The sequence below is a fragment of the Euleptes europaea genome, chromosome 13 (assembly GCF_029931775.1).
Source record: "Euleptes europaea isolate rEulEur1 chromosome 13, rEulEur1.hap1, whole genome shotgun sequence".
Lineage (NCBI taxonomy): Eukaryota > Metazoa > Chordata > Lepidosauria > Squamata > Sphaerodactylidae > Euleptes > Euleptes europaea.
In genome coordinates this window covers 44,764,569-44,907,408 of record NC_079324.1, presented here as the reverse complement: position 1 = coordinate 44,907,408, position 142,840 = coordinate 44,764,569, and the positions used below count along the sequence as shown (strand labels likewise).

General features: G+C 47.1%; 3 protein-coding genes and 1 non-coding gene across 4 annotated transcripts; 3 read left to right on the top strand and 1 right to left on the bottom strand.

Annotated features, from left to right (window-relative positions):
• The first annotated feature begins 22,448 nt into the window (after nt 1–22,448).
• On the top strand, nt 22,449–61,149 carry AP1B1 (adaptor related protein complex 1 subunit beta 1). Its single transcript, XM_056859863.1, has 20 exons — nt 22,449–22,509; nt 24,813–24,918; nt 27,231–27,366; nt 28,745–28,990; nt 32,517–32,707; nt 34,386–34,607; nt 36,054–36,174; nt 36,357–36,452; nt 38,029–38,144; nt 39,468–39,633; nt 40,444–40,542; nt 42,132–42,391; nt 44,018–44,219; nt 46,634–46,774; nt 47,340–47,485; nt 48,731–48,860; nt 50,051–50,135; nt 52,218–52,304; nt 56,689–56,843; nt 61,051–61,149. The coding sequence occupies exons 1-20, from the start codon at nt 22,473–22,475 to the stop codon at nt 61,123–61,125; spliced, it is 2,817 nt and encodes a 938-aa protein (XP_056715841.1). The 5' UTR covers nt 22,449–22,472; the 3' UTR covers nt 61,126–61,149.
• On the top strand, nt 47,565–47,664 carry LOC130486646 (small nucleolar RNA SNORD125). The gene has a single exon (XR_008933765.1). It is a non-coding gene; the product is annotated as a small nucleolar RNA SNORD125 (small nucleolar RNA).
• Nucleotides 61,150–76,768: 15,619 nt separating the features above from the next.
• RASL10A (RAS like family 10 member A) lies at nt 76,769–90,621 on the top strand. The gene is made up of 3 exons (XM_056859868.1): nt 76,769–77,014; nt 88,685–88,809; nt 90,351–90,621. Exons 1-3 carry the CDS (start codon nt 76,799–76,801, stop codon nt 90,619–90,621), a joined length of 612 nt encoding a protein of 203 aa, XP_056715846.1. The 5' UTR covers nt 76,769–76,798.
• A 4,453-nt stretch (nt 90,622–95,074) lies between these two features.
• On the bottom strand, nt 95,075–142,460 carry GAS2L1 (growth arrest specific 2 like 1). Its single transcript, XM_056859862.1, has 5 exons — nt 141,799–142,460; nt 108,463–108,570; nt 104,743–104,839; nt 102,364–102,748; nt 95,075–96,746 (listed from the first exon to the last, which is right to left on the bottom strand). The coding sequence occupies exons 1-5, from the start codon at nt 142,447–142,449 to the stop codon at nt 95,075–95,077; spliced, it is 2,913 nt and encodes a 970-aa protein (XP_056715840.1). The 5' UTR covers nt 142,450–142,460.
• Between the last annotated feature and the right edge of the window lie 380 nt (nt 142,461–142,840).

Below are 142,840 nucleotides of genomic sequence, written 5' to 3'. Positions count from 1 at the left end.
TCGGCGATGGGGGAAATGGGATCCCCCCTGTGAGTCTCACAGGCTCCCCACTTGATTTTATTGTTTGCTTTTATCATCATGGATTGTAAGCTTGATGAGTTTTTTATAGATACCTTCCCCCCCATTGTTTTATTATTCTAGCATACCGCTTTATGAACGAAAATCAATATACAGAAGTTGTAAATAAATACCCCACAACAGAATCAGGAAAGAACAAAAGGGATGTGGAGAAAGTGAGAAGGAGTGGATTTGGGAGCGTGAAAGGCGTGGGAACACATGGAGTTGAATGGCCTTGTAGTGCTGTGCAGGGGCTGCTCAACTCAGTCTCTGCCAGCGGTGCCAGTGATGATGATGAAGAAGAGTTGGTTTTTATATGCCGACTTTCTCTACCACTTAAGGCAGAATCAAACCAGCTTACAATCACCTTCCCCTCTCCACAACAGACACCCTGTGAGGTAGGTGGGGCTGAGAGAGTGTGACTAGCCCAAGGCCACCCAGCTGGCTTCATGTGGAAGAGTGGGGAAACCAACCCGGTTCACCAGATTAGCATCCACAGCTCATGTGGAGGAGTGGGGAATCAAACCCTGTTCTCCAGATTAGGGTCTGCCGCTCTTAACCACTACGCCACGCTGGCTCTCAGTGAAGAAGCAGATGATACGGTCAGGGACTGGGGAATAAGGTTGCCAGCAGACCTAGAGAACAAAATCCTGTTCCTTTAATAGAGACTTTACCTGTGGAATTGACCAGCTGAAGCTTTACATGGTATGGAGGTCAATAACATCCCATTAAGCCTCTACTAAAGGGACAGGGCAATTTTCTAACAGTTACAGCCCATTCCTGAGCTGGCAGCGTACGGGGATGGTGGGAAAGAGGCGCAGTGGTGCCTCTTCCTAAGCAGATTCCCATACGCCATTAAACAAATAAACAAACAAACAAAAAAGCCGTTTCACGGCTTGAAACAGAATGGCTGTTTCCTCTTTGTAAAACAGGCATTGCTTTTTGTACCTGATATCCCTTGGTGCAGCTGATGATCTTTTCCATGAGGAATGACCTAAGATTGCAAACATCCCCATAGTTGCCCTGGTAATATCCATTTGGTCTGCAGCAATTAGCAGGCAGTCATGTTTAGCTCCTGGCCATGAAAAGATTCACCTGCTGATTTCTGCATCTCAGACCTTAATTAAAGGCTCAGAAATTATTATGCTACTTGTTTGCTGGCCAGGCAATAACCATAGTGAACTCTAAAGCGTTTTGTGAATCTGCTATCTTCAGATGACAGACAAGATTTCCACCAGCAACATTTTGTCTCTTTCCTTCCTTTTTTCCTTTTAGTTAACAGTCTGCTTGAAACAGAGACCTGTGAGACTCAAAAGATGGCTCACTGCACTGTGATTTCTTGTTGGTCCTAATAAAGTTTATCTATTTATCTATTTGTTTACTTAATTACAAGACTTTTACCCTGACTTTCTGCCCCCGTAAGGCCACCAAGGCAGCTAATAAATTAAAACATACAAATTAAAATCTCATTTTAAAAGCCGTTAAAATCAACACACAAGTAAATCATTAAAACAAGTTAAAACCAGAGCTTAAAATAGGTACAAATGATAAAACAATAGTTGAAATGTTGGGGTGGAAGGAGGGATTGCTGAGGGAATGCCAAGAAAAAAAGAGAGAGAGCCAGTTGTGGTATAGTGGTTAGAGTGATGGACTAGGATCTAGGAGAACCAAGTTCAAATCCCTGCTCTGCCGTGGAAGCTTGCTGGGTGACCTTGGGCCAGTCACAAACTCTCAGTCTAACCTACCTCACAGGGTTGTTGTGAGGATAATATGGAGGGAAATTATGTAAGCCACCTTGGGTCCCCTTTGGGGAGAAAGGTGGGGTATAAATGAAGTAAATAAATAAATAAAGTCTTCACCTGCTGGTGAAAGACAGCAACAGAAGAGAATAGTTGAATATCCCTAGGGAAAGAGTCTTGGTGCCACTACTGAAAAGGCCCTCCCCAGACTGCTGCCTACCTAACCTCAGAAGTAGGGATGCCAGGTCCCCCTTCGCTATCGGCAGGTTTTCAGGGTGGAGCCTGAGGAGGGCGGAGTTTGGGGAGGGACTTCAATGCCATAGAGTCCAATTGCCAAAGCAGCCATTTTCTCCAGGTGAACTGATCTCTATTGGCTGGAGTCAGTTGGAATAGCAGGAGATCTTCTGCTATTACCTGGAGGTTGGCAACCCTACTCAGAAGGGCGGGTCACCCAAAGCAGGCCCTCCGCAGTGGTCGGGTAGATTCATAAGGTATTAATATCTCAGTCTGGATTCTCTTATCCTGAAGAGCCTGCATTTCCCCCCTACTTCTGGGAACCTTAGGACTGATAAACACTTATACTCACTGGTGTGAACTAACACCCCTCTTCTGCTACACAGTGAGTGCACTTCAGATTTGACCTTTTTCCAAATTATTCTGAGTGGTTTACAAAATACAGAAGCAACTGCAAAAAGGCAGAGTCTAGCCACCAGAGGGAGATCAAGGCACACCAGGCCAAAGGTTGCTCTTGCTGCATCATTTCTCTTGGTCTTTATTTGCTGGTGTTCACTACTTGGATCACGTTAGAGCCATAAGGAGGGTATTAGTGTTTTTTGCAAGGGTCCCAGAAAATGAAACATGGCACACAGGCCTCCAATGGTGTTGTACAATCAGTCCTTTCTCTTGTTTGGCAGGGGGAAATTGGTTCACAGAGTTTAAGTGAAAACAGGTGAGGGGTCTGGAGACCAAGTCCTGTGAGGAAAGGTCAAAGAAGCTGGGTATGTTTAGCCTGAAGAGGAGAAGACTGAGAGGGGATATGATAACCATCTTCAAGTACTTGAAGGACTGTCATATAGAGGAGGGTGCCAAGTTGTTTTCTGTTGCCCCAGAAGGTCAGACCAGAAGAAACGGGTTGAAATTAAATCAAAAGAGTTTCCGTCTAGACATTAGGAAGAATTTTCTAACAGTTAGAGCGGTTCCTCGGTGGAACAGGCTTCCTCAGGAGATGGTAAGTTCTCCTTCCCTGGAGGTTTTAAAGAAGAGGCTAGATGGCCATCTGTCAGCAGTGCTGTTTCTATGACCTTAGGCAGATGATGAGAGGGAGGGCACCTTGGCCATCTTCTGGGCATGGAATAGGGGTCACTGGGGGTGTGGGGGGGAGGTAGCTTGGAATTTCCTGCATTGTGCAGGGGGTTGGACTAGATGACCCTGGTGGTCCCTTCCGACTCTATGATTCTGTTATTCTAGGGGGTCCATAGTACGGCAGTGAACCCACACAATGAGCAACTCTGTTTCTAGGTTTCCTGATAACATGGCCTTTCTGAAAAGTTGCTATACATTCCTGTGTAGATGAAAAGCTCTTTTTGTTCATGTTTAGGAATCACACTTGCAACCACCTTACTTTCCAAAACACATACATCTTTAAAATCCCATGCATTCTAGCCAGCTTCAATTCACTACTGAAACAAAATTATGTTACTCATTAGTAATATGTCACCCCAAGATGTTTTCACACCAAGGCAAACATCCAAATGTTTTTTTCTTCCTCCCCCCCATTCAGTGGTTCATGCCTGACCTCCAAAATTGGTACTGTATAGCACTCCAGCTGTTGCACAAGTGGAGTTGCCAACTCCAAGCTGGGAAATTCCTAGAGATCGGGGGAGGGCATGCCTCGGAAGAGCAAGTTTGGGGAGGGGAGGGACCTCAGTGGGGTATAATGCCATGAAGTCCACCCTCCAAAGCAGCCGTTTTCTCCAGAGGAACTGATCTCTGTAGCCTGAAGGGCTGAATTCCAGGCAACAGTTTCACTGTGAATCTATTGAATGTATCAGCCTGGTGGCACCAAGAGTACTGAGCAAAACCTGGTCATTTGGAGATGGCTGCGAGCTCATCAATTGGCAACACTGTCCCAGCCCCTCCTGCGTAGCCAAGGCCCTTTAGTTACTTTCGAAGGTGCTCTGGGATGCCCGGCAGAACAACACAGAACAAACAGGCATCTGTTTCTCATTCTCTCCCCCTCCCCGCCCAGACCTTGGCAGCCTTCCTGGAGCAAAGGAGGTCAACAATACACGCAGAAGGGGACGGTGGTGGACACTTTACTGGAAACAGAAGTGCTGAAGCTGTGTCAGCAACCTTGGGCTCATACACCACAGCATCACATTTGCCCAAACAGGAAACAGCTGCACAAACGGGACAGTTCCCCTCCTCTTGAAGATCCACGCAACCGTTCAGCTCAGTTTGATCACAAACAAGAAGCAGCCACTGCGAATAAAACTCTGTTAGAGTAGTCTTCACCAAATACCTGAATCACACCGCTCTCCAACTTAAAAGAGTTTTCTTAACAAGTGAAAAAGTAAAACTGAAATATTTTTGTTGAGGTTTGCTGTGTTTTTGTTCTTCTCTTCATTATCTTCTGTTTTATTGTGTTGTGGTATATGATGCATGATGTACATTTAATAGGGTTGCCAACCTCCAGGTACTAGCTGGAGATCTCCTGGGATTGCAGCTGATCTCCAGCTGATAGAGATCAGTTCACCTGGAGAAAATGGCTGCTTTGGCAATTGAACTCTATGGCATTGAAGTCTCTCCCTTCCCCAAACCCCACCCTCCTCAGGCAACTCTAACATTTAAACTCAAATACAAATTATTCCAGCTTTGAATGTTCTTAATATCAAAATACCTTGCAGCAGAAAACTAGCACAGCAGGAAGAAAAGTTCTACCCCGTCTCTTTGCTTACTATCATGGTATGCTATCTGCAGGGATTTATCAACATAGGGAAGCATCCTAAAATGAGATTCTTCACGGGTACAGTACATTCTATCACCTCAGCGCTCTGCCACTTCACTCTCCCACACTTATGAACCATATCTGTTAAGGGCCATAAATTATCTCCCCAGTTCGCCAGTCTAAACAGCAATTTCAAAGCAAGTCTTTAATGTAATATGTAGGGATTGAGGGAACTACATGGGAGTTTCAACTTAGCTTAAATTGGTTTGCTTTTCCCTATGTGGGGTTACACATGCCTTCTCCCTTGTGGCCCCCACCTTGTGGAATGCCCTGCCTGAGGAGGTTAGGAAGGCTCCTAATCTCCTACCCTCCACAAACTATGTAAGACTGAATTATTCAAGACGGCTTTTCTATTCAGGCAATGGGGTAGACCTGTACAAAAGGTGTCACAAAGTTACTTGGATAAATTATTGGGGACTGGGGTCTGTACTACTGTGTATAGTTTGCTGGGGGTTGGATCTTGTTGTGCAATTTTGCGTCATTTAATGGGTCATGTTAACCCCTATGCTTTGTTTCAGTTCTGTTTTTAGACTTCTGGTTTGTTTTACAACCCCGACCCTATTCCATTGTTTATTGAATGTCCCAACTTGTTGATTGTATTGACTCACTCTGTGTAATCCACCTTGAGTTCGAGTAAGAAAGGTGGACTATAAATAATATAAATCAATAAATAAGAAATTATCATAATGGGATGTGCCCATGCTAATACATCCTCAGACTTTTGGGGAGAAAGTTTCAGGGATGAGCCTTTGCTGTGTTCTGCAGCTCTCTCTGGGGTCTCCAGCCTTCTTTCAAGCCACCTTTAGAAGAGAAAGGCAGCCCCAACATGTTTACAAAAAATAATTAATCTTTCTCTTTGCACCTATTTTGGGATGCCATACTTTTTCATGTACTCTCTCACAAATGATTTTTGGGGGCATTTTGAAAGGTAATATCACATGTGCTTTGTGGCTGTTGGGGTTTTTTTTTTGTATGATTTGTAATGTGAGCATTAAACCCACATGGACCAGAGTGCAGACTCCATTTTTAAAATGTCTCTTGTTTTCTATTATCTGCTTATGACATTCCCAAGTGACCATGAACCGCAGCTGGAAAGGATACTTCAAGGGTCATGTGTGAGAACAGCCATACTCCCCCCCCCCCAACAAGGGCCTTTAACAACATTAGAGAACAGTGTTGCTGGATGAGATCTGAAGATGATCTCATATTGTACTGTCTCCAAAAAATGCTGCCTTAATACACCTGCACAAGCTGGGCCAGGTGAGCAGATATCTAATAGATGTAGTCATCTTCCTAAGGAAAAAAGGTAATGGGAAAAGCTCACCCCTTGGATTTCTGCAGCTATGCAGATAATAAACACAACAGCCTCGCTATAATCTTTGTTTTCCAGCTGTCACTATACCCCCTACCCATTATCTTCGATTCTCCACCTATTATTTTCTTTCAGCCCAGTCTAGTTCATGTTTACTTAAAAGTAACTCCCACTGAGTTCAGTGAGACCTACACCTGTGATTAAAATCCTTCTCTCCCCCCACTGTAATCTTTTGCACTTTTGTAATAATTGAAAATATGAAAGCACTTTGAATGTTTTAAGGTGCTAAATAAATATTATATTAATATTTCAAAGACCTGTAGCCCAAAACTGTACCTATTTATTCAGAAGTTTCATTGAGTTCAATGGGTCTTATTCACATTCACATATATGATTGGAGCCTTAAAGTAAAAACATTCCTAAAGCCAAATAGATTTATAGCATAACCCTGTGTATGTCTACTCAGAAGGAAGTTTGTACCCTAGTAAATACGTTTGGTTCTAACCTGGATGGCCCAGGCTAGCTTGACCTTCTCAGATCTCAGAAGCTAAGTAGGATTGACCTTGGTTAGTACTTGGATGGAAGACCACCCAGGAACACCTGGGTTGCTATGAAGAAGAAGGCAATGGCAAACCATCTCCGTTAGTCTCTTGCCTTGAAAACCCTACCGGGTTGCCATAAATCGACTATGACTTGACGGCACTTCACACACACACAATTACATTTGGGATTGCAAGCTCATTCTGACAGAAGCTTTCATAGACAATACCTGATTGGCAGATGTCTTAGTGCTGCGATATAGCAAAAAAGCAACCCTATGCGTGTTTTCCTCCCTCGAAAGCAAGTCCCACTATGCTCGAGGCAGTTTACTTCCACATAAATCTGACATTACTTCCAGATAAATTCCATCTAGACATTAGGAAGAATTTTCTAACAGCTAGAGCGGTTCCTCAGTGGAACAGGCTTCCTCGGGAGGTGGTGAGCTCTCCTTCCCTGGAGGTTTTTAAGCAGAGGCTAGATGGCCATGGGTCAGCAATGCTGGTTTTATCACCTTAAGCAGATGAGAGGTGTAATGCCCAGATATAAAGGCTGGTTTAGAACACTATGTATTCATATGCACACACATGGAAGCTTTGGGAAGTTGGCATCCGGGAGCCATGAACCAACAAATCAAGCTCTCTGTGCTTGGTACGGCCTTTTACCAGTAGAGAGCTCAGAATTACCTTCATCCTTAGTAATGTGTTTTCTAGTTACTAAGATCACGAGACCTAGAACTTGCTTAGAGACAGCCTTCGCCCGATATCTATGGCCATGCTAATTAGAGTGAAGTAGACACTTAATGTGCATTGGTGCTTTTGTCTATCAATCTGCTTGTCAGCAGCCATGGGCCTGCCCCATGCGAATGCATAAATGATACTGACTTTCCTTTGTTTCTCGGGTGAGTAACTCTGCATATCTTAAAGAGTTTCTCTTGGAAAGAGAAACTGCTGAATTACAGTTGATATTCAAACTAAAGTCAATGCATTTACCTGGGCTGAATAAAGACCTTGCATTCATGGCCCATTACCAATGCTGATTTCTCCACACCCATCTCTCCCCTGGACATCACAGACTCTTCTGCATATCACACCTAATCCCATCAAGCCTGCTATTCACATTTACATACTGTTCCTCTACTTAAAGACCGATGGATTCACATTCTAGCTGTATCTGAAGAAGTGAGCTGTGGCTCACGAAAGCTCATACCCTACCAGAAAATATTTTTGTTAGTTGGGTCTTGTAGGTTATCCGGGCTGTGTAACCGTGGTCTTGGAATTTTCTTTCCTGACGTTTCGCCAGCAACTGTGGCAGGCATCTTCAGAGTAGTAACACTGTGTTACTACTCTGTGTTACTACTCTGAAGATGCCTGCCACAGTTGCTGGCGAAACGTCAGGAAAGAAAATTCCAAGACCACGGTTACACAGCCCGGATAACCTACAAGAACCAATGAACTCTGACCGTGAAAGCCTTCGACAATATTTTTGTTAGTCTTTAAGGTGCTACTTGACTCTTGCCCTTTTTGACTACTGCAGACAGACTAACACGGCTACCCACTGTGAATTATCTGCATATCTTATTTGTGGGTTATTTCACCCCCAGGTCTGTGTTTAGCTAAATAAAGAACTGTTGCTCTTTTCAACCTCCTCCTAGTTGTCTTCATTGGACTCTATAAGACAACCAGGGCACTTCAGAGGGAGGGCATCTTGGCCCTCTTCTGGGCATGGAGTGGGGGTCACTGGGTGTGTGTGTGGGGGGGAGGTCGTTGTGAATTGCCTGCATTGTGCAAGGGGTTGGGCTAGATGACCCTGGTGGCCCCTTCCAACTCTATGTGCAGGGGGTTGGGCTAGATGACCCTGGTGGCCCCTTCCAACTCTATGTGCAGGGGGTTGGGCTAGATGACCCTGGTGGCCCCTTCCAACTCTATGTGCAGGGGGTTGGGCTAGATGACCCTGGTGGCCCCTTCCAACTCTATGTGCAGGGGGTTGGGCTAGATGACCCTGGTGGCCCCTTCCAACTCTATGATTCTATAGGGGTCCAGCCTAATCGGCAAGTCTTTACAGAGTCACAGGACTCTCCTGCTATCACTGCAGCAGCAAGCCGCCTCCCAAACGGCATTTCCCGCTTGCGCGCTCCCCAGGGCAGGGAACGTATCGCGATCGCCGCTCTGTAAAGCGCCACGCACACAGCAGCCAGCGCTGCACCAGAGCGGCCACGGCCGCGCGGTCATTTCCCAGCGCTACCGCCCCTCACGCCCCTCCTTCCGGTTCCCGCCCGCCGCCCCGGAAGTGCTTCTCCGTGTCCTTTTTCTCCGCTCCACTTCCGCTGGGGCTGAAAGCCCGAGAAAGGGGAGCGGAGCGGCTGCAGCCGGAGAGGAGGAGAGCCGTGCCCCGCGGCAGCTGCAGCGCCAGGTAGGGAGCTCCGGCCGAGGCCGCCCTGCAGACTCTCCGCGCGGGCCCGGAGCCGAAGCAGGGAGGCGGCGCTGGCTCGGTGCGCCCGTCCCAACCGCCCGGGCGGGGGGCCTTAGGGAAAAGGCTCCTTTTTCTAACCCAGTGGTTCCCAAAGCGGGCGGTCCCACCCCTTGGGGGGGGGCGGGATGACCTAGGGCGGGAGTGGGGAACCTTTTTTCCGCCTAGGGCCATTTGGGTATTTATAACATCATTTGCGGGCCATACAAAAGGATCCACTTAAATACTAGCCGACCAATACGTTTCTCCAAGGCCCAGGTGGGAAAGGGTTAACACAGTTTCTTGGGCGGTCCTAGCAGCTCCACAGCTAACGACTCTTCTGCAAGGGGAAAGAAGGTTCCTTTTCTCGGTAAAGCAAACTCACATCCGCCTTGAATCGAGGCTATTCCTGTCCACGGGAGGGGGCAGATCGCCAGTCTTAGATCCTTCTGAGCTAGAGATCTGATCTGCCAGGACCCACGAAGGGCCAGACCAAATGATTTCGCGGGCCTTGAACGGCCCCCGTATTAAACGGCCATCGTATTCCCTATTACTATGTATGGGTGTGAAAGCTGGACAGTGAAGAAAGCTGGACAGTGAAGAAAGCTGATAGGAAGAAAATAGATTCCTTTGAAATGTGTTGGAGGAGAGTGTTACGGATTCCGTGGACTGCCAAAAAAAACAAATCAGTGGGTTATAGATCAAATCAAGCCTGAACTGACCCTAGAAGCTAAAATGACTACACTGAGGCTATCGTATTTTGGTCACGTCATGAGACGACAAGAGTCACTGGAAAAGACAGTCATGCTAGGAAAAGTTGAGGGCAGCAGGAAAAGAGGAAGACCCAACAAGAGATGGATGGACTCAATAAAGGAAGCCACAGCCTTCAATTTGCAGGATCTGAGCAGGGCTGTCAAAGATAGGACATTTTGGAGGACTTTTATTCATAGGGTCGCCATGAGTCGGAAGCGACTTGACGGCACTTAACACACACACACAAACGGCCCCCGGGCCTGACGTTCCCCACCCCTGACCTAGGGGGTCACTAAGGGGCAAGGGGGCAGCAGGGGGTATGCTAGGGTGGGGACCCTTCCACTGAGTTGTTCACTGGTTTTGCAATAGATCAAGCGATGGCACCCAGCTGGCAAATTTTGGTGGAAACGGTCAGGATTTTGTTTCCCGAATCTGAAGAGCTGGTTGGTACAGCTTGGAGCAAGTTCATCAGTTTTGTGGAAGAAATATCAACTTAGGCGTTTTTAATTTGATTTTGGATAGATGTGCAGTTTGTTGTTACTGTTTTGAAATTGTGTTGTTGTTATCTTCTTGATAATTGCATTCATGGCTCATTACTGATGTGGTAAGCAGGGGTTCGGGGGGGAGAGAAACCCAAATCGTTATTTCAAGAAAACAGTTTATTTGCAGCTGCTGACTCAGAGGCCCTAATGGGCAGAAATCTCTGAGTCCCGATTGTACTGAGGCAGAGACATTTATCCAAATTCAAGTTATGATGGGAAATCAACATTCTGTACATATCTGATTGTATTACAGACAAAGAGGCGGCGCAGTACAGTTCAGTTCTATCCAGTTTCTCCTATCATTGTTTATAGTTCACTCTGACACTCCATGACTCTTAACCCACTTACTTACAGGCTTGCTCTCTGTGTGCTTTATCTAGGTAGACATTCCTTCCCCCAGCTTCCCTAGCAGTATGAATGCCAATTATTACCGGGAGATCTTTTGGCCCACTGTTACATTACCAATGCTGATTTCTCCACACCCATCTCTTCCCTGGACATCACAGACTCTTCTGCATACCACACCTAATCCCATAATGCCTGCTATTCACATTTACATGCTGTTAACATTTACATACTAATGCTTGTCTGAATTCACTCTCCTCTACTTAAAGACAGATGGATTCACATTCTAGCTGTATCTGAAGAAGTGAGCTGTGGCTCACGAAAGCTCATACCCTGCCAGAAAATATTTTTGTTAGTCTTTAAGGTGCTACTGGACTCTTGCCCTTTTCTACTACTGCAGACAGACTAACACGGCTACCCACTGTGAATTATCTTCTTGAGTGAGTCATGCAAACCCCTATTTTGAATAATGCTTTTTATCGGATAGGGTAAGGGGCGCTGAGGTTGAGTTTGTGGAACCAAAGGGGCGGTGGCCTGAAAAGTTTAGGAGCCACTGTTCTAAACTATTCCTCTTAAACTGGTTCCCTATCTATCTAATCCCCTTTCCCCTTTTAAATAATCCGGGGTGCATTACCCCGGGTTTGTGTGTAGGTGGTGCTGCATGGTAGCAAATGGAGGTTAGATTTTTGAGCTTCAGAGGTAAGATTGAAAGTGGCTCCCTAAGCACGTTCAGAGTGTCTTTTCGATTCTTTTGACAAAGCAGTTTCCAGGGGTCAGGGTAGGGCTTCTAGAAGGTAGGTCACCACACCTAAAAAAGGAAATTACAGAGCTTGAGAAGGTGCAGAAAAGAGCAACCAAAATGATTAGGAGACTAGAGCAACTGCCCTATGAGGAGCGGTTAAAACACTTAGGGCTGTTTAGCTTAGAAAGAAGGCGGCTGAGGGGAGACATGATAGAGGTGTATAAAATTATGCATGGTTTAGAGAGAGTGCACAGGGAGAAGCTTTTCTCCCTCATGATACTAGAACACGGGGTCATTTGAAGCTGGATGGTGAGAGATTAAAAACTGATAAAAGGAAGTATTTCTTCACGCAATGCATAGTTAAATTGTGGAACTCCCTGCCCCAGCATGTGGTGATGGCTGCCAACTTGGAAGGCTTTAAGAGGGGAGTGGACATATTCATGGAGGAGAGGAGTATTCATGGCTACTAGTAAAAATGGATGCTAGTCATGATGCATGCCTATTCTCTCCAGGATCAGAGGAGCATGCCGATTAAATTAAGTGCTGTAAAGGAACACAGGCAGGATGGTGCTGCTGCAGTCGTCTTGTTTGTGGGCTTCCTAGAGGCACCTGGTTGGCCACTGTGTGAATAGATTGCTGGACTGGATGGACCTTGGTCTGATCCAGCATGGCTTTTATGTTCTTAGATCTTGGAGACTGTGGTTTGTTTCCAGTTGGGCTAGTTTCCTAGAAACTGAGCCCTGGTGTGGATTGGCTTGATAAGCAGGAAGGTGAGATTTTCTTGAGTGACTGGTGAGACGATAATGCCTGTTTTTCTTGGCCCCAGGGTATGTCACTGGTAAGGACACATGTGTGTCTTTTGGGGTATGCCGCCAAGGTTTTTACATTTTCATTTATTGACGTGATATTCATGCTACTTCTCAACAAGCATTCTAGAGGCAGTGAGTATGGATAATGTGAGCTGGAAATGCAAAGGGTCACATTGCCTGTCGTGTTTGCTTTAGAAAAACAGCTAGGAAAGTGCATCCCTAAAATATTCATGAGCTGGTAGTGGAAGCATGTTCCTCAGAGAGCCAGGATTGGCTGTAGCCCTCTGCTGAGTACTCAGTTAGCAAGCTCTGGTTTACTATTCTGTAATGTGTGGAATGCCCTAAAGTTGGGAAGACCTCTGCTTTAAATATTGCTTGTGCTGCAAACCGATTAGGTGGGCTTACAGAATGTGCTTTTACCCAGTCTCTTCTCTGCCTGCCTCCTTATCTGTAAGGTGGACGTGATGCTTCTTCGCTCTACAAAATTGTTAGACTGAGCAAGTATGAAGTGGTTAGCTCTTAACAGTCTCTTCTGTTTTGTTTGCCAGTATGTTTATTTAGGAGTAAGTTCAATAGGCTTACTACCCAATTAAGTGTGCAAAAAGTTGCAGCTTTAAATTACCAAACGATGTTTGCGTTTGTGTTAGTTAAAAAGGCAGTGCTTGCAAACTGATAGAAAGGAAGTCTGCTGTGTGAAACTGACAGAATAACAGTGCAGTACATGGTTACTCTATACTGTGTGTGATTTTGCCGTCAAGTCACAGCTGACTTATGGTGACCCCGTAGGGTTTTCAAGGCAAGAGACGTTCAGAGTGGTTTGCCATTGCCTGCCTCTGCGTGGGCTGAGAGAGTTTTGCAAGAACTGTGACTGGCCCAAGGTCACTCAGCAGGCTTCATGTGGAGAAGTGGGGAATCACACATAACAATAATAAGTAAATTTTATTTGTGGCTACTGTGCCAGGTAAAACAGAAACTGACCATACAGAGTAGATGTTTACAACCAAGGCCAACAAAATTAGGAATCTCCCAATTTTACATTTCCACAGATTAAGGAAGTACATTAAGGAGACGTCATTTCATTGTTACTGCACAGTATTTTGCGGCCTGAGTGGTGATTGGTGAGGAGTGGGGAATCGAACACAGTACTCCAGATTAGAGTTCACTGCTCTTAACCACTACACCATTGATTTCAATGACTGTAACTCTGCTTAGGATTTCACTGATATACTTCGTTGTCCTTTTCCCCCCACAAGGAGCTCAAAGCAATGTGTTTATTGTTCCCTTATTGGTGTTATAGTCAGGCACCTTCTAGGGATAGACATTTCTTATTTTCATAAGAACTGTGTCTCTGTTTCTTTCAAAGGATTCACTCTTTATACTTCCTCCTTCCACACAGCCCTATTAACAGCGGCTCTCTTGGTCACTTGTGGTATGGAGAGCTTGCCTGTATGTGACTTCATTCTTGAACTTTTATGGTTTGAAAGGTAGAACAATAACAAGGGTATGTGTGACCAGACAGTCAAATGAATGCTTGTGGACTAGTAATTTTTGCAGACTTTGACTGGAATAGCGAGTTCATTTCAGGTGTAAGGGTATCTTAATGGTAAATATAAAGATCCTCACCATGGAAAATTTTCCACTTCACATATGTAATTGTAGTATCTATTCATTTATAGTTTTCAGGTCTGTTGTGCTACAAATCATTCATGATAGAGGGGCTTAAAAGGTAAGATTGGAAGCACAGACAAAGCCCATTGCTTCTACGTGGTATGTTTGCCTTCTTTTGCTAATACTATTTAAATACCCTGTTTATTTAAATTTGAAGTGGAAAAAATTTCCTAGAAAACCCACATCACACTGTCCACATACCATATACTTCTAAAGATTTTAGCATGCTCCTAAGTTCACAAAAAAGTGACCCATTAAGAGATCTCTGTATGTACCTTGCATCTGCTCTGTTAACTCAAACAGCAGCGTCCTGCCGGTTTGGGTGTCACTGGCCTGTAAGGCAGTGGACTTTCATCCCTCTGACATGGGTTTCTTGCCTTCTATTTTATGCTCCTTCAGAGCATATGGTAAATTCTTTGGGTCAGCAGGACACACACAAAACTACAATGCAAACTGTGCTTATTGGTGTGTTAAATGCATTTAAAGATTATGAGCTTCTTTGCACTCATTCATCTGCACAGCAACCATGTAATGTCTGTTATAAAGACATTTGGTTAACTTTTAAAATTGAGCTTGGATGCATTTGTCAGGTGGCATGGTCTCTTTCCTCCCTCTGTTCTTTTTTTTTCTTAAAGCCTTGACAATAAATACACAAGAGTCATTGACCTCAATGCTTATTAGTTAGCCAAGCATTCAAGATAAGGGCAACGTATTTCTCATTCCGTTTACAGTTACTTCCCTGCCTGGTCAGCTGGAATTGACTATTAATTGCCACAAGCAAATGGTTAATTAAACAGCCATATTGTATCTCTAGTGCGTTTCCATCTTAAATTTTTTTTAAAAAAAAGAAGAAGAATGCTTCAGTATCCTTTTGAAATTTCCAATACTAGGGTTTAATCTTTATGCTGAGTATGGTGTAATAAAGCATCTTGATGAGAACATTTATCTTCAAGAATTGAGCTACTAGCTTGACTTAATGAGTGGAGGCTGGAATCTGACCCACAAAACGTGTGAACCCATAGTCCTTGCAGCTCACTTTCCCCAGCAATTTCTGGCTTTTCAGAGGTCCAGTTCAATTCTTCATATGTTAGAAGTTCTGCAACTGAGATCTACCGGTGTGTCTATAAATGACTTCTGTGTATTGTCACTTCAAATAACATCTGAACAGACCTTGGGGATCCTCTTGGAGCAGGGAGTCAGTATGAATGGGCCTTGTTCTGATTTGGTGAGGGGTGTTTTAGATGAGAGTAGCGCAATGATGCAGCTTCACATTAGACAAGTTGGAAGCAGATTTGGTGGCTTCTCCCCAGGTGAAGTATCTGAGGCCTGACCTATACATAAAATAGAATAGAAGAGATGGTATAGTGGGACTGCACCACTTCAGTCTGAAGGTGGGGGGTGCTATTTTGGATCCCGCCCCCTCTTTTTTTTAAAAAGAAAACTGTTAGTACAAAACCTTGCATTCTAGGGAATTGGTGGGGTAGGATGAGGTGTGCGTATAAAGTGCCATCAATGCACAGCTGATTTATGGCAATCCCAGCAAGGGGCTTTCAAGGCTTGTGAAAAGCAGAGGTGGTTTGCCATTGCCTTCCTTTGCAGTCTTCCTTGGTGGTCTCCCTTCCAAGTACTGACCTTGCTTGGCTTCTGAGAGCTGATGAGATTGGGCTATTCTATGCCGCCTTCCCTCCCAGCATGTTGTGTAGAAACATGTAATACAGTTGCTGTCCTGCAATACAGAGTCCCTTCTACCTCCTCATTCTGAAGCCTGTAAAGACCAGACCCAAAGCATAAAAAGGTACATTGAGGGTTCGTTTTATAAAACTGGTGCAATTTCTCCAGTGGGTTTGTTCAAATCCCTTTTAAGAACTCTTCTTTGCATCTGGATTTGGAGACAGTTTAAAAGTGCAGAAAGAGAATGAGAGGAATAGAAGAAGAAGAAGAGTTGGTTTTTATATGCCGACTTTCTCTTCCACTTAAGGGAGAATCAAACCGGCTTACAATCACCTTCCCGTCCCCACAACAGACACCCTGTGAGGTAAATGAGGCTGGGAGAGTGTGACTAGCTCAAGGTCACTCAACTGGCTTCCTGTGTAGGAGTGGGGAAACCAACCCAGTTCACCAGATTAACCTCTGCCGCTCATGTGGAGGAGTGGGGAATCAAACCTGGTTCTCCAGATCAGACTCCATCGCTCCAAACCACTGCTCTTAACCACTACGCCATGCTGGCTTTGGATGGTTTCCTCTTTGAGGGAGACTTCCTCAGGGCTCTTCCTCAGAAAGGTCCTCTTTTCTCTGGGTGTATGAGTGTGCTTCCTTTGATTACAAAATTGTCACCACATCTGGTCCTAAACTTGGCCTGAAATAAAAGTAGTTAATGCTCTGGAGGGAACTCTCTAACCAGCTGTCCTTCCCTTTCTGATGAAGTTGGAACAGGACTTACTTGTGTAACAGTTAACACAATTATAAACATAATGAAGTTGGCTTCTGATAGCCTGATCTCATGGACTCCAACAGGCAGTGATTCTTCAAAGTCTTTGGAAACATGTATTCCTAGCTCTGCTGCTGGAGATTCTTTTAATTGGAGGCACCAAGACAGGATCTGGGGTGATACATTTGTGTAAAAAATCTCTATTTCACCCGTGGAACTCTGGACTTCTGCCCTTGAAAACATAGAAGATAGGTGGGTGAAGGCCACACTTTTTGAAAGATACCTGCATGTTTTCTTTTGCAGTAAGCACATTGATTGTTTGTGGAAATTAAATCATGATCTTCATGCTGTGTGGCAGGATTACAGTGATGTTTCCTGGCTGTTTCAGCAAAACTTGGCTGTAAGCAGGAGTTTGGGGCGGAGTTGAACAAAGATTTGGCTGCGCTTGTAAAACAAACTTTCACTGAAGGAAGGGCTACAATGAGATCATTTCATTTAGGCCTTCTCATTAGAGTAATATGGATTTTTGTTCTCTTAGAACTTCAGACTTGTGTACTCTCTTCCTTATGGCCTCATTTTGAGTATAAAAAAATATTCTTGATTTTAGAAGAACACAGAAAGGGTTGATTCCAGCTATGTTCAGCTAAGTTGCAACAAACGGAACTGAAATTGTTTGTGAAGGGCAACATTTGGTGAGCTTGGACATTTCATTCCATGCTTAGGACAGGATGCCTTAAGAAAGGCAAATCTGTTAAAATCCCAGTCTGAAGAGCACAAGCAAGTGTGGGCTGGTAGAGGAGAAAGCAAAAGATCAGAGACTATATATTTTTTTTTGCCTTCTGTAAGGTAAATAGTATGAGCAGCCAGTTTGTACCCTGAAAAACTTGCAGTATAAATGCTGACAGTCGGACACAGATTGTAAGAGACCTGTAGGATCAAATGTAAGGTCTAGACTCAAGAGTCATTGCAGCATCTCAGTAATGTGAGTTTTTTGAGAAAATTTGAATTGGAGTTTTTCCAGAAAAAATTCCAATTTCAAAATTTAAATATTTAAATAATGTTAGCAAAAGATGGCAAATACCTTATGTACATGTACTGGGGCTTGTCCATGCTTCATACTGCCCGCTTAGCCCTGCCCAATACAGATAAGCAGTCTATATTTACATACATGGGGCAGAAAATTTTCCACGGAAAAATATAGCTCTGAAAAATTTCCACCCTACATCACTGTAGCATCTTGTTTCTGAGTGTGCACACTGGGACTTTAAAAAGATATTTGTTTTATTGTTCATCTTATACAGCAAACTCTGAATCTGGTTTGTAGGTTCCAGTCCTGGGTGGTCATTTCAGAATCTGCTGTAGAATTTATTCGTCTGCCTGTCGTACTGTTCCTTTTTCAGACATGTAGATAACATCCAAGAATTTTCTGATATCTTTGTTTTTGACTGTAGTAGCCTGCTGGATCAGGGCAGCAGAGTTAGATACCAATTCAGTGTCATTTCCTTCATGAATCAGCTCAACCTTCTGGGCTTGAGATACTGCACAGTTGACACCTGGCCTCACGCACACCCGACGGATATACCTCTCCCCAAGGGAGTTACGGATTTCCACAAGTGAGCCAGTCTCCTGTATAACCACGCTGATGGGGAAGTGAGCATACACAGACCTCTGTGACACCCTTGATCATAAGAACATAAGAAAGGCTATGCTGGATCAGACCAAGGTCCATCAAGTCCAGCAGTCTGTTCGCACAGTGGCCAAGCAGGTGCCTCTAGGAAGCCCACAAACAAGACAACTGCAGCAGCATTGTCCTGCCTGTGTTCCAAAGCACCTAATATAGACATGCTCCTCTGATCTTGGGGAGAATAGGTATGCATCATGGCTAGTATCCATTTTTACTAGAAGCCATGAATAGCCCTCTCCTCCATGAACACTCCTCTCTTAAAGCCTTCCAAGCTGGCAGCCATCACCACCTCCTGGGGCAGGGAGTTCCACAATTTAACTATGTGTTGTGTGAAGAGATACTTCCTTTTATCTGTTTTGAATCTCTCACCCTCCAGCTTCAGCAGACGACTGCATTCTAGTATTATGAGAGAGGGAGAAAAGCTTCTCCCTGTCCATTCTCTCCAAACCATGCATAATTTTATAAACCTCTATCATGTCTCCCCTTAACCGCCTTCTTTCCAAGCTAAACAGCCCTAAGCGTTTTAACCGCTCCTCATAGGGCAGTTGCTCTAGCCCCCTGATCGTTTGGTTGCTCTTTTCTGCACCTTCTCAAGCTCTGAAATATCCCTTTTTAGGTGTGGTGACCAGAACTGTACCTGGTATTCCAAGTGTGGTCTCACCAAAGATTTGTACAAGGGCGGTATGATAGCAGCAGTTTTGCACACGACTGCAAAATGGTGTGAACTGTGGCCGACTCTTCTTTGTCAGCAGTCTGGTTCCAATTTCAATTCATCAAAACCTTCTGCACTCTGGGTCTCAAAGGTTTGGGGAATACTGATCTTTTCTACTCCATAGGCTCTATATTTATTACTTAGCACCATCAATCTACATGGTGTTTTTCAGCATAACAGAGGCAAAAACCAACAAAACCCCAGAACTGTACTGTACATGTGACTTTTATGGCAAGTATGTTCTTTCCTCCAGGCATGCGTTGCATAAAAAGCAGGAAGGATTCAGCTGAGTTTGAGACTTTTAAAAAAATATATTTTATTAACACTTTAAACATTACAACACTTAGCATACACACACACACACACACATGCAGATTAAACATCTTCCAAGGAAATCAACAATTCTGAATCAAACAATGGATAGTCAAAACACTGATTTAAACTATCAATTCTAGTACATAATAAATTGTTCTAAACTGCTTATATCTCGTATGAGCCATCTATTTTTTCATTTATCAATCTTCTGATTCAAATTCTAAATTCATAAATCTAGCATTATAAACCACGTCTAGTACTTCTACTTTTAGTCTTACTTGCCCCCCTTTTCCAAAATCTTCCTCTGTTTTTAAAGCCTATAATAGCTCAGATACAGTAGCTTATCTTATACTTTTAGATGAGCATAATCAAAATAGCACTTCCATTTCTTTTGAAATGCATCCATCGAGTTTGAGACTTTTCTGTTCAGGCATAATACAAGGGCTGTTTGAAAGCCCCCCGCTGTTTCAATGCAGTAAGACAGTTGAAGGATTTGCCGCAAGGAGTCGGGTGTCCTTAATGGAACAGTGCAGTGCGAGGCTGCAGTGCAAATAGGTAGCCGCTGTGCTGCTGCTGTAGCAGGGGTGCTTGTGTAACCAGCCTTTCAGTACAAAATTGGCTGTCCTAAATGCAGCGGATGGGCTAATGCAGATGAGGGTGTCGACTCTTGGCCTTTAGCTCTGGTATCCGAGAAGCTGGTCGGTACAATTCATGATGTGCCTGGCCTGCCCGGGATAAATTTGCCTCTGCTGTGCTTCTGGAGTTAATGTTTTAATGACTGATACTTTGCTTGTAGGCTGTACTACTTTAATTAGTAACTGGGTTTGTTTTTGATTTATTGGCTATTACTTGAATGTAATTGTTCCTTTTGGTGATATTACTGAGATGCCCCTTAAGCAGTTCTGCTGGGGAAGTGGCATATAAATCCTCAGAAGCTGCCAAGCAATGGCTCACAAAGTATGTATTGATTCTGTAAATCTATCTTGTATCTAGTCAGGCTACTGATTCGTTTTTAGCCCAGTATTGGCCAATGTGAACAAGAGAATGGTTTGCCTGTGGTACTCTTGGGTAGAGGTTTTCTTCTTCCTGCTGTGTTTATACTGAGCGCCTTTCAGCTAGGGTTCCCTGTCCTTTTTAAATTATCTGTGTCCCCTTTTTCACTGTTAAGTTTTGTGTGTTCATTTGAAAGGCAGGTTTTTACTTTTATACGGAATATACATGCACACATGCGCATGCACAAGTTAATGCTGACTTATTGATGCATAAGTATTAAAATGCTTTTGGGGGGAAACAAAGGAACAGCAAATGGCATGAAATCACAGTTTCAGTTCTTACAAACAAGAAGCAATTTGGCGGCGGGGCAAGAAGAAGAACAGTTGGTTTTTATATGCCAACTTTCTCTACCACTTAAGGAAGAATCAAACCGGCTTGCAATCACCTTCCCTCCCCCTCCCCACAACAGACACCCTGTGAGGTAGGTGGGGCTGAGAGAGTTTTGAGAGAACTATGACTAGCCCAAGGTCACCCAGCTGGCTTCTGGCTTCATGTGTAGGAGTGGGGAAACCAACCTGGTTCACCGGATTAGTGTCCGCTGCTCATGTGGAGATGTGGGGTATCAAACCCAGTTCTCCAGATCAGAGTCCACTGCTCCAAACCACCACTGTTAACCACTACACCACGCTGGCAACACTGTAAGGATGAGATTCAGAATTGTTCCTACATTCAAGGGAATGGGTGGGTTGGGTCAGACTTGACTTTCCCATACGGAGAATCTTTGTGGGCGCATCAGTATGGAGGCAGTGGTGTCAAGCCTGCTGTGGTTGTGCTGACAGGCACTGATTTCTGTTGGCCTATTTTTGGCCACTGGCATCAATGCAAATTGCTGCTGAGAAGTGGTGCGTATAAGTCTTGATTGCACTGTTCTGATTTTAGTGTGTGTTTGTCCCCCCCCCCCCCAAATGCAGGGCCACTTTGCACGAAGAATTTCAGGTGCCTGAATCAGCCTAATATAACAACCCACCTGGAAAATTGATCAAAATCCCCAGGGGATTTTTTTTAATCATTCCCTTCCTCCAGCAAGCTATCCAGGCATGGCACACCCTTGAGAACATAAGAGCCCTACTGAATTAGGCCAGTAGAAAAGAGTAGGAGTCCAGTAACACCTTAAAGACTAACAAATTTTCTGGCAGGGTGTGAGCTTTCATCAGCCACAGCTCACTTCTTCAGATAGGCCAGGGATCCATCTCATGCAATATCCTGCTTTACACAGCCTCCACACAGTTGACCTGGAAGCCCAACCAAAAGGAGATAGTGGTCAAGGGCTTTCCCAGATGCCTCCTAGTACTGTTATTCAGAGGTTTACTTCCTCTAGATGTGGAGGTTCCCTTTAGTCCTTATGGCTAGTCACCATTGATAGATCAGTTGTCCATGTATGTGTCTCATCCTCCCACAGTATGCTTTCAGCATCCGTGTGAGGTAGGTTAAGCTGAGAGAAGATACCTGGTCCAAGTTCATCCAGTTAGTTTAGTGGCGAACAGGGGTTTTGACCCCAGATCTCCCCAGATTGTGGTCTATTACTCTAACCACTCCACTACCCTGTCTCTATAGAATATTCTCCACAGAGACCAGTTGGGAGTTGTGGCTGTTAGACAGATATGCTGAGGAGTAGCCTATTTCATCTGCCTTGTTCCAGTTCCTATACTTACATAGAATGTTGACCTGAAACGATCCTTGGATTCCAGCAGCTGGAAATAAGTTTAAGCAGAACTGCATTTAATCTTTTTGTTCAAAAGCCATTTGGGCTAGGAAGCTGCTGTGACACCCTGCGGCAGTGAATTCCTGAAGCGAACTCTGTGCGGCGTTTCCTATTCTGTCAGGCTTGTCTTAGCATTAACAAAATGGAGAATAATTTTGTGGTCGGGGGGGGGGGAGACGCACACTCCAGCCGGTTCGCATAACTGCAAGGCGACTTGGTGACTTTTATGCAGTCTTGGTTGCTGCTGGATTATTTGATTGCTGTTCCTATCCAGGCTGTTCTTCTGGGAACTCCCCTCCCACGCCCTGTCGAGGCCGGCAGCTGCCTCTGCCTTCCTTCTGCCGCTGATCCGGCTGTGGAGGAGGGGTTGCAAGGCACCTTGTCAAGGCAGCACTGAAAGTTACAGATAAGGCTCCTCCGCTTGCCAAACGTGCGCCTTCTCTGCCGCTGCCTTTCTTTCCTCCCCGCACCCCTGCCCCTTTTGCAGTTTGCCCTAAGGAAGAATTAAATTTGTCCTTCTTCTGACGCTCGAGGATTATCTGGGTGTTCCAGCGTCTGCCTAATTTGCCTCTCTTTTTTTTGTCGCCTTTCAGACACACGCAGCAAACCAGAGACCAAAATGACAGATTCAAAGTACTTCACCACTACTAAGAAAGGTAATGCTTTCCAAGGGGGTAGTTTTCATTCTTTACTTGAACATGCAGGTGTGTGCATTATTTAGTTCCCACAAACAGCAGGTGAGATGATAAAATTATCTGTGGGCAGAATTTGGTTGGTATTGCATGGTTGAATGCTTCCAAATTAAAAGAAAATCCCTGCACATAAGAAATGTCATGTTGAGGAGAAGGGGTTTTTTGGTCTCTCTCCAAGGTACTCGCTGTACATACAGGGAATTTATTTGCCAAAAGGGAAGCATTCAGCTGTGCCATCTCCCACCTGATGTGGTATAGCCCAGGAACAATTTTATGCTGTCACCTGCTGTTTGTGTTTGGGTACAATGACTTGAAATTAAGTTTTGCATTTTGTGTTTCATAGATTTCCAGAGCAGAAGTGAACACAAATTGGTTGCTATAAAATATTATTGGATTACAACTAAATAAGGCTTTTGCACTGTAATTTAGGGGCATAATCCACCACCACTCCTAGTGATGTAGCCCTTATTTTGCCTTCTACCGTTCTGTTTGCTTAGAGACGAGGGGAGAGGCTATAATGCGAATGAGTTTTTCTTTAGCTGTGAATGCCTGAGCGAGAACTGTAGACAAGGTAACTTCTTTTAAGAGAATCTAAGACAAATCTGATGCAGAGTTATGTTGTGCAGTGTGGTGGTCCATGTGCTCAGAGCATGCTAGAAACAAAGCAGGCAGCTATTGAGCAAAACGGTTAAAAACAATGAGATTGAAAGTAGCTAGCCACTTGGTCTTTCGGATCGTCAAATATTCACAATCTGCCATGATTATTGCAAGACAGCTTTGTTTTTTCCCCATAGAAAAGCAGACTGCTGTTCTATGTTTGACAGAATGGTCATGAGCTAAGTTTTGACAGAAGCTTAATGTGTATCACATTTGGATTTTATTTGAAATCAATTTTTTAAAGCAGCACTTACTATAACTGACATTTTTTAAAAAATCCTGATTATTCTGACTTGTGTGATTTGTCTTGCAGACAAATTCATTTTTCATTCAGCTGTCTCCCCACCCCCCTTGGTCTAATTGTAGCCTACTGTGATGACCAAGGATGCTTCTTTGACATTCTTGAGTTGCACGTAGTAATATTCCTGATCATTCGTAGTCTCATTTCTACCCCCTCCTTCCTTTAAGACAATTGGTTAGTGCTCCGAGGGAAGTCATTAGGAAGCTTGCAGCTTCTGGGACATGTGGCCGTTGGATTATTGTAAGAGCTGCCAGATTGTCCCCTCTTGTTGTGAGGGAGAAATGTTTATCTTGCATCAAGAATTTGGACTGGATCAGGAGTCCTAGTGAGGCTCCTCAACTCTAAGCAAGGGAGGGGAGTTAAATCTTAGGAAGTGTAGCTAGGCCAGTGTAACACACTTGGGATCCTAGTGTTAAATAAATGTTCTTGAATAGCAAGTCTCATTGATTTAATAGGACTTCAAGTAAACTTGATAAGGATTTGGGCTGGTGTGGAGTTTTGGTGCCACCTTTACTCCTGGGGCTTTACCTTGATCCATACCATGGCAAACTTCAGGTTAAATTACAACAGTGCACTCTTTGCTTTTGAAGAGTGTCTGGACTTTATAGGTGGACCAGAATGCAGCTGCTTTATTCCTGTCCAGCATTAACTGGGGGGGAAGGGTGTAATATCTGTTCCTAAGGAGCTATACTGATTGCTAGTTATTTGGGGACAATTGAAAGTACCTTAAAAAAAAGAAGAAGAAAAAAAGAAAAGAAAGTACCTTAAAGTCCTAAATCACCTGGTCCAGGGTTCTCATGTCCTAAGGATCACACTTTGGTGAAGACATGGACCCTGTCAGTAGAACCTAGGCATTTCCTGTTATGGCTCCCCATCTTCAGAAGGGCCACCTGGCTGATCTTTTCCCATCTCTTAAACTCCTCTGTTTAAGAGAAACTCAAGAGGGACAAGAGAGATGGCTTTTACTGCATTGACTCTTTGGTCTAGCTGGCTTCAGAATCCACAACTGAATAGCATTAATAATTGTGCACGATCCACTTGGGAAGCCTGTGTTAAGGCTTGAGAAAGGTGGGACATAACTGTCCTTGCTGCCATGCTCTCCTTTCTTTTCTTGCCCTGCATTTCCCTGCTCCCTTGCTGAAATAAGTGTGGGACCTTGAAATATGGAGGCAGAGCGCATGAAGCAGAACACCCACTTGATTGGAGCGGGCTTGGCTGGCTTCTTTCTTTGGGTGCTGGGGGAGAGAGGTCTAAAGAAGCTGTGCAGTCGTATGCAGTCTTTGTTGAAATCTCCTGCATTCCTCTCCAGGGGAGATATTTGAGCTGAAGGCAGAGCTGAACAGTGACAAGAAAGAAAAGAAGAAAGAGGCTGTGAAGAAGGTGATTGCCTCTATGACAGTTGGCAAAGATGTCAGGTGTGTGTCCCATCTTGTGATATTTAGGTGGTGCCTGCAGGTGATTTGGATGAGATTTCCAAGCTGTGTTCTTTTTTTTTTTTCTCCCCCTCTTTACTTGTGGTCTGCATATTCTTTGTGCTAGGTGAGCAGGAGTGACCCACCTCCATCTACAAAACACCTTTCGATAGGTTCAGAGAAATATAAACCTACATCTAACTCTATATGTGTGTGTGTGTAAAGTGCCGTCAAGTCGCAGTCGACTTATGGCGACCCCTTTTGGGGTTTTCATGGCAAGAGACTAACAGAGGTGGTTTGCCAGTGCCTTCCTCTGCATAGCAACCCTAGACTTCCTTGGTGGTCTCCCGAGCAACCCGATATAGATATAGAGATAGAGATAGAGATATCTAAATCATATCTAAATCTATCTCTAAACTTATATATAGGTAGGTTGAGATGTAGGTTTTTATATATATACATACATATAATTAGTTTTAGAAATATGTTTATATATGTTTTAGATTATAAAGGCTATTCAATTTTCAGTGACATGAGCAGACAGTAAACAAAGGGATATTTTTACACGGCTCAAAGAGACAGGCAAACTATAAATCATCGATATTCTTCAACCCTGCTGTTACCACATATACAATATTATCATGACAATTCTTAACTATCTCAGTAAATGTAACAATTTAAAGAATTCTGGAATTTACAAAAATACTGCACTGCTATCATGTGACCCTCTGTCTGTTGTCTGAGGCAGTACATTACAGCATGGATTTTACCAAGAAGGAAAGTGCTAATTCTAGGCTATGATCTTGATTCATCCCAATGGGCCATGTCAGAGCTCCATGTGACCTGAATGGGCACTTTAGAGCATGACCCAAAATTCTCTGCCATGCTGGGGTGGGTTTGAGCAACAGCTTCTGTGTACTCTGATTCAACAATCCTCTGCTGGCATCTGCAGAGGCCTTGCCTGGAGCCAAAGCCCCTCCTACACAAGACAGCCTTTAGCCATTAGGTTTGCTTGCAGTTACTAATAAGTGAAGGAGGATTGGGCTGGATTCCACGCTACTTTGCATGGATTAAGGAAAGCTGCAAAGATCTCGACCTTCAGAAAGTAGGGCACTTGGATCACACGCCAAGTATCTTCTGATTTTGAAATAAGACCCATCTGATAAGCTGGGGACGGGGGAGTGGAGATGTCATGGAACTGACATCTTATAAAGTCTGGAAAGCGGCAGAGAGACACATCATCTGCCTTGCTGCTCCAAGGCTAGTTCTTTGAATATGTAAGACTGTATAATTCAGATTGTGGCAGAAGGAGTCAACACCGGAGGTGCTTCAAGAGTAGGAGGGTGTAGATGAACAGCATGATGAAACTGCTCCAGGACTGAACCATTCCTGATTGTTGGTGGGAGATCCCAATATAGAAAATTAACATACTGGAGGAGGAGATTGTAGCCTCATCCAGGACATACTAGTCTTCTATACGCTGGGACATTTTATTGGGGTCCAGGGGTAAAAAGCATTCAGTTGTGTGACCCTTTGTAGTCTGAAGCAGTACAGTGCAGGGCCGATTTTACCAAGTAGTGAACTAGGCCAGTTAGCAAAACAGTCTAGATATCTTCATTGCAGAGGCAAAATTGCAAGCCAAGGGTTGCTGCCTAATTGGAAGAAGTTGGGGATTTCCCCTCTTTTTCAACATGGACTGGGGGAAGGGAAGAGTAGACGTCACTTAAGCCCCTCACAGGATGGCAGATCCCTCAAGATATTTTCCTAAGAGGATTTCTCTTTGGTCAAAGTCATCTGGCGAACCCAGATTTCTCACTTTGTTGGCTAAGTGATGACTTAACATAGCAGCTCTTTGCCACACACAGTTGATTTGGGTTCAAACCCATTTGTGTAACTGCTCTTTAATGGAGTGTGTATTATTGACCAACCTTTATGTGTGTAAAGTGCCATGAAGCTGATTTATGGTGACCCCGTAGGGTTTTCAAGGCAGAGGTGGTTTCCCATTGCCTCCCTCCGCATGGGCTGAGAGAGTTCTGAGAGAACTGTGACTGGCCCAAGCTCACCCTGCAAGCTTCATGTAGAGGAGTGTGGAATCAAACCTGGTTCTCCAGTTTAGAGTCCACCGCTCTTAACCACTATACCATGCTGGCTTTCGATTGACCAACCTGGCCCATGTGAAATCAGTGTTTAAGGTTTAAGTTTCTGTGGCAAAGTGAGCAACTGCTGTAAAATATCACTTTCAGACATCAGCCCATCCCCAATCTGTCAGTATCCTAACTAAAGCGGATCTCTCTTTTTTTCTTTTTTCCCCACAGCGCTCTCTTCCCGGATGTTGTCAATTGCATGCAGACAGACAATCTGGAACTGAAGAAGCTGGTTTACCTTTACCTGATGAATTATGCCAAGAGCCAGCCAGATATGGCCATCATGGCTGTGAATACATTTGTCAAGGTGAGTGGTGTCGATCCCTTGCCCGTCAGCTGTTGACAACTCTTATGTAGACAAAGAAAGATTGGAGTCCAATTATTGTCATCTCTGACTGGGAAGCCAGAGTAGGGGAAGACCTTAAGCAGTGTGGAATGGGGGAGGGAGAATATCTGCTAAGTGGCAGGATTCAAAGGATTGCCATCAGATAAAAAGAGGATTATCTAGTAGCTGATGTATTGTAGTAATGTAGTGGGGAAGAGGCTGAGCTATCAACCAGGAAGTCCCTGGTGTGAATGTTGCCTCTGCTATGAACTCACTGCAAGGCTTGAAGCAATGCCCTTTCTCTTTGCCTCAGTGCACCCATCTGCAGTATTGGGCATAATACTGGCCTACTTTATAGGGCAATTGTCCAGAAAGATTACAAAAGATCATGTATGAGATGCATTTCAGAATGCTCTTTTAAAGCTATATAGATGCTAAGCAGTAGGACCACAAACTTTATTTGTGAAGTAGTTAGCAAAAAAATATTAGTCGATCTTTGGGGGCCAGTCTTAATGACATTGAGAGGTGTAGGTTCCAATCTGCTTGTGGTTTTGGTGTGTTGTTCTGCTAGGGAATTAAAAGAGAATTTTTAAGAGATTGGACTTGCATTGTAATCATGAATGATTGCTTGTTTGTAATTATAAATTGGCAGAGAAATTGTAAATCGCCAGCCAGGAAGTCCCCATCCAAATCATGATCTCGGTAGGTGCCCTGGGCAAAGTACTTATCCCTCCTCTGTGTAAACAGTAATGCTGGCCTACTCTACTAGGTAGTAAGTATTATATTGATAATTTATGCAGTGTGTTTAGAACACTCAATTTAGTAATAGTATTCAGTATATTGAGGGCAGCAGGAAAAGAGGAAGACCCAACAAGAGATGGATTGACTCAATAAAGGAAGCCACAGCCTTCAATTTGCAAGATCTGAGCAAGGCTGTCAAAGATAGGCCATTTTGGAGGGCTTTCATTCATAGGGTCGCCATGAGTCGGAAGCGACTTGACGGCACTTAACACACACACACAGTATATTGAAGTGTCTAAGTTACGGCAATATTTTAAATAACAGAAAATGTATTTAGATATTACGTAAACGATGGTAAAGAATGTGATAATGAGTTTGAACCCCAAGTATTCAGGTAGACTCAGACTGAAGAGGTATCTATATGTTGCTGATGAATATCAAGCATTACCCCTAAGGAGCTGAAACACACTCCTTGCTTTTTGTATATGAATGATCTAAAGTCTCCTAGAGTTACATCATGTGTTCCAGACTATTTTTCTTAAAGACAGCTTAGATCTCAAGGATAGTCTGCATATGTGAGAGCCAGAAACTTTAACAGTCTTTATGTAACCTCTCACAGGATTGTGAAGATCCAAACCCCCTCATCCGGGCCCTGGCAGTACGTACAATGGGCTGCATCCGGGTTGATAAGATAACAGAGTATCTGTGCGAGCCGCTGAGGAAGTGTTTGAAGGACGAAGATCCCTACGTGCGCAAGACGGCAGCGGTCTGTGTTGCAAAGCTTCACGACATCAATGCACAGCTAGTGGAGGACCAAGGCTTTTTGGATACCTTGAAGGACCTGATATCGGATTCCAACCCTATGGTGATTGATCACTTGGTTTGGGGAATGTCTCTGATCCAGGCTGCCTTCCTCTTTGTCCCATTAACTGCTTTGAGGCTGGAGGGCATGCTAGGAGGATTTCCCAGCAGTCTGAGGAAGGGGCTGTTCTGTCTTTTTCTAGTCCAGTGGTGTCAAACCTAAGTCTCAAGATCTGGATCTGGCCCCTTGAGAGCTCTGATCTGGCCTGCGAGCCAGCTTAGGCAGCCACTTACCCCCCATTCTCAATCTGTGCCAGCAAGGCATGGCCCGGCCTGACCAAGTGACATTTATGTCATATCTGGCCCTCGTAACAATTGAGTTCAGCAGCCCTGCTCTAGTCCTTGCTTCACCAGCACACAGCTTTATATTTCTTCCTGGTGGACAGTTTGAACCAATTAGTTGTCTGCCTCCTCCTGGATAAGGACACAATTCGGAATTCTTGGCCAGTGTCTCCGGAAGGCCAGGTTCATAGATTCAGCTCGATCAAGAGCTCAAAATTTTCCAGGAGTATAACACTGCAGGATAGGAGGATGTTTGAATGATATCCCTCTTAAAAAAGGAGACAAAAGAATCTGTACACAGAATAATAGCATTGGTGGCTGGCCTCCCCCTGTGCTCCTTCCTGATGTTCTAACATTCTTTGTCTGTATATTCCTTCTTTTAAAGTAGGAGCAACATACAGTCCTTTACACCTGTTTTTACAATCTGTGTATAAATTAATCCAACTTGTCTAATTAGAACCAAGTTGTTCTTGTCATCAAGAGTCTGTCCTGGGAAACCAGGTTCTGAACCCTAGTTAGTCCTGAACCAAAGTTTCCCTCCCTGAGATCAGAGTAGCAGCAATCTTCTCTTTTAAACAGCTGGATAAAGTAAAGCGCTGCGCGCATTGTTATTGCTCTTTGGCTAAGCTTGTGGCGTTGGAGAACTGCCGAACACAGGCAGCTGCTCTCGGCCTTCCTATATTTTTTAAAAGGCATGTAATTGAAGAACCACCAGTTTCCTTGTGTGCCGAGAACCAGATGAATTTTTAATGCAATGGCACAGAAAACTCATGGGCGCTGTGTTGCTGGAAGAACAGCAGCTGTGCTTCGCGCAAGAACTTTGTAAAGCTGTTACAGCAACAACAAAAAGACTTTGTAGCTTCAAAAACATAGGTCAGGTATAGACCAAATGTTCCCAGTCGTTTAACTCGCTTCCTTCCACTTCTCTTCAAAGCCAACCACGATGCAGTTCCAAGGGTGTTTGTTTGCTGGGGGGGGGGGGTGTTTCTTCCCCTCATTCTTTTGTCACTCTTTGTTTTTATGTAAGTAGAACTAGAGTGAGTATCTGCCGTGAGTGAGGTGGGTATTAACTGTACTTTTTAACCAGGTCTTGCAATTCTGCTGCAAACCGTAGTTTGAAGTGACTGTGGTTTATGCTAAGGGAGGGCATTAGCCTCCCACTTGCTCTCTTAAAAAGGTAAAAGGTAACAGTCCCCTGTGCAAGCACCTGGTCATTCCTGACCCATGGGGTGACGTCACATCCCGACATTTACTAGGCAGACTTTGTTTACGGGGTGGTTTGCCAGTGCCTTCCCCAGTCATCTTGCCTTTACCCCCAGCAAGCTGGGTCCTCATTTTACCGACCTCGGAAGGATGGAAGGCTGAGTCAACCTTGAGCCGGCTACCTGAAACCAGCTTCCGTTGAGATCGAACTCAGGTCGTGAGCAGAGCTTGGCCTGCAGTACTGCAGCTTACCACTCTACGCCGCAGGGCTCTTACTTGTTCTCTTAATCATGGTTAAAGAACCATGGGTGTTGCATCTGAACATACCCAACTAGATTGAAGCAGTAAAGAAGAAGAGTTGTTTTTTATATGCCGATTTTCTCTACCTTTTAAGGAGAATCAAACTGGCTTACAATCTCCTTCCCTTCCTCTCCCCACAGTAGATACCTTGTGAGGTAGGTGGGGCTGTAAGAGTTCAGAGAACTGTGACTAGCCCAAGGAGTGGGAAACCAACTCAGTTAATCGGATTAGAGTCCACCGCTCATGTGGAGGAGTGGTAAATCAAACCCTGTTCTCCGGATTAGTGTCCACTGCTCTTAACCACTACACCACGCTGGCTACAAGATCAATTTGTTATCTTTCTCGAGTTTATTTAGAAAATCTATATGCCGCCTCTTCAGAGGCCTGCTGTAGTCAAGCCACAAAAGGAAACCATATAAAAACATTTAAATTAACAAAACATTAAAAAACCTAGAATGTAAAACGTTTAGCAGCTTAAATGATTCTCATAACAGTCCTCAAGCTAGAAGCAGACTGTAAAAAAACAACTTAAAACATCAACCCCCTAGTTAAAAGCCTAAAGTGGAGTGATGCAGAAGCTTTCTTGAATAATATTGGTAATTACATTTTGGAGCATTTTTGCCCAAAAGGTTTCAAACCAAATTGGTGGTTTGCTTCCTTTTGAGCAGGACTGAAGAAGCCTCTAACTGCAGAGTTAGCCAGGCTGCAATAGGCTATATCTTAACCCATTTCTTCCTTCTGAAATGGGCTTCAAGCCTGCCAGCTGTCACTTTAATTATGGGTTACCATCCCCTTACTTGGTACAGAAGCAAGAGCCCTTACAGGCTTGAAAGCTGGCTGTTTCTTTTGAGCAAAGTCACACCCCTCTATATTATGGATCAAATAACATACTGTAAAGGACATCTGAGCAATAATGGGGACCAGGTTGTCTTTAGATGTCTGACTTAATAGGTACCATTGGTATAGCAGTTTAAAAAGGTAAAAAAAATGACTGGACCAATCATGGCAAATTTCTTTCTCATCTGGCCAACCAGATGCCTCTTAGAGAATGCAAGAAGGGTATAGTGGTTATGTGTGTTTCTCCTTAGCATCTTGTATATTGCTTGTGAACATGGAGGTGTTAATCTTCGCTATTATGGCTAATCTGTCCTCACTGTAATGCTAGCAATGTCAGTTTCTGGAGTGACAGCACATAGCCTGTTGTTCCTCAAACTTTTAACAGCTGAGGCATGCCCCCTTCAAATTCAAAGTTAGAGGTACTTATACTTTGAAAGCTGTACTTCCTTTTGTGTGCAAGAATAGAAATGTACCGTCTGTATTTCCGAGTTGCTTATCTAGGTGTGCCTTCTGAGTGGAAGGAGGTGAGCTCAGAACAGTTATACATTCAGAGGTGCAACAGGAACCGCCTCAGAGCTGGCAGCTCTGCTGCATATCTGCTTTGAGTGATTCAGTTGCTCCCAATTCACTCCTGATTCAGAGATGCAGTTGAGGATTCAAGGAAAGAGCAGTCGATCGATTTGGGATGCAGCGGGCAGCTATATCCAATGAGTAACTTGGGCTCCTAGGAGCCTTTATCTAATTTGCTTGATATAATTAATTTAATTTGTTGCGGGGTCCGCTCAAAATGTCCTCTGGCACACAGGATGGGAATGTCTGATTAGTCTGACGAAGCATCTGTAATTTTGCCCCGTCCGTTTTGGTAGAAGAGGATTTTTGAACAGCTCTTTCTTGGGGTGTCTCACCAGGTGGTCGCCAACGCAGTCGCAGCCCTCTCGGAGATAGCAGAATCCCACCCGAGCAGCAACCTGCTGGACTTGAACCCGCAGTCGATCAACAAGCTGCTGACGGCCCTGAACGAGTGCACAGAGTGGGGCCAGATCTTCATCCTCGACTGCCTGGCCAACTACATGCCCAAGGACGACCGTGAGGCCCAGAGGTGAGTGCTGTGGTTCGGCTCCTTGTACAGGCTCCCCTAGTGGTGGCAAAGGGAAGCCTGGAAATCCCTTGCCAAACCCTGGAGGGGCTGTGGCTCAGTGGTAGAGCATCTGCTTGGCATGCAGAAGGTCACAGGTTCAATCCCCGGCATCTCCAGTTAAAGGGACCAGGAAAGTAGGTGATGTGAAAGACCTCTGCCTGAGGCCCTGGAGAGCCGCTGCTGGTCTGAGTAGACAATACTGACTTTGATGGGCCAAGGGTCTGATTCAGTATAAGGCAGCTTCATATGTTCACTCAGACAGCAGTTGTCGGGCAATGCTGACACAGGCTGCTCCAGCAAGACTGCGAGGAGGGTGGAGTCAGCTGTGGCTGTTGCCAGGGCAACAGCACAGCTGAACCCAAGAGACTCAGATGTCTTCCTGAGGCGTCCTTGTGAAACTGAAAGCAGATGTGGCCGACTCACAGCCAGTTGAGGAGGGAAACACCTGGATTGGGCCCCCTGACAAATGCTCAGCTGTAGGGAAGGGAGGAGGGTTTAATCCCCTGCCGCCCGGTGGTCTCTACGGAGGTGGGAGGATTATCGTTCTCTCCCCTGTATAAGAGATGGAGGCTGCAGGAAGCCTGAGCTCCCACTCTGAATTAGAAGAAGAGTTGGTTTTTATATGTCAGCTTTCTCTACCACTTAAGGAAGAATCAAACCGGCTTACAATCACCTTCCCTTTCCCTCCCCACAATAGGCACCCTGTGAGGTAGGTGGGGCGGAGAGAGTGTGACTAGCCCAAGGTCAACCAGGGGGTTACATGTGGAGGAGTGGGGAAACAAATCCAGTTCACCAGATTAGCCTCCGCCACTCATGTGGAGGAGTGGGGAATCAAACCCAGTTCTCCAGATCAGACTCCACCGCTCCAGACCACTGCTCTTAGTCACTACTCCTAACTTGCTCTTAGTTGCTGTGCTGGCCCCTTTCTTTGGAGGGCCGCCTCCTCGCTGATGTGGCCTACTCCATGCTTTTCAAAAATTAAAGGAATTTGTCTCCTGCCTTTCCACCGGCTGCTCCCAGTGGCTAACAATCAGTATAGTGTGAAGGAATTGCACCATATCAGTCCAAAATCATAAGAGACACTGATTGTGCTAATGGGGAGTGGGGGTGGGTGTCAGGTTCTCCCTGGAGCATCCTGATCTCTCTTCCACACCTTCTCTTCTTCTGAAGTGGCGCTTAGCTGACTGGCTCTAAGACTCAAGCCTGCCTTGATGAGAGAGTTCTTCCTTTGGTGAGAGATCAAGAAGGAGGGACACTGTGGTTATTTGCTGCTGGTTCATACCTTCCAGCGCTGAAAGACTGAAAGATGTTCTGGAGCTCAAAAGCCCAAGTGTCTATTTTTAAGCTTTCAGCAATGCCTGGATCTCTGCATCTTTGTTCATGCTCTGATGAGCTGGCTGCCTTCTTCTGTTGGCTTTTAATGACGATCAAGGGCCATAGAGTTATTTGGAGCTAATGTGTGCAGACAATCTGTATTGCAAAAATGCCAGATTGTAGATCTTCTTGGTTACCTTCGTGTTCTCTGTGAGTTGGCAAAAGTCTCTTTTCCCCCTTTCTGCCCGAAGACACTTGGATGACGCTTGGACTTTGACATTTTGCCGCCTCTTCTTCTCCCCCCCATCCATCCCTTACCTTGCAGCATCTGTGAGCGGGTGACTCCCCGGCTGTCCCACGCCAACTCTGCCGTAGTCCTTTCAGCTGTGAAAGTGTTAATGAAGTTCATGGAGATTATCTCCAAGGACCTGGATTATTATGGCACGTTGCTGAAGAAACTGGCTCCCCCGCTTGTCACCCTGCTGTCGGCGGAGCCGGAGCTGCAGTATGTGGCGCTCCGGAACATCAACCTCATAGTGCAGAAAAGGTGAGTCATTCCTTCTCCTACCTTGTGCAGTTGGGGAGGAAGCCGGGGGCATGTTGAGTGTTCCTAACAGGGTAGAACTGCAGGGCCTTCTTACCATGGCAAAAATTAGGCAGCATGGTGTACAAATTCTGCAGCAGATTTGGAGCTTTTTAAGCCACCCAGGGTCTTTCATGTGCATTTATAGTGTGTCATGAATGCACGCGTTGCTTTTCAAAGTAACAGGAAAAAAACAGGTCCTTGCCCCAAAGAGCTTACAATCTTAAGTTCCATAAAAGGGAAGACTGCAGGATCCAGGGAAGGAAGTATGGACAATGGGAGGACTGCGAGCAGGGGAAATTGCATGCACCTTAGTCGCTTTTCCACTGGGGTTGTAGATGAAACCAAAAAATGGGTCTGAAGAAAGATGTGGCACCCAGAGGCAGGGAGAAAGAATGTTCTTAGGAATGCACAAGACCTTTGGACAGCTGAAGGTAGCTGGTTCATAGAAGCAGAAGTCACAGGTAGGGAAGCATCTACTTAATAAGGGAGGAAAATGAAGGGTAAGGACAGAGGGTTTGTGCTAGATCCAGGAAGGCATGTTGGAATTTAAAGAGGAGTGTGATGTGATCAGTTAGAGCTGGACGGCTTTAACATCACAGCTTGGTACTCAGGTAAGAAAAATAAGGCACAGTGAGGGAAAGGAAACGTGGTAGTCCATAAGGCAGGGCAAGTGCATGAATCAGAGTTTTGACTTTGAGGACAGATTGGAGTGGCACACCATGAAAGCAAAAAGGTTTAACAGTAACTCCTCTGTGCATTTTGATCAGCATCGCAGGAAATTGCCTCTAAAAGACTAATTTGATTAGATGGAAGCCTCAACTGTTAGGGTGGGAGAGGAGAAAAGGTACAAGGCCCTTGTTGGGCATTATTTATTTATTGAATTCCTTTGTACCCTGCCTTTCTCCCCATTGGGGACCCAAAGCAGCTCACAACAGTCCTGTGAGGTAGGTTAGGCTTGTGAGAGTGTGACTGGCCCAAGGTCACCCAGTGAGCGCATATGGAACTAGCGGGGATTCGAACCTTGGTTTCCCAGATACTCTTAACCACTATACCACATTGGCTTTGATTCATACCATGATATGGTGCTGTCTTTTTAAAGTAACAGCCAAATATGCTGAACAAACACTGTTCCCTGACTGCTGCAGAGACGTTATTCAACAGGATAATTACAAAACCTTTTTGCTTATATGGTAGGTTGATATGTAGCATAAAGATAAACTTTGGGTTTCCATTTGTGCACAGGGTATAAGCTATTCTTCATGGCTCTTGTCCCCAGGGTTGTTATTCAGCCTCCCTTGTTCTGTTCCTGTTGCAAGTATAAAAAAAAGTAACCAAAATTGCTTTTCTCACTTCTTTGTGTATTCTTGAAGTGGTGATCGAGGTTTCTCTTATCCTTCCTCACTCCAGGCCTGAAATCCTGAAGCATGAGATGAAAGTTTTCTTTGTGAAGTACAATGACCCGATCTATGTCAAACTGGAGAAACTGGACATCATGATCCGCCTGGCCTCCCAAGCCAATATCGCGCAGGTAAATCCTTCAGAGTAGAATGCATCTCATCCACCTCTGCAGCGTTTCCCTTCATCAGAACCCTTGCAAGCTTGTCCCATGAAATCGTCGGTGTTCTGTGGGTAGTGCTGTGCTGGCTATTTTAATTCTTAAGTTAAGTGGACAGTCTTGTTTTGTTCTTTTCACCTTGTGTCTTGGAACAGGTGCTTGCTGAGTTGAAGGAGTACGCAACAGAAGTGGACGTGGACTTTGTGAGGAAAGCTGTCCGAGCCATTGGCCGCTGTGCCATCAAGGTTGAGGTGAGTCTTGGGCTGGCTTCTCATTGAGCTGGGAAACCTTTAACACTTGGTGGTGGTACTTCCGGCAGTGTAGGAGGGCCTGCATGAGTGATGGCCAGCGTGGTGTAGTGGTTAAGAGCGGTGGACTCTACTCTGGAGAACAGGGTTTAATTTCCCACTCCTCCACATGAGGTCAGCTGTTGACCTTGGGCTAGTCACAGTTCTCCCCGAATTCTCTTAGCCCCACCTACCTTACAAGGTGTCTGTTGTGGGGAGAGGAAGGGAAGGGGATTGTAAGCTGGTTTGATTCTCCTTAAAAAGGTAGAGAAAGTTGGCATATAAAACTAACTCTTCTTCTTATGCAAAAATTTGTTGCATAAGAGCATGTTGTAGAGAAGGGGTCAACTGTAGACCCCTTCTCCCAAACATACATGTTTTCTTTGTGAGAGGGACAGTGGCTCATCAGTAGTACATCTGCTTAGCTTGTAAAAGGTCCCAGGTTCAATCCCTGGCCTCTCCCAATTAAAAGGATCAGGGAGTAGATGAATGACTTCTACCTGAGACCCTCTGAGTTGGAGTAGACGGTATTGACCTTGGTATACCAAGTCAGAACTTCGGTCCAGACAGCTTCATGTGTCCAAAGTATCAGGGATTCTTTTTGTATGGAGAGGCATTGCACTGTGTGACTTGACCACCTGCAGAAAGACGTGGAGCATCCCAGGGTCCACCTCTGAAGGGGAGAGGTAGTCTTCTGTAGTCCAAACAAAAGTGGTTTCTGAGTTGTTGTTTTTCTGCTAGAGTACAGATTATAACCTTGGAGGAAACTTGGTGAACATGTGATCCATGACAACAGGCTTGAGGATGTGAGAACCATCTGGTTCTTCTTGGAACCTCCTGCAAGTGGAGAAACACAAGTGAACACTCTCCTTTGGATTGTAGAGTTTGGGTGCCGCATGCTTCAATCACTAGAATTTGCTAAGACAAGCAGCTGCAGGAGAGGGGGAGCTGCCAATCTTCATATGAATCCTTCTTTCTAAAACAGTGGCCAAGGAGGGGTTTTAGTAGCAGAGGGGTAGGTAAAGGTCCCCTGTGCAAGCACTGGGTCATTCCTGACCCATGGGGTGATGTCACGTCGCGACAATAATAGGCAGACTTGGTTTACGGGGTGGTTTGCCAGTGCCTTCCCCAGTCATCTTCCCTTTACCCCCACCAAGCTGGGTCCTCCTTTTACCGACCTCAGAAGGATGGAAGGCTGAGTCAACCTTGAGCCGGCTACCTGAAACCAACTTCTGTCGGGATTTCAGGTTGTGAGCAGAGCTTGGACTGCAGCTTACCACTCTGCACCACGGAGGAGCAGAGGCGTACCGCAGGTTTAATTGGCCTTTCTGTTGCCATTCTGTAGTGTGCAGAAGGCTGTGTGTGACTGGCGTGTTCTTCTGGCTGTTTTTGCCACGACCAGGAAATTCCTGGTCTTCCTGTTGACAAATCCCACCCTCGCTACAAGATAATCCATATGCTTTGTAACTTTTGTTCTGCTGTCCTCTGCAGTTTTCGTTGCCTCTCGGCTGACCCGGTCCCTCTTTTTCTGTCCACCCAGCAATCTGCAGAGCGCTGTGTGAGCACGCTGCTTGACCTCATCCAAACCAAGGTCAACTATGTGGTGCAGGAGGCCATTGTGGTCATCAAGGACATTTTCCGCAAGTACCCCAACAAGTACGTGAACGCCTTCACGCCGACCTGCTGCCTTTAGTTAGTGTGGTGTGGTGACAAGCGTGGCCCACAGATCACTGGTTCAGATCTCACTTTTTGAAGAGCCGGCGTGGTGTAGTGGTTAAGAGCAGTGGTTTGGAGTGGTGGACTCTGATCTGAAGAACCGGGTTTGATTCCCCACTCCTCCACATGAGCAGTGGAGGCTAATCTGATGAACTGGATTTGTCTCTCCACTCCTCCACATGAAGCCAGATGGGTGACCTTAAGCTAGTCACAGCTCTCTTAGAGCTCTCTCAGCCCCACCTACCTCACAGAGTGTCTGTTGTAGTGAGGGGAAGGGAAGGTGATTGTAAGTTGGTTTGATTCTTAAGTGGTAGAGAAAGTTGGCATATAAAAACCTTCTTCTTCTACTACTTTGGCCCTTTGGTTACTTAGACAAGCTGCTGCTCTTTCAGTCCCTCCCCCCTCCCCACACCCTGTAACAGTATTATACTTTACGGTGGGTTATAAAGAGTACTAAGAGGGTATGCGATGTACGTGCTTATAATTATTTAATATTGCCAGTTCTCTGAAGTCTTGGAGACTTCAGATTATCTCCCGGTAATACACTCATGCTTATGTCTTCTTTTCTCATTTGTCAAGCCAGTTTACAATAATAATTTACCTTGCACCAAGTCAGACCACTGGTTCAGCACTGGTTGCTTTGGCTGGCTGCAGCCCTCCAGGGTCTTAGAGAAAGAAAGGTCTTTCTCCACACCTGAGCTGCTTCCTCTGGAAATAACCAGAGATTGATTCTGAGCCTTTCTGTACGCAAATCTTATGCTCCTTGATGGACCGATAGTCTCATTCAGCATAAGGCAGCTTCATGGGTGTTCTTTGTGCTGCTTCGCTAATCGCTTTATTTTTGATGCTCTTTCTAGTCCGTGTGATATTTCTGGGATAGAACAAAGCTTGGTAACATGTGGTGGGTGGGGGTAGCTTGGCATATTTTTCATTACTCAGGAGTAGCTCTTGGTAATGAAAAGGTTGCTGATCACCAAAATAGACAATGCTGACCTTGAAAGACCAGTGGTCTGACTCACTAATTCAGCATCGCATGTGAAATATGGAATCCATGCAGTTTGCTGAAAGACAGTCCCAGATCAGATCTCTCCATCCTCATGCCCTTTGGGTCTTTGCTTCCTCCCTGTGGGTGCAAAGCCTTGTGTCAAAACTAGAACTTCTGAAAGAGCAGGAAGGCAGCTCCTTTGACAGCTGCAGGGTTGTATTATGCTGTGTTTAAGTGTGTTTGTGTATGTTTGGGGCGGTCTTTTAATTTATGTCCAGGTATGAGAGTGTGATCGCCACCCTGTGTGAGAACCTGGACTCCCTCGATGAGCCGGAGGCCCGAGCTGCCATGATCTGGATTGTAGGAGAATATGCCGAGCGCATTGACAATGCTGATGAGTTGCTGGAGAGCTTCCTGGAGGGGTTCCACGATGAGAGCACCCAGGTGATGGGGCAGAGCGGATGATGCGGCTGTAGTCGAAGGGCCGTGTGTCATCCAAAAGCTGCTGCGTTGTACCACTGGCATGTGCACCCCAGGGGTACCCTGCAGCATCTCGGATGATGTTGCTGCTCACCTTGAGATTGACTGTTTCTTCGGCACCGCCTTAAAACGTGGCTTCCCTAAGCCACTCTTTGGGATGCTTGTGTGGTTCGTTGGGTTGGGCTTGCCAAGATAAACTGTGGGACGTGGGGCAAAAACTCTCCCATAATTCCTTTTCTCTGAGCACATGTGTGGATTCAGGAGAACAACTCCCAAGTTGCTCGCTGCCTGAAGTAAACTGGTTGGGCAAACAAGCTTGCTTGATTTTCTTGGTTCAAATAGGATGAGCATCTTTAGCACCAGAATCCACCAGCCTCCTGAAGTGCGTATAAGTGAAGGGGCTTCCCGGGAGAAAGCAATGTGCAGTGCTGGGAGTTGTTTCTGTTCAGACAAAACCCATCTTCCATCCTTGATGCTAGATTGCCTCGGCCCCGTTTGTTGGGCATCCACAAGTGGGGCTGGGGGGGAGGGACAGCAGAGTTGCAATGCATGTCTATGCTTAGAGTATGCAAAGAATTGTAAAGTGTGTGTGTGTGGGGGGGATGTCCTTTCTTGATATGAGGATTCTCCGGATGCACGTATGCCACCGCTCATTTATGAAGTTGGGCATTTTGTTGGCCTTGCGCAGTTCAAAGTTGGCCAGCTGCCCCGGGGCAAAGTGTGGCAAGCAAGCAAATGCCTCTTGAGCTCACACCTTTCCCCCTCATCACACAGGTGCAGCTGCAGTTGCTGACGGCCATCGTGAAGCTTTTCCTAAAGAAGCCCACCGAAACCCAGGAGCTGGTGCAGCAGGTCCTGAGCTTGGCTACCCAGGTAAGGGAGGTGATCTCACTTGTGGCGCAACTCCCCCCCCCTTTTAAAGTCACTCCTTGGGTCTCCTCCTGGCTTGGAAAAGGGTAACCTTTTCATCACGTTTTTGTATCTTACCTTTCCTTGATGGGGCTTCATGTGGCAGCGTGCCCACCTTCATCCTTGCAACAACCCTATGAGGTAGATAGGGCGAGACAGACCGATTAAGCAGGGATTCTCATCTGTGATTTCCATGGTTTACATCCAAAGCTCTCCCCCCTACACCTAGTGCTCTGTTATACCTTTCCAGTTTCCGAATGCAATTTAACCCTTGGTTGACAGCATGGTACCCTTTAAGCTACAAGATGTAACATCACTGCTGTGACACAAATAGAGGGAACTGGAGTTATGACCTCACTGGTTGAAAGGCCCGGGTGGGAGGCAGCAGAAAAGAGAGTTTAGGGATTGGGGTGAGTTGGGCCTGATCACCAGGAGACGTACCTTCGCAAAGAACAAGTCAAGGGTTAGATCAGTGGAGGAGTCTTCTCCGCTGCCAAGTGGCCTGGCCCTGCCCTCCAGCAGCTCCTCTCAGCCTGCATGCAAAGAGGCAGGAGGGGTGTGATGCTCTTGCTTTCTGTATAGGGACACTAGCAGCAGGTCCTTCCAAATAGCAGCAAGAAAACTATGGTGGCTCAGTAGGGGCTGGTGTCCCACCTGAGAATTGCAGCCCATAGGTTCAAGACCACTGCACCAGTACTCCTGCCAAAGTGTGTCATGATAAACAGTCTGGATCCATTCCCCCTCCAACGGCTAGTCTTGCAAAGCCTATTTAAACAGTTTGGTTTATCTCTTCAAAGTGTAAAGCAGGCCTTTCCCAAAGGGTTGCAGCTAGTTGATAAATGGGGGTGCATGAAGCCCTCGTTGCTTTCATCCAGCAGTTTTTTCTCCCTTTCATTGGGCCAGGGGAGAAAATGCTGCCCTAATCCAGTGGTTGAAATGTAGGAGGGTCTATACCCTACCTCCTGTGAAGTCCCTGTGTATCAAAGACACAGTTGTTGGGAGTCCACATATTCTCTGCTACCTCGCTTCTGTTGTCTTGATAGCCTCCCATTCTCTCACCCTGTCCCACCTTTGCAACCTACTGTGGGGCATAGACGCAAGAGCTGGACTCTATATTCTGTGCCTATGTAATCTAAACCTTATATTTTTGCAACCTGGATACAAATGGTACAACTCTTCCTTATGTGCTGGTCATGGGGAGAATTAAGGAGCTGTGCAGGGGTCTTCAGACCATCCGTTCCCAGTCACTGAAAACTTGATTCAGCCCCCCATCGGCATTGTTCACAGGCATCTACATCTATTTTTACAGTTGTCACAAGAGTTAGGCCCTTGTTTTTATCTGTGATGGTCAGGTACTGAAGTCTGTGCTCTGGACCAACTTCTGCATATCGATGGGGTGTGTACAGTAGTGGCAAAAGGCAAGAGTGAAGTCCAGCAGTCAAAGAGCTCATGCTTTGTCTTAGTGAACGCTGGAGACTTCCAGTCATTGTGACTTGGAAGGCCCACTTGAACATTCCTGAACTAAATCATGCATGTTTCTCCCCACTTCAAAGGACTCGGACAACCCTGACCTGAGAGACCGTGGCTACATCTACTGGCGTCTGCTTTCCACTGACCCTGTGGCAGCCAAGGAAGTGGTCCTGGCTGAGAAGCCCCTCATCTCTGAGGAGACGGACCTGATTGAGCCCACTCTGCTGGATGAGCTGATCTGCTACATTGGGACGCTGGCCTCTGTCTACCACAAGCCCCCCAGCGCCTTTGTGGAGGGGAGCAGAGGCATCGTTCACAAGAGTCTCCCGCCCCGTACAGGCTCGTGAGTATCCAGGCTCTCCTTTACCTTGCTCCTGATGCGAGAGGCCATGAAAAACATAGGAGGTGTATGTTTGGATCCATTTCTTAGCTGTGGCATGTAGAGTCTCCAGCTCTGGGTCTCGCCCCACTTTGTTAAAGTGCTTGTGGCAAGAGAGCCCTAGATATAAGCTTTCGTTAGAGCTATTACGAAGAGAGGGGGGTGGCACCAGCTTAAAGTAATCTTGATCAACTAAAATGTATTTGACCGGTCCAATAAAATCTATAGGGGTTTGTCTATGGATAAAATGCTTTGGGAACAAAAAGTAATGCTTCTCTGTCTTTGGACGATGTCTTATGAGAGCAGCACCTCTTATGAGAGTCGTTCCCTTTTGAGTGAGGGGGAAGAAGGAATGCTGTTTCTAAGATTATGTGTGTGTAGTGATTTGTGTATTAAGTGGCTTAGTGTTAAACATCTTTTTTAAAGGTGCCCCTAAGCAGCAGATATTTACACTCAATCTGAAGTTTTTAAAATCCATTTTTAAATCCATTTTAAAAATGAGTGCGCTGTGCTGAAAAGGAAAGCTAAAATTAAGAGCCGTTTCCTGCATTCCTTTGATTTGCTATTCGCTTTGTGGTGTGGGGGTTAATCTCCAACATGTTGTTGTCCCCCAAGACATTAATGTGGACTGGAGTTTACATGTTGTGTACAAGGAAGTCCTACCCTGCTAAGTAACTAGTTGGATCACTTTTTTTTTTTGCCATCAAGTCACAGCTGACTGATGGCGACCCCGTAGGGTTTTCAAGGCAAGAGACGTTCAGGGAGTTTGCCATTGCCTGCCTCCATGTCAGGACCCTGGTATTCCTTGGAGGTCTCCCATACAAATACTAGCCAGGGCCAATCCTGCTTAGCTTCTGACATCTGATGGGATCAGGCTAGCCTGGGGCAGGTCAGGGCGTTGGATCACATGGCCATGACTTATTTGTGGTCTCAGTGTACATAGCTGTTCCCCAATGCTTAGCATCTTCTACAGAATCCTTATAATTCCCAGGAGAGTTTGATATGACAACGTAAAACTCTTGGCCTATCAGGGTAATTATTGTTCATACCAGCAGTACCTCTCCAGGGTCTCAGTTAGATGCCTTTCATATCACCTACTACATGATCCTTTTAACTGAGGATGCCAGGGATTGAAACTGGGATCTTCTGCATGGGTTGCCCCTGTTACACCTGCAAAGCAGATGCTCTACTACTAAGCCGTGCCCCGCCCCAAACACAGGGAGAGAATGGATGTCTTCCATCCATTAGTCAGCAAACAAGGAGATCTTACAAAGCTTTTGGGAAAACTGCTGACCCAGGAGACCTCTGACTGAAGAATAAATGTCTGTTTCCTTTTTCTCCTGAAAATTGAGAAGAAGAGAGTTTCCAGAAGAGTATGGAAATTCAAAACACTTATAGGTTGTGATTATTTTTAAATAAATCCCACAAATACTGTAGCTGTGGAATAGTATCCCTTTTTACATATGTTGTAAGATGATTAACCTTCTCAAGGATCTCTCAAAACGAAGTAAGCAATTGAATCACACGGCCCCTCCTTTTACATTCTTCTCCCTTTCTTTCCTTCTCCCACCCCTCATCCTGGCAACATAGAAGTGAGAGTGCAGAAAGCCCAGATGTTGCTCCTGCGGGGGCGCCACCTTCTGAGCAGCCTGCAGTCATCCCCACGCAGGGTGACCTTCTGGGTGACCTACTCAACCTCGATCTCGGACCACCAGTGAGCGGCCCTCCGATTGCCACATCATCAGTGCAGATGGGAGCTGTGGACCTTCTGGGCGGTGGCCTGGACAGCCTGGTAAGTCCTAGCAGCCTGCAAGTCTTGAATGACAGATGGGTTCCCCTCGAGTAGCAGCCTCCCCCATGTTGCTGTATGTTGCTTCCGTAGAGCCCTGCCTTTCCACAAATACGCCGATGAGGAATCGATTGGAAGCTCCTTCTAACTGGGCCGTGGCTGTTGGTTTGGTTATTTCACTTATGTGTATGTTGTCTGGTTTTTATATAGCGTATACGTGCTTGCATATTTTGGGGGATGTTTCATGGAAAGGGCAGGTAACTAATATTCCAGATTTTTTTTTTCTTTTTTTAGTCCAGAAATGATTTGGTAAGTATAGTAGACTAGTCTTCAACAACAAAAAATGTGAACCGATAAGTCTTGTAGATGCATTATTGAGTTGGTTGATGTAAAACAGAGAGGCTGGACAGAGTTTATTAATTGTGCAAGCTACTTAGAACAGACCTTTGCTTTTGCTTCTTCGAATGGGCTGGCGGGAGAAGTTCTTTGAGGAGACTGTCTCACTTTACTATAGCACAGCCTGTGACTAGCATCTGTGTGATGGAGTCTTGAGTGGCTAATTTCTTTCTTTCCCCTCCCTCCTTTTCTGTCTGTCTCTCTTTTCTCCCCCCCTCCTGGCTTCTGTCTCTTTCTGCATGTGGCTGGCTCTTCTCTGCACCATGCCTGCTTCTCTGCTTGGAGATGGGGGACGAATCCGAAGGGGTATGGTTCAGCCCTCTTACTAGCTTCCTAGAACATGCCCTGCCATTAAAGACCCTCATCTGTTCCCTTTCTCCTTTCCCCTCTCTCCTTTCATTTTAGTAAACTTGGGAGTGGGGGGGGTGTTCAGCCATCTACAACCCCTCTCAGTAATAAGGAGAATTCCCCCCCCCCCAATATTGCAAACCTTGGAATCACTTGCCCAGCCCCTTTCTAGTATTTCTTGCAGCTTTAGCAAATGCTTGCCATACTTACACTTTAGGCTTCACAACCTTGAAGGCTACAGGTTTTGCTTTGGGGGGGGGGGGCAAGAGTCCCAAGACCCCCTAAAGACCACCGTATTATTTTTTTCAGGTTGCAGCCCTGCCGATTCCTTTATCTCACACCGTCAATGTGGTTCAACTCCAAGAGTTTTAGGCGCACACTTCTAGTTCAGCGTGACTGGATTGGCTCTTTTGCAAGTCCCCTCACCAATGACAGATCCTACTCTTAGTCCAATGCAATTCTGTCAAAAGACAGAACCTACCCTTTGTCTAATGCAGTTCTTCCAGCTTCCTCTAAAGAACCCTTGGAATTGCAGGCTATTGTGGGATACTAAAGAGAACTTTTCGCTAGTGGTCCCAGGAACCCCCCCTCCCATACTAGCAATTGTTTTTGCCATGTCACTTAACCTGATTTAACCTTAACATAGACATCTGTTAATTTTCAATTGTGCGCTTTTAAAAAAAAAAGTGCTAGCAGTGACAACTGTAGTGGTGTGGTCCTCACAGCAATCTTAAATACAGTGCAAATTCAGAAGGAAGACCACCAGCCCTCTCCAGGAAAAAAAAAAACGAGCCTAGACGAACTGGGAAACTGCTGCTGGGTTCTGCCCTAAAGGATAAACCCAAAGCTGTCCGGCTTCCTCACCCTGTCTTGCTTTATGTGGAATGTTCTGGTGCTTTGCTTGTTTAGACGTCGGTATACAACATGGCCTCGTGTGTCTAAGCTATTTATGTATTTTTATCCTACCCATCCTTCAAGGAGCTCAGGTCATCATTCATGGCTCTCCCCTCCATTTTTTTCTCACAACAGCCCTGCCAAGTAGGTTAGGACGAGAGTGAGTGGCTGGCCAAGGTCACCCAGAAAGTTTCACGGCAAGTGGGGATTTGAACTTGGTCTTCCCAGTCCTAATCCAACACTCTACCTACTATACTGCATTGCCTCTGTTCAGTATGGCTATCAGACTGAGCTCCAGAGCATCCTGAGCCCTCTGGTAAGCATCCAGGGAGGCCCACTGCAGAGGCTTTTTAGCAAGAGGTTTGCTTATTGATTAAGCAAGCTTCCCTGAAAGATGGCCAGCTACAGTAGTCAAGTCTTCCCTTGCTGTGCATACCTAAAGAGCTGCATGTTGTAGGACACTTGCTTTGAACCCATGTAGGACAGTGATCAACCCCAAAGATTTGGCCAGTGCCTCAGGACATGCCCCAGAATCCTTTGCAGTGAATCCTGGGATGAGCAGGCGCGAGATCTGTGTGGATAATGTATTCTGGAGGCAGCAAGTTGAAAGCCACGATGTTAGAAGCCCTTCTGCTCCTGAAGTGATGCCTTGTTTCTTGCTCTCTCCCTACCCTGAGCCATCACATTGACACTTGTCTCCCTCCCTCCCATCCACCCACCCACCTTCCTTCTAATTTGCCCTGAGTCTTTGTAATAACGGATGTCCTTCTCCCTGGCAGATGGGAGGGCCCAGCTTTGCAGCTCCCAGCGCGGTCATGCCCCAGAACTTGGGGGCACCCCTTGGAGGCGGTTTGGGAGACCTCTTTGACCTGGCTGGCAGCGTGGGCGCTTTGTCAGGATCGTACGTGGCTCCCAAAACGGTGAGTAGCGCTGATGTAGGGGAGGGGCTGTGGCTCAGTGGTAGAGCATCTGCTTGGCATGCAGAAAGACCCAGGTTCAATCCCCATCATCTCCAGTTAAAGAGACTAGGCAAGTAGGTGATGTGGAAGACCCCTGCATGAGACCCTGGAGAGCCGCTGCCGGTCTGAGCAGACAATGCTGACTTTGATGGACCAAGAGTCTGATTCAATATAAGGCAGCTTCATGTGTTCATGTGACTTTGGAGGCATGCTAGTAACCAGAGCTTAGCTCTTGAGACCACTGCTGGTGCCTGGAACTCTTCTTTTTTTTCTGCCCCCTCCCCAAGTGTGTATTCAGTGGCAGTTTCTGAAGGGCATGCCTAGTGGGACACGTTTCCTTGGTGGCCATTACAAAGGTGCTGGGCCACTGCAACATCTTTCTCCTTTTAAAAACCCTTCAGGTTGTCACATCAGCTCTCGGTGTGAAACGTGCCTCTGGTATGCCACAATGGAGACTGCAGGGGCTGGTGACCGCTGGGCTCAAATGACGTGGTGGCGGTGTGTGTTTGGTGTTGTACTCTATTAGGTCTGGCTCCCAGCCGTGAAAGCCAAAGGTCTGGAGATTTCAGGGACCTTCAGCCGCCAGGTGGGCTCCATCTCCATGGACCTGGTCCTAGCTAACAAGGCCCTGCAAGTCATGTCTGACTTCGCCATCCAGTTCAACCGGAACAGGTAAATCTGCTCGCCCTCCTTTTCCTGTGCTGGGTCTTCCCCCTGGTTCCTAAAGAGACCCTCTCATTTGGAGAGGTGATAGCTAGCCAGCCTCACATGATGAATATCGACTCTCCGAGCGGCTGCTGTGATGAGCTTTCCTGACCCTCTAAGAAGTTGACTGAAGAGGCTTTTCTGCTAGGGAGTTAGAACGTCCTGCCGGACCACACAGGGGGACCAGAGGGTGCCTTGGGACCTAAATGGTCAGTTTTAGATAGATGTGCGCCAAATACTTTCCAGTTCTATTTGGGGTGAACGGGTGTGCAAACTATTTCAATGGAGTTTTTGAAAAAGCTTTTAAATTTATGTAAATATTTCATCATATTTGGCGTCCCCCCCCTCCCTGCACAAGTGCTGTTTCTTCTTTCTAGACTAAGGTAAACAGATATGATACAAGAGCTCCAATCATAGATCTCGTCCTGACGGTGGTATTCTCTCTCCCTCCCCCATTTAAACGGAGAGACTCTGCTTTTTGATGAAATGTTAACACTTCTCCCACTGCATCATTTTAGTCAATTCCCACCTCTGACCTAAGTACTGTAGACAAATGTGTATTTTTTCCTCACTGTATGACTAGTAGTTTGGGGGTGAGAGGGTGTTAGAACAGGAAAACGTCCTCTGTTCTCCCCCTCCCCCAAAAAAGCTCAGTGGTTTTTAAAGTGAAAATAAACATGTGTATCCCCTGTACAACATCTGTTTTGGCCCTTTATATCTGTGGGTGATGGGACTTGCATGATGAATGGGATGATGTTTCAGTTGTACGTAGCCAAGCCTGCCAGCTGCATGTTGATACTGGTGAGGGCAAGTGACGGCAATGGTGAGGGCAGGTGACGGCAATGTAAAAAAAGATGGGTGAACTGAAAAGAAAGCTTTGTTTACTTGGCAGTGCCAAAAAAGCTCACCGTAAACTGAGTAGGGTCAGTTCTGCAGTAGTTCTGGAACCAATACTTGGCTTACCAGGAGAGAGTTGGTAAGAAGCTGCCAGCACCAAAGAATTTATTCTTGCCAGGCATCTTTGGCAACATCTCATTTCTGAGCTTTCCTTCATACTGACTGGCAGTGGCCTGGCATCCAAACTCCCATTGCTCACAATACATACAAGGGGGAAACTACTACTGCTAGCATCTGTCCATCAATCCTGGGAAGGGTTCCTCTGTACTTGCATCAACCAAGTCACTAGCCGTTGTCGTTAATATTCCCCTTCAGCTTCGGTTTGGCCCCTGCCGCTCCTCTCCAAGTCCATGCCCCTCTTGCTCCGAACCAGAGTGTGGAAATCTCCCTTCCCCTGAACACAGTTGGCTCAGTAATGAAGATGGATCCCCTTAATAACCTTCAGGTGAGCCAAGGAGACTTTGTGACTTAGTAGGTGGTGGTGGACTCAAGGTTTACAATTGAGCAGTACCATGAAATGGGGGAAAAGATGACTAGTTTGATTCCTTTATACAGATACCAATAGATAGTTTTTTCTTCTGAGGTGGCAAGAATAACTTTCACCGGAATTAACTTTGACAATTTATTCCAAAGTGAGCTAATGGCCAACTCCTGTGAGATTGTTACAGAGTTAACTGGTCAGTGGACTTCTTTTGGAAGCATGTTGTTAATGCTTAGCCTTTGTGTAGTTCAAAATGTTCATGTTCTAGGGTTCAAAATGTATATTATCTTTTAACCCTTACAACGGTCCTGTAAGGTAGGCTAGTATTATCTGCATATTGCAGACTTTGGAGTGGGGTGTTAGGCAAAGCACTCTCAGCCTCAAAGCCACCTAGTGGAGGGGATTGCGAAAGGTGAGATTTGAATAAGGCGCCTCCTAGATCAACACTACTTCAATGCAAGGTTTTACACATTGCTCCATGGAAGAGCTAATGGCACAAAATACTGGGCCTGATAAATCTGTCGCTTCCAGCTATCGGCTTGTCGCCTTTGTCTAACAGCAGGTGCTGTGCTAGGCACATTTTATTCACAGGCAATGCCATTCTGCACTAAACGCAAGACAGACGAGCACCTGCCACATACACACACACACCCCACTCTGAAGATTGGGCATCTCACCTCCTGCTTTAGAGCGGTGGACTTTAATCTGGAGAACCAGGTTTGATTCCCCACTCCTCCACATGAGCGGCAGAGGCTAATCTAGTGAACTGGATTTTGTTTCCCCACTCCTACACATGAAGCCAGCTGGGTGACCTTGGGCTAGTCACCCTCTCTCAGCCCCACCTACCTCTGTCTGTTGTGGGGAGGGGAAGGTGATTGTAAGCCGGTTTGATTCTCCCTTAAGTGGTAGAGAAAGTCAGCATGTAAAAACCAACTCTTCTTCCTCTTATAAACCAATTTTGCATCCATTTGTACTCCTGCAGAATTGCAGCATGTCAAATCATGCAAAAACATCTTGTTTGAACCCCGGTTCTCATCTTAGTGAATTGCAGAATTGGAAATTGAAATGTTCCTCGCTGTATCATGGAGGGGGAAAAGGGAAGGATCCATATTGTGATCCATATTGGAAAGAAAATCTTTCTCCCTCGGTTCCAGGTGGCAGTGAAAAACAACATAGATGTGTTCTACTTCAGCACCCTCTACCCCCTGCACATCCTCTTTGTGGAAGATGGGAAAATGGGTAGGTTGGCTGACCGCAGAAGTGGCGATACATAGAAGAGAGCCCTCAAAAATCAGTGGAGAGTTTAACTGAGATTTATTGACCATTTGTATGAAGGACTCCTGGTGGCATTTTAGTCTCAACAGCCCTGCACAGATTTGGCTGACTGTGCTCAAAACTGCCCGGTGGCCGAACAGAAAGCAGGATGCCCGCATCCAGATCCTTCTGTGTGCAGTGAGGGAGGGAGGGCAGAAGTATACCCTGAAGAAGAAGGTCATGTTAGAGGCATTCCCCCGCTGCGTGCCCCTTGGAGCGAATGGGCCGTGCGCAACACTGATTTTCCTCCACTCCCTACCAATGGACAGCCAGTGATGATGTCCTGAAGGAGGGCCTAAAAGATTCTCAACCTTTTTTTGCTCCACTCCCTCCTTTCACCATTGTTCAGAATATAATTCCCCCCTTCCCAAGATAATCTAAATAAAAAAACCCTGCAATTTTACAGATTGTACATAATCTACAGGACATTACACTTTGCTGAATAGTGGTCCCAGTTCTCCCCCCACCCCCGGAACCCTAAAATCCCCCCCTTGTTGAGGACCCCTGGCCTAAAGACTTCCCTGGTGCAGCTCGCAAAACAGCCGATGGGTGCAGAGGAATCCCAGAAGCCATTGCCAGAAAACATGGTGTCCTCTCTGATCCCTAACTAGGCAGAGGAGAAAGCAGGGTTGCTGGAGGTAATACTTAATATTGTCAAAGGCTTTCACAGTCAGAGTTCATCGGTTCTTGTAGGGTATCTGGGCTGTGTGACCGTGGTCTTGGTATTTTCTTTCCTGACGTTTCGTGAGCAGCTGTGGCAGGCATCTTCAGAGGAGTAACACTGAAGGACAGTGTCTCTCAGTGTCAAAGTGTATTGGAAGAGTAATATATACAGTCAGAAGGGGGTTGGGTTTGAGCTGAGTCATTGTCCTGCAAAAGAATGAAGGTAATGTGCTAATCATTGTCCTGTAAGTATCAAGGTAATGTGCTAATTAGGGTGTGGTATGTTAATGTGGAACCATTGTATCCTGAAGTGATCTGTTAACATGTGGAATTTGAAGCTAATCTGCATGGCTATTGTGGACTGTAATCTTTGTTAGTCTGGAGTTTTGCTGGACAGGAAGCCAAGCCTTATTCATTCTTAAACTCTCTTCTGTTAAAGTTGTGCTGATGTTTATGAATTTCAATGGCTTCTCTGTGCAATCTGACAAAATAGTTGGTAGAATTGTCCAGTCTTTCAGTGTCTTCAGTAATATATATATTACTCTTCCAACACACTTTGACACTGAGAGACACTGTCCTTCAGTGTTACTCCTCTGAAGATGCCTGCCACAGCTGCTGGCGAAACGTCAGGAAAGAAAATACCAAGACCCCAGTCACACAGTCCGGATAACCTACAAGAACTGGTAATACTTAATATTCAGCAGTTAAAGCCGGCTGTTTCAGGAGTGGGGCTATATGGAGCTGATTTAGAGAACTCCTGTGTAAAGAGAGAGTACCCCTTCAATTTTAATTCCCTGAGCCTACTGTGGACCGCTGTGTTTACTGCTCTGGCTTTAAACGGGGAGGGCAGGAGGCTAGGGGGCACAGTGACATTTGCATGTTTGCAACTCCTAATGAACGCTAGGGGGAGTTAATTGTCCAGGACAGCAGTTATGTTCTGTTTAGAACACATCCTGTGTGCTTATTGCATATGCTGAGCTGGGGGGGGGGGCTACAACTTCAGCTTTTCATAGTCACTCTGACCTTTTTGCCCCCTTTGGAAGGTCAAAGGGGGATAAAGGTGTCCACTACTGAGTATCAAGATATCTCTGTAAGGGTAGCTTCATGGAACCTCTGTGGTCAGAGGCAGTATATTTCCAAACAGTACATCTTGGGGACAAAGTTGGCAAGCGTATTTCCTTAATGTCACAAGCATGGGCTTTAAAGTCTTTCTGACTCCAAAAGATGGCCTCCGTTTTAGGATGGGGGGACTTGTGTCCAGAAACTAGCACGAACTGTGTCTTGGGAAGGGGTTGCCCTCCTGTCCGCAGGATTCACCCAGTGTTTTTTCCCTTGGTCCCTCAGAGCGGCAGATGTTCCTGGCTACCTGGAAGGACATCCCAAATGAGAATGAAGCACAATTTCAGATTAAAGACTGCCCTCTCAGCGCAGGTGAGAGAAGAGCTACCCGATCTTGCTTGGCTTGAATCACTGCTATTCTGAACGCGCCTTCTCCTCAGAACTCAGCTCTGCTTACGGATGGTTTCCCGGCAGCCTCCCCTTCCCAGAAAGCTTGCAATTTCACACTTGCCTGGCTTTAGCATTAATGCTGTCCAAAGGTTTTGAGACCACCCTTTTATGCAGTGAGCCTAAAACTCCTTGTTCCCGTGCTTAAATAAGATCCCATTATTCTGTCTTTGTCATCTTTTCATAGTATGTACCGGGCGAATCGTAGATAATGAGTTTGAAATTGAGAGGCACAACGTGATGGGTTAAGGCTGCTGGCCCTTGTTCTATGCCCTGAGTCTGTATTTCTCTTTTGGCCAACTTCAGTAGATCTGATCAGCTTTTAATACTTTTTCTGGTCCAGTGGGGAGGGTAAAAAACACTCTCAGGCCCAGAGCAGCGAACTCAGCACTGGGCTCCTTCCTTTACAGAAAGGCCCAAGCAGCAGACTTTTAGGTGTTACAAATCTTCTTAGATTAGCTGTTTTTAACAGACATGTAAAAAGGTAAAGGTCCCCTGTGCAAGCACTGGGTCATTCCTGACACATGGGGTGACATCACATCCCGACGTTTACTAGGCAGACTTGGTTTACAGGGTGATTTGCTAGTGCCTTCCCCAGTCATCTTCCCTTTATCCCCAGCAAGCTGGTACTCATTTTACCGACCTCGGAAGGATGGAAGGCTGAGTCAACCTTGAGCCGGCTACCTGAAACCAACTTCCATTGGGATCGAACTCAGGTTGTGAGCAGAGCTTGGACTGCAGTACTGCAGCTTCCCACTCTGCGCCACGGGGCTCTTATGTAGCATGCTGTTTTTCAATCATGCAAGTCAGCTTTTTTTTTTAAGTACCTTGTTCTCTATTTCTTCTGCTTTCCCACTGCTATTTATGATGCTCAAAGTTGGCATATGGATGGGGGGAAGTTTGTGATATTTTAGATTTTCACATCGACCCCGTCAGGTAAGGGTGAGAGACTGTCTGACCCAAGAGCTTTGACTGAATTTTGTGGCTGAACAGAGACTACAGCCCGGATCTCTTGGTTTGAACCAAGGGTGCCATCCCTTATGCCATCCTGATTCTCTGATAAGAAGGGTAGATTCACACATTATGTGTTAAGGCACACACTTGTGTTTTGAGAATACAGTGGACAAACTGAACTGCTGATAGGGAGAAACAGAAGCCAAGAACAAAGTCAGAAACAGCAGAAGCAAACAGGACCTAATTTAGCCATCAAAGGCTGTTCCTGAAAAAAGCTCCCCCTTGACCTGATGATGGGATGCCCAGGAGCAGGGTGGATTTGCCCTGTGGGAAGTAGTTGAGAAGGCCCCCTCCCACATAGCTAAAAGGTAAAGGTCCCCTGTGCAAGCACAGGGTCATTCCTGACTCATGGAGTGCCATCACAGCCCGACGTTTCCTAGGCAGACTTTCTTTACGGGGTGGTTTGCCAGTGCCTTCCCCAGTCATCTTCCCTTTATCCCCAGCAAGCTGGGTCCTCATTTTACCGACCTCGGAAAGATGGAAGGCTGAGTCAACCTTGAGCCGGCTACCTGAAACCAACTTCCGTTGGGATCTCAGGTTGTGAGCAGAGCTAGGACTGCAGTTTACCACTCTGCTCCACCGGGCTCTTGTCCTACATAGTTACCCACCAGGTTTTCTAAAGTGTAGGTTCATACGAAGAGTGAAGAGTCCTTGTGGTATTCTGGACCTAGACTGCTTAGGGCTTTAAAGGTTAAAACCAACACTTTAAATCAGGGCAGAGGAACAGACTGGTTCCCGCAGATGTCACTGAATTGCCCATGGTGCAATCCATCTGGTTGCTGCCTCTGCACTCTTGGCCCAGTTGTAGTTTCCAGGCTCTCTTCAAAGGCACATAGAGAGCATTGCAGTAGTCCAATGAAGGCATGAATGACTGTGGCTAGGTGGTCCTTACACACCAATTACAACAATAAGTGTTCTTTTGCGGCTCCAAAAGATATTCTGCTCAATGCCACTGTGCTGGTGACGGGTTTTCTGCACTGGTGTGTGATATACTGTGGAGAGAAGCTGCTGTGGTTGACCTTTTCACTCTTTCCTTAATACCCCCTTCAGGCAGTGTGACATTCAAGCCAGATTGATTTGGAGCGCTGCCTGGGGTTTAACTAGACAGCTGCCACGCTGTGTCTCTTGTACGCTGGAACAAAACCCCTCTCAAGGTCTCCTTTTCTGTAATCAAACTTGTCAAAATCCCAAACGGAGGGGAGAAATCAAGTGCTGTACTGCAGACTGCTGGAGATAATTCTTTCCTTTTCTCTCCCATTTCTCTGGGCTGAAGGCTTGCCATTGAGTTGTTAGAGGTGGCAACTTGGCAAATGATATTAGGCATAGAGCCACTTAGAATCATAAGAGTTGGAAGGGACTACCAGGGTCATCCAGTCCAACCCCCTGCACAAGGCAGGAAATTCTGAACTACCCCATTCTGTGGTTCCACAGGTCTTCTCATTAGTGTAGCTAGAATGAGGTAATAGGGTGCATTCGGTGGGGACAAAAAGGAGTGACAGAGTCCTTGTAGTAGGCCTAGTACATGAATGCTATTGGAATATGTCCTCAGTCATAGAATTGTAGAGTTGGAAGGGACCACCAGGGTCATCTAGTCCAACCCCCTGCACAATGCAGGCAATTCACAACTACCTCCCCCCCACACACCCCCAGTGACCCATACTTTATGCCCAGAAGATAGCCAAGGTGCCCTCCCTCTCATGATCTGCCCAAGGTCATAGAATCAGCATTGCTGACAGATGGCCATCTAGCCTCTTCTTAAAAACCTCCAGGGAAGGAGAGCTAACCACCTCCCGAGGAAGCCTGTTCCACTGAGGAACTGCTCTAACTGTTAGAAAATTCTTCCCAATGTCTAGACGGAAACTCCTTTGATTTAATTTCAACCCATTGGTTTTGGTCCGACCTTCTGGGGCATCAGAAAACAACTCGGCACCATCCTCTATATGACAGCCCTTCAAGTACTTGAAGATGGTTCTCATGTCCCCTCAGTCTTCTCCTCTTCAGGCTAAACATACCCAGCTCCTTCCATCTTTCCTCATAAGACTTGGTCTTCAGACCCCTCACCATCTTTGTTGCCCTCCTCTGGACCCGTTCCAGTTTGTCTACATCTTTCTTAAATTGCGGTGCCCAAAACTGAACACAATACTCTGGGGGAGGTCTAACCAGAGTGGACTTTCCTGGTTCTTTTTTTCCCAAGAGGGGTAGCAGGGGGAATGTCATCTCCATGCTAAAATTGCACCCTGACCCTTGGGAATTCATCTAAGATTTCCCCAAGCACAGCCCACGTAGTGGTTACAGAGGGAATCTTGACCATATGAGCTAGAACCTTTTTCAAAAAAGTAAAAGCTGGGATTCTGTAAGGTACTGCAACAGAGATTCCAAATCCTACAGGATACCCTGCTGGTTCTTACACACCTTTAGGGGATTAGATGCATTTCCTGCATTGTGCAGGGGGTTGGACTAGATGACCCTGGTGGACCCTTCCAACTATATGATTCTATGTAAGTTTCTTTAAGGGAGATTTGAAAAGCTGCATCCTGTTTCTTGTAGATTTCCTATTCCTTGGTTTGTTAAATTGTTGTGAATCACTCTACATTATGGGTTTGTTTGTTCCAGTGCATCTATTCTAATCGCCGCTTCCTAGTTCTATGAAGAAGATAAAAATATATTAATTAAAATTCTATGCTTTGTAGTACAGATGAGCAGGATTGATATAGTCCCATAATCAGGGCTGTTTGCTGAATGAAATGCTTTTGCACTGAGAAGCTGAATGAATTATGCAATTTTTTATAACTGGTTCTGTATAATTTCTGGTTTTTGTCACTGTTCCCTCCACCCACCCACCCTTCAAATGGGATGTAGAATTGCCAGCAAGCTGGGCTTTGCACCCACTACCATATTCTATTAGGAGCCCCGTGGCGCAGAGTGGTAAGCTGCAGTACTGCAGTGAAAAGCTCTGCTCACAACCTGAGTTCGATCCCGACGGAAGTTGGTTTCAGGTAGCCGGCTCAAGGTTGACTCAGCCTTCCATCCTTCCAAGGTCAGTAAAATGAGTACCCAGCTTGCTGGGGGTAAAGGGAAGATGACTGGGGAAGGCACTGGCAAACCACCCCATAAACGAAGTCTGCCTAGGAAACGTCGGGATGGCACGTCACCCCATGGGTCAGGAATGACCCAGTGCTTGCACAGGGGACCTTTACCTTTTTACCATATTCTGTGCTCTGGTGACCAGCATATGTAGCCCTGCTTGGGAATGTGAGTTGGTAAAAGCAGTTTCCATTTCCGCCCCACCCCCCAGATGCAGTTAGTAGCAAACTGCAGGGCAGCAACATCTTCACCATAGCGAAGAGGAACGTGGAGGGCCAAGATATGCTGTACCAGTCGCTCAAGCTGACCAACGGAATCTGGGTCTTGGCAGAACTGCGAATCCAGCCAGGGAATCCAAACTTCACGGTAGGTCCCTTTGTTCCCTTTTTGTGTCTCGATAAGATGTAAAGTGGTCCCAGGGGATGACTGCAAACCTTTCCTGACTTTATGTGGATGGGAGATCACTTTGTGTGCGCTGGGCAGGGACCAGCGCACCATTCTTGCAAGCATGAGAATCTGCCTCTGTCCACAACCTTAGTCCCCCTAGCTCAGTACTCTTGACTTCAGCTTGGTATGTTCAGCCAGAAACCTTTCCCAGCCCCGCTATCTGACAGTGTTTTACCACACGAACACATGAAGCTGCCTTATACTGAATCAGACCCTTGGTCCATCAAAGTCAGTATTGTCTACTCAGACCGGCAGCAGCTCTCCAGGGTCTCAGGTAGAGGTCTTTCACATCACCTACTTGCATAGTCCCTTTAAGTGGAGATGCTGGGGATTGAACCTGGGACCTTCTGTGTGCCAAGCAGATGCTCTACCTCTGGGCCACAGCCCCTCCCTTGGATGGAACTGGATCTTCTGCACCACAAAGTTGGGCTCCTGCTCCAGATTCCTACTTCATGCTCTGGCATTGACAGCGTTTGTCATGTTGGCACAGTACCATCACACTGCCTGGATCCAAAGAACGATGCAGCTGGTTCCATGAACCTGAGGTGGGCTTTGGAGGCATTCCTCAAGCCCTCAAGCTGCCCAGCAAACTGAAATTCCTTTTAGTCTCCCAAAAAAGCGGAAGGAGTTGGTGGCCTGGTGCAAGACTCTGCTGCTCAGAGAGATGTCCAAAACCCTAATGGATGCTTGCAAGCAACTGAGTGTGCCTTAAAGTAGCTCTTTAAATCTCTGCTCCTTTCTGAAGCTGGAAACTTGTCTCTGGAGTGTGAGTGTACAGCAAGTGCCCATGTTCTTGGGATGCTTTCCCTACTCACATGGGCTCAAAACTTACCTCTTTGGTCTCTTTTCAAATAACCATTTTTTTATCCCCTTGGCCGTCTGCCACAGAGGTTGGAGCTGACTCATGGGTCCATTCTGCAAATATTTTATACGCACACCCTAATAAGAAGTATTTGTGGGTTTTTTTAAACGTTGTACCCTGCCACTTGGTCTGGAAGTTTCTGAGAGAGCTATCTGAGAAGTTAAAATCCATAGTAACTGAGGGTAAAAAAAAATACTTCAAAATTATTAAAATTAAGCATGAAACCCAGCAGTACATCAATAAAATAACTTCCACAGGAAATCATCCAGAGGCCTGAATGAGGTTTTCATCTGGAGCCTGCTCCCTTGTGGTTCCAGGCACCAAATGGCTGTGGCAGAACACTCTCCCAGTGGGGAATCCTGCACATGTTTGCAAACATATGGATTGTCTAGGTACACTCTAAGGAGCCCTGGATCGGCTGCAGCTCCTTGGCTCAGTGTCCACACAACAAGGAACCTGAGAATGCAGTGAAATAACTGTATTCCTTATATGGTGCAGCCATACAGTTTTTTTGTACCCTACCCCAAAAGTATTTGCTTGAAGCAGCATTCATGAAAGCAGCACTGACACAGTAACATACCCTAGGCGGTATAGCCCTGCCCAGAGGAATGGGCAGTCTTAACCCAGGTTGTATAGCCCTGCCCGAGGAATGGGCAAGCTTACCCCAGGCGGTATAGCCCTACCCAGAGGAATGAGCAATCTTTCCCCAGGTGGTATAGCCCTGCCTGGTGAAATGTGCAATCTTACCCCAGGTGGTATAGCCCTGCCTGGAGAAATGTGCAATCTTACCCCAGGTGGTATAGCTCTGCCTGGAGGAATGTGCAATCTTACCCAGGTGGTATAGCCCTGCCTGGAGGAATGTGCAATCTTACCCAGGTGGTATAGCCCTGCCTGGAGGAATGTGCAATCTTACCCCAAGCGGTATAGCCCTGCCCGGAGGCACGTGCAATCTTACCCCAGGCGGTATAGCCCTACCCAGAGGAATGTGCATTGTTACCCCAGGCAGTATAGCCCTGCCCAGAGGATTGTACAATCTGAGCTTTCATAGAGGCTGTAGAGAAGGATAAGTTTTGAAATGTGTACTAAGGGAAGAGTGTAATCACGCACACTTATCCATTTCTGGAGAGGTGAGAGAAGAAATTGAAGGCTTCACTTGAAAGCTTGTCTGAAAAGTGAGGTTTGAAGGGGTGGGGAGAGAGAGGACATTATGTCATTGTTCTGGGAAACTGTTCCTGGAACTGTATAAAAATCAGCAGAAAGAAAATGCCTGTGGGAGGAGGAATGGGTCACCTGCACTAAGTAAGAAGGCAGAAGGACTGCAAGAGGGAGACCTTGGAGAGCCACCAGGAGCTTGTGCTGGAGATGGGATGGGCTAGGAAACCTTACGGATCAGCTTCAGGCAAGGAATCACACGCACATCTTGAACTGACTCTCTGCTTGCCTTGCGCAGTTGGTCTAAATGAGACCGGATTAGCCTTAACCTTTTTGCCTCTCCCCCCTCCCCCCCCCCAACATGCTGGGCGCACTGGGATGGCTCGTTCACTCTGTTTGGGTTGTGAGACTCTCTCTCTCTGCTTCTGGTGACAATGTCCTCTTTGTTTTTGTTGCGGCATGTCCACCTGCCCACCACGGGCCTGTCCCTGACCTTGGCAGGATTTGGAGGTTAGCAGAACATTTGTGCTCTCTCTCTCTCTCTTGATCTTCTGAATCCAGCTGCCTACTCACCACTTCATCCCTGGCATTTTATTAATCCCCTCCAGCTCGCTTCTGACACACCTTGCAGTGGCTCTTTATCCCTCCCACCCCCAGCCTGACACACGCTAACTAATAATGGATCATGCCAGCAGGCAGGTGAACGTATGCACGCAGGGATCAAGGGGAGCAGATACAGCTTGTTCAGAGCCACAAAAAAAAAGGAGTAATCTTCCCTCTGCACTAGATGGCATGCTGCCTTCTGGAGTCCATTGTCCCAAAGTGTTAACACAACATGGCTGGTGCCAGCATGGTGTAGTGGTTAAGAGCGGTGGTTTGGAGTGGTGGACTCTGATCTGGAGAACCGGGTTTAATTCCCCACTCCTCCTCATGAGCAGTGGAGGCTAATCTGGTGAGCTAATCTGGTAAACTGGATGTGTTTCGCCTCTCCTCCACATAAAGCCTCCACATGAGCAGCGAAGGCTAATCTGGTGAACTGGATTTGTTTCCCCTCTCCTCCATGTGAAGCTGTGACCTTGGGCTAGTCACAGTTCTCTTAGAGCTCTCTCAGTCTCACCTACCTCACAGGGTGTTTGTTGTGGGGAGGAGAAGGGAAAGTGATTTTAAGCTGGTTTGATTCTTCCTTAAGTGGTAGAGAGAGTTGGCATATAAAAACCAACTCTTCTTCTTCTCTACAACAACCGAAGAAGCAATATCTTGGACTAGGATAGAAGGTCAAAAATTTCCTAGCCTGTTTGTATTGGCACGTATGCCCAAGTCATCTTGTGGCGCATCAACAGATTAGGGGATGGGGAGGAAGAGCGCATTATGTGCCATAGGAGAGTGGCCTAGTGGCCACTTGCAAGTTTGTTGTATCAAATAAATCAAATGCAGCTGGAAGATTTTTAAAAACTCCTTTAAAACGCTCACTTATTTGGCTCTTGGAGAATCTGTGGAACCTGCAACCCTCCTCACGCTTTCTCGAGCCGTTCAGTTCGCTGGGTCTGACTTCCGAGCAAACATGCGTTGGATCGGGTTGCACGTCTCATTTGTGACACGGGCTGCATTTTCCACTGCAAACCTGAACTGGCTCATAAGCCTTGTGGGCAGTGACGGTTTTCCTCCCCAGCTTGGTTAGGGGTCCTTGGTGCTGCAGTTGCCCATGAGAACTACATTTCCCCAGGGGAAGGTCATGACCGTTGCTAAACCAGTTCCAAGGCTGCGGTGAAGGCATCTGCGCCTTCGATTTCGGTTGGCTGACTATGACAGAGGAAGGCATCAGCTGGTGTGTGTGGCGAGGCATAGAGGGAAAACCTCCGCCTGGAAAACAGAGGCCGCCTGGAGGAGCTCGTGGGCAAGGGCCTTGCCTCCCGACAGCAGCTGAAGCTTTTCTCCTCTCCAGACAACTTGGCTTAACTGTCCTTTCTTCTTAATCTCTTAGCATGTCCTTTTTTTCTCCCCTCCCCCTTTGGATTCCATTTGCTCCAGTTATTAACACAGCTGCCTAGTAAGAATCGTTTGGTGGACGTCGGCTTGTTGCATTCAGGTGCTCTCCTTTTCTTCCCCCCACAGCTCTCTCTGAAGTGCCGTGCCCCCGAAGTCGCGCAGCATGTTTTCCAGGCCTACGAAACCATTCTGAAGAACTGATGTCCTCGGGCCACCCTCCTCCTCCTCTCCCTCCCCAGATTCCCAAGCGGAAGAAGCGGTAATGGTTTTATTGGGACCAAGACCCCTCCACGCATGCCTCCTTTCGTCCACGGAAGAAATGAACTCAAGATCCGACATACCTGAACGTCCCCAAAACTGTCTCTCATCTCCTAGTAACTGGAAGCTTTGGGGCATGAGGGGGGTCGGGGGAGCTGTCTTTGGCCTCGGGGAGCAGGGAGGTCTCAGAAGAGAATGATCGAAGGAGATGGGAGATCTGGCAGAGCTGCTTTGTGTGTGAAGTCATGCCGTGTCCCCTCTGCTGATGTCACCCCGTTCTTGAGAGCCCCATACAGTCTTTTTTCTTTTTGCCCATTTATACCTTTGGAGGTCAACAGGCGGTACGCACATAATGCTGTGCAGCAGGGCAAGTCCCATGCACCTTCTAGCATCACCTTGCTGTCTTGCTATCTTCCAAACCAAATAAACAATCAAAGCTCAAAGTGCTGAACTGGGGGAAAAACGGGTTTGTGTTTCATTGTTGAGCTCAAGAAGGTGTGGGTGGAGGGGTGGTTGTACGAAGACCCTGCTTTTCAATAGCCCTTTCTCTTGTAGGGTAGTTACCTGGTCTTTAATTTCTTTTTTTAAAGCTTTTTGGGGAAGTCTGTTTTAGAGAGCCAGTGTGGCATAGTGGTTAAGAGCGGCGGACTCTAATCTGGAGAACCAAGTTTGATTCCCTGCTCCTCTACATGAGCGGTGGAGGCTAATCTGGTGAACTGGATTTGTTTCCCCACTCCTCCACATGAAGCCAGCTGGGTGACCTTGGGCTAGTCACAGCTCTCTTAGAGCTCTCTCAGCCCCACCTACACCACAGGGTGTCTGTTGTGGGGAGGGGAAAGGGAAGGTGATTGTAAGCCGGTTTGATTCTGCCTTAAGTGGTAGAGAAAGTCAGCATATAAAAACCAACTCTTCTTCTTGCCATAAGCCAGCTATGACTTGACAGCACACACACTATTTTGGAGGGTTAATTTAAGCTTCTGTAGATGAGCCTGGGTCACACAAACAGGAGGGGAGGGGTTGGGTACGTTGTTCCTTGAGACTGCAAGTAGCGGATCATGTGGCTGAACATCACCATATATGAAAAATCCCCTTGCGTACAAAACTAGTAATAGAGAGAAGGCTAGCCTTCTTGGCACTGAGTTTTCTCTTTGAATGTTGGGAGTTCTTGGGTCTAGCAAAGCATCTGGTGGCAAACGCTCTGGCACTGGCCTCCGGTATCTCCTTTATTGCAGATGTGAAGTGCAGTAGACCAAAGTTAATAGCATTGTGTAAAACAATGTAACTTCTTATTAATACCCCACCTGTCTCACTGAGGCGCAAGGCAGATTCCTAAATATGAAAAGCGATTCAGGCAGCAGCAACCTCCAGTAAATGATGCAGTAGGACTAGGATTACAGAACTAGGGAACAACGGCAGCAAACTGTTCAAAGCATAACATGCCACAATGAAGAAAGGAGGTTTTAAAGGTAGAAGACATTACAGTAAATGAAGGTGATACATACAATAACCTTTGCAGTAAAAGGTAAAGGTCCCCTGTGCAAGCACCGGGTCATTCCTGACCCATGGGGTTATGTCACATCCCGACATTTACTAGGCAGATTTTGTTTACGGGGTGGTTTGCCAGTGCCTTCCCCAGTCATCTTCCCTTTACCCCCAGCAAGCTAAGTACTAATTTTATTGACCTCGGAAGGATGGAAGGCTGAGTCAACCTTGAGCCGGCTACCTGAAACAGACTTGCGTTGGGATCGAACTCAGGTCGTGAGCAGAGCTTTTGATTGCAGTACTGCAGCTTACCATTCTGCGCCACGAGGCTCTTACCTTTGCAGTAGACTACGATATTATCCCTTATTAGAAGCAATCTCTTGTGCTGCTCCATTACATTATCATTTGTAAAGACGCCCTCCGGAACATTTCTGTTCAACGGGGGTGTACCAGGCAAGAGTGGCAGGTCTAGGACAGATGGTGCTGATCGCCACAATTCTTTCCTTTTCCCTCTCCCAACCTGTGTTGACTGATGGCCCCAATGATTCATGACCCTGGGGGTACACGTGCCATGGCTCAGAAAGAAAGCTGGGGATGGGAGCAAGAAAGATGCAAGCTCCTTGCAGTGATGGGCAGGGTTTTAGATCAATCGTTCCACCTGTCACAACCCTTAATAGCCGGCTAATGGAAGGTAAACTGTAATGGGACCGCAATGGTATGGTTTTTTTCCTTTGCCATCAAGTCACAGCTGACTTGTGACGCCGTAGGGTTTTCAAGGCAAGAGAGATTCAGAGGTGGTTTGCCATTGCTTGCCTCTGCGTAATGCCCCTAGTATTCCTTGGAGGTCTCCCATCCAAACACTTGCCAGGGTCAAGGCTGAGAGTGACTGGCCCAAGGTCATCCAGCAAGTTTCCATGGCAGAGTGGAGATTCAAACCTGGGTTTCCCAGATCCTAATCTGACACTTTAACCATGACACCACACTGGCTCTCTAATGGCATGGTGGCGCGTGGTTAATAAAGGTGACGGTAAATATTAAGAAGTCTGGAGAATGTGTTGACGTTACTGCTTGCACCAATGGATGGCAGTCCAGGTATTGGGTTGTTTCCTCTTCCCTTTATTTTGACTCCTGCAGACTTTTAACACAATAATAAGTTTTGTCTCTTCTGAAGAAGAGTTAAGCAGTTCATTTTGGTTGACAAGTAAAACATTGTAAAAGTGGAACCGTTTTCACAGTTAAGCTAGGCACAGTTCTCTGAAGAATCATTACGACATCACACCCTCTCCCAGGGTTACAGAACTGATAGACTGTTTCATCTTCATGGCTTCTGTGCAGTCCCACAAGGGACTGCGCTTGCGCAGGCCAGCCGCGGTGAAGAGTCCCATGCGTGCCTGCACAGAAGATCACTCGATGAACAACAGTTACAGGTAAGTGCAACTCTGTTTTTCTCTTGCTGAGAGAAGGGGAGGGATTTTATTTGGGAAAGACTCACTAAACACTGGAATCTGAGATCCTTCCACTATGGAGGCGTTGGGCAATAGAGGGTTGTATAGTTGGACGAATGACCATGATTGGTTGAATGCTGAGTGATCAGTCTCACATGTAAACAGTGTTCCATTTCAGACATCCTCTGGTTGGTTTCAGCTTCCCTTTGAGTGGTATTAAACTTTTGCAAACGTTCAGCAAAGTTTGCTACCTGCATTCCTCCATCCTAAGAACCCCTTTAAAAAAGGTAAAGGTCCCCTGTGCAAGCATCTATCGCGAGTTCAGCGAATTTAATCAGATGCTCCAAGAAACTTCACCAGACGGTTGCTTCTACAAAAGTGCTAGTTTATTCACAGTGCAGTTCTAAAAGCTCTATAGACATTTTAGCATAGCCCCCGGCTTAGTCAGTAATTCACCTCAAACACTAAACCCTAGAGGCTGTGCTCCTTATATACATATCTCAGGTACAGTTAATTATCTGGCCACCTGGTGTATTGCATCATACCACCGGTTCCATCCAGTTCTCTCCAGTCCACACTGCTGGGGCAGGTCATTTCTACACCTTGCATCAGCAAGATCAAGTGGATCTATTCTCTTACTGACAGCTCCTTCTCAGCTGTCCTGTCAAAATAATACAGCATGCTTGTATATTCTTGACAGCACCAGGTCATTCTTGACCCATGGGGTGACGTCACGTCCCGACGTTTACTAGGCAGACTTTGTTTACCGGGTGGTTTGCCAGTGCCTTCCCCAGTCATCTTCCCTTTACCCCCAGCAAGCTGGGTGCTTATTTTACCGACCTCGGAAGGATGGAAAGCTTGAGTCAACCTTGAGCCGGCTACCTGAAACCAACTTCCGTTGGGATGGGACTCAGGTCGTGAGCGGAGCTTGAACTACAGTCCTGCAGCTTACCACTCTGCGCCACGGGGCTCCTAAGGACCCCTTCCTCCAATTTAATTAGCTCTTCCTCTGGCAGAAGTGAAAACAGAAGGATGCAAGCCATTGTTGTCTGTTTCAAAAACCAAACAAGAACAGCAACGTCTTGAAGTTGATGATGCAGTTTGCATAAGGGTCTCTCGACCTCTCCAAAGGAATGAAGTGCTCTGGGGTAGCAGTGAGACGTGTTTCCAGCGTTCTGCTCTTTCTCAGGATCTTGCTGGCGGAATAAATTGCAGGATCATTTGGCATGGGTACCTGAGCCATTGGGGTCAACTCTTCTTTCTCTCATTTGTTCGTTGGGCTTTTGCTGCCTGCATTCCAGCATTTCAGGGCAGTGATTTTTCTGAGTCAGTCACTCAACACAACACAAACCTTTATTGGCATATTCTGAGTCAGTCCTTGTTGGGGTGTTAATCTGAAATGGGGCAGAACCAAAGGTATGTACCAACTTGTGCATTGTTTCCAGAGGTGAAAGCCGCTGCACTTCTGGCCATTCCCCCCACTTTTGCAACTCATGTGAATGTTTCAGGGTAAATTAAACTAAGCATCGGCTTCATACAGCCAGATATGTCTGACTGCAACTTAATCAACATCTCCTTTTACCATCCTCTTGGGACACAGTTCTGAGCATGCCATGTCTGTTTGGGGAAGGAGGAAAAAGGAAGCAATAGAACCAAATAGGATCACATGTATAAATAAGGCTGGGGGGGGGGGACTTCTGCCCTCCCACTGCTGCTATTTTCAACTCAGAAATCAACATGACAGAACAGGCATCGCACTACAAGCAAAAAAGCTCCGCTGAGCTGCTGCTGCTGGATTTTGTGTAGGCGCAAACCTGGTTGTGTGTCATGAGAGAATACGCACAGGTGTCTGTCACAGCTCAAGTTTTGACTTATTTCTCCTGCTATGATCCATGGGGGGGGGGGGGAGGCCTCCAACAACAAAAAAGAAAGAAAAAAGGCAAGCAAAGTTTCTCCAAGTCTGCCAGCTTGTAGTTCGCACCCTTTTCCAGGGGTAGGGCCTATTTTCATTTATTTTCTACAAACCTCTCTGCAGGATATAAAGGAGGAGAGAGCTCCTGAATTCTTTAATAGCAAGACTGAAGGAGGAGTTTTGGCAGGTGCAACATCTCTGGCAAACTGACAAAATTTTGTCTATGTAATCATTAAAAAAAATGAATTCCAGTCACCCTCCCCTTTCTCTGCTCTTTTAAAATGGTGGGGGGGGGGTTTGTTTGTTTTACTGGCACAATAGACCTTAGGTAAGGATGTGATCCACGTGCCTGGTTAGAAGTGACGCAGTGAGAGATGGGTACGTACAACCCATGCGTTGATGGGTTTCATACTCTTTCCTGAAAGTTGCATAATTTCCTAACTGAAGCAGCCCTGATGGAAGGAGGCAAAGGTTTGAACTGTGGTTGTGGGGATTCTCTCTAGGCTCTGCCTTTTGAGAGGGGGAGCAGGGTTGAATCCGTGCCAGGGCACAACCGCAGAAGAAAAGATGTAAAAGGAGCTGCTGCAAAGTGCATTTCCTCACTGCTGACTACTGGGAATCCCTGTACGTTTTGCTTCTAAATCAGAGGGTGACAGGTCTAGACAGGTGCTGTCCTTTTCTAAACATTAAGAGGTAGATTTGTCAGGTCATCAGTGAATTCCTGAGTATAAACAGGGAGGAGAAAGAAAGCCAGTAATGCAAAAAAAGCCTTTTTGAAAAGATTGGATGCATGCATCTAGGTTATACTTACCTAAGGTCACTAGGCGTGTTAGAGGTATACAACCTCTGAACATAGAACAGCTATCAGTTGCCTGGGACAAACAAGATGTGCCATGGGCCTTCTATTCCTTGTTTGTGAGCTTCTTACAGGCAACTGGCTAGCTTGCAATGGGTACAGAATGTACAATGCCATGGACCGGAGCTGTTCAGGCAAGGATCTAGAGCCGAATGTGTTATGGGACCCCCTCCCAAAAGGAAATCTTGATGTTAAGGTCCATTGGAAAGGTTGGTAGGATGCTAGAACGGAAGTAGTGGCGGACAAAAGTTTTGTTATGGAACTAAAGGGCTTCTGAGAGATGCCTCTCAGAAGGGGAAATGACAGATGTGGCCAGCTGCCAGTAATCCCTGTGTGAACCATGTGCAGATTGATGCCAGTGCGCTAAAGGAATCCTGTACATTTATCATTGTGCACTGTTACTCGTGCCACTTCCGAACAAAGGTTTCATGACAACCAGGGAGAAATTGTATGAATTATTAACAGGTCAATTACCGATACTGAAAAGTGGTGCATTCTCAGTGATGCCAGTAGGCTGTCTTATACTGGCTCTTTGTTGAGCTCTTGCTCTGAATTTTGATACAGTCTGGCTCTTTCATTCTAAAGGGTTGCAGGTCCCTAGGCTAAGACAATATTGACGCCAGATAACCCTCCTTGAGCATAATTTCAGAATGCAAGCTCTCCTCTCTTGTGGAAAGCTAATGTCTGCATTTGCTGGTGCTCCCCTTCACACGTAGCACTGTCTCCCCACCACCACCCTTTTTCGGGGCATAAAAGTCACTGCTCTTCCACTTCCCCCTTGTCTATTACCCCCCCCACTCTTTTTTTATGCGCTAGGCTTTGTTTCTGCTTACTTGGTGAAAACTCTCCAAGGCTTCAGCCTTCTCAATGTGCCTGAACACTTGTCCACTGACCCAATTTTTTGCTGAGTGGGTTGAAGCGTTTGGAAGAAGAGCTCTGCAGCTGGGTGACCATGGCAGCTAGCCAACCTGAGAGACTGTTTCAGAACCTTGAAATTCCAGCAACAGCCATCCGCAGCGCAGACACCTAGAGGAGCCCAGCTTGCTTATCTTAAAGGTCTGTCTAGGCCTGCATCCTGTTTCCAACAGTGTCCAGTGGAATGGTCCTAGAAAGCTCATGAGCAAGACATGAGGGTCACATCCCTTTTCCCTGTGCTTTTCTCCTGCCTTCAGATACTTTGAGGTATAATGCTTCTGGACACAGAGGCTCTGTTTCTCCATCAGTGCTTTTGTGGAATCAAACAGGCTTGAATTAGAAGGAGGAGGAGTTGGAGTAGGTTTTTATATGCCGACTTTATCTTTTAAGGAGTCTCAAACCAGCTTACAATCATCTTCCCTTCCTCTCCCCACAACAGACACCTTGTGAGGTAGGTGGGGCTGAGAGAGTTCAGAGAGAACTGTGACTAGCCCAAGGTCACCCAGCTGGCTTCATGTGTAGGAGTGGGGAAACCAACCCAGTTCACTAGATTAGAGTCCACTGCTCTTATCCACTACACCACGCTGGCTCTCAATCCTTGCTCATGCATCTAAAATAAAATAAAACAGGATATTAAAACAATATAACTTGGTAGGGTGACCATATCAAGAGGGATTAAATGTGATCACAACATCAAACCCCAACAAAATTGCCTGCCCTCAAATCAGGCTGTGCAGAGAAGCAAAACCAGAATGGTAACTCATGCAGAGAAAGAACAGGCACCTTCCTCCATGTGGAAGCAGGGTTCTTTGGGTCTGCAGGCCTTTTCACAAGGCACTCGAGCAGTTACAGAATATAGCTATATACTAGTAATGCCAGAGCTGCATATGATCTTTAAGCCCAGACCAAACACTCCCATGGCTTCTTCTCTTTAAGTTAGTCTAAAACTGCTCTCAAGCTTCATATAGAGAAAATTTTGCATAGGGCAGGTGCTTGTAATTTGTGCACAATACGCACTGCGGCATCCCATCGATGTAGTCTGCAAAGGAAAGTCTTTAGCAGGGGGTGGAGAAATGGATACACTTGACTTGAGCAGGATCTGGGATTCCAGAGGAGTCTGGTCTACAGCAACAGGGAAAATCAGACCCTTTTTACTTCAGCTAACAATGCAACTTTTGCATAACTTGAATTTTTATACTTCATGTTTTGTGTCTGATGGCATTTTTTTTAAGGGTCTGAGCTACTCACCTGCAACCGGCCCCGCCCTGATCCACCTATGCAACTCAGATCTCTTTATTCTGGATGCCAAGAAGCAGCCTAGCTACTGAATCAAGAAGGCATTTGCGAGAGCTGTGCAGGCAGTCACAAGGGCTCAATATGCTGCTGGGCTTGGCCTGCAGGGTTGCCAACTCTGGGTTGGGAAATATGTGGGCACTTGGGGGATGAAGCTTGGGGAGGGACCCCAGTGGAGTATAATGCCATACACTTCATCCTTCAAAGCAGCCATTTCCTCCAGGGGAACACTGTCGTCTGGAGATCAACTGTATTTCTGGGAGATCTCAAGCCCCACCTGGAGGTTGGCAAGCCTATAGGCCCACCTCCCCTTCTAACCCAGCCCAGCTGTTGCAAGCAGGACCCTGGCTTGCTATGTGAAACTGAGGGCAGTTTTGATGCTGGGCAATGACTATCCTCCAGTGTGGTGCAGTGGTTAAGAGTGGTGGTTTTTTAGAGCACTGGAGTCTGATCTGGAGAACCGGGTTTGATTTCCCCCACTCCTCCACATGAGCCGCAGAGGCTAATCTGGTGAACTGGATTTGTTTCCCCGCTCCTGCGCACAAAGCCAGCTGGGTGACCTTGGGCAAGTCACAGCTCTGTTAGAGCTCTCTCAGCCTCACCTACCTCACAGGGTGTCTGTTGTGGGGAGAGGAAGGGAAGGCGATTGTAAGCCGGTTTGAGTCTCTCTTAAATGGTAGAGAAAGTCGGCATATAAAACCAACTCTTCTTCTCCTCCAGTCTGCTCAGCATTTGTTAGCATGGTGCCTGTTTATATTTCTTGAGGCATTTCCTTTTTTCCGTCCTGGGACTAAAGACAGCATTCATTTGCAGAGCCCTGGGCTGCGAGACTTTTAAGTGAGAGATTCTTTCTGAACTGCCCTCGTTCAGGAAAGTTTCCGCCACCCCTTAGTGTGGCCTGTTCTGAAGCGTTGCTCAAAAGTTTCTGCAAAGCTCAGTTTCTTCTCCCCTGGCAGTTCCCTTAATCTTTTTTCAGGAGCCTGGATCCCAAAATACCCTCCCCTGGCACCTCTGTTTATATTGCATGGCTGCCTCCGCCTCGCGCAGTCACGGGGCTTGCATTTCCTCCAGCTCAAGTCTCGCCCATCTGCTCGTCAGATCTGTGAGCCCCTCCGTCTTCACTCCAGGTTTCCCATCTGAAAATAGGCCTCTCAGAGCAAGAGTGATACCTCCCACCAGCCCCAAACTCAAACATGAAAGACTTAAGCCTCTTCTTTTCCCTTGCTCCCCTGGAGGCCTCAGAGTCTGAAATCGCTGTTTCTCCTGCTTAAACCACAATGAAGCGACTGCTGTTGGTGGCAGGTGGGTGGTGACCAGTATTCCCTCCAGTTGGCGAGCTAAATTCGGCCCTCCTTTGTCACATTGTGCTTTTCAGGTTTTGTTGCTTGAGACGGAGGCCTCCATCATTCTGCTTGTGGCACCTTGCTGCTCAGATGCAAGGGGGCCGTTAAGGACCACAAGGTGGGGGAAACAGTCAGACTTGACCTATGGGGCTTTTATTTGGAGGGGTCTGGGACTGCACCCTTCCGCACAAGATTTTTATCAGCCTTAGTGCTAAAGGAAAGGAAAAGATGTTGTGTTTGATGCAGAAGTCTGGTCCATGCTTCTCTTTTGCATCAAAGCCTACAGCTAGTTTTGCACTTCTTTCTCGCATACAATGAGGTCTAGAATCATGTTTTTAAGAAAAAGTGGAATCAAATCCCCACACATACAAATAGAGAAAGAGGGCTCTGTATATAAACTTATGTGCTCTGTACATCAACTTATGCAGGTCCCATTAATTTCAATTTATTCCTCTACCAGAAAGCATCCCAGTGAATTACGTTTCATGAAAATCGGTCTGTGTGCATGCATGGGGTGCCATTTAGATTTTCTGCCAAAAGGCCTTGGACTGGCCCTGGGACTTTAAGAGCCAAGTGATGTCCTAATCGGGCGATACAGCCCCGAAACAGATGGGCAGGGAAATGTGTGTTGATCTTTCTAATGTCCCTCTCCTGGGCTTTTCTGATTGGTGTCCCATGAGGCTCTGGCAAATCCCTTTATGCACACACACTTAATCTCATTCCTTCATCAATCTGCTAGATGAGATGAGCTCTTCCTTCCAAGAGCACCAGCAGCATTTTGCCGCAAACAGAATTCTTCCTCCCGGTTGAGCTTTTGTGCCAAGCAGAAGAAAACCGCTTCCTTTGAGGCGGGCCTTCAGCTCAGGACAATCGAGTCCTGCCGGCATTCTTGCCGTGGCATTCGTGAAACTCTCCAGCAGTGCAACATTTTTCAAGCAAGTAGATTGGTTTGTTGAACAAAGGGCGTCTACTTGCCAGCTGGACTCTCTTGGGTCTTATCTATATTAAGAAGTGGATGATGGAAGAGGGAGAGAAATAATTGGCAATGTACTAGCACCATGTGCGGACATTTCCCACCTCCCTGCCAGACTCCCTGTTTCTCAGTCTGAGGAAGATGTTTTAAGTGCGAGGCTGATATTTCTTTTTATAGACAAGGTAATTAAATCATTTTCATCAACCACAGGCAGAAGCCAGCGAGCTCTCTGACACTCAGTTGTGCTGGGTCCCTGGAGCACACTCCGTGCGCTGGGATCTTGTCATTGGTCTTGATGGGAACAACCGGTTAGCGAGAGGGATGTCAGTATTCAATTATTTCCTCGAATCCCAGAAGAACAGAAACACAAAATAGGGATGTTCGAGACCAACCATTTTTATTGGAACTTAAGCTTTTATGATGCCAGAGCCCGCTTCTGTCAGAGAAGCTGATGGAGCCCGCTGTGCTCATTGACCGAGCAAGGCTGCAAATCTATGTTCATTTACTTAGGAATAAGCCCCGTTAGGCTCTGTGGGCCTTAAAATCTGAATAATCATGCAAAGGATTCAGGAGCCCAGGAGTGTCTGCAGGGTGAAAATACATCCTTGTTAGCTATTTCAATTTTAACAACAACCCCTCCACACCAGGACCGTGCCCCTTCTTTAAAGTAGCAGCTGAAAGATGGTAATGAAACCTCTGAACCAGTGCAGAATAATCGCCCCCACAATCAAGCCCCCTCCTTTCCAGAGCAGATCGCTTGTAGACCTAGGCTGTGAAGACCTAAAAGATTGAGCATTGTCCCCCACCTCCCTTGACAGCATTCTCAGAGCACACTGCAAAATTTATATTTTTAATGTATATATTTAATTTACTTCATTCATAGTCCATCTTTCTTGTTGAGTCTCAAGGCAGATTGCAGAAAGGTGGATCTGAAATTGCAAGAGGTTGTTTTTGTTTTGAATGTGTGGTACTCTCATACACCAATGCTAACCCAACCATACCTGTTTTCTTTCCACTTCTGATCTGGACACTTATCTGGAGAATCCAGGTTTGATTCCCCACTCCTCCACAGGAGCGGTGGAGGCAAATCTGGTGAACCGAACTGGTTTCCCCACTCCTACACACGAAGCTAGCTGGATGACCTTGGGCAAGTCACAGCTCTCTTAGGGCTCTATCAGCCCCACCTACCTCACAGGGTGTCTGTTGTGGGGAGAGGAGGGAAGGTGACTGTAAGCCGGTCTGAGTCTCCCTTAAGTGGTAGAGAAAGTCGGTATATAAAAACCAACTCTTCTTCTTGAAGAATCCTGTATCTCCAGCCTGGAACTCTGCCGTCTCTACTTTATTTCTCCAGTCTATTGTCCTCTTGCCCTGACCTGGATGGGCCAGGCTAGCCCGATCTTGCCAGACCCTGGAAAGCAAGCAGGGTTGGCTCTGGTTAGTACATGGATGGGAGACCAGCAAGGAAGTCCAGGGTCAATACACAGAAGCAGGCAATGGCAAACCAACTCTGAATGTCTCTTGCCTTGAAAACCCCATGAGGGGTCTCCATAAGTTGGCTACAATTTGATGGCACTTTCCACCACCTTTGTCCTCTTTCCATGCTCATTTTTCGCATGTGGCATAGATTATGATGATGGCCCAGGTGCTTCCAGACCAAAGGTGTTGAGGGGTGCAGCTTTCAGGGCCCTGCTCTTGAAGAATGGTTTATCTTCCACTTAAGGAAGAATCTAACCAGATTGCAATCACCTTACCTTCCCCTCCCCACAACAGACACCCTGTGAAGTAGGTGGGGCTGAGAGAGTGTGACTAGCCCAAGGTCACCCAGCTGGCTTCATGTGTAGGAGTGGGGAAACCAACCTAGTTCTTCAGATTACAATCCATCGCTCATGTGTAGGAGTGGGGAATCAAACCTGGTTCTCCATATTAGAATCTACCGCTCTTAACCACTACACCACGCTGACTTAACCACTACACTCCCTGATAGAGGTGCCTCTTTCTGATACTGAAGGAAGTGTGAGATGATTTCCCTGTTTATTAAATGCATGCTTCCACTCAGAGTTAGAAGGAAAAGTCATTGAAAAACTTTTATTTTTCATTCTTAATTACAGAAATACTCCAGAACCAACAGAGTCTTGAAAAAGAACAAGTGTGTGTTGTACATTCAAGTCCTTCCAACTGAAAATTAATTGGCTAAACTGCTGATTGATTAACAAATGAAAACAATTAAAACTATCAGTGCTCATGAGAATAGACATACAAGAGTCATTGGGTGCTTAGCCTGAAGCTTTTTTGGTGTTGATTGTAGCACGGGTAAAGGCTGGGAGTTATGAGCTCAAGAAGAAACCCAGCGGGCCAAACTGATTCATACGGCCATGCTGCTTAAACGTCTTGGCAAACTTTCCACACTTGCAAGTACATTTCAGGTTGTGTGTGTGTGTGTTTGTTTGTTTTCAATGAACTGTCGTCTCCTGGCCAACACGTAGTTGGGCTCTGAGCCACCTTAGTCTAGCACCCCAAGCAAGGTTTTTACATCCCTTTGAACACAATACATTTCTCACACTCTGCTACAAATCAAAACAGGTGTGCAACATCAGTCTGGCATATCGACAAGGGACGACTCAGTTGCGTGATTGACCTGTCACAGGTTAATTGCTAGTAACATCCTATCTGCCATTTCAACATGTTATAAGGGACAATAGAAGAAGAAAAAGAGTTGGTTTTTATACCCCACTTTTCTCTACCTTTAAGGAGTCTCAGAGCAGTTTACAATCCCCTTCCCCTCCCCACAACAGTCACCTTGAGAGGTAGGTGGGGCTGAGAGAGTTAGAAGAGAACTGTGACAAGCCAAGGGCACCCAGCTAGCTTCAAGTGTGGGAGTGGGGAATCAAACCGGGTTCTCCAGGTTAGAATCCACCACTCTTAACCACTATGCCACGGTGACTCCAATCAGTGGTCCTTGGTCTCATCCAGCAAAGCACTTCTTATGCAAGAGTGTGTGTAGTCAGGATTACTTAAAACACATCAGTGAGTTGTCCCTTCCCCTTTTAAGAGTTCCTGACTAGCCATTCTGGATTACTCCGACTAGCGGTAGCTCTCCAGGGTCTTAGGCAGAGGTCTTTCACATTATTTACTGTGTGATCTCCCCCCGCCCCCGGAAACGCACCTTCTGCATGCAACGCAGGTGTGCTCTACCCCATAGCCCCACCGTGATAAACACCGTAGACCAAGCCAAACAGAAGTCAGCCCGCCTCTGATCTAGCGGAACTTTCTTGCCCCAATTGAATCGGTGAGTTTGAACACATGAAGCTGCCTTCTACTGAACCAGACCCTTGGTCCATCAAAGTCAACATTGTCCACTCAGACCGGCAGCAGCTTTCCAGGGTCTCAGGCAGGGGTCTTTCACATCACCTACTTGCCTAGTCCCTTTAAGTTGAGATGCTGAGGATTGAACCTGGGACCTTCTGCATGCCAAGCAGATGCTCTACCACTGAGCTACAGCCCAAGGGCACCCAGCCAAATTCCATGGCCGAGTAGAGAATCAAAACTGGGTCTCCCAGCGTCTAGTTGGGAACTTTAACTACTACACTGCCCAACAAAGCTAGCTAATAGTAAGTTCCCAACAGCCAAAATAAAGTCATCCTTCACAGCATGCATACTGTCGCAGCCAGGAAGGGCTGTGGAATAGCTCAGGGTTAGAGCCTTTGCTTTGCAAGCAGATGGTCGTGGGTTCGATCCCCATCAAAGTCCGTATTGTCTACTCACACCGGCAGCAGCTCCCCAGGCTCTCAGGCAGGGGTCTTTCACATCACCGACCTGCCTAGTCCCTTTAACCGGAGATGCCGGGGATTGAACTTGGGACCTTCTGCGTAAGGCGGAGAGGAGAGGGCCGCGTTCCGGCGTGGCAGCGCGAAGGCGCCGTTCCTGCATCCTTGGAAAGGGAGAGGGATGCGTGAGAACACGGCCGGGGACGACCTGCCTCCCACCCCAGGCCTGCAGCTTCCCTCTCCGGCGCTAGCTTGGTTGCAAACGCCCGGGCTCCCTTCTGCACCCCCCCCCCCGGCCAGGCGCATAGCCCGCCCCTGCTCCTCCCCTCCCCAAAGGCCCCTGCCCTTCTCCCGCGCTTGACCTCTCCAAGTAGGCACCCGCTCTTGCTGCCGCAGCTTCTCGGTCCCCCATCCCTGCTGCTCCGGCCCAGGGGAGAGCGGGGCGCTGTCCGAGGTGCTGAAAGAGGCAATGCGCTGGCCTCGCTCGGCACCGGCTTAGGGAAGCGGGGCACGGCGACCGCCGGACCTGCCCTGGCGAGCAGCCCTGGCCATCTGCGGGACACCTGGGCGGCCAGCAAGGGGAGAGGGTCGGGCCGGCTCCGGCGTCCCCGAAGCGGGAGGCTGCCGCGATGCCCGGGAGGCTGCGCCGGCGTAGGGGCCATCGGGAACCCGGGGAGGCTCTGCAACTGTGCCCGATCCGGACCGAGTCCTGGCTCCTAGCAAGAATCCGGAGCGAGAGCCGGGCTGGGAGCGTCCCGTGATGGCTCCCGCTGGCGCTCCTCCTCCTCCTCCCTCCCTCTCTCCGCTTGCCCGGGACTTGGCAAGTTCTCTCCCCGCCTTCCCCCTTCCCGCGGGCACGGGGAAGGACGAGCAGGAGGCGAGCGGTTTCCCTCGGTTGCCTCGGAGAAGTGGGAGCGAGGCAGAGCCCCGGGCCGGACCCAGAAGCGTCCAACTCTGCCGCCGGCTCCAATCCCGCTTCCTCTCTTGACAGCCTCCCGGACTTGGAGAACTTCATCTCCCCCCTCTGGGCTCCAATTCCAACGTGATTTCTTTTATGGCGGCGCACCAGCTGCTTCCACTCGCGGGACGGCGCCTGGACCGGCACAGGCTGGACTTTGCTCCTCTGGGGAGTTCCCTTTGCAGGATGAGACGTATGGTAGAGTCGGAAGGGACCACCAGGATCATCTAGTCCAACCCCCTGCACAAGGCAGGAATTTCACAACTACCTCCCCACCCCCAGGGACCCCCACTCCATGCCTAGAAGATGGCCAAGATGCCCTCCCTCTCATCATCTGCCTAAGATCATGGAATCAGCATTGCTGACAGATGGCCATCTAGCCTCTGCTTAAAAACCTCCAGGGAAGGAGCGCTTACCCCTTCCTGAGGAAGCCTGTTCCATTGAGGAGCCACTCTAACAGTTAGCGGCGAACTGGAATGGATCTGCTTCATGTGTTGGTGAGATCCCGAGAGCCCAGCAGCGCCTAGAGAACTGGGGCCAGGAAAGGGGCAGATCCAGCCTCCCTGGACTTTCCCACGATGTAGTTGATCTCCTTTCCTCTCCGCCCTTCTGTGAGGGGAGGACGGGGGGGGGCAGACTCCGCCAGGGAGCTGTCAGACGTCCTGCAAGCATACCATGGTGGAGACCTTGACGGTGGCTGTCTTGGGAGCCCCCAATGTGGGCAAAACAGCCATCATCCGCCAGTTCCTCTACCACGACTTTACGGAGAAATACAGCCCGACGGAATGCCGCTACACCTATAGGCCCTCGGTCATTTTCAACGGGAACGTGTATGACCTGAAGGTCATGGATGTGCCCTATTTAACGGCCTTCCCTGCAAACAGCGCTCAGGTGAGTGAGCGGCTTCTTTCCCCACCCCATGATTAGCATGTGGAAGTATGTGCTGGATGGGTTGTCAGCATAGGGGGAGCGTGATTGTGTGTGGGGTGGGTGTTAACTCTACTTGTGAACACTGTCAGGTTGTTGGTACTATAGAACAAAGTATTTTTAACTAGACCAACTTCTTTGGTTCTTGTAGGTTATCCGGGCTGTGTGATGGTGGTCTTGGTATTTTCTTTCCTGACATTTCGCCAGCAGCTGTGGCCGGCATCTTCAGAGGAGTATCACTGAAGGACAGTGTCTCTCAGTGTCAAGTGTGTAGGAAGAGTAATATATAGTCAGAAAGGGGTTGGGTTTGAGCTGAATCATTGTCCTGCAAAAAGTATCAAAGGTAATGTGCTAATCATTGTCCTGTAAGTATCAAGATAATGTGCTAATGACGGTGTGGTATGTTAATATGGAACTATTGTATCCTGAAGTGATCTGTTAATGTGTGAAATCCAAAGTTAATCTGCATGGCTGTTGTGGACTGTAGTCTTTGTTAGTTGACTAACACATTGACTAGCACATTATCCTTCAGTGTTACTCCTCTGAAGATGCCTGCCACAGCTGCTCTGACTGTGAAAGCCTTTGACAATATTTTTAGACCAACTTCTATCCGTATAAGAGTCTGTGGGCTTTTAAGTCACATGGAACCCCTCATTAGATATGGTGGAAAGACTGAAGAAGAGTTCTGTGTAAGCTCAAGTTTGCGTGACCTTATGCCAATAGAAATTGACCTCCCCTGAAAGGCATTTCCTTACTTGATTCATCTTTGTAGCAACTACAGTAACAGAATATGTTGATTTTTTTTTTAAGTTTTCCACTAATCCCTTTCCCCCCTTTCAAATCCATCCCCTGTTAAATTAAACTACTGGCATTTTAAGCTGATTTAGACCCCCTAGTCACACTGACTGGACCATCAGCAAAGTAAAAAGGATTGAATAACCTTCAGCCCTCCTGCCTGCTTTCATCTTCACTGAGTTGTGCCTTCGGCTGCCCAGAGAAGCATTTTTCTCACAAAATGTATTTAAATCTAGTTCTAAATGATCTTCTTAACCTCCAGCATGTAAATGCCCATTTGAGATGCCAGCAGGGAAGAGTACATTTTAGCAAACAGAAAACAATCCCTTTAGCTCACTTTTGTGCCCAACTACTTTTTCCTCTGACTCATTCGTATTGATGGCCTGCCCTAGACCAAGGGCTTTGGGTGGGTCATGGTAATGTGCAAATGTTAAGGAAGAGAGGGGAGAGAAGAGAGGGGAGGGAAGAGGCCTTCTTCTTCTATGTTCTTCCCATCTCAAGCTCTTCGGCCAACTTAGACCTCCAACCTTTTATGGGATGAGCTGATGTCCAGTCTAAAGTTAGAGCCATTCCTCAGTGGAACAGGCTTCCTCAGGAGGTGGTAAGGTCTTCTTCCCTGGTGGTTTTAAAGAAGAGGTTAGATGGCCATCTGTCAGCAATGCTGATTCTGTGACCTTAGGCAGATGATGAGAGGGAGGGCATCTTGGCCATCTTCTGGGCATGGAGTAGGGATCACTGGGGGTGTTGGGGGGGAGGTAGTTGTGAATTTCCTGCCTTATGCAGGGGGTTGGACTAGATGACCCTGGTGGTCCCTTCCAACTCTATGATGCTGTGATTCTATGTGGAATCCAGTGCCTCACAATAAAGTAGCATCTATCTTTATATGGTTTGTTTTTAAAAAAAATGGAAGATAGCTGTGTTAACAATTATTGGCCACAGGAGCTGAATATTCAGGGTGATACTGAAAAGAGATATTTGATCCAGTGCCTGTGTTGCTCCACAGACAAACTTCCCAATGCCTCCGATGGGTCTGGCGATGTCCCTTTGCCACATAGTGGGATTTCTTCTGATCCAGTGACTAAAGGGCAGCTTCTGATATACTTCAAAACTTTCATCTAAAGGGAGGAGAATCAGGAACCAGCAGAATGATAGAATCAGTCAAAGCTTCCCTAAGTTATAACTACTTGGGGAAGAGGCATTGCAGAGCAATAGGAAGAGACTCACTAGTAAGGAGGACTGTATTTAAGTGCTCAGTTCTCCTTACCAGGCACTGGATCTGCTTTGTGCTGCTGTAACTCAAATCAGATCTACAGCCAGGGCTGTGTCTATGCTATAGAATCATCGAGTTGGAAGGGACCAGCAAGGTCATCTAGTCCAACCCCCTGCACAATGCAGGAATTTCACAACTATTTTCCCCCCACACCACCAGTGACCCCTACTCCATGCCTAGAAGATGGCCAAGATGCCCTCCCTCTCATCATCTGCCTAAGGTCATGGAATCAGCATTGCTGACAGATGGCCATCTAGCCTCTGCTTAAAAACCTCCAGGGAAGGAGCGCTTGCCACCTCCCGAGGAAGCCTGTTCCACCGAGGAACCGCTCTAACTGTTAGAAAATTCTTCCGAATGTCTAGACAGAAACTCTTTTGATTTAACTTCAACCCATTGACTTCATTGCAACTTAGGGAAAGGGCAGAACAGTTCAGGATTCATCTTCACCTTCTCCAGAGCAGCAAAATTCTAGTCCTTTATGAGTTGCAAAGATCCAGTTGAAAGCATTGGGGCGATGCCTGCTGAGATCTCAGAAGCCAGTGATTTCCAGGGGCTGCAAAGAGAGAATCTGTGAGCCATTTAGCTCTTCTCCTGACCTCTGAACTAGCAGAACCAGACTCAGTTTATGCAAAGTAAAAACAATTACTGTCAGCAAAACTCAACTACCCATAAGAAGACAATGTGTTTTAGCTGAGTCCCGCCATTCTGGCAATTTCCCCCTGCACACATGTTATTTCTCAAAGCTGTCCAAGCTTCCATCCTGGTTTTTAAAATTCCTTAAATAGCAAGGCAAAGTGAAAAATTGGAATACCTGCTGCTCTGCCAGCTAGAAACCCACCACAGGTTGTTCCCCCACCCCACTCACTTTATTCCACCCACCCTAGGCTTCTGCTGGTCTGTTATTCTTCCAGCATCCTCCCCTCTTCCCCTGCATCTCATTCTTCTGCTTGGAGTGGGGCAATCACAAGGGGCTGGGAAGCCCGTTTTCTGACCCCCACCCTAGTCAAAGTAAAAACTTGGACAACCCCTCTGAGGTCATCATTGTGTGTAAATACCCTTCTGACATGTACTGAGTGCTCGAGATTGATTGACACCTCTGACAGGGTTAGACATCATTGTGGGCAAGGACTGAGATGTCCAGTTGTGCCATAAAAGAATTTGACCCCCTTTCAAACTTGCCACGATAAGGAGGAGGAGGAGGAGAAGAAGAACTGGGCTTTTTTTATGCTGACTTTCTCTACCACTTAAGGCAGAATCAAACCAGCTTACAACCACCTTCCCTTCCCCTCCCACAACAGACACACTCTCAGCCCCAACAGATAGGTGGGGCTGAGAGAGCTCTTAATAGAACTGTGACTAGCCCAAGGTCACCCAGCTGGCTTCATGTGGAGGAGTGGGGAAACCAACACAGTTCACCAGATTAGCCTCTGTCGCTCATTTGGAGGAGTGGGGAGTCAAACCCGGTTCTCCAGATCAGAGCCCACTGCTTCAAACCACCACTCTTAACCACTACACCATGCTGAGAGAAAGTTTTGAAAGGCAGTGTTTCATGAGCTACACCCCTCTGGCGTAACAGATGGAGTCAGCTGCGATGAAGCAGGTGGGGAAGGAAATCCATCTCTCTGGCTGCTCGCAGGGGACCATTTTCGTTAATGCACTCCGACAACATCCTCCGTATGGTGAGGGGTCAGTAATTGGCTCTAGAGGAAACAGCTGGCTGCTTGAGAGCCAAGAGGCCTCTGTGTGAAGCCAGAGCAAAACGGGATGGGTGAATTAGATTCCAAGCGGATGGCCAATAGCTCAGAGAAGAAACTGCTGCTTTCGCACCTGCCTGGCAGAGCCCAGGAGCAGGGCTCCCTGCTGTCTGAGCCAAAGGTGTCAGGGAGGATGAGGCCTGCCTCTTGGGGAGCACTTGCTTGGTTTGTCCAGCAGCCCTGCCTTTGAACTCCTCATGTGTTGAGTGCCAAGCCACAACTCAGCCCTAGATCCATTTTTTTCACTAGCAGGGCTTGATTCTGAGCAATGGGAGGGGATGCACCTTTGAGGTGGAGAAAGTGAAGGAGAAGAAGAGTTTATTTTTATATGCCGACTGTGTGGAAAGGCAAAGGCAGAAACACTTACCCATTTTTTATTCAGTTGTGATTTATATTCTTCTTTAAGATCACCTTTTATCACTCCATTGATTTCACACTTACCTGTTTGTTCTCATGATTATCATTTAATTTATCTCCTGTCTGGTGAAGAAGAAGAGGAGTTGGGTTTTATATGCCAACTTTCTCTATCACTTAAGGAAGAATCAAACCAGCTTACAATTCCCTTCCCCTCCCCACACAGACACCCTGTGAGGTAGGTGGGGCTGAGAGAGCTCTAACAGAGCTGTGACTAGGCCAAAGTCACCCAGCTGGCTTCATGTGGAGGAGTGGGGAAACCAACCCAGTTCACCAGATTAGCATTTACCACACATGTGGAGGAGTGGGGAATCAAACCTGGTTCTCCAGATCAGAGTCCACCGCTCCAAACCACCGCTCTTAACCTCTACACCATGCTGGCTCTGTGACTGACTCTTATGTAGGTTACAGGTGATTTTTATGCCTGAATGTGCCCCATTTCTGAGACTTGAACCTACAGGGCATCTGCAATCTAACTTAAAGAGCAGTAATATATAGGGAGAAACATCAGGGGTGGGGGGGGGAAACCAGGCACCAGGGGTATGAGAATAAAAATACTGCCCTGGCCAATATGGCCCAAGCTAGCCTGATCTTGTCAGATCTCAGAAGCTAAGCAGGGTCGGCCCTGGTTAGTACTTGGATGGGAGACCACCAAGGAACACCAGGGTTGCTATGCAAAGGAAGGCAATGGCAAACCACCTCTGTTAGTCTCTTGCCTAGAAAACCCTATTGGGTTGCCATAAGTTTGCTGTGACTTGACATCACTTTACACACGCACAAGAAAAGCATCATTTCCCTGTATGGATATTGCTATGTTTTTCTCCTGGGGACTCCTTCTAAAGTACTTGTGTAAAACATGCCTTATAAAGCCACACATCTTGGCATTTGTCCAAATAGGTGGCCGGCACTGTCACCCAATTAAAGATTTATTCATCCATTAATTGTAAGAGCTTTAATTTGCTTACAAGTTGGCACAGGGTCGCAGCAAGAATTTTGGAAGGGAGGAAGGGTTCTTTGTTTTTTTGCATCAGACATCTATCACACACACCCAACCTGAGCAGCCCCTCCAGTCAGCACAGCAGGGTTACTTGATTCTCCCCAAGTGGTTCAGGAGGGGAGGGGCCGTGGCTCAGTGGTAGAGCATCTGCTTGGCATGCAGAAGGTCCCGGGTTCAATCCCTGGCATCTCTAAATAAAGGGACTAGGCAAGTAGGTGATGGGAAAGACCAATGCATGAGACCATGGAGAGCTGCTGCCGGTCTGAGTAGGCAATACTGACTTCGATGGACCGAGGGTCTGACTCAGTATAAGGCAGCTTCATGTGTTCAGTTTGCCACTGTTTGATCTGGGGCTTTTCCTGTGGCTGCTCCTTCACAGTCTGCCAGATTATATTAGGCACATTTCTACCCATCTGGTTTTTGGAGAATTCTGCACAACAGAACAAAACTTTCTATAATAGAGCTTTTTGAACATATCAGCTGATTTAATATTTTCCAACTGATTTTGCTGGCCTGTTGGTTAGATGGTTGATCTCTGTTGGGTGTTGGTATGGGAGCAGTACTTTGACCTGCTTAAGAGTGGCTTGTTGTTTTCATACTGGTCCGTGTATTTGGGCCCGCTATCCTCCATTTCCATAAGCATTTTTAATTTCAACATAGTTCTGCTGCCAGCTAACCTTTTTAAAGGGCTGAAAAATTGATATGAAAGAATCGAACTGTTGACTTGACCAGACCTTTTTTTGAAGAAGAAGAAGCCAAATGATGCCTCTAAAAGAGCAAATGAAGTAATGCAACTTGGTGTGCAAGCTTTTGAGCTCTCTTGAACTCTTCATCTGGCTGGAGGTTAACAAAAAAAGAGGGTAGGAGGGGAAAAAACACCTTGTATGCATTCTCTGCTGTAGAAGCCCCTTATCTTTTTTTTTAAACATCCAATCTGATTAAGAATTCTGTAGAGCTTTAAAGCTTGTACATTGAGTTGCATTATTTTGTTTGGTCTTAATCAAAGGAATGACGAGGGTTTTGTTTTGGGAATTTGCTCTTGACTTACGTAGCTGTCTACTTTTTGACCAATCTTGTGGTTCTTCTTTCTAACCCAGCCTTTAAAATACACTTGAAAAGGTTCTAGCTATAATAATATACACAGAATAATGGCAATAAAAACTGTTGTTCTATAAAACTAAACATTTCCCCCCCCCCCACATACACCCCGTATTCTGGTTTACTCTGGCCCTTTGAAAGGCAGGTTTTTTTCCCATCCTGCTCAGACCAAGGTTAATCCAGTTGTTCCAAGGGGATAATTGACTTGGCATGTGCAAATGCCCTACATATAACTGTGATCATTACATAACAAGATTCCACACACCCCAGTTCACTCCACAGATAGGAATGTCAAGCTCCTTAGCAGTGGCTCTCTTCAAACTGCTCCAAGCAAACTCTGTGATGCTTCAGAAGCTTGGGGGAGGGTTCATCAATGGGATGGTCCTTCCTTACTTTCCCCATTATTCCTCCAAGAAACTCAGGGCAATTTATGTCATTCTCCTCCTCTCCATTTTATGGTCACAACAGCCCTGTGAGGCAGGTTAGCCTGAGAGGAAGTGACTGGCCCAAGGTCACCCAGCCAGCATGGTGTAGTGGTTACGAGTGGTTGTTTGGAGAGGTGGACTCTGATCTGGAGATCCGGGTTTGATTCCCCACTCCTCCACATGAGCGGCGGAGGCTAATCTGGTGAACTGGATTTGTTTCCCCACTCCTACACACGAAGCCAGCCAGGTGACCTTGGGCTAATCACAGCTCTTGTAGAGCTCTCTCAGCCCCACCTACCTCACAGGGTGTCCATTGTGGGGAGGGGAAGGGAAGGTGATTGTAAGTCGGTTGATTCTTCCTTAAGTGGTAGCGGAAGTCAGCATATAAAAACCAACTCTTCTGCATCTTCCTCTTAAACTTCATGGCAGAGTAGGGATTTGAAGCTGGGTCTCCCAGATCCTAGTCCCACACTCTGGAACCACGACATCACACTGGCTCTCATACTGTTCTTAAGCAGAGAGAGAACACTACTGAAACTATCCTGGGAAGTAATATTCCCATCAAATAAGGCAAGCTGTGTGCTTCAGGAGAACTCAAGTATGCATGTGAACACACTTCTAACTGGATCATCACCAACCCAGGGCAAGCAGGTAAATTCTTTCCCACTATGTTCTTTTGAGAATAGGGTTGCCAAAAGGCCTAGAGGGGAGGGGATGTCTTTTCCCTTTAACAGAGGCTTAATGTAACCTGGATGGCCCAGGTTAGCCTGATCTCCTCCGATCTTAGAAGCTAAGCAGGGCTGGCCTTGGTTAGTATTTGGATGGGAGACCACCAAGGAATATCAGGGTCACTACGCAAAGGAAAGCAATAGCAAGCCACCTCTGTAAGTCATAAGAACATAAGAAAGGCCCTGCTGGATCAGACCAAGGCCCATCAAGTCCAGCAGTCTGTTCACACAGTGGCCAGCCAGGTACCTCTAGGAAGCCACAAACAAGACGAGTGCAGCAGCACCATCCTGCCTGTGTTCCACCGCGCCCAAAATAATAGGCATGCTCCTCTGATACTAGAGAGAATAGGTATGCAGCACGACTAGTATCTATTCTAACTAACAGCCATGAATACCCCTCTCCTCCATGAATATGTCCACTCCCCTCTTAAAGCCCTCCAAGCTGGCAGCTATCACCACATCCTGGGGAAGGGAGTTCCACAATTTAACTATGCGTTGTGTGAAAAAATACTTCCTTTTATCTGTTTTGAATATCTCACCCTCCAGCTTTAGCAGAAGACCCCGTGTTCTAGTATTATGGGAGAGGGAGAAAAACTTCTCCCTGTCCACTCTCTCCAAACCATGCATAATTTTATAGACCTCTATCATGTTTCCCCTCAGCCGCCTTCTTTCCAAGCTAAACAGCCCTAAGCGTCTTAGCCGCTCCCCATAGGACAGTTGCTCTAGTCCCCTAATCATTTTGGTTGCTCTTTTCTGCACCTTCTCAAGCTCTGTAATATCCTTTTTTAGGTGTGGTGACCAGAACTGTACACAGTATTCCAAGTGTGGTCTCACCATAGATTTGTACAAGGGCAGTATGATATCAGCAGTTTTATTCTCGATTCCTCGTCTCATTATGGCCAGCATGGAATTTGCCTTTTTTACGGCAGCCGCACACTGGGTTGACATCTTCATTGTGCTATCCACTATCACCCCAAGATCCCTTTCTTGGTCTGTCGCTGCCAGCACAGATCCCATCAGTGTATATGTGAAGTTGGGATTTTTTGCCCCAATATGCATCACTTTACACTTACTCACATTGAATCTCATTTGCCATTTTAATGCCCATTCTTCCAGTATGCAGAGATCCTTCTGGAGCTCTTCACAGTCCGATTTTGTTTCAACCACGCTAAATAATTTGGTGTCATCTGCAAACTTGGCTACTTCACTGTTTAACCCCAACTCCAGGTCACTGATGAACAGGTAGAAAAGTACTGGTCCCAACACAGATCCCTGAGGCACCCCACTGCTCACATCCTGCCATTGTGAGAACTGACCATTGATTCCTACTCTCTCTTCCTATTTTTCAGCCAGCTCTCAATCCATAAGAGGTCTATGAAGTTTGCTTAGCAGTCTTTGGTGGGGGACTTTGTCAAAAGCTCTCGTGCCTTGAAAACCCTACAGGGTCAGCATAAGCCAGCTGCAACTTGATGGCACTTCACACACACTCACACACACACACAATGTGTGGAAATGGGCAGCTGAAGCTTTTAATGACATGGAGGTAAATAACATCACTTGGTAAATAGCATCCTGTTAAGTTGCTCTTAAGGGGACAGGCCTTTTCCCTGCTCCATACCATTGGCACTCCTAGTTGAGAATGCTGTCCCAACCCCAAATAAACCTTGTGGATGATTCACCGCCATCCCCTTCTAGAATGTGTGGTTCTTCTTTGCAACTCTACATCCCTTCTCAGTGCTCGAGGTGCCCCCTTTGAAATGGGGTGGTGGTGATTTCTGAAAGCAACCTCTTCGGTCTGGCTCAAAGGGCTGACATGATCCTAGGAAGAGTTGCTGTAGTTGTGAGCCACTCCATTGCTGTGCTGCGGTATTTGTTTTAAAATCAGAATTTAAAAATAGGCATTTTGTTTCTCACATCTTCTGATTGTCAGGGAGCTGCTAATTGTATTTCTCAGTTGTTTTCAAGGCCTCTGCTGGAGATAGGACAGAAATGAAGCCTAGTGATTGACAGCTGCTACTTGGGTGGACATAGGAAAAGTTTTTTTTCCCTTGCTTTTGCAATCAAGGTTTGTGTTTGGAGGGGTAAGGGGCTCTGGTTTAATTCAGTGCTAATGCACCTGGCCCTTCCAGATCCTAGCCTTACTCCCTAACCATCACACTGGCTAAGAGGTCTAACTTTTTTGTATAGGGGAGGATTCAGTGAGATTTCCTTTGGCTGAGTCAATCTATTGACCCATGTAGCCCAGTATTACCTACACTGGCTGGCAGCAGCTCTCCAAGTCCTTGTTCCCTGTCTTGTATCCCCAAACTGCTTTTAACTGGTGATGTGAAGAACTGACTCATGTAGACATTTGTTCCTCCTCTGTCCGTTCAATGATCTAATGATTACACTATGCGTAGATGGACTCACATTCTAGCTGTATCTGAAGAAGTGAGCTGTGATTCACAAATGCTCATACCCTGCCAGAAATGATGTTGGTCTTTAAGGTGCTACTGGACTCTACACTATGCATGGTACCTCTGCATCCTTTACAAGTATTCTTTCCAACAACCCTCCCACCTTCTGGCTGGGATAAAAACATCTCCACTGCTACTCATGTCTGATGAATGGAGCTTTGGCTCTCAACAACTTGTATCCTGAAACTCTTGTTGGTCTCTAAGGTGCTACTGGACTCGAATCTAACTGTTCTACTGCAGACCAACGTGACTACCCTCTGAAATGAGTCGCCTCTGACTTCTTTTCTTTCTCACTCCCCTTTCCTGAGTGCATTTAAATAGATGACGTTAAGAGTGGAATGCACTCTCCCAATGATAGGAAGTACTGATCACCCACACAAATCAGCATTGCAGTGTAAACAGTGTAACGATCCTGAGGGCCAGCTTTACAGGGACCAAAAACATCCTCCAGATGTCAACGAAGGGCAGATAATATTGCAAACAAGAGTTAATACCAGGGAACCATGAGGCGGGTGAAGCGGAATGGTCTGCAGCTCTCATTGGCTCCACCTAATGGTCATGCCCTAGCATGACATGCTGACTGGTCCTCTTTTGAATCAGTGGATTGCAGGCGGCTGCCTTGGTCCACAGCAAAAGAAAACACCTTTTGTGCAATACCTTTTAATAAGACCAACTAAAACAACACAAAACAGTGTGCAAGCTTTTCAAGCATGCACATAGTTATGCATTATTTTTGTGGGACTTAAGAAAAGGCATCACATGGCTTTTGTTTTTTGGATTTCTGAAATTTAGGAAAAAGTTTTGGGTTAATGGGATTGTCATACTCCAGGCCCACTCAGAAGTGTTGCAGTAGTAGGAAGAAAATGGTGCACATGAAGCTGTCTTATGAGCCACCTGCAGCAGGTCCATGCTTAGGGTTGCCAACCTCCATGTACTAGCTAGAGATCTCCTGCTATTACAACTGATCTCCAGCCGATAGAGATCAGTTCACCTGGAGAAAATCACTTTGGCAATTGGACTCTATGGCATTGAAGACCCTCCCCTCCCCAAACCCCGGCCTCCTCAGACTCTACCCCAAAAATCTCCAGGTATATCCCAACCCGGAGCTGGCAACCCTAACAGTAGGAGAGGCAACCTGTCCTGCAAGTATGGGTTTCTAGGCCACGAAGGGCTTTGTAGGTGGCGATCACTGCCTTGAATTGAGCCAGGTAACTGTTTGCTAGCCAATGGAGAATTGGTCCACCTTCTTCAGTATTGTCTGCTCTGACTGGCAGTGGCTCTCCAGGGCCTCAGACAGAACAAGGCGTTTTTCTGTTCCTCCTGAGATCCTTCAAGTGAAGGTATCAAATATTAGACCTTCTGCATGCAAAGCAGGTGCACTACCACTGTACCAGGGCAGCTCTCAGGCATATTTATGTGGAAGCAAGTGCCACAAAATTCCAGAGTGCTTGTTTCCCAATAAGTGTGTACAGAGAAAGAAATCTGTATGGTAAAATATTAAAATAGGCCGTGTTGCAGGTTGGGGTTAAATGTGATTCTGTCATCCGAAGACTATGAATGGAGGTGATTCAGGCTTCCCAGCGCCCACACGTCTCTTCGTCTTCACCCTGGGCATGGCTGCAGCCTTCTAAGAAACCACGTAGATCTGTCGACTTAGGTTATGTAGAGCTTTTTTTGTTTCTTTTCTTCCACACCAGGAATGGTCAGACCTCAAAAGCCGAGGGTTGAGGAACACAGATGCCTACGTGTTGGTATATGATATCTGCAATCCCGAAAGCTTTGAGTATGTGAAAATGATCCGTCAGCAGATACAGGAAAACAGGTGAGCCCAAGGGAGGGGGAAAGAAGAGATGGAGAGGAGTGGGTCTTTCATCCAGATGTGGACAGCAGGAGGGGTTGTGCCACTGGGGGGGGGATTCTTGACTAGTACTTTTTCTATTTGGGCAGCGCACAAGGACTTTATATTTTCCAGTTTCAATATTGGTTAGTTGTGGCAGAGGGAGGGCTGCAGTTTGGGAAAAACACAGTTCTGAAGCCTCCTTGAACATGTGGAACTAGTTGTGAAAGGCTTTGGATCCTGGCCCATTTATTTGAATAAAACCATTGTGCCCAGATTTGGATAAAACAGGAGAGGTGTGACAGTTTGAAAGCAAACCATTGCTAGGGGAGAGTGGGAAAATGAAGCCTGGGTCCCTTTTTCCTTTCCCTCCTTAAAGAATCAACACCATCCTACATTTATGTTACAAGGTCTGGCTCCTTTTTTTTTTTTGTCCTCTCCCCCCACTACTTCTAAAAAAAATTATCATATTCTCAAAAGTCCCTACTTGCCTAATAGGTGAAAGCATTACCTTGATCTGAGAAGATCCCAGGCAGCAAACCTGTTTCCCTGCACATAAAGTCACAGAATTTGATCCTAGGTGGAGAATTCAGCATCCAGTGAAAGAATGTTTATTTTTAAAAGAGCAAACTTGTGGCAGTGAACATGTTTACAAGTATGCGGTCTAGCCCGGCAAAGTCTGCAACACTAGAGTCGGGCTTCAGTGCTTGGGGGCCAGATGGGGCTTCGGTGCCCTTTGCCCCTCCCCCTTACTTGCAGGAGCAGAATAAATTATACAAGCCCAGGAGACACAGAGGATGCAGAACTGGGGGTAATGTCAATGCAGAACTGTGATTGCCAACACTATTAGTTGAAGAGTTGGTTTTTCTATATACCAACTTTATCACTTAAGGAAGAATCAAACAGTCTTACGATCACCTTCCCTTCCCCTCCCCACAACAGACACCCTGCGAGTTAGGTGGGGCTGAGAGAGCTCTAAGAGAACTGTGGCTAGCCCAAGGTCACCCAGTTGGCTTCATGTGTAGGAGTGGGGGGAACCAACCCGGTTCACCAGATTAGCGTCTGCTGCTCATGTGGAGGAGTGGGGAATCAAACCCAGTTCTCCAGATTAGATTCCACTGCTCCAAACCACCGCTCTTAACCACTACACCACGCTGGCTAGTATGATTGCTGCTGCATAGAGATGACTACTTATCTCTTCCCATTTCACCAGTAGGTTTCCCCACCTTCCTTCCTAATCTCCAGGGTTGCTTTGCTTCACCCATTGGGGTTTAAATGTCCTGGTCTCAATTTGATGGACGGTTCTGGCATCCAGAGGAATGCATCCACTGAGAAGGCGACCCAGGCCAGGTGCTACAAGATGCAGGGATACAGCCAGCCCTCCTCCCTACCCCTGCCTGCCCCTGCCGCAGCAGGATTCTGCCACTCGAGCAGCAGTTCTTTGAGTCTGAGGCTGGAAATTCAGGGCAGGCTTGTGCCAGACTTGTTCTTACCTGTCTCAAGTGGGTCTCTGGCTTCTTTCCCAGGACAAGCGGTGCCAACGAAGCGCCCATCATTGTGGTCGGGAACAAGCGGGACCAACAAAGGCAGCGCTTCATGTCCCGACGGGCCCTTTCGGTGCTTGTGAAGAAAAGCTGGAAGTGCGGCTACATGGAGTGCTCGGCCAAATACAACTGGCACATTGTGCTCCTCTTTAAGGAGCTGCTGTGCGGTGCCTTGGCCCGGGGCTGCAAGAACAACCACTCCACCATGCGCCTGCAGGGGGCGCTGCATAGAAACAGGTGCTGCCTAATGTGAGGAGATGCACCCCTTCCGATGGTAAACAGGTTCATGCGCTCTTCTAAGGGCTCGGGGACCTCTGAGTAGAGAGATCTGGATTTGGGGGTCAAATCCAGGTGGTCCATTGTGGTCACAGTAGCCATGTGAAAGGGCTGTGGAGGATTCACTGCTGTCCAAGAAGGCAACCTTAGTGGGAGACTATGTTTAGGTAGCTGCTCCCTGTGGAGGACTTAGGGTGTCCTTAAGGGTGGTAGAATGGGAGGCAGACAGTTCTGGAGCACAGGGCCCTGAACAATGGCGTAGAAATCACAGGAGCTGTCCAAAAGTATGATAATGCATTTCAGTAGGGTTTCTGCCAGAGAACCTCCCAATGTTCATGAGCAGAGAGGGTGGATAGAGCATTTTTCACTTGGAGTGTTGCAGTATTTCAAGCAGGCGGCCCTACGCTTGCAAGCAAAGAGCCAGAGTTAGACAGCCAGAGAGATCCTTAAAATGGCCCAGCTTAGACCAAGGGGCCGTCTAGTCCAGCAAACCTCCTTTGCATGGTGATCCCCCCTTCTCCCCAGAAGATCACAAGCAAGGTGTGAAGGCAACAGCTTGACCCAACCCCTAACGTTCAGGGGTTAGACTTCCTCTGAACATGGAGGCACTGCTCAGCTACCGTGGCTGAGAACGTAAACTAGGAAGAGCCAGAGGTTTATTGAGTCCGGCATCCTGCTTCCAGCAACAGCTGGCCAGCTGCCTCCCGGAAGCCTTCGAGCAGAGGAGGATCTCATGACCTCTGTTCGTCAAAGCACCACTTCTCTCAGTGGCTGGTGGATTTCTAAGTCAGCAGGACCCTCCAGCATTGGAGGCAGGGAGGCTCCAGGTGCTGGCTGCGGGCAGATGGCACATGACTGTTAGATCCGGCTAGCCTCTCTTGGACAACAGTGATCTGACCCAGGAGAGCAAGTCTTGTAATGTCTCTGCTTTTTTGCTCATGGGCAGGGCTAGTCCAAACCATTTCGCTGCTTGCAGTGGGCAAACCAGTCCCTCGTGGCCTATGCCATGACAGGACCCGGGCAGCTTAAGCTCAGTGCCAAATGATGCTGGGTATCTCCTGGCTGTCCCAACGGGGCTTAAACAGGAGAACTTCCCAGTGTACGTGACAGAGCTGTCCACGGTTCTCCTATCCCTGGTGGCCCAGAAGCTCCAGCTGTCCACACACAGTGTCCGGCTCTTTGCATGTTGCTGCTAATCTCCTCGAATGCACGGGCCCAAGTGAGGCACGCATGCAAAATGCATTATATTGTGCAGGGCGGGCGGGCACTGATTAGCACCGGCTGGCTACCTTGTGGGTGCTAGCAGCAGCAAGAAGAAGAGTTAGTTTTTATATGCTGACTTTCTCTACCACTTAAGGAAGAATCAAACCAGCTTACAATCACCTTCCCTTCCCCTCCCCACAACAGACACCCTGTGAGGTAGGTGGGGCTGAGAGAGTTCTAACAGAGCTGTGACTAGCCCATGGTCACCCAGATGGCTTCATGGGTAGGAGTGGAGAAACCAACCCGGTTCACCAGATTAGCCTCCACCGCTCATGTGGAGGAGTGGGGAATCAAACCCGGTTCTCCAGATCAGAGTCCACCGCTCCAAACCACCACTCTTAACCACTATACCAAGCTGCCAAGCACAGCAGCTTCAAGAAGCCATGGTGAGCCTTGTGAACTGCCCCCCCAAAGAGATCACTTAGAGGAGGGAGATGTATTGGGGGAGAGGGGAACCTCTTCTTTCCAAGCCCAGAAAGGAATCGAGACTGGTAATTGCAGGAGTCAGAAAAGGAATTCATCCAGAAGTGGCTTCTGCTTTCTCAGGAATTTACCGGCCTGCGTGTGTGGGCCCCCACCATGTACCACCTCTACAAGCGCACTCTACACAAATTCACTCAGAATGAAAGCAGCACTGTGATCTGTGTCAGCACAATTGCAAATAATGTGGGCAGCAAATGCCCTTTCAACCACTGGGTGGCATTGGAAAAGTGGAGGAGTAAACGGCTGCTCCCCCCACCCCCAAATAACCATCCTTGTTTTTTAAGAAGTGTGTGACTTCTCTTTCCCAGTATCCCACGCTGGGCTATTTGACTTATTTTTGATTAAAAAGACACAGATGCAAAGTCATGTAACTGGGGGGTGGGGGGTGCTTTCTTCATCTCTCAACTCCTTCAGTCCTTCTGCCTGTCTGCTCCATGGAAGGTAGTGGGGCTAGGGAACTGCTCTGCAATGTCTAACATTGGCTGGAGGCCACTCCTCCTGTGGGTCTGTCAGGGTTAAATCCTCCCTCCGCAATGCCAGCAGGGCAAGTGGCAGCAGCTGCCCCTCTGGAACCAGCAGTGGTTGCTCCGCAAAAGCCATCCGGGGGGGGGGGGACTGGAGATCCTTGTGCCCATCCCGGCTGAAATGCAGTTCATCAACATCTCTGTCCCACCTTTCCAAGACACGGGCAGCAGCAGACCCAGCAAGAGATTCTTCGCCCCACGAGCACAGAAACCTGCCTTATACTGAGTCAGGCCATTGGTCTATCAAGGTCAGTATTGTCTGCTCTGGCTGGCAGCAGACCTGGGTCACAGTATTTCACGTTGCCCTTTTTGACCCTTTCAACTGGAAATGATGGGGGCGAAGGGCTAGGGTTGAACCCGGGACCTTGTGCGCACAAAGCAAAGGCTTTACCACTGACCCACCAGCCTTTCCCCAAAGCTCCAGGCAAATGGCAGAGGGTGGTTATGATTTATACAATCACGGTGCGATTGTGTGAAACCAAGTTCCGGTTAAGGGCTAGCTATCACCACAGTGCAATGCCAAGTTCCAAAACGTGGACATAGATTAGAAGTCAGACCAGGCTGAACCTGGGGCCTTCTGCATGCGAAGCAGACATCCTACCATGGAGTCAAAGCTTCACCCCGAGACTGCCTGGCCCTCTTTAATCTCCTTCCTCCGTGCCATTTTCCCAAAAGAAGCAAAGGGGAAGTGATCACTACTGGGGAAATGGCAGAGGGAACCAGCCCTGATCCAAATCATCCCCCCCACACACACACACAAATACCTTTGGCTGCTTTTTACACACTGGGAGATCAATCATGGATCCCGTAATACAATGTGTAGTTTGTAGAGTTGTCAACCTCCAGGGTGATGGCTGGAGATCTCCCGCTATTACAACTGATCTCCAGAGATCAATTCCCCTGGAGGAAATGGCCACTTCGGCAATTGGGCTCTATGGCATTTAAGTCCCTCCCCTCTCCAAACCCCACCCTCCTCAGGGTCCGCCCCCAAAATCTCAAGGTATTTTCCAACCCGCAGCTAGCAACCCTAGTAGTTTGGCCATCAGAAAACACATCCTCCAGTTTCATCTGGCAAAATGCTAACTTGCCTAAGCAAATTACCTCGCAAACCAGTGACGCCCCCGCCCCCCGGGCACACAACCCCCCCTTTTCTGCAATAAAGGCACAGAGACAAACGGTTTGATTTGTCCATTTTTACTGTCTGGGTTTCAAGAGCTTGCAGGTCAGTTCAGTTAGCTACATTCGTGGGGTCGGACGGCGGGCGGGCGCTCTAGAGGGGGCGGCACTCATGACCGAGCACGACGTCTCCTTATTATTTATATATAAATATGCATAGATTATTAAAACACACCTACAGTACATTGAGGGTCAAGGGGATGCTAATGGCCCAGATTCCAGGAAGCCGAGAGGGTCCCGCCGAAGAGAAATTCATGTGCAAGACTTCAGCAGCCCCTCCCCCAACCTCCTCTCCAAAACACGCACCTTGTTAAAAATATAATCCGTTAAAAGAGAAGCTTCTTTTAAAAAAATAAAAGCCATCATCTTGCATACTGGGAAGTCACTCATCGCAGGCCCCCACCCCCATCCCACGCACACTTATTCCCCATTAATGAGCATTTTGGGGACTCTGTCACCCATGAGGCCAGGCAGTTGGCCCTTCTCCCAAGGGAGAGATATGGAGAGACCAGGTGAGCCTAGAGGTTTGGAGAGCCAAAGTGCTATTGATTTCGGAAGGCTAAAAGTGGAAGGGGAAGGAATTCAATAGTATTACTACAGGGAGATTTGCAAAGTATTGCAACAGTATTAGAAAGGGAGATCTCAAACCCCAGAGATTGGCAGGCTTTCTCTGGAGTTGCCTCCAGCCTCCCTCCGTGGATCCAGTGTTCACGGACTGCCCCCCCCCAAAAAAGCATTTCACAGAGAAGGAAATCAAAAAGCCATGCCGTCTTCCAGCCTCAGTTTTTTTTCCTTAAAAAAAAACGGAAGTACCACCTTCAGGATTTAAGCCACCTCCCCTCCCTCAACTTTTCGAAACAGCAGCAATATCAAGGTCACGAAGGAATGACGGCCAAGGCAGCAGCGGGCAAGGGACGAGCGGGGCAAAGGAAACAGCAGCAACAGGCAAGCCGGCCCAGGCCGCGCTCTCTTCCGGGGGGGCCCTTAGGCCCACGTGCCTTCATCGGCCACCCCCGACTCCGCTGGGCCACGGGCAGGCTCCACAAAGGAGGAGAACATGTTGTGGAAAGCCGCCCAGGTTTTGTGCTCGGCCTGGTGCTTGGAAGGGCTACCCTTGGGCGAGGCGCCCCCTGCTGGAGATTTGCTGGGCCCCACGGCCTTGTAGCTGAGGGGCGTGGGGATCTTGGTCGGCTTCTTGTCCAGCTGGGAGTCTGTGCGGGGCTTGATCTTGGGACGCAACTTGAGCTTATAGATGGAAGGCACGCGGTCGGGTTTCTTCAGGGTCGACTTCGGCCAGAGAACAACTTCCCCAGGGGGAGGAGATCCTGGAGACCCATTGAGAGGCCACGCCGGAGGCTCCTCGCCAAATTCGTGATGCAAAGACTCAGAGTCGGCGTCGGAGGCCGCCAGTTCCACGGTGCTCCACGGACTGCCTGCTCGCGGCTCGGGAAGTTCCACTCCTTCCTGAACCTCTTGCAGGCCCACGTAGTAGTTGCTTTCGTCGGAGGAACTCGACAAGGCCGGCTTCCGCCAACGCGTGGCTCGCTCCAGCGTCGCGGGAGAGTCCCAGAGGTTGGAGGTGTCAGCAGAGCCGTTGTGGAGGTCAGAGGGAGCCGCGCCCGCGTCAGAGGCCCAGGCCCTCTGGGAGGCGAGGTTCTTCTTGGGCTCGTCTTTGGACTCGGCCTGGAGGCCGTACTTGCTGAAGAAATTGAGGGAGGAAGACGAAGAGCTGGAGGAGCAGTAGGCGGAGTCGGCAGCTCCTTGGTCCGGGGTGGTCTGCAGGAGCCGAGGGCCGTCGCAGCCTCGGCCTAGAGGCTCCACCTGTTCTTGCTCCTCATCCTCCTGCTGGCCCATCAACTGGGAATTGGCCAGAAATTCCTCTTCCAGACGCCGGTAAAGCTGCTGCTCTTGGCTGGGGTCCAGGCGCAGCGGGGTCCGGAAGGTGCGGGCTACTTCCTCCAACTCTTGTCCTAAACTGTCTGGGGGCTGCTGGGCGTGAGAGGCCCCCCCGGACCGTGGCTCCCTCGAAGGGACTCGTGGCGCTGTCAAACATGGCTGCCGCTGCCTCTGGGACCCAGAATTTGAGGGAGGAGCCCGGGCTGAGGGGTCCGTAACTTTGGTGGTGGGAAGAGACCCCCTTCGGCTGGTGAGTGCTGGACTCCTGGAACCTGCAGGAACAAAGGGGCCCCTTGCTGGGCTCTTGGTCCTGGGGGTGACTCTGCCAGAGCTGCCCGCATTCTCCTTCGGGTCCTCGGACCGCACCCAAGAGTGCTGCCCGTCCTTCCCTCGGCTGATCAGGAGGACGGGTTCTCCGACAGGCCTCCCCTGGCTGCGGGCTCTGGGGCGAGGGCTCTGGGACACTGGCTTGCGAGGCCCATTCGGCAGCCGGGGACGGCTCCGATCTTCCGCCTCGGTCCTCCTGGCCCCCGGGGAAGGCCTTGGCATGCTGCCCCGCTCTCGCGAGTGGCTGCGGCTGTCTGGTAGCCTCTTGGGACTGGCATTGGCGTGCAGACCAGTTCCTTCCGAGACCCGTCTCCCGGGCTCCCTCCGAAGCGTCAGGCTGCCGTCTTCGTTACGTCTCCTGGGCAGACTGCCGCTCTGCACGGACGACGCTGAGGAATCACTGTCTCCAGAAAGCCGACGGACTCTAGGGGGCCTGGAGCAAAGGAAAAAAACAATTTGGGTTTTTTAACTTAATTTTGCACTGCTCGGCATTTCTCTGGGGCTCCTCTGAAGTGGCAAAAAGGCTTCCTTACAATCCTCCTGTACGGAAAGCCAGTACTGCAGTCCCCCACATTGCAATGCTGGGGGTGGGGGTGAGGCTGAGGCAGAGAGTGGCGAGTGATTTATTGAAAACATTAGCCGCCTTCTTCCTTGCAGAGCTCAAGGCTGCTTATAAACACAGATAAAATACATCAAATAAAATGCATTAAAAACATAAAGCCAACATTTAAAACCATTACTTATGACTGCTACTAAACTTAACTAAATGCACTCCTAAATAAAACCATCTTCACCTGCCTCCTAAAGATCAGAAGTGAGGGGGCCAGGCTCACTTCCCTGGGGAGGTTGTTCCATAACTGTGGGGCGGCCCCTGAAAAGGCCCTCTTTCATGTACCCAACAAACAAGCTTCTTTGATTGACAGGACAGTCAGGAGGGCCTCTTCTTGTGATTTTAATTCCTGGGCAGGAACATATGGGAGAAGACGCTCCTTCAGATGCCCCAGTCCCAAGCCATTAGAGTTTTAAAGGTCAAAGCTCAGGAGCAGATTGGTAGCCACTGTAATTGTGGTAATACTGGCGTCACATGCTCCTGATTGCTGGACCCGACCAGGAGTCTAGCTGCAGCATTCTTCACTAGCTGCAACCTCCGAACACTCTTCAAGGGCAGTCCCAAGTAGGGCACACTGCAATAGAGATTTCAAGCCAGACTGGATAGAAGGTATTTCTTCAGACCAGAAGTCACTCAAAACCATACTTGATTATGTAAAGTGGGTTGGATTTTCTAGATCTGTTCCCCTAGCAGAGGCATTTTCCTTTAGGGGAAGGCGCTTTCCAGCAGAGGAAGTGCCTCTGCTAGGGGAACAGATCTGGGGGAGACAACCCCAACCTACCCTCATTTCATGGAAGATCTGAATTTAGGACATCCTGGTTTCTAACTGCCCACCACAGCCAGTGTCCAATAATGCCCATTCTCACAACCAGCTGTTCCCAATCCAACCCTTCCCATTTTGGGGCCTCAGTGTTCAAAGTAATGTGCAATCCCTCCCTTGGAAGAACCTGGCAACTATGACTGTACATCAAGTGAGGCTGCCTCCTACACCCTATGAACAAAGGATGATTTGGTACAGTCAGATGCCAGAGACGCTTCTTTGAGAATGGGATTTGTCCTGCTGCCCGCCTACACTGTTTCCCATCACCACCAGAGGGCAATACCACAAAAGAAAAGAATGATGCACAGGTTTATTCTTTCGTGCCAACCCACCACCCCACCCCATCTGGACTCCCAGGCACACGAGGTGGGGGGGACAGTTTGGAACAGGACTATGGTGAGCAAGGAGAGGGAGTTTAGACCTCACTGTGTTGTTTTCCTGATCTGAAATGGCCCTTGGGAGCCAATGTTTGCTCACTTTGAGAAACACAACACATAGGACACGTGGACCAAATAGCAGCCCTTGGGGTGGTTTCTGTCGGGAAAATGGTACAGGGGGATATCTCCCAACACATGCTGTGCTCTTGATGTGGATTGTGCCACGCATGCTTGGGAACCACAGAACATCTTCTTGATCTGACCTAGGGAAAACATAATGCAAGTGAGATAACCATCTACAAGTACTTGAAGGGCTGCCATATAGAGGAGGGTGCCGAGTTGTTTTCTGTTACCCCAGAAGTTCGGGCCAGAACCAACGGGTTGAAATTAAATCAAAAGAGTTTCCATCTAGACATTAGGAAGAATTTTCTAACAGTTAGAGCGGTTCCTCAGAGGAACAGGCTTCCTCGGGAGGTGGTAAGCTCTCCTTCCCTGGAAGTTTTAAAGAAGAGGTTAGATGGCCATCTGTCAGCAATGCTGATTCTATGACCTTAAGCAGATGATGAGAGGGGGGGCATCTTGGCCATCTTCTGGGCATGGAATAGGGGTCACTGGAGGTTTAGGGGGAAGGTAGTTGTGAATTTCCTGCATTGTGCAGGGGGTTGGACTAGATGACCCTGGTGGTCCCTTCCACCTCTATGATCCTTGGTTACATTACAGTGTCACAGAATGCTGGAAAAATGTGTGTCTGTGTGTGTGTCAGAGAAAAGCTTCCTCAACAACTACAGGCCAAGATCAATATTTGAACCTGTGTTTCTCTCTCCCCATGTCCCGGTGTGGTGTCAATGCTTCCAGGTCACCTGCCTCTGCATTGCCCATGTTCTTTTGTACCAACAGCCTTTCCTACCCCTGGGTTAATACATCAACCCCACCCCCTGGGCCAGTCCAGTTATCATTCCCACTCCCCAAGGAACCCTGGGACCTGTTTTGCAAAAGCTGGGTGAGTCTGGGATTTTTGCTAAGTAATCCTTATCATCCTCAGCAAATCTGAAATGTCCAGGATTCTTGGGGAGAAGCATGACAAACTAAATTAAACTGGTATAAAATAAATGGAAAATTTGCAGTGTGGCTGTGCCCCTCGCCCAGGCAAACACCTCACAGTATGTTTGCCAGTAATATTTTTGTAGGTTTTTATACTCCGCTTTTCTCCATCTTAAGGACTCTCAAAGCAGCTTACAGTCAACGTTCCCTTCTTCTCCCTACAACAGGCACCTTGTGAGGTAGGTGGGGCTGACAGAGTTCAGAGAGAACTGTGACTGGCCCAAGGCCACCCAGCTGGCTCCATGTGGAGGAGTGGGGACTCAAACCCAGTTCTTCAGATTAGAGTCTGCCACTCTTAACTACTATACCACACTGGCTCTCTACATAATATATGACTGATACTCCACTTGCCTTCTGAAGCTGAAATGTTTGTAAACGTTCCATGCCATCCAAATAGCACATCTGGGCTGTGAAGACACTCTTCTTATAAACACTCTTCTTATAAACACTGCACTGAGGCAGATTTGGGGAGGGAGAGGAGGAAAGGCTTGGAGAGAGTGCCTTCATATTTGGAAGTTGTGTTGAACACATGAAGCTGCCTTATACTGAATCATTCAGACCCATGATCCATCAAAGTCAGTATTGTCCATTCAGACCAGCAGCGGCTCTCCAGGGTCTCAGGCAGGGGTCTTTCACATCACCTACTTGCCTGGTCTCTTTAACTGGTAATGCCGGGGATTGAACCTGGGACCTTCTGCATGCCAAGCAGATGCTCTACCACTTAGCCACAGCCCCTCTGGTCTGACTTGCATCTTCAACCTTTTTAGTAGCCTAGTCTCACAACTGGTCTTGCTTCTGTAATCTTTACATATGCTGAAGCACTTCTCTCTTTTTTTTTGCTTCTCTTAGCTCTGCACCTTCACTTCCAACCTGAAAGGTGTTGGGGCTCAAATATGCCTGGAAATCTCACCTCCTGACTTGCAAGGATTTACTCTTAATCCCAAACAACTCATTGCAAATACTCAGGAGCGGGAGGCACTCTGCACATGCTCACAGGCATCTGCTCCTTTTTATTTACATGTTTCAAATGAGGTCCAGGCTGTATGTTGCAACAAAATAATATAAGAAAATTCTGCGCTTGGGCAGTACTAATTCGGCAATGAGAAAAACTGGATTCTTCAGGCTGGGCAGATTTCTACAATTTCTCTGACTTTGCATAACTAACATGTTTTGCTAGGCAAAAAGAACAGAAGAGAATTGTTCCCACCTCCATCAACTAGAAACCTTTTCCAGCCACCCTTTCTGATATTTCAGCTCACACTTGTGTGTCTTCACGTCACAAAAACTAAAAACTTTTCCATAGTCTTCCCCCCCACTCCGCAAAACTGAATTTTGCATCTAGTACCAGTGGAAGCCCAGCATACATTAAGCCACTGCCAAGGGCTGATGGGGGCCCTGCCTTGGTGTGCATGGGTGTGCATACCAAGGCACATCCTTTTTGGCACTGAGATATGAATGTAACTAGGCAGTCAGATAAACATTGTATGCACATTTTGAAGCTATGCGGGAAAGCAGGAAACAGGAGGGCTGATATTAGTCAAAAGGCAACAGCTGATAACAGAAACTGACCCATGAGTTTCCGGAAAAGCAGATTTGGTCCCAGCACTGACCAAGAGTTACTCACGCACCCGGCAAACGCAGTTTCTCTAAACATCATCTCATGCCCTCATTAGACATCCTTCCCTCCCCAGCTCTTCTCCTCTAAACACAGAAACCGAGGTTCCTCAACAGGAGCACAGCATCCTCTGAGGAAAAGGTACGCTTTGCTGAAGATGCAAATGGGTGCCAGGAAACCCATCTGTTGGGCACCTCAGCACCCATGAGCATCATGCCGGGATCACTCACTAGCTGAAGAAAACTGAATATTACTTGGCCTCGTGGACTGACAGCCTGACTCGGAAGAAGGCAGCATTAATAAATAAACATAGTTTTAAAAGTACGGTTCTAGTCCGCATGAAGAAGAGTTGGTTTTTTATATGCCAACTTTCTCTACCACTTAAGGAAGAATCAAACCAGCTTACAATCACCTTCCCCTCCCCTCCCCCCAATAGACACCCTGTGAGGTAGGTGGGGCTGAGAGAGCTGTGACTGGCCCAAGGTCACCCAGCTGGCTTCATGTGGAGGAGTGGGGAAACCAACTGGGTTCACCAGATTAGAGTCCATATGGTTATGAAGATAGGCTTGAAAACCAATAATGGTGCCCATCAAAATATGTGGAAATATACAGAAGGTATACAGAATGCAGCCTTGTAGGATTTGGGTTACTATGGCATGGAATCTGGATGATTTGTTTTTCTTAGCACCAATACAAGTAAGGTCATTTGTATGAATCGTTCCCCTGTAAGTAGACGGCTAAGCTAGACCTTTTCTCCTGAGGTACGAGTGGCTGTAGCTCAGTGGCAGAGCATCTGCTTGGCACGCAGAAGGTCCCAGGTTCAACCCCCAGCATCTCCAGTTAAAAGGATTGGCTGGGATCTTTTTGCTGGGTCATGATGCATACCTATTCTCTCCAGGATCAGAGGAGCATGCCTGTTATCTTGGGTGCTGTGGAACACAGGCAGGATGGTGCTGCTGCAGTCGTCTTGTTTGGGGGCTTCCTAGAGGCACCTGGTTGGCCACTGTGTAAGCAGACTGCTGGACTTGATGGGCCTTGGTCTGATCCAGCAGGGCTTCTTATGTTCTTTTGCACGAGACCCTGGAAAGCCTCTGTCAGTCAGAGCAGAAATACTGACCTTGATGGGCCAAGGGTCTGATTCCATGAAAGGCAGCTTCATCTCTGTTCATGTGAGGCACTCAGTTTTTATCTGCAGGGAGGTTTTACATAGGGGAGCATTAAGAATATGACCTCCCTGCCAGCAGCCTGAAATTGTATAGTCCAGGGTACATGAAATCTCACGGCAGAATTAGAATTTGTGTGTCATTAAAGTGACCCCAAGACTCCTGCTTGTTTTCACAACAAATGTGTTTAGCCAATAAGGGGCACATTGTCAACCGTGCCAGATTCAGCGACAGCCAAAGGAGATACCGCCTCAGGTGAAACCTCTTTGGCCCAAAACTGCAAACGCCATCAGAGCCAGCCACCTGATCCCCTGACCCAGAACTACCAATCAGCGAGCAGCAAACCTTTCTTGGCCCAGCTTACCTCAGGGTGTTGGAGCCGTGAGGGTCACAGTTGTCCCGGTGGGTCTGGGCTGCGGACCCCCTTGAGGGGCTGGCAGAGCTCCGGGCAGACGCCCCAGACCTCATGGGTATCCCGTTGGGCCTCACGGCGGATGCAGCACCGGGCACCTGCCTCGGAGCAGCGGACTCTCCAGTTCCTTTAGCCCCCGGGTAGCCTGGACGGTTCGCCTTGGCTTGATTTGCGTCCCCGGTGCGCTTATCACCCGCGCGGATGGGTTCGGAGGACTTGTGCAGGCTCATAGCTTCAGCCCGGCGCTGGGTGCTGGGGCTGGCGGCTTGGGGGCTGCCTGGGGTGGCCATCTTTTGTGGGGAGAAAGCAAGTCCTCGTGACTGCGTCAGGCGGTGGGCTGCAAAAACAGGAGGCCCAAAGCATGTGAGCTGGTTGAAGAGGAGAGTTCAGAGAAAGGAGGCCAAGCACAGCACAACAGTGTTCGATCTCTTAGGGAAGGTTCGCAGTAAAGAGCCTGCTTACAGTTGCGACTCCAACTCCAGGCTTGAAAATAGCCACCTGCTTGATCACCTGTGGCGAGTAAAAAATCATTGCCAGGTGACCAAGCAAGCATACTGTTTCTTATTGGCCAGAAATGACTAACAGAATGAGGTGTGAGTAGCTGGGCTAGGAAACCTTCCTATGGGCCAGTCACTTTAATTGCAAGGCTGGCTGGCCTCCCATATCCCAATCTGGCCACAGGCCTCAGGGATGCTCAGACACAAAAGCACTGAAGAGTGAAAAGGAACCACAACTGCCTTACGGTTATCATTTCGCACACAACACTGTCTCACATAACTCAGCTTTTATGTTGCACCTCCCTGGAGACATGCAAACTGTCTCTGCACTAGGGTCTTGCCCCATGTCATGGGGTAGGAGAAGATGGATGCTTACTTGGCTGAACACTGCATTGCCTAAATGGCACGACAGCCCATGGGACTCTAAGAAACACACTTAGATAAAAGGTAAAGGTAGTCCCCTGTGCAAGCACCGGGTCATTATTGACCCATGGAGTGACATCACATCATAACGTTTATTAGGCAGACTATGTTTATGGGGTGGTTTGCCAGTGCCTTCCCCAGTCATCTACACTTTACCCCCCAGCAAACGGGTACTCATTTTACCAACCTTAAAAGGATGGAAGGCTGAGTCAACCTGGAGCCAACTACCTGAAACTGACTTCCACCGGGATGAGCAGAGCTTTGACTGCAATACTGCAGCTTACCACTCTGCGCCATGGGGCTCAGTTACACCCTTTGGAGCAGTGGTTCCCAACCTTTTTTTGACCAGGGACCACTAGGACTTTTTTGTTCGGTGCAGGGACCCCAAGGTTCAAAATAATAATTCATAGAATTTGAAAATAAACTTTAATCATAACTGTTAGTTAAACATTAAACAGAATAATATTTGAATATATATATTTTATAATAGAGAACTTTTAATTGAAAATATTAATTTATTATGGGTTTATAACTTTGTTTCGCGGACCTTAATTTAGTTCTCGCGGACCCCTGGGGGTCCACGGACCCCTGGTTGGGAACCAGTGCTTTGGAGGGATCCAATATTTCCATGAGCCACAAGAAGACACCACAGCAATGTTCCAAATCACTACTACCCATTTGATTATGTAGCGACTGTTTCCATGGTTTCATGCGCCCCACTTCCCACAACAGAAAATTCTAGAGGATTGGTTTCCTAGAAAGGGAGGAGTTACTGGAGACTCAAAATACAAATAGGGGGTCAGAGGGAAACGGTCATGCTCATAACACAGTTTTAGATCCATCAGACTCTGTTTTCCCCCAGAGCAAAAAGCATGCCCTTGTAACCTCCCAGTCTATTCCCCAAACCTCCCTCTCCATTACTGGGTACAATCCAGTTCCCTGTTTTGCAACAGGCAGAACACTGGCCTCAGCCCCACTCTGGTCGGCAGCTAGAAGCCACCAGCCATCAACACTCGCCAAAGAACCATCTCCCAGCCAGCCATGCCCCTTGAGGAAACCCTTTAGCTGTCAGCTGAATTGTTAGCTAAACCAAAGACAAGCAACGCCTCTGCTCAGTGATCTGTTCCCAGAGGCCTCACTGTCGCCAAAAGCTGAAATGGAAGACCTCCTATAAAAGCAAGGACATATGCTTGCTGCTATCTAAAGGCCATGGTGCAAGCTGCTAGACCTCAATGAAAGGTGGCACCTTTACTCCACTGGCCCCCAACTCCGCAAGGTTGCACTGGCATCTGACAAAGCCACGGGAACAAGAGGCACAAGGGAGGGGGCACAGCTGCAAAAGCCCCGGGGCGCTCCAGAAACGCAACATAAACACCCCACCGGCAGAGAGGTCCCAAGCCTACATACTCACAGAGAGAATTACATCGACACGGATCGTGTTTGTCTAGGTAGTGCTCCAACGTGTCCCAGCCGCCACCGACACGTACCATTACATGGCTCCTCAGCACCTGTGCAGGCAACCGAAGAAACAAACCTCACATCATGCATGCCACTTGTTGGCTTAGGAAGGAGGGCAGGGTTTTCAGAGTTAACAGGAATTGGAGGAGCAGGGCATGCTGGGTGGAAAGAAGAGGGGCCTAGTGATTCAGCTGGACTCAGTCATCCACCCTGGCCAAAGGTTTGGGTCCCACCCCCACTGGGGACCTCCCTGGGGCTGTGCATATGCTATGATTCTGCAAGAAAAAACTGCAGAAAGCAGTCTTGGGGATGGAATTCAGTTTCCTAAAAATCTCCACTTAAAAAAAAACAAAAAACAAGTCTTTGGCCCTTAGGATCTCAAAGATATACTCCAGTGCATGTAGGCGCAGCTGTGAAATCTCATAGGTCAGAAGAACTGCTGAGAGATATTTCCAGTGGTGGGGCTTCAATGCCTTTTGCTGTCTCCTGAGCAGAATCAGAATTAAATTATTAAAAATAGTAAACAAAAACAAAAAACAGAGCAGAATAAAAAAGTATAGAGAACCAGGGAGAATAATGCAAATAGGATCAATTGTGCACGTTTATACAAGTTGCAGAATTAAGCTTTTTGCAGAATTCAAGTTACTTGGCACAGAATATAGATCACATAATACATGCAGCCCTGACCTAACTTACTCACATCACAGGGCTGTTGTAAAGACAAAATAGGATGCAACGCTGAGCTACTTGGTGTAAGGTGGGATACACGTTGTAATAACAACAACATTGTGATGATAACAATAATGAATTGTCAAGGCTTGGAAAGATCAGGAAGGGAAAAAGAGAGAAGGGAAAGCATTGGCCAGAGATTAGAACTGAGAACTTCACCTGAGCCAGGGCTCACTAGAGCCAAGACCCAGAATATCTTTGCCAAAGTAAATCCCAGATTATATAAGCTGTCTTGATAAAGAGGAATTGCTAACTCCTGATAAAAAATATACTGGGGCCACACACATGCCATGATTCTGTGCATCTATATAAAAGCCTCGGGATTTGATACTGGCCAGCTTCCTGAGAATCAAAGATTTCAATTAAAACAAGCAAGAAATGCTTGTGAACCAGCGGGCAATGCCCTGAGAGATCTCAGGAGGCAGAGAAGATGCTGGGTGAGATTTCCATTGGCGGTGGCTTACTTCCTCCCCTCTCAACAGATAAAGATACTTAAGAATAATAGTCAAACCTGTCCCTTCCTCTCTTTGCTTTCTATTGGACCGGAAACGGACAGTTTGGCAGAAGAACTTCTCTGCTCAAGCTTCTCCTACCCTTGAAACAGTCTCTGCAGAAGTCTGTTTCTCCAGCTACCACACAGCCATGAATAGCCAGCCCAGCCATCAGCTGGCTTGGGCAATGCTGCTGGATGGTAATTTTTAGCCCTGGACATTTTCCATCTCAAGTGCCAAACCGTTTGCACTTTTAAAGCAAATGGGGCTTTAGAAGAGTTGGTTTTTATATGCTGACTTTCTCTACCACTTAAGGCAGAATCAACCCAGCTTACAATCACCTTCCCTCTCCCTCCCCACAACAGACACCCTGTGAGGTAGGTGGGGCTGAGAGAGCTCTATCAGAGCTGTGACTTGCCCAAGGTCACCCAGCTGGCTTTGTGTGTAGGAGCAGGGAAACAAATCCAGTTCACCAGATTAGCCTCCGCCGCTCATGTGGAGGAGCGGGGAATCAAACCCGGTTCTCCAGATCAGAGTCCACTGCTCCAAACCACAGTTTTTAACCACGACACCACGCTGGCTCTCTTTTAAGGGGGATTTCATGGAGGAGTTGTCCATCAATAGCTACTAGCCATGATGACTAAAGGGAACCTCCAGCTATTAGCCATGATGACTAAAGGGAACCTCCATTTTCACAGGCAATCGGTCTGAATTCAAGTTCTAGGAGGCAGCAGCAGGGAAAGGCCATGGCCTCTATGCCCCTGTTAGTTGGCCTTCCGGGACAAATGGTAGACCACTCTGTGAACCAGGATGCTGGAACAGAATGACCCCTGGCCTGATCCAGCCGAGCTCTTCTTAAGCTCTAACGTTTGGAGACGTTCTAACCTTCCCATCTCAGATATGCAAGACACTCTGATCTCACAGTTTAAAACAAACAAACCAACCCTCAGAAAGTAGGGGGAATGGGGAGAGGAAGCAATTGCAGCCAAGCAATAAAAATATGCAATCGAGAAATTCTACATCATGTGGAATCCCTTGTGACAGAGGTTTAAAAAAAAAAAAAAAGCTCTGATCTAAAAATAAAAAACAGTATGATAGATTTCAAGTTACAAAACAGGCAGCTTTAGAATGTAATCCAGAAATTCCATCAATCTAAAGCCAGCACACAGCCTCAGCTGGCGAGGGGTAGCACTGGGAGCTTCTAATTTGATGGTATTTTAGTATTATTTTAAAATAGAGACTGCAGAGTGTTTCGTCACTGAAAGTGGCATTTTCTCAAGGAGAACCTGTGCACAGTCTTCTAAGTCCCACCCTCTAGGAAGGGGCCATAGCTTAGTGGGACAGAATCTGCTTTCTGTTCAGAATGTCCTAGGTTCAATCCCTGCCACCACCAGTTAAAAAGATCAGGTAGTAGGTGATGTGAAAGACCTCAGCCTGAGACCCTGGAGAGCCACTCCCAGTCAGAGTAAACTTTGATAGACTAAGGGTCTCATCCAGTATAAGGTAGCTTCGTGTGTGTTCAGCCTTCCTGCCTAAGTTTATGAGAAACACACTGCCAAAAACCTAATTGAAATGAACATAGATGAACCTGCCTTATAGGGAGCCAAACTGCTGGCCCCTCTAGATCGGTATTGTCTACTCTTCTTAGCTCTCCAAGGTCCCAGAAACAGAAAGTCTTTCCCCAACATCTGCAACTTGAAATCCTTTCAGTAGATACACAAGAGATTAAACATGGGACTTTCTGCATGCAAAACAGACTCAGCCTCAGCTCTTCTTCATAGGCCAGTTTCAGATTTTGCTTTACAAATAATATAATTGCACAATAAATGAGGCTTTGCACTTAGCTAGATCTTCCTGGGTGCTTCACATATAGAATCTCAACAATCCCTCCAACAGCCTCGGAAAATGGGCCAGTAGCATTCTCTTTAGACTGCAGGGAAGCACAGTGACTTGCCTATGACTACCTAGCAAGTCACAGCCGACATGAGATTTGCACGGGCTGAAGCCCTTAGCCAGTAAACAACCAGTGGCTCACAGCAAATCATGCATCCAAAATTTGCACATTAAGTGCATGTTTGTGCATTTCTCCTAATTTGCAAAATTATATTCCAGATTTTCCATTTGAAGAATTCGAGGCTTTGTGCTACCAGGGCCTCTGCAGACATGTTGCTGCCTCGGCTGGGCTACCCACAGCTCCCCTGCTTCCTTTAATCAACCCAGGGCCTACGCTGTCTCCTACACTGCACAGAGCAGCTGATCTTCAAAACAGGGGAAGTACAGCCCACTGGAGAAGTGAGAGGAACACATTTGCACACAGAGCGTCTATGGGGAGTTTCCACTTCTGCAGCCCATTTCTCAGCTTGAACTCCAGGACTAAGGAGCCCCATGCAGAGCAAAAATAAGGAGAAGAGAGAGGGACAGGAACGAGGAGAAATATCTGTAGAGGGTCTTACTCGAACAAAGATCAGCGCGTTGGAATCTCCCACTTTATACTTGCCCTCCGAGACCTTGACCATGGGGAACTGAGAAGGGCAGGTGCAGTGGCCCAGAATCTCCCTTACCTAGGGGGGGAAAAATGGGGATGGGGAGAGAGAAGAAAAGAAAAGTCAGTGTTCAGTGGCAAACTAGTCTGCAATATCCCAGTAGGTCTCTTTCCTCCCCACCAGTACACTGATTCCAGATCTATGACTGAGAAGAGACTTTCATAATCTGAGCCCAACAGCCTGGTGTAAGACAAAGGTAGCAACATGCTTTATTCTCAGGAGCCACTTCATTCTCCATAATCCAGTTGGTGCCATTTTTTGGCCTATGCCTTCCTGGCTATGTGCTCACCCACTGGAACATACCTATCTGTGGGTGCTCACATAATATAAACCATGCTACCTGGAAGGTCCAAAACTGAGATGTAACATTACAGTTATACCCATCCGTTTCTTACAACTTGAAAACAAATGTCATGAGCTAATCTGTGGGGGAACACTTGTAAAACACTTTTTACAAGATGGCTTCCAAAGGTTGGAGCTTGTGCTTGGGACATAAGTAGCCCCACACTGGGTAAGCACATCTCATCTCCTCTGCCTTGCAGGACACGTGGAATACAATTCTGGATGGGGAATCATAGAGTTGGAAGGGACCACCAGGGCCATCAAGTCCAACCCCCTGCACAATGCAGGAAATTCACAACCACCTCCCCCTCCACATCCCTAGTGACCAGAAGATGGCCAAGATGCCCTCCCTCTCATCATCTGCCTAAGGTCACAGAATCAGCATTGCAAGATTTGAGCCTGATTTAAGCATGATGTTGGCCGCAGCACCAGAATTCACCTCGGGGACTTTGCATTCATGCAGCTTTTTGTTTAAAGCCAGCCGCAACCCATACAAAGCAGCTACACATGCCTAATTACAACAGCAATGAGTTTATTAATAATGAGTAGTATCAATCAAGTTTTATTTTGATACAATATCAGCTCAGAATAAAAATCAAAGTTAGGTTAAAATAATAAAAGTTGATGATTCTGGGAGGGACGATATGAAGAAGAGGAGGAAAGATCTTTTATGGGGAAAGGTTTTCAGTTAGCCGATTATGAATACCGCTAGCCCGGAGGCAAAATTTGGCTACTTGAATGGTTATCTCCCGAGGAGTCTGCTAAGAGAAGGGAAACATTAGCTTCTTCCGATCTCCCAGGAAAGGTTGACAATATGGGGAGAATGTACTGCGATCTTATGTCGTTGTAGAAGGGACATTGCAGCAGAACATGTTCTATTGTTTCCACTTCCTCTGTTTTGCATGGGCATAGTCGTTGATGAAAGGGAGTGCGGTGATACCTGCCTTCCAGAAGAGCTGAAGGTAAGGCATTGAAACGCGCAAGAGTAAAGGCCCTTCAATAATGAGTAGTATTCCGTACATTTTTATCCCATCCTTTCTCCAAAGAGCGCTGGTGTCAGGATCAGGCGTCTGTCCCTAGCATCCCATAAGCAAACTCATCCAGACAGGTAGATCTGAAGCAGTAAGACTTTATTGGGAGCAAAATGCAGATTTAAGAGCTGACTGCCCACAGGCAGGTGAGGCTGGTAATGGCGAACATAGGCAGGTTACATGTTTAAAAGCACTACAGGCCGCGAAGGGAAACATGGCTAAGCAACCCCGAGATAAGCATTCCCAGGAAGGAAGACTAAACATTAGCACAGCTGTGGAAAACAGGACGAGCGAAACTGTACACAGACGTTTAAAGGCATGAGAACCAAGGACTTGACGTGTAGCCAGAAACTGGCCTAACTCATGTCAAGAGCCTTTACTCCTGCTAACGGCAATGGCCTGACAGCTGGCAACTTACACCATTCCCCTCTCTGCCATTTTGTATTCCCAATAACCCTTTGGAGATAAGTTAGGGTGAGAAAGAGTATCTGGTCAAAGGTCACCAGGAGATCTTTTCTTTCTTTTTTTTTGATTTTTTTTTGTTATACATTTTATACATTCAGTTAACATTATCTTTTAATCTCTTCAAAACCTTGGTATAACCTACTATATATACTAATAACATGTAAATCTACTATGACCTCCCCTCTTCCTTCTTCTATCTCTAATTTATCTCCGTAACCCTCTTTGAAATTATCTTCTAATTCATTATAAGACATTCTACAATTATTTAAAAAAAATTAATTAACTTCGTTCTTCGTTTATTTCTATGATATAACTATTATGAACGATTGAATTAGGCTAGTTCATAACCTTTAACATTTTTCATACCAGATCTTCATGGCTAAGCAGAGAGCTGAACCTGGATCTTCTCTCTCCAAGTCGGGCACCTTAACCACTATGACACACTGGTTATCACGGCTTTGCACAGGTGGTAGCCCAATATCAATTAAATGTTGCACAAGTACAAGGGTGAGTTCTTTTGCCTATACCAATGCCACATTTCAATCAGACCCTCCAGTTGTAATTCTGGGAAGCTCCCAGAATTATAACGGATCTCCAGACTACATAAATTGCTTGTTTATTTAAACTATTTCTTCCGCTTTTTCTGGAAGAAAAAAAAAGGTTGCTTTGGAAGGTGGCATGATTCCCTACCCAGGTCCCTCCCCTCCCTAAACGCCACTCTCCCAGGCGCCACCCTCGACTCTCCAGATACTTCCCAGCCTGGAGTTGGCAACCCTAGGCTTAAGAGAATGCTTGTTGCACCCAGGAGAAAGATTGGATCTTCAGCTGCCTTAGATCACCACACTAGTAGCGGCTGACCCTGAAACAAGAAACAGTAGGCTGAAACTCAGAGATGTTTCCCTGCTTTGCCTTGGCAACCGGTTCAAAACAAGGAAGAGCCTCTCCCTGTCTGCTGCCGGAGGAGATGCTGCTATTGGCAGGAAGCCACTTCCAATTTCTATAATTTATGACCTCTTGGTTCAGGGAAACTTATCCACAACCAGACAGAAAAACAGCAAGCCAAACACAAACGCCCTGACAGCCGGGTTGTCTTTGCTTCTTCTCTCTTATCACATGCGGGGGGTGGGGGGGTCTGAGCTTTGCAACCTGGCTTGAGAGATGTTCTCACGCCCAGCACTAGCTAACCACCCACCACCCAAACCCGAGTGCCTGCAAGATAAAACCTATAACCCAAAACCTTGTCCCAGGACAAAGAGGATTCTGCAGCCTGCTACACTGAAAAACCTTGTCCTCCCTTCTGGGCATTATTAATTCTGGTGTTCCTTGTCTGGGGGCAGGGGGGGAGTGGAGGGGGGGTCCTGATCATTGGAAAGTATGTCCAAAAACACCTCTGGCTGGAGAGATTTCAGAGGTAGCTATAGTAGGCTGTTGCAGCAAAATCACTAAAGACTAACCAATTTAACCTGGCAGAGGTTTTTATGGATGCCAACTAGCTTCTGATGAAAATAATCGGGCATCTGATAAAGAGGGCTTTAAGCCACAAAACCTTCTGCCACAAGAAATCGGTTCGTCTTTAAGGCGCCACAAACCTGTAATATGCATCTTTTACTGGGCTTGTTAACAAGTAAGAAGAGTTGGTTTTTATATGCTGACTTTCTCCACCACTTAAGGAAGAATCAAACGGCTTACAATCACCTTCCCTTCCCCTCCCCACAACAGACACCCTGTGAGGTAGGTGGGGCTGAGAGAGTTCAGAGAGAACTGTGACTAGCCCAAGGTCACCCAGCTGGCTTCATGTGTAGGAGTGGGGAAACCAACCCGGTTCACCAGATTAGCCTCTGCCGCTCATGTGGAGGAGTGGGGAGTGGGGAATCAAACCTAGTTCTCCAGATTAGAGTCCACCGCTCCTAACCACTGCTCTTAACCACTACACCACACTGGCTGAAGTTCTCTGGAATCTCTATAGTCACCAGCAGCTCCTGTGGCTTTTTGTCCCTTTCCCGGAGTGACGCCAGCCTGCTTGTGAATTGTCCTTCTCAGCCTCTCCCTCTCGCTGTTACTCCCACAATTTTCTATCTGGCTTTCTTGTGAGATTCCCCATAAAGGAAACGGAGAAGGTGGGACAGGGAACGCCCTTTGAGAAGGTGAGGATGAACAGGTGAGATCCCAGTCAAGGTAGGAGGAAATCATGCAACCTGGTCACAGGCAGCCAGACTGCAAGGCCTGGTCTATTTTTGTGTGTGCCGTCAACTCACAGCTGCCTTATGGCAACCCTGTAGTGTTTTAAAGGCAAGAGACATTCAGCGGTCGCCTTCCTCTGAATCACAACCCTAGTGTTCCCTGGAGGCCGCCCATCCAAACAACCACCAGGGCTGGCCGTACTTCGCTTCTGAGCTCCGACGAGATCAGGCTAGCCTGGGTCTGTCTAGACACAGTACCAAAATCCATATGTGGGAGATGCAGGGACAGTGGGTACAGCTTCCGAAACAGCACTCTGACTTGTGGGACTGGAGCATCAGTAGTAATGGTGGGCTGTAGGAGGAAACAACTGGGGCTTCAGGCAGGCAGCTCTGGAGTCAGGCTGGCGTTCCTACAATTTGATCAGCACCGCCGCCCCAGGAGCCTGAAGCAAGGTCCCCACTCCATGCAGACAAAAATCCTCCTCCGCTCAGGGCAGTAAGAACGTCAGAGCAGGGTCTTGATGGTAGTGGCCCTGAGGCTCTGCAATGCCCTCCCAGAGAAAAAGCAGAGTTGCTCCTCCTCCTTAGCCTCCCACAAGCCCGGACAGCATCTTTCAGAAGGATGAGAATTCTTCTGCCCCTGGCTAAGGCTGGTCTTGTTACGCATTCATTTCTAAATTGTGCAGGTTTTCTTGACGAATTAAATGTCATATTGTTTTTGGTTTCATTATTTGCCTTCAGCCATGGAAAGGTGAGAGAGGGAAACTCTGATGTGGAAAAGACGGCAAGATTTATTTCCCCTTTACAGGGCAAAACACAATTGTGGAATTTTACCCGCATGTTTTAAAACACCTCTCTCACAGAAAAAGGGAGAAAGTGGAAATTTATTTTTCTTCGGTGACAAATGACCACCGTTTTTCCATGTTCGCTTTTTTTTTAGCTTGCGGAAATAAGGACAGCAACACAGCTGGCCCAGGAAACTTTAATAGAAAACCCAAATGCCCCCCCCCCCAATAAACGCCAGTACTAATTAACTTAGGACATAATCCACCAGGAAATTCTCCTGCACAAGCTTTGCTGGGAGCTGTGCCAGAATACGGCTATGCTTATGTCAAAGGCTTACACTGGAGAGCTTCCCTACGACCTGCACCCCACATGGTCAGCTCTCCTTTGCAAAAAAAAAAAAAAAAAAATCATTTTTAAAAGGACTGACCATAGTTTAAGTCAGTGGTTCCCAAAGTGGGCAGTACCACCCTCTGGAGGGCGGTGGGATTACCTAGGGGGGCACAAAGAGGCAAGGGGACAGCAGGGGGTTGCTAGAGGTGGGCCCCTTCAACTGTGTTGCTCACTAATTTACAATAGATCAAGCTATGGCACCATGCCGGCAAATTTGGGGGAAACTGTCAGAAATTTTTTCCCAGACTTTGAAGAGCTGGTACCACTGGATCCAGTTCACCAGTTTTGTTTAATAAATTCCAACTAAAAAGTTTTAATTTGGTTTTGAATAGATGTGTAGTTAATTGTGACTGTTTTGAAATTTTATTGTTATTATCTTCTTTAGTGCGTCATGCCAACCCCTATTTTGAGCAATGCTTTATATAGGATAGGGTAGGGGGCGCTGGGGTTGAGTTTGTGGAACCAAGGGGGCGGTGGCCCAAAACGTTTGGGAACCACTGGTTTAAGTAATTCGGCCACTGGTTTAAGTAGTTCAGCCACTGGTTTCCAAAGGCAGAACACAGCCCATCTCATTAGAAAGATCTCTCCGCCTCGCTCACTTTTCATGGACCCTCCTTATGTAGCCTCATGGTTGGGCTGCCTCAGTAACTCTGACCCCAGGACCCTTAACTTTCTGTTAGGTGCAGCTGCTTCTGGGGATAAGCTGTCTGTCTTGAACCACCCACAAAATTGCTCAGGAGGAAATCTTGATTAAAGGGTTGGCAATCAGATTGGCACGGTGAGCTACATGGAACAGATAACCAGGAACCGGCAGGCTATAAATAGCTGCAAGCCCTGACGCAAGTAATCTGTTAATTTAAACGGTAATCTCCCTTTCAGGAATCCAGCACCACAGTAGAGTTACTCGGTGAGTATGATTCATTCTGCTCATTTGCCTATTCAGAAATCACTACTTGTAAATATGAAAGAATCCTGTGGCCCCCCTAAACATTCTTGGTACATGGTCTTTAGAATTATAGATAGGACTATTGTATACCTTGCACTGGCAGACAGTGTGGTATAGTACACACATGAACACACATGAAGCTGCCTTAGACCCTTGGTCCATCAAAGTCAGTATTGTCTACTCAGACCGGCAGTGGCTCTCCAGGGTCTCAGGCAGAGGTCTTTCACATCACTTACTTGCCTAGTCCCTTTAACTGGAGGTGCTGGGGACTGAACCTGGGACCTTCTGCATGCCAAGCAGATGCTCTACCACTGAGCCACAGTGTTAGTGTCAAAGTAGGATCTGTGAGCATAAGTTAAGTGCCGTCAAGCGGCTTCCGATTCATGGCAACCCTATGAATCAGCATCCCCCAAAACGTCCTCTCAATAACAGCCTTGCTCCAGTCTTGTAAACTGAGGGCCAGGGTTTACTTTATAGCAAACAGCTTTGGACTTCCTTTTGCGCCCTGGTTCAAATCCCCACTCTCCTTTGGAAGTCTGCTGGGTGAACTTGGGCTAGTCACGCACACTCAGCCTAACCTACCCTTGCAGGGTTGTTGTGAGGATAAAATGGAGGGGAGGAGAATGATGTAAGCCTTTTTGGGACCCCCTATTGGGGAGAAAAATGGGATATAAATGAAGTAAATAAACAAATAGTTAAAAATAAAACAATGCTGTGCAGAAAGCAACCCCTAATCCTGTTCTTCAAAAATCTGAACTTGATGCAACCAGTGTAAGTCAATACAAGTTCAACACATCTGCATATGTTTGCTTTCTTTGAATAGGTAATAAATACACCTTGCAGAATTGATTTTCCTTCTTTAATGGTGGGGAAAGACAAAAGTTAAGGCATCCATGCACTGACCAACAGAAAACCTGTTTGGCAAACACCCCTCCTTGCCTTCTGATATTCAGGGTATTTTTTACCCTATCTATGCAGCCATGAGAGATGAAGGGAAGGGAAGGGAAGGGAAGGGAGGAAGGGAGGAAAGGAGTCAAATTCCCAGGATGTGAAATATCAAGTTCCAGGATTATGAAATCACAATCAATTCATCTGGGCTTTTTATTCACTTTTAAACATGAATGCTGCAACCCTGTGATCTTCGCTAATTCCTCTCTTTTAAAACTTAGTGGCTAAGATCCAGGGATCCAGGAGACCTTCGGTTCAAAATTTGCCTCTGTAATGAGTTCACAGAGTGGTGGCTTCTCTCTCAGCCTGCCGTGTGTAATACAGGGATGATAATACAGTACATACCTACCTTATAGGGCTGTTGTAAGGATTACAACAAGACAACACGTGTGATGCGCTTTGAACAATGAAATCTCTGTAGATATTCCAAGGATAAGGATTATAAAACAGAAGCAAGGCTTCTCAGCGGTCTAACCCAACTCCACCAGCCATGTGGAGGAAGGTAAATGGGGCACACAGGGGTGTATCACTCATCTCTGATACTGCGGGTTGCGGTTGAGAGCCTGGAAAATTAAGCCAAAGCTTCTGGGGTAGAACACTCTGTTCTACCAAATTACTGGTTTCCCCAGGTGAATGTTTCTCAAAACATTCGTTAATGTCAATCGTTTGGTTATTACTTGTCACTCATGACGGACATTTTGTTGGCAAAGGATGGAGCAGTTCAAGCGAGGTAAATGGGAGGATTTTTCCCCTCCTTTGCATTTTCCAAGGTTATGTATAGAACTCAGTGTGTTGTGAGAGTAGAACCAGGAACTGCAATTACCCTAGATTAATTAAATCAGATTTGCAGGGGGGAGGCAATGGAATTTTTAAAATATCCTCTGAAGAAACCAGTAGTGTTGGACACAAAGCACAAACTCCTCCTGCGCCCTAGTCTTGCATGGCAAGGATGTCATTCCCCTCAGACTGATAAAGTCCCCATCCTTGCTGGATTTGGAGCAGGTAGAAGCCAGAATTCTGAGCAAGTTCCAAGAAATTTGAAAGTAATGTCAGCTGCATTGTTTTCACTTTGTGCACATGCTTAAACTTTGTACCCTGCGCATGCGCACTGGGGTAATCCAGTAGCCGAGTCCAGCATCAGTGCCCCTTTTCACCAATAACACAATGCACGTATGCAATCCCTCAAGCCAAAAAGAGGTGGCAGAGCAATGTAGTGCCCTGCCAGCGGTCAGTCTAGGGTTGCCAATCTCCAGCTGAGGACTGGAGTTCTGCTGGAATTACAACTGATCTCCAGACTACAGAGATCAGTTCATCTGGAGAAAATGGCAGCTTCGGAGGGAGAGTGGACTCTACGGCATCATATCCCTGCTGAGCAACCTCCTCTTCCCAAACTCTGACCCCAAATTTGCAGGAATTTCCCAACTCAGAGTTGGCACCTTCGTGGTCACTGCATGGGGATTGCTCTCTTCTGTGCATAGTTCCCTTTCTCTGCAAGACAGACTATTTCTATCCTGCTTTTCAGCAACATTTTGGCTCCCAAAGCAACTCATAGGAATTTTTTAAAAGTAGCAACAACTCATGTTCAATGTAAAATATGCCCCGGGGAAGGGATCCTCCAAGGAAAGCAGAATCGGTATAGGGTACCTAGCTGCCACTTGCCTTAGCACATGCTCCACTTGTTTACAATGCAGTCCAAAGCAGAATCACACCTTTCTCAGTGGGCTTAGAAGGGTGTGTCTCTTGATTCAGATTGCTCTGTATTTTGCAGCAGGAGCAACCAGATTTTGCCGGTAGCTTTCCTGCCACCTGGTTCTGTCCTGACCTGTCTCTGACTGTTCTCATCTACCTGCCTATCTCGTCCTTCGTCCGAGGAATATAGCCCAAGCGTGAACCTGCTTAATTCTGCACAACAATCCACATTAATAAAGCCATATCCTTGAGAATCTGACTGGTATCTATGAGAAGCTTGGCTTACTCTCCTGACTGTGGAACAGTTTTGCCTGAAGATGTGCACCAGCAGCCCCACACTGCTGGCTTTGGGGGGGGAAAGCCCATAAGACCTTGCTTCTACAGCCCACAAGAGCTACCAGAATACAGGCATACCTCGTTTTATTGCAATTCATTGTATTGCACTTCATAGACATTGTGTTTTCAAGCAAGTCTATCGGTCCCATTTTTCCAACAGCATGTGCTCGTTTCGTGCCTCTGTGTCACACTTTGGTAATTCTCGCAATATTTCAAACTTTTTCATTATTATTACATTTTTTAGACATAATGCTTTTGCACATTTAATAGACTACAGTATAGTGTAAACATAATTTTTATATGCACTGGGAAACCCAAAAATTCATGTAACTCGCTTTACTGCGGTGGTCTGGAACCGAACCTGCAATATCTCCAAGATATGCTTGTAGTCATATGACTTAGAAAGTGACGCCTTAATCCAAACATCAATACAGGTAATGGTAGACCCAATTGGAGGAGGGGGACTGCTCTTTCCTCCGTTCCTGGATTGGGCCTGCCAACTCTCACACTACAAAGAAACATCAACAAATTGTTAAGGATGATCTCCCCTTCTCCCTCCTACACCCTTTAGTTTTCCAGCCTGACAGTACAACACTGGTCTGAGCCACATTGACAACTACAGTCTTTACTCAAATGCAAGACTGCTTTTTCACAGGTATGCCATACGAAGAGGGGGTTATCTTACATTCGCCTACAAGTCACTGTTATGTTCAATAATTTGTGTGTGTGTGTGTGTATAACATTTTAGGGTGGTCCATTCACATTCAGGGTCATCTTCCTTTTGAGTAAATTTAGAAGTGTTTGGGCCTGAAGAACCAAGAAAACCCAGATTTAGTCAGTCTCTGCCCCCTACCTGCCAAATTCTGCTCTGGTCAAACCCTGACCCATCAGACTCATCCCAGATCTACTAGGTTCACCCTAGACCAACCACACCCCTCCACAGGTCCTGACTCTACCCTACTGAGCAACCCTGTTCCTAATAATTCAGAATTATTCAGTAGATGCAAAGAAACTGCCAAGTCCCAAGAAGTTTCTAGCTATGAACCATGCATGCCAACTGAAATCTTTTGCACAAAGAGGCACCAAAGCTGCCAACACAGCTGTTTCTTGGCCAGAGAAGCTACAAGAAGTATCAGTCACAAAACCCAAAGGCAGCAGCCAAAAAGGAGGCCAGGACTGGAAAATGGACAAGCTGTATCAAGTCCAGCTCATCCATTTCCAAACTGTCCTTGATGGACTGGCTTAGCACAGCAATGACCTTTGTTCTTAAGGAGGATTGCGCCTGGCGTCTTCAGGGGGAGGGATAGGCTAGAAGGTCCCCCCAGGACATGATAGTTCTCTAAGTGGAAGGAGTTCTTGTTTTGCATGGGAAGTATTTAAAAACAGAGGGGCAGGGATCCATTCTGAAATGGTACGATCTGGACAAAGCAGCACCATATGATTATTCTCAGAGCAATACACTGGCTCCAACTGTATTAATCAAATAAGGTAATAAGGTAGAATATGTAAAAAACAAAATAATTAAGTTTCCCAAACTTTCTATCCACAGTGGGAAGTTCTACGATAGAATGAGAGTGGGCCAAAACAGGCAAATGTTCCCCCGTTATTTAAAAGGTAAAGGTAGTCCCCTGTGCAAGCACCGGGACATTACTGACCCATGGGGTGACGTCCCATCCCGACGTTTACTAGGCAGACTATGTTTGCGGGATGGTTTGCCATTGCCTTCCTCCAGAAAGCTGGGTACTCATTTTACCAACCTTGGATGGACGGAAAGCTGATTTAGGAATGGTGGTATTTAGGAACAGGGACTGAACCACCTCGGACACATAAGCATGCATGAATCAGCCCATGACCAAAAACTTCATTACCTTTGGTAAAGAGTGTGAATAGGAACTCTTGGAATATAGATTTATCATCCTCTTTTCTTTACTACCTTCTTTCCATGGGAAGGTAGTTTACAATTAGGGCTGTTGGGTCATGAATCCACGTGACGGGTGAGCCCACACAATGTAGAACTGGCACAGAATTCAGCTTGCTGGAAAGTTATCACCTCTTTTTACAAAGCAAGTTGGGTGCAGTGGAACACAGGCAGGATGGTGCTGCTGCATTCGTCTTGTTTGTGGCTTCCTAAAGGCACCTGGTTGGCCACTGTGTGAACAGACTGCTGGACTTGATGGGCCTTGGTCTGATCCAGCAGGGCCTTTCTTATGTTATGTTTTTAAGTTTCTAGGCCCTATGACTGCAATGAAGAGCATGGAATGGTTGCAGATACCTTAGAGGCCAGCTGGCTGGCTGGCGAAGTTTCAGTCTCCTATATTACTGTTGAGACTTCCCCTTGATCTGCAGGATCATAATTATTCATTTGAAAAAGAAAGGGCAGACTACCTTACGCAAACACAAAATTAAACATTTGCCTAATAATTCTCACTCTGCATAATTTATACAAGCCGTAGCATTATGCTCATCTTGGTGCAGCATCTGGACTGCCTGGGTGGAGGATTCGAGTGGATTTTTGTCTGCAGCCTGCCTGGCTCCCATGACATGGAATCTCCCTCTCCCCACGCTTCCTCTGAAACTTCTACAAGACAGGAATTTGCCCAGGGTCATTGCAGCAGGTTTTGAGACGGAGGGAGGACTCTTTCGTCAAGCATTCTGTTCCCAAGTCCACCACGCCGTTCTGGCTTTGCGTTGCCGCATTGGCTGGGCATGGGTTCCCAGCACACTGTGTTTTCTTCCAGATTTTCTGACTGCACACGCAGGCATACAATCACGCCAGTTTTCCTTGGGGGGGGGGAGGAGAAGGGGAGGGGCAAACGGCGATAAATGCAGCATCCCTTATGAAACATTTTGGAACAAAGCAGATGTCAAAAAAAATGGGAGGGGCAGGGTTTATTTTAATAAAGCATCAATCGTAGAAAGAGGTCTGCAGCGCAGAGGAAACGAATGACCGAAATCCCTGGTCACGCTGGATCTAATCCACCATGGGCCCGAGGGATCTGCCTCTCCCGATCGTGTCAGGATGCAGCAAGCTGCAGGCCGGTAACAAGGCCTCTCTTGCACGCTCCACCCCCTGCAACTGTTTATCACCCAACACAGAGCAGGAGTCTTCCACATGTGTCACAGCTGGATGGTTGAGCAGATCTCAGCAACCCACGTGGCCCGGCATCACCACGGAGACCAGACCTCAACAGCTGCTGTCTCCATGCCAAAAGATGTGGGGGGGGGGGGAGAGAAGCTGGTATTTTTAGCCATTTGAAAACAACCGTTGCGAGTCTCAAGCGGAGCACTTTCTTCCATATGGGGCACAGGGGAAGCAATAAAACGGGTAACACTCAACCGAGAGCACATTTCCAGCCGCCCGGTGGCCTTTGCAACGGCAATTGGTTCCAGATTGGCAAAAAGGGGATTGGAGGAGGCAGGGCAGGCCCACCTCACGTCACGTGCAAATAAACTGGTGGCAGGGAAAAGATGATGGTTTTATCTCATTGGTCTAGTGATCACTGTCTAGTGGTTTAGTGATCAACGGGTTGAAATTAAATCAAAAAAATGTTTGTCTAGACATTAGGAAGAACTTTCTACAGAGCGGTTCCTCAGTGGAACAGGCTTCCTCGGGAGGTGGTAAACGCTCCTTCCTGGAGGTTTTTAAGCAGAGGCTACATGGCCATCTGTCAATAATGCTGATTGTATGACCTCAGGCAGATCATGAGAGGGAGGGCATCTTGGCCATCTTCTGGGCATGGAGGATGGATCACTGGGGGTGTGGGGGAGGGAGGTAGTTGTGAATTTCCTGCATTGTGCAGGGGGTTGGACTAGATGACCCTGGTGGTCCCTTCCACCTCTATGATTCTATGATCCCCAATGCAATGCCCACTGAGGTATTTCCTATTGTGCTGGTCGTGGACCATAATAAATACTTTGAAGTTGAGGTATTTCCTAGCATCGGCTGGCTTTTCGATTCCAGGGATAATATGCAAAGCATCTTGGAAAAAAACAGGGGAGGGTTGAGCCTCCCCCTGTTAGCGGACTAGCAAAGCACTGAACTCATACTAAGCCAGTGCATCCTGGGTCTTTGGGCTTGGAAACCTCTCCCTGTGGCCGTTCAGAAAGCAAACCCTCCCCTTTCTTCCGCAAAACAAAAGTGCCAATGACCGCTTTCCTTTGGAGCACAAAGCGCCCACTTGGAAGCAGCTTCCTCTACCATAAGATGCTTCCCCCCATAATTTGGTGGTAGCGCCCGATACCCACAGCAGACATTTTGCCCTGGTGCCCACCACCATTTCTCTAAATTCCAAAAGTCCCCTTAGGCGCCACAAGGCCAAGAAGTGGAGCCGACCGTGTAGGCTCCCGTCCACCCAGCAAGAGCCATTGCTTTATAGGATCAGGCCAGGATCTGGGAGAGCCAAGTTCTAATCCCCTATCATCCATGTAAGCTTGCTGGGTGACCTTAGGCCAGTCACATACTCTCAACCTGACCGACCTCACAGGGTTGCTGTGAGGATAAAAGAGGAGGACAATGCAAGCTGCTTTGGGTTCCCATAGGGGAGAAAAGCAGGGCATAAATGAAATTCCTGGACAGCAAACATTTACATTTCTCTAAGCACAGAGAGCCAGGATTGCAACTCACTTTGCTGTCCGACCCACCCTAGGAGCAGATTGGCATCTCTCTTGCTGTCTCGCCCTGCCCCGCCATAACAGAATCTGCTGCCAGGGCAACGCAGACACGCTCACGCCACCGGCCCAGTCTCCCACCCACGCCTTCCCCATTCTTTCTTCGCCACCGGGGTGGCTGCCAACATGTGCCTATATTTGGGGAGCCTGTTTGAAACTCCTCTCGTCGGCAGATGATCTGGACCAAAGCTTATGTCATCACGGATTACGCTGCAGCCTGTTACGAACCCAGGGCTTGCTAGAATAGATCGCTCCAGTACACAAATCAAAGCAAGCCAGGGAAAAGCACGTCTAGGGCAACAGTTTTTAGCCACCTGCAGAAAAAAAGGATGTATTCCCTAGAAGGGAAGGCTGAATAGTTTAGGGGCTCTGCTTTGGAAAGAAGCAGGGGGAAGAAAGAGGACCAAAAAGGATAACAGGTTTATAAAAGTGTGGATCGAGCAGGATCAGAGACACTTCCTTACAACACTAGGAGTCACACTTCTATTCATTTATACCCTGTGGTTTCTCCCCCCTCCCCCATGTGGACCCAAGGCAACTAACAGCATGGTTTCCCCCCTCACTTTTTTATTCTCACAACCACCACCCTGTGAGGTAGGTTAGACTGAGAAAGGGTACACATGAACTCATGAAGATGCCTTACGCTGAATCAGACCCTTGGTCCATCAGTCAGTATTGTCTACTCTGGCCGGCAGCAGCTCTCCAGGGTCTCAGGCAGAGGTCTTTCACATCACCTACTTGCCTAGTCCCTTTAAGTTGAGATGCTGGGGATTGAACCTGGGACCTTCTGATTGCCAAGCAGATGCTCTACCACTGAGCCACAGCCCAAGGGCACCCAGCCAGATTCCATGGCCGAGTAGAGAATCAAAACTGGGTCTCCCAGTGCCTAGTTGGGAACTTTAACTACTACACTGCCCAACAAAGCTAGCTAATAGTAAGTTCCCAACAGCCAAAATAAAGTCATCCTTCACAGCATGCATACTGTTGCAGCCAGGAAGGGCTGTGGAATAGCTCAGCCTTTGCTTTGCAAGCAGATGGTCGTGGGTTCAATCCCCAGCATCTCTGGTTAAAGGATCTCTCAGTCTGAGACTCTGCAGAGCTGCGGTCAGAGTAGCCAGTACTGAGCTAGATGGATCAAGGTCTGAATCAGGTTAAGGCAGGGTCATATAATTAATTTTCTCCCACAAGAGATGGCCACTAACTCATGCAGAGGGGATTAAACAGCTGCCTAGATCAGGGGTCTCAAAACTGCGGCTCCAGAACCGCATGAGGCTCTTTGGCCCGTTGAGTGCGGCTCTCCGAACTTGGTTCGGAGCCCCTGCTCTTGCGCCCGCTCGCGCCGGCGGCCAGGCTGCGGAGCTGGCACGCCTGAGAGAGAGAGAGAGCGGGTGAGCGGGTGCGCTGTCTCTCCCCCCCCCCCCGCCGTGGAGTATGGCTGGGTCCCCCTTTCCCTTGCCCTCAATGGTTGGGAGGCTAAAGCCTCCCCTTCCCTCTAGCCGCGCAATTGCTGGGCGGGCGGCTCGGCAGTTTCTGGCCCCCCAGCCACCTATCAGCTGTTGGGCGGGGCGGGCTTCCTTTGGTAGACCTGGCCTCCGGCTGAGTCCCATTGGGAGGCCATGTCTACCCACTGGCTTTCTTGGCAGTAGACCTGGACTCTGAGGAGGGGAAAGTCCCCCTTCAGAGGCCAGGTCTACCAATTGGCTTCTATGGGCCTCCGGAGGCCAGGTCTACTGCCAAGAAAGCCAATGGGTAGAACTGGCCTCCCAATGGGACTCAGCCAGAGGCCAGGTCTACCAATAGGCTTTTATGGCAGTAGAACAGGCCTCCAGACGAGGACTCCGGACGGGGAGGGGGAAATGGCAGGGACTTACAATTTAATTTTTATCAATAAATAAGATCACTATTAAGTATATCAAGTTTTATTCAGTGTACCTATAGTTTAATTAAGACTTAAAACTTTAATTAAAGTTTATTAAGTTAATAAACAGTGTACCTACCTATATAGTTTAAGTTTAAGAAATTTGGCTCTCAAAAGAAATCTCAATCGTTGCACTGTTGATATTTGGCTCTTTTGACTAATGAGTTTGCCAACCCCTGGCCTAGATCAATTGGCATTTCCACCATGACACCACAGTGGAACCTCCATGTTCAGATGCAGTGCAGCTCAGAGCATCCCATGCTGGTGAAAAGCTTCACTGTCTGGATTGTGGGAGTCCAAAGGCAATTGGTGGACTGTGGTGAGGGACAGGAAGCTGGACTCAATGCGCCTCTGTCTTATCCAGCAAGACTGTTATGGTTTTTTCCTACCACTCAACAGCATAAGTCAGCAAATGCTCAGGAAATTGTGGATCTGGCGAGTCAAAAGCCAGATGGCGATGACAGAAGAGGGGTGACTTTAAGAGCAAGTGTTTGTTCTGACTGGGAGGGCAGAATGGGATGTGCACCCATTTTAAAAAATGAAAGGGATCAGACTCATTCATCACCCTGTTTGCAAAATGTGCGGTTGTGAAGTGGCGGGATCCTGACATGTATTAGCAGTTGCTGAAGACAGGGCAAGGGAATAACAACACCACCAGATGAAGGAAGCTGGAGGAACGTGTCTGATCTTGGTGTGTTCACAAGGCAGCTGTCAAGATCTGCACCAGCCAGAGCTTCTGAAGAAGTCCTGCTACAATACGTTGTACTGCATGGTCTGGGGTGGGGTAGGGCCTTTTTTACAGCAGAGCAAAGACAGCCTGGTGGGGATGGTAAGAAAGCCAGCCCTTCAATCCACAGCATGCCACACAATGCGAGTCCAGCTTAGCCTGGCTTTTCTTACTTTTATTGGTGACATCTCCTCTAATCCCCTTTATTATTGTTATTACTCCTTTCATCATTTTTAGAGTCTGAGGAGAGGATAAGAACTCTTGCCTTGCCACTTACCACCCCTCCAGATCTGTAATATGGGTATAAACACCCTGGCTTCCCTTCCAAGGCTCCCTTAAGGCGGACAGTATACTTTGAATGGTTATACTTAGCTTTTATGTTGTGCTTAAGTGTCTTCATGGAACACACATATCAATGGACTTTACAATAATCCTACAAAGGAGATCACTCTTAGGGCTAAGCTGAAGTTTTTGGTGCCCAGATGTGTAAGTAGGCCCTGAGAAGACTTGTGACATAGATCAGGGCCATGGCACTGCCAAAAAGGAGGCCTAACTCTCTCCATCAAGCCCCCCAAGGCATTTCCTGGGTCCAAAATGACTCCCTCCCAGGCCACTTTGACTTCCAGTATTTGGGGGGAGGAGAGATATACACAGCACAAGGGAGGATTTTCCCTTTAACTTGCCAGGAAAGTTCGCCGCTGCCCATAGATTCGAGTCCAGTAGTGCCTTAGAGACCAAGAAGAAGGAGAAGAGTTAGTTTTTATATGCCGACTTTCTCTACCACTTAAGGAAGAATCAAACCGGCTCACAATCACACAATCCCCATAACAGTGAACTGCGGCTCATGAAACTCATACCCTGCCAAAAAATTTGTTAGTCTTTAAGGTGTTACTGGACTCCTACTCTTTCCTCCCCACAACAGACATCCTGTGAGGTAGGTGGGGCAGAGAGAACTCTAAGAGAACTGTGACTAGTCCCAGGTCACCCAGCTGGCTTCATGTGTAGGAGTGGGGAAACCAACCTGGTTCATCAGAGTGGGGAAATCAACCCGGTTCACCACTGCTCATGTGGAGGAGTGGGGAATCAAATCCGGTTCTCCAGATTAGAGTCCACCACTCTTAACCACTACACCACGCTGGCTCTCAAGAGTTTCAAGGCATAAGCTTTCAAGCGTCAACGCTCCCTTCGTCAGACACGAGTAGGAATGGAGATCTTGGAGTCTTTTTATCCCAGTGAGAAGGTGGGAGGGGTGCTGTAAAGAATGCTTGAGAAGGATGCAAAGGCACAATCCATATTGTGACAAGTTTGATTCGAGCAGAGGGGAGAGGCTTGGGGGCAGGAGCAAGGGACACCCGGCTTGGACTCGGACTGCGGTGATGATATCAGGGGTCTGAGCGGAGCGACCCTTGTGGCACTGCCAGCCACGCAGCAATCACTTGGCTCAGCTTGCTCCAGGGCTGTTCAACATCCTATTTGGTTCCTGCTCAGGCAGCAACTTTGATGTGAGAAGAGGAATACAACAGCAACATAAGAGAATCCTTATTTTCATAAGACCCCGAAATGTTGGTGACCACGTGGCTAGCTGAGTCCTGCACAGAGAAAGCCGAGAGAGCGTCTGTCCTGAGCTCCTCCTCCTCGACTCGGACAATGCCCATAAAAGCTGAGGGCTTGACATGGAGCCCAGTCATTACAAAGCAGAGAAAAATGCTTGGGGCTGGGGAACAGGCGAGCAGGCAAACTGGGTCCTTGAATCAACCCACTGACACAGAAGTACCCGTCTCTCTTCCGGTACAGAATGGGGTCAGGGAGGGATGGGAATACAAAGCGAGCCATGCATGTTCTCTTGCAGAGCCCCCACGTCTGGAGACAGAAAAACCACGACCAGAGTTCCAAACAAAGCATTTCCAGTCCCATGGGGGAAGGATTCAGTTGAGAATGCTTTGTGTCGAAACAAACTTTCCTCCCGGTTCCTCACTCAATGAAGGTTCAAAATAAAACCATCCAACGGCTCACCTTTACAACCATGACTTCACGGATTAGATTTCTGATCCCTGCAAAACAGAGATTAGGGAATGGTTGTGCCAAACCACGTTGCTGCCAGGAACTAGCACACAATATAAAGCCAGCTGAAGATGTTTTGTTGCCAGAGGCAAAAAAAAATCCAGATGGTACCTGCCTCTCCTACACATTAACATGGGGCACAACGTGCTGGGAAAGTCTCGGGGGTGCAAGGTGCATTGAAACAAACAGGATGTGCACAAGAGCACAGCGGCTGCTGTTCACTCCATTCATGAAGTTCTCAGTGGACTGGGGCCCATGAGCTAGATCCGGCCATTTATCCACCTGGGCTGCCTTTCATGGCATTCAAAACCCCACACCTGAATGGATCGCCTCACTGTAGACCCCCAGCTGTGGACCAATGCATGCTGCACAATACACACAGCCAGCTACTTGCATCTGCCATGGGAGTCATCTGATGCAGAGCAGACTAACAGGGAATTTAGTTGATATCACCACATCTAAGACTCAAACTCCTCTTTCCTTTTTGGGATCTGACTGTCAGCGAGACAGGAGCCATTCGTCATCTCCAAGACCACACAGAGCAACGAAAGGACTGCATTTTCCTCTGCCATACCCCATGCCAATTCTCCCCTGGCACCCAACAGTACCACCATTGAGAGGCGGCAGCTGCAGCAAGCCCTCTGGCATGCACAAAGAGGTCACCCTCCCTGCCAGCAGGGGACTTAACAAGGAATCGGGGCAGGGAAGGAGTTTTAAATTAAAAAGGGCTTTGAGATTAGAGAGTCAAGAGAGGTCAGTTCTCCCCCCCACCCCCGGCTGTTATTAAAGAGCACTTGGTAATCTAGATGGGATTCAGAACCCGCGGGCAGTAAACTGAGATGGGGCTGGAATCCCCATGTGGACAGAAGAAGTGGTGACAAGCACACATTAGCCCTTGGGGCTTAGCACCTTCTCACTCTCCCTTGCCTGTCTGTAGCAAGGCATCAACGGCAGGCTTAAATCTACCCCAGCTTTCCAGAACAAGCGTTACGGACTTTTCTCCGCATTCACTCCACAGCTTAAACCGACACTGGAGCTCTTGGGATGGGAAGGAACCCCAATTCCAACAGTGGTGATCAGCCCTGAAGCAGGAAGGGGCAAAGCAAGAAAGGCTCCCTGAGCATGTAGGAAGAACTTATCACTGCAGTCAAGATTAGGAAGGAGAGAGTGTTGCGGTAGCACGTGAGAGGCCTGGGTTTGAATCTTCCCTCTGTAACAGAAGCTTGCTGTGTGACCTTGAGCCAGTCCCATAGTCACAATCTAACCATAGGGTGGCATATTGCGAAGATATTTTTGTAAAAGAAATACAACTGTAGTAAAATGGAACTGTTCAGGAGGATACTTTTACAAAGGGACAAGGTTTATGTAGTTTATGCCACTGTTTATTCTATGCATTAAAGGTAAAAGTCCCCTGTGCAAGCACCGGGTCATTACTGTCCCATGGGGTGAAGTCACATCCCAATGTTTACTAGGCAGACTGTGTTTACGGGGTAGTTTGCTATTGCCTTCCCCAGTCATCTACACTTTACCCCCAGCAGCAAGCTGGGTACTCATTTCACCTACCCCAGAAGGATGGGAGGCTGAGTCAACCCTGAGACGGCTACCTGAAACTGACTTCCGTCAAGATTGAACTCAGGTCGTGAGCAGAGATTTCGAATGCAGTACTGCAGCTTACTACTCTGCGCCACGGGGCTCTCTAATTCTATGCGTTACAGCATTGTTTTCTAATGTCTGTACTCTATTTTGCAAAAGTCTTATACTGTTACTATTGCATTGTTTTCTAACTTTGTATTCAAGTCTTATTACAATTATTACATGTCTCATACTGTCTCTATGGCATTGCTAAATTTTGTAACCCGCCTTGACCCTAGGCAAGAAAGACAGACTATAAATTAAATGACAATGGAGGACGGCAGAACAGTAATTGTGAGCAGCTTTAGGTCCCCACTGGGGAGAAAAGAAGGCTATGCATAAATAAATAAATGCCTCTACTGCAATAATAAATCACTAAAGAAATAAGCCCATGTATTTTTATTGCATATTATTATATGGCCAATCCTCCAGGATATTTTTAGCTCATTTTTCTGCCACCCTTCCTCCAAGAAGCTCACACACACATTGTTTTCCCCTTCCTTGGTTTTAGCCTCACAACAAACCTGTGAAGCAGGCCAAGCTAAGAGCGTGACTGGCTTAAGGCCACTCAGGAAGTTTCAGGGCAGGTAAAGATTTGAATCTGGGTCTCCCCAGTCCTAGTCCACCATTCTAGCCTTACACTCACTGGCTAAAGGGGTGAGGATATAATATTTTATTTGCAAAATAATCCCCCAGAGCTTGGGAAGGTTGAATCTCAGAACCAGCCCCGTGGCCTTCCGATGGACATGCAACCGTACTGCAACACACTGGAGCTTTCTAATGAACTGCCTCATTAGAGGTTTGGATGGTGGGGAGAAGAAACAGCCCTAGACATTGGCGTGTATAATTTATTTCAGATTTCTTTCTGTCCCTATTCCAAAGGCCCAGGGTGAATTGCAATACAGCGTCGGTCTCTCATTAAAGCCGATTTAAAACAGAGAGATCTGTTCACGGCCCCTTTGATCTACCCCCCCCCCAAACTGCTGTCTGAAGTAGTTTATGAAGATGCCAATTTGCAAAGTGCGAAAGACCAACGGCAGCCCAGGGCCGTCCTGTTTCCAAAACCATTTTGAAGCAGGGGAAGGCCTTCCCAGGAAACATTAAGCGTACAGGGCTTTTTGGTATCCTTTTTCTCTTAAAATGTGCAAGTGTTCAGCTGTACAGAGGGGGCTTATATCAGGCGTGTCTCCCAGGTAGAAAAGAGGGAGCCGCATTACCCACTGCATTATAACAGGGCCAATCACAGGCCCTTTGCAGAACCATGCTGCCTATCTCAGACGGGAGCCCAGGGCACCCCCTTGACTTTCCTTACTTCTCTCTGGGCACAGATACCCAGACCTGGTCACACATCCAGAACATGCCATACCCCAACACGAGCTGAATAATCCCCCCGAGGGTCCCTTGGGGCTGCTCCAAGGTCATCCACCAGCCAAGTCAACGCCCGGTGGGTCCACAGACCATTCATCTTTGCACATGCAGCCGTGTGCATGGTTCAGCATGGGCTTACCTACCTCCAGCCAGGCAGCTGAGGCAAAGGCTCTTTATTTATTTATTAGATTTATAGGCCGCCCTTTCCTGGCCAAAGCCAGGCTCAGAGCGGCTCACAACCTTTAAAAACAGTTTAAAATCATGTATACAACGCATAACATTTACAGTGATAAAAACCAGGTGCCTTCAACTATAGCAGCAACAGCATAATTAATTTTCACACCAATTTGCAGGGGTTATAGCAGAGGCAGGACGATGAGAAGGAGGGGAGGCCAGCCAGACGGAACACCTTCACTGTCCTCAACCATACGCCTCGCGTAACAGCTCAGTTTTACAGGCATAGAAAAAGCAATGAAACCACTTCCCGCAAGGGGGATGCAATCCCATGCATCCTTGCCCAAGAATAAGCCCCGTTAGCAGAGGGGCCGTGGCTCAGTGGTAGAGCATCTACTTGGGAAGGACTATGCCCCAGGTTCAATCTCTGGCATCTCCAGTTAAAGGGACCAGGTGGCAGATGATGTGAAAGACCCCAGCCTGAAACCCTGGAGAGCCGCTGCCGGTCTGAGTAGACAACACTGACTTTGATGGACCGAGGGTCTGCTTCAGTATGGCAGCTTCATGTGCTCTTTATGAGTTAAAATGGTGCGTGTGTATTATAAAGAGTGAACACCATAAAAGAGAGTTCGGAAACATGCACACCATATGGGTCCCCTTGGCTGGGAACCAGGACTGATTGGAGCTCCCCATTCAGGGCACATTCCACAGGAGGCCCGGGTTTGTTGCTGTGTCATGTGTGAAAACAGCCTCTTAACAAATAAAACCTGTAGCACCTTTTCACAAAAGCCAGGAGCACATATTTGCACTTTGGGGATGAAACAAACAAACACTGATCTAAAGGGCAGCATGGGCTGAAGGGCTTCCATGAGGGCCGCGATGCAAGAAAGCAAGTGGGCCATGTCTCCATGAGAAGGGGCTGTGGCTCAGTGGTAGAGCATCTGCTTGGCATGCAGAAGGTCCCAGGTTCAATCCCCGGCATCTCCCCTTAAAGGGACTAGGCAAGTAGGTGATGTGAAAGACCTCTGCCTGAGACCCTGGAGAGCCACTGCCGGTCTGAGTAGACAATACTGACTTTGATCAACCTTGATGGTCTGATTCAATAGAAGGCAGCTTCGTGTGTTCATGGCCATATGAGAGAGGCGACAGAGAAGCTGCCAACAGGAGCCGAACTCTGAGAGAGCTGCAGTTTGGCTCAGGGCCTCGATTGTGGCCAACTCCCTTTGTGAAGGACTGCCTCGAGAGAACAGAGGCCCCAGTGATCTCCCAAGTGGGAGAAGCCAACGCTCCTTCATGTTTTCTCCCCTCGTCCCTGTCCTCCCTGCAGCTGCTTTTCTCGTGCCAGAAGAGGAGAGAGGGGAAGCCAGCCACCCACCCAGCGGACTGGATGCTGTTCTTATAGGGTAGGGTTGCCAACCTCCAAGTACTAGCTGAAGATCTCCTATTACAACTGATCTCCAGCCGATAAAGATCAGTTCTCCTGGAGAAAATGGGCACTTTGGCAATTTGAACTCTATGACATTGAAGTCCCTCCCCTCCCCAAACCCCGCCTTCCTCAGGCTCCACCCCCAAAATCTCCAGGTATTTCCCAACCTAGAGCTGGCAACCCTATTATAGTAGCAGAATTTGTTTAGCCATAGGCCATTACAAAACTTCCTTACATAAATACAGAAAACTTAAAATGATATTTATAAAAAAAGATAAAATTACAATGGTATGCATTTCCCTGATAAAATCAATTACATACGCAACCTATTATAGGGCATGCCCTCGATCCCAACTCAGGGACTCAACAGACTCTTTCATGGATGCCATCAGCTACTGCCTGTATATGTTAAATGGCTGTCTTCCACCCACCTGACGCCCTGTCATCCCTTGCAATTTGGATCAAAGTGGAGAACAGACAAGCAAGGGGCAGTGAAAACGTTTGCTGACTGTACTGCTGCAAAATCTTGCCCTTCGCTAAGGGGCACACTAGATGGTCACATAAGCTTGTGTTTAGCAGAGCTCTAAATAAGGTTCCCCCTATATTTTAAGCCTCTTAAGCCACGTTCAGACAGGATGAATGAAACAGATTTTGCGTACCAGCATAAACCTGGTTTATTGTCAGGCTCTCTCACCTCTTCCCACTTCCTGGATGTCTCTTAACTTCCCCCAGTTTGTTGCAACGCCCCAATGCAGATACCTTAACGAATGGGAGTTTACTTCTTCTTTTCTGATAAGGGTACCTTATATTGTCGAAGGCTTTCACGGTCAGAGTTCATTGGTTCTTGTAGGTTATCCGGGCTGTGTAACCGTGGTCTTGGAATTTTCTTTCCTGACGTTTCGCCAGCAACTGTGGCAGGCATCTTCAGAGTAGTAACACTGAAGGACAGTGTCACTGTCCTTCAGTGTTACTACTCTGAAGATGCCTGCCACAGTTGCTGGCGAAACGTCAGGAAAGAAAATTCCAAGACCACGGTTGCACAGCCCGGATAACCTACAAGAACCAAGGGTACCTTATGTTTACCCCAATAAGGCAAATAGATTGGGAAAACAGTGTGTGGGGGGAGAAGGCTTAATCTTCTTGGCTTTGAGTCACAATCCTGATCCAAACTGGGCCCCTTGTACACCTGGTTTTTCAAGGGGAAAATTGCTGTGAGCCCTTATCGGCACCTAGGACTCTAAACTACAGGTCAATCCAAGTTTAGAATACCAGGCACTGGGAAAGAAGCAACCCCCAGTTTCTCGAAGCAGCCCGCATTTGGTCATCACAACCAACTGCAGTTTGTGAGAAGATTCCTGGATGCAAGACGCCTTCAATCATCCTCTGCACACAAGGAAAGAAGAGGCCCACCACCATATCAGAAAAGAGTTTCCTGCTCAAAACAAACAATGGTTTATTTGCAATAACGCTACCGCAAAACCTTAATTGGCCGAGATGGATAGAAATTGGCCGCATCTGGCTACACCGCACCACAGCTAAGCCTGTGAACCTTCATGTTCCAGTCCAGAGGTGGCATACCACATCCTCTTTCTCTGCCACATGGGCACCTGTACTCCAGCTCGGGCACCAATAGCCTATCCAACCTCTTCAACAGATGCTTAATGGAAGCAGGGCTCTTCTGTAGCTTCCCTGACCCAGACTCTTGCTCGCTTCCCCCTGAATCCACCACTCCCTCAGCTAAGCTCTACAGATGTCCCTTTCGAAAGGTATCTGAGAAACCACAGAAATGCCAGCCACCCACCTGCTATTGCAGTCATGATCAATCTTTCCACTGCAGCTTTGCCACACCTCGTCCAGCACAGAAGGTTGTAATTTCACCCTGCCACCAAGATGGGCCTCAGAGGACAGCCGCAGGAAAACCAACACAAACATCCCATTAAACTTTTAAGACCAAAATTTTTTATTATTATTATTATTTTATTGTTTGTTTTATTTTATGTTAGAAAAATAAAAAAATATATTAAAAAAATGCAAAAGAAAATCAAATCAAATAAGATCTTGTTACAACAGCACTTCAAGACCTATCTGTTCATGTAGGGTGACAGACAGACCCAGCAGAATGGATTCATGTCCTGCATGTACATGGTAGAATATGTGCCAGATTCCTTTATGGGATGGGAACAGGACTTTGAAGCAGACAGGGGTTTCTCTGCAGACAGGTTGACGTGGAAAAATAAAATATTTGGAACAGTGCTGTATTAAGTGATTTTCATCTAATAACCACAGAATTTAAAATCTTGAGTATCAACATTTCATTTGATTTTGACATATAAAAAGCAAGTTTCTAGTTTGTATTATTCCCTGAGTATTTCTCCCCTACAGGCTATGGCGCTGCTCTTCTTCGTTATTAGCAGAAACAAAATAAATTATACAAACAAAGGAAATCCATTCACTTATGCTTAGGATACATAACTCATACAGGTCACAAAGTCTTGGTACCGAGTTTCCTTGGGGCAGAACTCTGGATGTTTTAAAGCACAGAGCCGTTTGCATAAACCCCAAGTTGAAACCATCAACTTTCCATACAGGCAGAGAGTGTGATAAATGATTAGGTATCATCTGGCAAAAGTCAAGCAGTTCGTTACCATAAACCACTGGTTCCCAACCAGGGGTCCGTGGACCCCCAGGGGTCCGCGAGAACTAAATTAAGGTCCGCGAAACAAAGTTATAAACCCATAATAAATTAATATTTTCAATTAAAAGTTCTCTATTATAAAAATATATATTCAAATATTATTCTAAGTTTAATGTTTAACTAACAGTTATGATTAAAGTTTATTTTCAAATTCTCAGAATTTTTATTTTGAACCTTGGAGTCCCTGCACTGAACAAAAAAGTCCTAGTGGTCCCTGGTGAAAAAATGGTTGGGAACCACTGCCATAAACTGAAACCTTATTTATGCCTGGGAAGACTGCGTGTAAGGGCTGATAGCCTAGAGGCAGGCAACTGAATAGGTCACTAAGGGGTCCACCAGCTGCTCAAATCAAGAAGCCAGGCCAGAGTCAACAGGTGGGACTTCACTGGCGCCTTGGGTCACCTGATGTCTGCTAACCTGAAAGCTGTAGTACAGTCTCTGGCCAGCGGTGGCGCTCTACTGCAGCAGAGGTCAGGCCCGCCGTTCTTTCTGCTTGCAAGCTGCCCTAGTGGTCACATTTATTTAATACATTTGTATCCCGCCTTTCTCCCCATTGGGGACTCAAAGCAGCTTACATCCTTCTCCTCTCCTTGGCTGTATCCTCACAACAACCCTGTGAGGTAGGTTCGGCTGAGAGAGTGTGACTGGCCCAAGGTCACCCAGTGAGCTTCCATGGCACCAGTGGGGATTTGAACCTGGTTCTCCCAGATACTGGTGTGACACTCTTAACCACTACACCACGCTGGCTCTCATGACGATGTCTATAGTTCATCAGGTTCTTTCATCAAGGGAGCAAGGTGCAAAAAGTACACTATCTTCTCTCAGCAACACACAAATGCCCTTAGATTGTACTATGCTTAGTTTGTACCTGCATGGAACAAAGTACGAAGCAACCAAGAAAACAATGCCAAGGCACACATGAAATGCCAGCTCAAAATAAATTATCCGGCGACCTTCTGATTGAAGATAGCCTGTTGATTCAACAGAGAGTCCTTTCAGAGATCCCTGACATGCAGAATCCTCCCCAGTTGGTCAGTTTGGCCAGCGCTGAGATTTGCTTTGCAAAATGGGTGTGTCTCACCTTCTAGACACTGCTACAAGTTTCCACTTGCAAAGCTATAAAAACAAGAAAGCCGGGTCTAAGAATAAAGTCGGCAACCTCTCCAAAGGCACTCATTTTAGACTGCTATGAAAGGGAAGGGGGGGAGAGCTACAGTTGACTCACGCCCCACAATCAAATTATAGCTTCAATCGTCCTTGCAGCGCCTGCGCGGTACGAACCACTTATTATGGAATGATAGACCTGGACAGGACCACAAGAAGGGCCAGCCCAAGACATTTGGCACCACAAGTGCCTGCATCTTTCTGTCCCAGGATGCTTTGCAATTCTGCCTACTTGGGAGAAGCACTTCTACTACTTCACCGGTACCTCTAAAACACTGGTTCCCAACCGGGGGTCCGTGGACCCCCAGGGGTCCACGAGAACTAAATTAAGGTCCATGAAACAAAGTTATAAACCCATAATAAATTAATATTTTCAATTAAAAGTTCTCTATTATAAAATATATATTCAAATATTATTCTAAGTTTAATGTTTAACTAACAGTTATGATTAAAGTTTATTTTCAAATTCTCGGAATTTTTATTTTGAACCTTGGGGTCCCTGCACTGAACAAAAAAGTCCTAGTGGTCCCTGGTCAAAAAAAGGTTGGGAACCACTGCTCGAAAAGATGGCTGCCCCAACTCACAGCTTAGGTTGCTTGGTGGTCAGGTAGGGTTGCCAGGTCCCTTTTTGCCACCAGCGGGAGGTTTTGGGGGTGGAGTCTGAGGAGGGCGGGGTTTGGGGAGGGGAGGGACTTAAATGCCATAGAGTCCACTTGCCAAAGCAGCTGATTTCTCCAGGCGAACTGATCTCTATCAGCTGGAAATCAGTTGTAATAGCAGGAGATCTCCAGCTAGTACCTGGAGATTGGCAACCCAATGGTCAGGGCAGCCCTGTCCAAAAAGGGTCTTCCACAAGGCTGCACCCTAACTGAAGGCCAGTTGCACCTCTGGTTCTGCCACCACTTGAGTTTAAAAAATATAATTATATGTAGAACTTTACAAAAAATAAATACTGTGACAAAAGATATAAAATCAGAGGGGGAGGAGAAGAAGAGTTGGCTTTTATATGCCAACGTTCTCTACCTTTTAAGGAGAATCAAACCGGCTTACCATCTCCTTTCCTTCCCCTCCCCACAATGGACACCTTGTTAGGTAGGTGGGGCTGAGTTTGGAGAGAACTGTGACTAGCCCAAGGTCACCCACCTGGCTTCATGTGGTAAGAGGGGGGAAACCAACCCAGTTCACCAGATCAAAGTTTGCCGCTCATGTGGAATGGGGAATCAAACCCGGTTCTCCAGATTAGAGTCCACTGCTCTTAACCACTACACCACGCTGGTGTAGTTTTAACTTCCTCTCTTTATCCCAATATTTCAACAGGTTATTTAATCAATTTAGTTCCCAAGCATAGCTTTTGTCCCTTCCTTGAATCTCAAAATATATACCAGTATTTCTAAGCTGATGTTTTCGATCCCGCTGTTACATAGTTTCTTCTCTTTCTAATTTTGCACAATCAGTATTTCAGTTGCCATCAAAAGATTGTGAACTCTTTCAATGTGAGGTAGGCATTTGACAACCCAAGGCACAATTTAGGATGCTGAGGTGCCTCAAAGAGCACCACACGGACAGAACATCCTCCAAACTCCCCATGCATCTTCTCACTAGACATGTCATAATATTTATCCATCACAGGAATACGACAGCAGCAGCCTGAATGGCGCTCTTCTTCTTTGACAAACCCAAAGCAAACTATTAACTGGGTGCCTCCGATTAGGGGTTTGAAGACAAAGTTTATTAAAGGCCCGCTCATCAACACAAAAAACCTGAAGGCAGTCCCTTCAAGGCACATCATAATTGGTGCCTTAAAATAGCAGCTTTCATAAAAATCCCAACACAGCCAAAGGACTAAACCTGCAAACCGAAATAGTCACATTTCTGTAAAGACAAACACCATACGATTCAGAACTGAATGGGAACCCTTTTCAAAGCTGCAGAGGACGGTAGGCTCATCTCCCAGAATGGTTTTAAGCTGGCAGCATCCCTTTAAGAATACACACACCAGAACCATTAATTGGTTGCAGAATTAAGAGGACACAGAGATGAATGGGGGACATTCATCTGATGTTGGTTTCTCACTGCAAGCTCAGGGACTTTCTTTCTGTCTTTTACCACACTGGTGCAAGAAAAGAAGTGAAGGCTGGAGTGTGTGTATGTGGGGGGGGAGACAGAAAAATTCAGAAAAAACGTTTCACAGACATTCTCTCTGTGAAGCACATCAGTATTATTATCCTCAGATGGAAGGCCAGAGATGACTCGTCTAAGGGCTAAACTTAGGGGCGCTTTCGGATGCACCGAATAATGTACTTTCAGTCCAGTTTCAATGCAATTTGCAAGTGGGTTTTGCCATTTCACAAAGTAAAATCCTGTTGCAAAGTGCTCTGAAAGTGGACTGAAAGCATGTTATTCAGGATGCGTGAAAGATGTTGCGGCGTCCATGGGTCCAAACTGAGGCCGCCAGTGCCATTTTAGAGGTGAACTTGGGCCATTTAAAAATGCAGAGAGGGCCCCCATCAGCAACACAACAGGAACAGGCAAACTTATCCCTTATCCCTCACCCTTTCAAGTGCTGAAAACAGTTGGGAGAGAACAGCCACTACCCTAGACTAGCTCTAGAATGGATTAGCTGTCAAGATTCTTATGGCGCCAGTAAAAGTAGGAAGCAGCTTAGGAAGAAAGCATTTATCTAACATGCTTTTATCCTTCCTTTCTTCCAAGGCACTTAAAAGGTAAAGGTGCAAACACCCTGTAAAGGTGCAAACACCCTGTGCAAACACCAGGTCATTCCTGACCCATGGGGTGACGTCACATCCCGACGTTTCCTAGGCAGGCTATGTTTACGGGGTGGTTTGCCATTGCCTTCCCCCAGCAAGCTGGGTACTCATTTTACCAACCTCGGAAGGATGGAAGGCTGAGTCAACCTTGAACCGGCTACACTTAAGGAAGCACAAAGGGTTCTCCCCTCCTTCATTTTATCTTCACAGCAACCCTATGAGGTAGGATAAGCTGAGGAGATTCAGCATCATTCAGAGCAGCAGGGGGAGGGTAACTGGGGCTCCCCAGTGTGATGCTCTGACCTCTGCACTACACCGGCTCTCAAGGCAGGCATCTTTTTCCAGCATGACAGCACTGTTGCGTGCGGGAAGCCAGTCATTCAGACCCAACAATTGGCAGGACTCCTCTGCCCCCTTCATCCGGTCATGGAGAGAGGGAGCAGCCAGACCACCGCAGGCAGAAACTTTGCCCCATTTGCACAGCAAAGTTCCAGCACCTCTAAACACGACACGCAGGCGTCAAAATCGGGGCCAGCCAGACTGTCTCTAAAACAATGAACAAAAAATATGCTGGCCTGCAGGCTGCGTCAGGCTTTCCAGATTCTCTTTGGCCACATATCCCTAGCTTTCTGTGTACACGGCACTAATATATATGCTAATATGTATGCATCAAGGCAAGCCTACTTTTATAACCTGTACAGTTACAGGAATTGGCAGATAAATTATGCAGCTGTTCCTATTTCCCCTCCTATTTTTTGCATTAATTTATTTTGAATATGCTACCAGGAAAAGGGCACGGAACAATCAAGAGCATTGAAACTCATTCCCCAACCACAGGAAATATTGTTTCAACACGCTTTCTCTGGCTTCTGGGATTACAACAGCTGCTGACCACACCCTTTCAAGTATATCTTTATAACCCCCTAAAGGCAAGAATGGGTTTCTTATTACGAAATGTAAGGTTCTCAGAAAGCTGAATATCACAGAAGTGCAAACAAACCATCAATAACGTGGGGGCCTTGGCCTGTGACCCTGGAAAAAGCCCCACCAACTTTTTAGAGTAAATTCTTTCTTCCCCTTTAATTGTCCCAAGCCCCAGGACACTCTGGGGGTTATTTGAGCCAAATGATGGCCTTGACATTTTCAATATGGGCTTTAAAGATGGGGAGGAAATTAATCCATCCTTCCTAAGCATGACAGCACACTCCCTTGCTGAGTGCATAAGTGTAGTGGTAGTGTAGAGCCAGCGTGGTGTAGTGGTTAAGAGCAGTGGTTTGGAGCGGTGGGTTCTGATCGGGAGAACCGGGTTTGATTCCCCACTCCTCCACATGAGCGGCGGAGGCTAATCTGGTGAACTGGGTTGGTTTCCCCACTTCTAAACATGAAGCCAGCTGGGTGACCTTGAACTAGTCACACTCTCTCAGCCCCACCTACCTCACAGGGTGTCTGTTATGGAGAGAGGAAGGTAAGGTGATTGTAAGCCAGTTTGATTCTTCCTAAAGTGGTAGAGAAAGTCGGCATATAAAAACCTACTCTTCTTCTTCTTCTTCTAAGTGAATGGTGGGCTGTTCCACTGCTCAACCCCCCACCCCAAGTGCTCAAGGATATGGTTGGCCATCCCAGTTCTAAGTTACCCAAGACCCTCTGACTAGCAGAAAAAATCTTCAGGGAAGAGCTGTTGGACTGGTAAAAAAAACCCTCAAAAGCATCCTGCAAGGGAGGCCCAAAACCCCATGTGCATTTAAGGTAGTGGAAAAAAGCATACAGGTGTAACGTGTTGACTGCTGCCATATATTTGAGAACAACAGGCACTTGACGGCACTTAACACACACACACAGCCCAGGGGCTACTGGACTTGAATCTGGCTCCCTAGTCCTTATGACTGTGGAGATACACTAGAAAATGCACAGGCAGCAAGTGGGGAAGTCTCAGAAACTGACGAAGTTGCAGAATTTCAGCAGCCTGAGGAAGGGTATGGGCTCCCTGTGAACTGCGGCAGCAGAATAAATTATGCAAAGAACACAGCATGCAAATTTTCTTAACTTAACTTACATAACGTATATAGATAAGATACGTAATTCAGATTTTGTTGGATTTGAGGTTTCTCCCCCCCCCCCACCTCAAGAGGAATACACCCAGCCCTGATTTAAAGGAATCTTCCCTCAGGGAAGACAGCCAAGCTGGGTAGAGGCTTACTGCAGCATATACCAGGATTTGCAATGCTTACTTTCTTTTCTCATTTAAAACTGGACATGCTCATCACTTCAACCCTGCTCCTTATTCTATGAATGCATACGCATATGTGTACCCTGGTAGACAGTTTGGGAACTGCTGACTTATTAAACACCATACAATGTGTATGAAAACACACCTGAATACTAGTTATGTTGTTTCTGCAATGGAGGAGGATCTTTATGGATAAGGATGCCAACACCTCACTGGCTCAGAGACAGCTCCTACTCCGCTATCAGTGTATCAGCAGAGAAGCTGACATGCAGGAAGACCACTCCACCAGCAGTTGCTGCTTTCTGGACAACATGTCCAGGTAGGACCTTGCCTGGATGTCAAGACCTTGAGAGTTCAGCACCAATCCAGATCCAAGACCCCCATCCTTCCCAGTTAGTAGGGGAGACTTGGGAAGCGCCTGCCAGTAGTAGAGCCAGTGGTAGAGTCAGTGGCAGAGCATCTGCTTGGCATGCAGAAGGTCCCAGGTTCAAACCCTGGCATCTCCAGTTAAAGGGACTAGGCAAGTAGGTGATGTGAAAAAGACCTCTACCTGAAACCCTGGAGAGCCGCTGCCGGTCTGAGTAGACAATACTGACTTTGATGGACCGAGGGTCTGACTCAGTATACGGCAGCTTCATGTGTTAATATACAGTAGCACCCCTTTGTCTCCGAAGCCAAGAACAAGTGGCAAGGACTGGCAAGCCACTGGTCCCAGCCCAAAGCAGCTAAGCCAAACATTCAGGCAGGCAGATGTTACAGACCTTGTATGACCTCACCAGATGTATGCACACACATATACTCACATAAACAAAAAACATATAAACAAAAAACCTTCCCATACGTTGGCAAATGACATGCCATGACAGAGACAACATATCAGATGCCCTCTGGAACCTCTGATCTGGATGGTGCTAAGAAACTGAGCTGTGGATCAGGACATCCCTGGTTCGGATGTCACCTCTACCCCAGGAGCATCTCCAGCAAGACAGTCTCTCTCTCAACCCCAGGTCCCCCATCTGCAATATAATCGAGACCTACCTTACAGGACAGCAATAAGGAATACCGAAAGATAATGTAGAAGTACTATATAAATACTAAGGCTTACAGTGATGAATCATCTCCAGAGCAGAGGTTGAAAGACCACTCAGATATATCCTGTTGGTTGTCCCCAAGTCTTTCCATGGGCGACCCTTGCCAGAAAACACACTAAATCCTAACATGCTGGCCAGCAGAGGCAGGAGAGGGTCCCCCGCCAGTGCATATTAAAGCAGATACAAAGAGACCACCTGAAAAGAATAGACTTACCAGCTCATCCAGATTCTTGAGGTCACACAAGGTTATTCTCTGAGTCCTGCTTGGGTAGACAGGCGACTGGGGCCCTAGATCTTTGCTCGCCTGCACAGTCACCAACTCTCCATAGGTGACCTGATCTCTCATTTCCTCCTCGATCTCTTCCTCCATCTGGATGAGCATGGGCGCCAGCATGCCAAACTTGGAGCCTTTCCTGGCCACCTCCAGGAGGCAGAGGACAAAGTTCTTCTCGTTCTTCTTCAGCACCAGGTCATTCGTTTCGAACATCAGGACATCCTGGATGCCCAGTTCCTGACGGCACCACTGAATGAAGTTGGAGATGTTATCCCTGGCGATGAAGGAGCCGGGCACCACGTTTTTTGCCTGGAAGGTGACCTCCTTCTGCGGAATCTTCATCCGAGCAGCCGCTTCCGGGTGCAGCTGCTGGAACTCCAGGGCTATGCGGTTGACGTTGTTGGCATGCTGGCAGAGGTCGTAGCCAGTCTCCAGAGCGTCCATGAAGTTCTCCACCTGGACGTCAAGGTCGTAGAGGGTGTTCAGCCACTCAGCAAGGTCCTCCTTCATGGCGTCGAGATACTCCTCGCTGGAACGGAATGGGCGGATGCTCTTAGAAGCCGCTGATTGGATGTTACTCTGGTCAGCCATCTTGCATACCGTCTTGGCGCGTTACTGTTGGGGGAGGAGACGGAGAGTGCCACACGTTAGAACAGCAAGAGAGGCGAGGAAACCACAACAACCTTGTTAGCGCGGGCATGATTTATAATAAACCAGCTTGACCAAGCGCTAATTGTGGACATATTGGATGCTGCATACCTTAAAACATTTAAGACTTGCTATTTAATGTGAATCTTGTCTTTCCCTTAAGAAAACAGAGATAGAGAAAAAAAGAGAGATGCAGCCCCTCCCCAGTTGAAACTCAGTTCCTTTGATTTTCAAAATGTAGAATGCACAATGCACTTTGATAAGGATTCCTTTTAGGCCCTTCTTTAAAACTCACTGCCAGAAGTCACTGACCGCTGACTTAAGCAGCTTTTTT

Coding starts and splice junctions, on each gene's coding strand:
- GAS2L1 (XM_056859862.1), bottom strand. CDS start 142,449: ATGGCTGACCAGAGTAACATCCAATCAGCGGCTTCTAAGAGCATCCGC. Junction 108,571..141,798: donor TCAAGAATCTGGATGAGCTG/GTAAGTCTATTC, acceptor TTCCCCCCCTAG/GTAAGGGAGATTCTGGGCCA. Junction 104,840..108,462: donor ACGCGCTGATCTTTGTTCGA/GTAAGACCCTCT, acceptor TTGCCTGCACAG/GTGCTGAGGAGCCATGTAAT.
- AP1B1 (XM_056859863.1), top strand. CDS start 22,473: ATGACAGATTCAAAGTACTTCACCACTACTAAGAAAG. Junction 24,919..27,230: donor ACAGTTGGCAAAGATGTCAG/GTGTGTGTCCCA, acceptor TTTTCCCCACAG/CGCTCTCTTCCCGGATGTTG. Junction 47,486..48,730: donor ATCCAGTTCAACCGGAACAG/GTAAATCTGCTC, acceptor ATTCCCCTTCAG/CTTCGGTTTGGCCCCTGCCG.
- RASL10A (XM_056859868.1), top strand. CDS start 76,799: ATGGTGGAGACCTTGACGGTGGCTGTCTTGGGAGCCCCCAATGTGGGC. Junction 77,015..88,684: donor TCCCTGCAAACAGCGCTCAG/GTGAGTGAGCGG, acceptor CTTCCACACCAG/GAATGGTCAGACCTCAAAAG. Junction 88,810..90,350: donor CAGCAGATACAGGAAAACAG/GTGAGCCCAAGG, acceptor CTTCTTTCCCAG/GACAAGCGGTGCCAACGAAG.